This window comes from Nelumbo lutea, chromosome 1 (genome assembly GCF_056320005.1).
Source record: "Nelumbo lutea isolate HS-2025 chromosome 1, American lotus-T2T, whole genome shotgun sequence".
Classification (NCBI taxonomy): domain Eukaryota; kingdom Viridiplantae; phylum Streptophyta; class Magnoliopsida; order Proteales; family Nelumbonaceae; genus Nelumbo; species Nelumbo lutea.
In genome coordinates this window covers 31,356,706-31,500,884 of record NC_142684.1, presented here as the reverse complement: position 1 = coordinate 31,500,884, position 144,179 = coordinate 31,356,706, and the positions used below count along the sequence as shown (strand labels likewise).

Below are 144,179 nucleotides of genomic sequence, written 5' to 3'. Positions count from 1 at the left end.
AATAGGGTTCTTTTTAGTCTCATCATTGATTATGATACTACACAAGGTGTCAGATTGGGCTATCTTCGATATGCCAATCCGTGAGATCCTAAGAGGGGGTCAAAACCTGGGTATGTAGGGACAGTCCGACAATTCATCTGATAGGGTGATCATAGTGACAGGATCAGCCCCTTTTTCAGACAAAGTGAATGATCGGGGATGCACTCTCTCTTATGGAAACCAAAACTGCTGGCAATCGATTTCAACAGTTGAAATTTGTTTTTGCAAAATATATTTATATATATATATATATATATATATATATATATATATATATATATATATATATATTATATTTTCAAAATGTTTGCAAAAGGTTTTAATTCCCGGGATCCATGTGAGTAGAGAGTGCAGCACTGTACCTTGCAGCCGAGGGAGAGATCCTCTCTTGTCGAGCAATGTTTGATAATTACGAGCTGAGAGGTTAAGTGTAAGACCATTAAAGATAATGCCTGATGGGTTAATCTTGTATCTGCCCACAGTCCTTGGGTTTTCATAAGGTGGCTGGACCCAATGACCATTTAGTGTAAATGTTGGGCCTGTTAAGAGCCCATGGTGATGGACTCAGGGGTTCACTATCTCCTACAGTGAATTTGGCCAGGCCTTGTAACAAATGCTAGGCTGAAGCCATGTGGCTGTTATGTAGATCAATGTTTGGGTCCCACGCCAGACAAGGATAGCCAACTGGGCAGCAGGTTAAGAGTTTAAGTGGTGGTTCTGGGATTTGAATCAGCTGATAGGATAAGGGATTATCGTTGTCCACTCAAAGAGTCCATATCATAATAAAGATTTGGATCAGGAAACTCCTAATTTGATTAGGAAGGCTGATCTTTATCTACAGATAAGGTAAGGGATTATCCTTATCTCTTAAAGAGAGTCCAAATCCAAATATAAGATTTGGATTAGGAAACTCCTAATGGGATTAGTAGAACCTCTCTTTAAGGCTATAAATATGAGAGCAGGGCGAACGGTTCTTGATATTGCTTTTTAGAATCTCTAAGGGTAATGGGTAATGAGAGGATCGAATTAGAATCCTTGCGCATGAAGAGCAAAATAGGGATTTCAAGATCTGGAATTTGGGTAGTGGATATCTTGGGATGTTTGGGATCTAATGGGAGTGTCTAGTGGTTTTAAAGGTGATGGAATTAAGTGAATCTAGATAGTGGGCATCTCAGCTAATAAGGAAGCTCAAAATGGAATATTGGCTTGATAGGTAGGTAAATGAGGGGATTTAAGGTTGGACTTTGGTGGAACAACATGGATTTGAAATACAAGGCTGTGGAGAGGGTTTGGTCATGTCAAGGATGTGTAGATCGTACATTTTTTTTTATTGAGAAGCGTCATAGTCTTAAATGCGTTGAAATGAAATCTTTGATTGATGAATGGTAAAATCAATGAACTTATGGCAGAAATTTAGTGTGGTTGGTTGTTTAAAGAAAGAGAGGGAATCGAGCAATAAATTGCATGTTGACACTTGAAGTGGTTTGCTTAGGCTAAAGATGACACAACGATTGTGGAGCAGAACCAACAGTATACGTCTCACGTGTTAGATAGTTTTTGTATGCCCTTAGCTTCAATCAAAATGATGTACTTTATGAGTTTATTGTAAATGAATAAAAGTATATATTTGATTCATGTTCCCTTGGTATGTTTCTGTGTAATACCCTTAAACTAGACACTTAATGAGACTCGTGTTAGTTTAGAATGTTCACAGCCAGTGGGTCGGTCTGGGGAGACCTATCCTGACAAGGCTGACATTGTGGTGCCACCAAGTCGGTTGGGGTTGCTTGTCTCAGCTACCGGGGTGAGACCCTAGGCACATACAGTGTGGGATTAATTGAATCTTTGAACTGGACCAGATTTTCAATATTGCCCTGGACCTTGGAGATTGATGGGCAAAACTGGAAAGTTACACCTGACCCCAAGACTCGATTATGATACTGCACTAGGTGTCGAATTGGGCTGTCTTTGATGTACCAGTCAGTGAGATCCTTAGCGGGGGTCAAAACCTGGGTATGTTGGGACAGTTTGAGAATTCATCTCAGTGGGTGATCATAGTGACAAGATCAGCCCCTTTGTTGGACAAAGTTAATGATTGGGGATGCACTCTCACTGATGGAAACCAAGACTACCGGCAGCCGATTTCAATCGTTGAAATTTGTTTTTCAAAATATATTTTATATGAGATATAAAAGTATATATATTATGATTTCGAAATGTTTGCAAAAGGTTTTAATTCCCGGTATCCATATATGAGAGAGTGCAACATTGTTCATTGCAGCCGAGGGAGAGGTCCTCTCTTGTCGGGCAGTGTATGATCATTATGGGCTGAGAGGTTAAGTGTAAGGCCATTGAAGATAATACCTGATGGGCTAATCTTGCATCTGCCCACAGTCCTTGGGTGTTACAAGGTGGCTTGGCCTAAGGACCACTTAGGGTAAGTGTTGGGCCCATAGAGCCCATGTGATGGGTTTCAGGGGGTGCACTGTCCATAACAGTGTATTCGGCCAGACCTTGTAACAAAGGCTGGGTTGAACCCATGTGGCTGATGTGTACATCAATGTTTGGGTCCCACGCCATACAAGGAAGCCCTACTGGGCAGCAGTTTGGAAGGCTTAATGAATACATAACCCTAAATGGGCCTTAAGCCCATTTCAAACTGGGCTAATTTGATTAGTCTTTAAGGGGCGAATTCTGAGATAAGATCAGCTGATAGGATTGGGCCCACACCCTATCCACTAAGAGAGTCCAAGATCTAAATAAGATTTAGATTTGGAAACTTCCTAATTAGAATATAAACTGGCTGATCTAATCTGCAAATAAGATAAGGATTATCCCTTATCTTAAAGGGACTTCTAATCCAGATATGATTTGGGTTAGCAACTCCTAATGGGATTAGGAGCTGATCCCTTTAAATCTATAAAAGGAAGAGGGGGTGGCAACCTTTAAACAACAACCTCCAACAGACACAAGTCTATTCTTCAGAGCTGAGATCACAGAGGAGAGAATTCTGCACCCTGCAAATTCTCTCTAGCCGCCTCCTTCCTGTAGCCGCCGCCTATAGCAATTCGATCTCCATTGTTTGGGAGAAATCAAGATTGGATCTTGATTCCAATCCTAGGAAGGATATTGCTGATTCTGCTCCACCTTGCACTGCGCCATCTTCAGTGGGAGGAGGTTTTGGTTTCTACCTTGGGCGTGAACACCTCCATTGAGAGATATTGTTTCTCTGTATCAGGTATTATCTCTCTCTCCTCCTTTTGGTTCAGATCTGATTCAGTTTGTGGTTCAAGAATGATCCTTGAAAATATGATTTTCTAAATAGGGAATTCGATTCCCAATTGAAGGGAAAGAAAAATTTTTGAAATTCTTCCCCTTTATTCCGCAATCTTGGGCGTCTATATGATGGATTTCCTATCCCTTCAGTGGTATCAGATCCATGGTTCAAATCTTGAACCATTCTGTTTCAGATCTGAACCTGCGCAAATAGGGAGAAGGCGTTCTACCCAATTTGCGCAGATATGGGTTTTGGGAAATTTGTACCCAAAACAGATGGGCAAATAATCTGAAATTAATTTTAAATAAATCTGATTAATATTTAGAATAGTTCCTTATAATTTTCTTGATTTATCGGTTGTTCGTACAAGAGGAGATCGAAATCTTGGTTTGTGTAGGGAGAACTGCAAGTTTTGCAGTTTATTGAATTTATTTATTACATTTGGTCTGTAAATAATTTTTTTTTTTTTTTAGACTCAATGTATAGGCATTTGATATGATGTAATAATTAATAGAAATAGGATTTCTATTTATTTTAATTTTGGATCAAAGATGGCAGCGCAGAGAAGGAGATTTCGTAGATGGGAGATTCGCTATGTGCGATTTGCAGTTTGAGAAACTGCAATATGTGATCTAACCTCTATTTTGCAGGATGGAGTGTGCGAACAGCCCTGATTAACTGATTATTGTTTTTCTTTTATCAGTTATTTAATTTCAGATTATTTTCTTGAATTAAGGATTTAATTAAAAATAAAACCCTAGACCCATTCGAACCAAGATTGGTTCAAACTGTTTGGACCAAATCTAAGGTTTAATCAAGGCTGAAAGTCAGCCCTAATTTTTCCACCAATGGGCCTGAGGATTGATATTTAATTAAATGGTTAATTCGGCCCAACCTGTAAAGGCCCAGTTTTAAATAGTTAAAACTGCAAAAGGCCTACTTTAAAAGATAAAGCTATATGGACCGAACTGGGTAACCCTAATTCAGCCCATATTCCTAGATAATATTAATGGTTAATATTATGAAATTTTAATGGGCTTCCAATGGGCCTTATAGATAATTAATTGATTGGATCAATCTATTCCTGCATGAGATGTATGAATGTGTGATGTGCTGCGTACATGGGCCATAAGTACTTGGCCCATGCTCATTCGACAGTGGCTCTTGCGCACACCATGGCTGAATGCACATCATTGTCATTGTGTCCCTTTTGGTCATTGGATGACCTCCCTCAGTGGTGGGCCCCACACCTCATCGAGAGGTTTCGTGCGGAACCCTAGCCGATTTAAGGCCCACCGAAATTTGGCTTTATGAAAGTCAGTGTGAGCCACTTTGGTTTGACCTAAATCAAACTAGGGCGTAATTATTTGTTCCCTCCAGCTAATATGAGTGCAAGTGATAGGGAGATTCATATGATGAACTCTCTAAAGGCCTTCCATCATTAGCATGAGGATAGGTCCTTCTGTAATGAGGAAACGCACCAGAAAATGGGCTATCCATTTGCTGTTGGGCTTGTCTGAGTGTTTCATAAGATGATAGGGGCGTCATAGACCGATGTGGGAGGGGCTTCACCAGAAAATGAGAACTCTCTCACGGTACCTTGGCATTCACGAATATGATGGGTAAGCACTCAATGGACAGAAAGGTTTACCTGAAAGCGGCTCTGAACCTTGTCTGACAGCGGCCAAAGGGAAAACTCATATGATGAGTGGATATGATCCTTCACAGAAAGGTGGTGGGGTTATGCAGCTAAAACAGTTGGCTCCATGCACCCTATGTGATTTCCCACATTTCCAGAGACAAATCGTAGTCTCCATCACTGAGAAAGGAGGGAAATCTCAGAGATGAATAAATGGAAATGGATCATAGATTAAAAGCCATATCTATGAAATGAACATGAATCAAATTAGGTTGTGGACTGATGTTTGCTCTTTTATCAGAAAATGGAAACGGATCTTTTGCAAAGCTTCTTGATGACAACAAGCTTAAGAGCCCAAACTACGCCGACTAGTACAAGAACCTTATACTGGTCCTAGCTTCAGAAAAGCTGGACAAAGTGGCAAAGAATCCTGCCCCAGAGCGTCCAGGGGACAGGGCTTCTGAGGCCCGAAGCCCATGTTGAATGATCCGTCAACATGGAGTGTCCAAGCGGGGGGGCTTTGGTTAGGTCCTAGACTGTGAAAGTGCATTTGGCTAAGACATTGGATAGGGTTGGGCTTTGATGGCAGGCCAAGCAGCATAATTGATATCGAACTCACTTAACTCCAAGCTGCACTTGATCAGCCAACTAGGTGTCTTCGACCTTTATAGTATTTGCTTTAGTGGTTGGTCAGTCAAAACTCAGACGCTATGTGCTTAAAAGTAGGGCATGAGATTCCTTGTCGTGGTGACAAGGGCCAGGGTGACCTTACTAGTGTAGTAAATCAGCTTCTAGTTCTAGCCTTCTTGCACTAGGACCGAGCTAAGAACCTCTTCCCTGATAGATAGGTAGAGTAGGAGTTGATTGTTAGTGTTTGGCTTCGTTAGTAAGGGTGGTGAGCTTAGGTACCGCTTTAACTTTTGGAAGAACCATTTTTACTCCACGGTCCAATAGAAATCCTATACTTTTTTAGTGCTTTAAAGAAGGGCAGACATCAGTTTACAAACTTTGACATGAATTTGCTCAATGCAGCTATCCAATCTATGAGACACTACACCTCTTCATGTATCTATGGTGACTACAAGTCCATTTTGGCCTGGATTTTCTTTGGGTTCGCTTCAATCCCTTTTTATGTAACCATGAAACTTAAAAAGTTGACGGAGCCAACCCTGAAAGCGCACTTTGTTGGGTTCAGTCACATGTGGTACTATTTGAGGAGACTGAAGACTTCTTCTAGGTCGTCCAAGTGTTGCTCTGCCTTCTTAGTCCTTAAAAGCATGTCATCCACCTACGCCTCCATGTTTTGGTCGAGTTGTTCTCTGAATATAAGGTTCACCAAAATTTGATAAGTGGCACCGGCATTCTTGAGCTCAAAGGACATCACCTTGTATCAATAGAGACCTCAGTCCATAATGAAGGCGGTCTTCTTATAGTCATCTGAGTGCATTTGGATCTAATTATTGTTATACAGAGTATGCCCTTAGCTCCAATCAGATTGATGTACTTATTGTCATTTATTGTAAATGAATAAAGTGCATAATTGATTCATGTTATTTTGGTGTGTTTCTGTGTAATACCCTTAAACTGGACACTTATGAGACTTGTGTTAGTTTAGAATCTTCATAGCCATTGGATAAATCGAGGGAAATTTATCCTACCAAGGTTGACACTGATGTGCTGCCAATTATAATCAGAGAAGGCATCCATGAAACTCAAGAGTTCATGCCCTACCGTTGCATCGATAAGTTGGTCTATCCTCGGTAGGGGGAAGCAGTCCTTTGGGCAGGCTCGATTGAGATTGGTGAAGTCAATGTAGATTCTAACTTCTCATTGGGATTTTTTACCATCATCACATTCGCCAGCCCACCTGGGTAGGTCACTTCTCAGATGAAGCCAGCATCTAATAACTTCTACAGTTCTTCTTTGATCGCCTACCACCATTTAAAGAAGAAGCTCCTCTTCTTCTACCTTACAGGCCAGTAGCGCAGGTCGGTGTTGAGCCAATAGGTTATGACCATGGGGTCAATCCCCGGCATACCAGTTGGATGAGGTCTTCCACGGGTTGGCCGTGCTATGTACGTAGCTCGTCTCAGAGGTCCATGTTCCCTATGGCAACCGCTTTATTGGTGCAAGGTCTTCCTCTACAAGTTGTCATGTAACACTGCCTTGTAGTATGCTAGTTACCCAGGTGAAAACTACCCTGTGTTCAATTGGGAACTTATGGTTAAGTGGTTTGTTGAGACTGGATTTCTTAGTATGTTCTGAAGGGTTGAGAGATCCATCACATGGACGCCCAAAGATTGTTGAATAAAGGGCGAATTTCAAAAAATTTTCTCTCCCTTCAACTGGGAATCACATTCCCTATTTAGAAAATCATATTTTCAAGGATAAATCTTGAACCTTTAAACTGAACTAGATCTGAACCAAAAGGAATGGGAGAGAAAGATACCTGATACGGAGAATAATATCTCCCAACGAAGGTGTTCACGCCCAAGGAAGGATCCAAAGACTGCTCCCACTGAAGATGGCGTAGTGCAGGATGGAGCAGAATCAGCAGTGTTCTTCCCCAAGAACTCTGTCCTTCACAAGAAACAACAGGATCGAACGTGAGCACAGCTTCCCTTTTCAATCCTTTCTCAAAGAACTGATGTCAAGATCCAACCATGACTTCTCCCACAGCTGGAGATCGAACTAGCAAACAGGGCGGCAAGAGCAGGGAGGCGGCAAGAGAGTATTCGCAGGGTGCAGAATTCTCTCTTCTTGATTTCAGCACTAAAGAGGATCTGATGTGTTTCTTGGTCTCTCTCAAGGCTGTCGCCCCCTCCTTCCTTTTGTTAACTTGAAAAGATCAGCTCCTAATCCCATTACGAGGTGCTTATCCAAATCATATTTGGATCAGCATTCTCTTCTAATGATAATGATAAACCCTTATATTATCTGCTGATTAGATTAGCTTTATCCTAATCTTATTAGGAGGTTTCTAGAACTGAATCACATTCAGATCTGGACTCTCTGAGTGGATAGGATTAAGACCCTATCCTAACTGCTAATCCATCTCAGAATTCGCCCCTTTAATTAACTAAATTAATAGCCTAGTTCGAAATGGGCTTTAGGCCCATTAAGCTTATGTGCTCACTTAACCTTCCAAATTGCTGCCTAGTTGGGCATCCTTGTATGGCATGGGACCCAAGCATTGATCTACACATCAGCCACATGGGTTCGGCCCAGCCTTTGTTACAAGGCCTGGTCAAATACACTATTAAAGACAGTGCACCCCCTGAAACCCATCAAATGGGCTCTATGGGCCCAACACTTACCCTAAGTGGTCCCTGGGCCAAACCACCTTGTAACACCCAGGGACTATGGGCAGATGCAAGATTATCCCATCAGGTATTATCCTCAATGGTCTTACACTTTACCTCTCAGCCCATAATGATCATACATTGCCCGACAAGAGAGGACCTCTCCCTCGGCTACAAGTAACAATGTTGCACTCTCCACTTATATGGATCCCGGGAATTAAAACCCTTTTGCAAACATTTTAGAAACCATAATATATATACTTTTATATCTCATATAAAATATATTTTGCAAAACAAATTTCAACGGTTGAAATCGGTTGCCGACAGTCTTGGTTTTCAACAGTGAGAGTGCATCCCCGATCATTACCTTTGTCCGACAAAGGGGATGATCCTGTCACTATGATCACCCACTCAGATGAATTCTTGGATTGTCCCAACATATCTAGGTTTTGACCCCCGCTAAGGATCTCACTGATTGGTACATCAAAGACAGCCTGATCCGACACCTAGTGCAGTATCATAATCGAGTCTAGGGGTCGGGTGTAACTTTCCAGTTTTGCCCATCAATCTCCAAGGTCCAGGGCAATATTGAAAATCTGGTCCAATTCAAAGATTCAATTAATCCCACACTGTATGTGCCTAAGGTCTCACCCCGGTAGCTGAGACAAGCCACCCCAACCGACTTGGTGGCACCACAGTGTCAGCCTTGTCAGGATAGGTCTCCCAAGACCAACCCACTGGCTGTGAACATTCAAAACTAACACGAGTCTCAATAAGTGTCCAGTTTAAGGGTAATACACAGAAACATACCAAGGGAACATGAATCAAATATGTACTTTTATTCATTTACAATAAACTCATAAAGTACAACAATTTTAATTGAAGCTAAGGGCATACAAAACTATCTAACAGCTCCCACTTGCACTTAGGTCCAATCAGGTACTACCCGGAGTCCCATGCTTTCCACGTGTTTCTCAAACACTTTCTGTGATAGTGGCTTTGTCAATGGGTCTGCTACATTATCCGCTGACGCTATCTTCTGAATCAGGACGTCCCCTCTACCAACAATCTCTTACAGTATGTGGTACTTCCTCTCGATGTGCTTCGACTTCGAGTGGGCTCGTGGCTCTTTAGCCTGAGCAATGGCTCCATTGTTGTCACACAACAATGGGATGGGTGATGTGTCAGACGAAACTACTCCCAACTCATGAATGAACTTCTTCATCCATACGGCTTCTTTCGCGGCTTCACTTGCGGCAATGTACTCGGCCTCAGTCGTGGAGTCTGCAGTGGACCCCTGTTTGCTGCTTTTCCAGCAAACAACACACGATCCTATCGTGAAAACATATCCAGATGTAGACTTTCTATCATCTGGGTCTGACTGGAAATCGGCATTTGTATACCCTTGGATCTGTAGTGATCTACCGTCGAATACTAGACAAAACTCTTTTGTCCTTCGAAAGTACTTAAATATGTTTTTCACAGCAGTCCAATGCTCCTGCCCTGGGTTGGCCTGAAATCTGCTTACTACACTCACTGCCTGAGCTATGTCAGGACGAGTGCACAGCATGGCATACATGATGCTCCCTATGGCAGAGGCATAGGGAACGTCTTTCATGCCATCAATCTCCTCAGATGTCCTGGGAGACATCTTCTTGGAGAGAGTGACTCCGTGCCTGAAAGGAACATTTCCTTTCTTGGAGTTTTCCAAACTGTATCTTTTGACTATTTTGTCAATGTAGGCAGTTTGGGATAATCCTATTATCCGCTTCGATCTATCTCTATAGAGTCAAAGACCCAGTATATAGGAGGCTTCTCGAAGATCTTTCATGGAGAATTGCTGTGATAACCATACTTTCACCGTAGTTAACATACCTACATCTTTCCCAATGAGTAGAATGTCATCTACATACAGAACCAATAAGGTAACCTTATCTCCACTGTACTTCCCATAGACACAGGGTTCATCCGGATTCTGCTCGAAGTCAAACGATTTGACGGTAGAGTCAGAACGGATGTTCCAACTTCTAGAAGCTTGCTTAAGTCCATAAATGGATCTATTAAGTTTACATACCATGTTTTCCCGACCTGCAGCAATGAAGCCTTGCGGCTGCTGCATATAGATATCTTCAGTAAGATCTCAATTCAGGAATGCAGTTTTGACATCCATTTGCCAAATCCCATAATCATGGTATGCTGCTACAGCTTGCAGGATCCTAATGGATTTAAGCATGGCCACAGGCGAAAAGGTTTCCTCATAATCAATGCCCTCTTTCTGAGTGTACCCTTTCGCCACCAGACGAGCCTTAAAGGTCTCAACCTTACCATCTGGGCCCTTCTTCCTCTTGTAAATCCATTTGCAACCGATTGCTTTTACCCCGGAGGGCAGATCTACTAGAGTCCAGACTCCATTGGTCTCCATTGAATCCATCTCTGCTCTCATGGCCTCCACCCACTTCTGGGAATCTATGTCCAACATAGCTTTCGTGTAAGTCACGGGATCCTCCTCACTAGTCAAGGTTTCCACCAGGTAACTATCCTGGTCATAACCATAACGGACTAGTGGCCTGGATACCCGAGTGGATCTTCTAGGTTGGTCACTACCTGGAACTTGTGGGATATCTCCCACTGCTCCTGAGCTCTCCTCATCAAGAACAACTTCCTGACGATGGGTGTCCAGGATATAGTCGGTTTCCAAGAATTGCGCATTACGACTGCAGAACACTTTCTGCTCACTTGGGTCATAGAATGGGTAACCTACAGAGCCTTTTGGGTAGCCTACAAATAGGCAATGGCTGGTCTTGGATTCCAACTTGTCTGCACTCGTTCTCTTAACGTGTGCTGGACAACCCCAAATCTTCAAGTGTCTGACACTTGGTTTCTTTCCGGTCCAAAGTTCATATGGAGTATTCGGAACCGATTTGGTTGCAACCCGATTCAGCACATAAATCGCAGTCTTTAATGCGTAACCCCAAAAGGATGTGGGTAACTCTGAGTGTATGAGAAACGACCGGACCATATCCAATAAGGTCCTATTCCTCCTCTCTGAAACACCGTTAAGTTGTGGTGTAGCAGGAGGAGCTAATTGTGATACTATCCCATTGTCCTTTAAGTAGTCCCTGGAAATGTGGGAAATCACATAAGGTGCATGGAGCCAACTGTTTCAGCTGCATAACCCCACCACCTTTCTGTGAAGGATCGCATCCACTCATCATATGAGTTTTCCCTTTGACCTCTGTCAGACAAGGTTCAGAGCCGTTTTCAGGTAAACCTTTCTGTCCAGTGAGTACTTACCCATCATATTCGTGAACGCCAAGGTACCGTGAGAGGGTTCCCATTTTCTGGTGAAGCCCCTCCCACATCGGTCTATGACGCCCCTATCATCTTATGAAACACTCAAACAAGTCCAACAGCAAATGGATAGCCCATTTTCTGGTGCGTTTCCTCATTACTGAAGGACCCATCCTCATGCTAATGATGAAAGGCCTTTAGATAGTTCATCATATGAATCTCCCTATCACATGCACTCATATTAGCTGGAGGGAACAAAATTACGGCCTAGTTTGATTTAGGTCAAACCGAAGTGGCTCCCATTGACTTTCATAAAGCCAGATTTCGGTGGGCCTTAAATCGGCTAGGGTTCCGCACGCAACCTCTTGATGAGGTGTGGGGCCCACCATTGAGGGAAGTCATCCAATGACCAAAAGGGACACCATGGCAATGATGTGCATTCAGCCATGGTGTGCGCAAGAGCCACTGTCGAATGAGCATGGGCCAAGTACTTATGGCCCATGTACGTAGCACATCACATGTAGGGATAAATTGATCCAATCAATTAATTATCTGTAAGGCCCGTTGGAAGCCCGTTAAAATTCCATAATATTAACCATTAATATTATCTAGGTATATGGGCTGAATTAGGGTTACCCAGTTCGGCCCATATAGCTTTATCCTTTGAAATGGGCTTTTGCAGTTTTAACTATTTAAAACTGGGCCTTTACAGGCTGGGCCGAATTAACCATTTAATTAAATATCAATCCTTAGGCCCATTAATGGGAAATTAGGGCTGACATTCAGCCTTGATTAAACCCTAGAATTGGTCCAAGCAGTTTTGAACCAATCTTGGTTCGAATGGGTCTAGTGTTTGATTTTTAATTAAATCCTTAATTCAAGAAAATAATCTGAAATTAAATACTGATAAAAGGAAAAACAAGAATCAGTCAAACAGGGCTGTTCGCACAATCCTTCCTGCAAAACAGAGGTTAGATCACAGAATGCAGTTTCACAAACTGCAAATCGCAGATAGAATTTCTCTTATCTGCGAAATCTCCTTCTCTACGCCGCCATCTTCGATCCAAAATAAATTAAATAGAAACCTATTTCTATTAATAATTACATTAGATTGAATACCGATACATTGAGTCTAGAAAATAAATAAAAAAATTATTTACAGACCCAAAATAAGTCAAGAACTGCAAAATCGCAGATTCCCTATGCAAACCAAGAATTCGATCTCCTCTTGTACGAACAGCCCATAAATCAAGAAAATTATAAAGAATAATTCTAAATAATAATCAGATTTATTTAAAATTAATTTCAGATTATTTCCCCAACTATTTTGGGAACAAATTTCCCAAAACCAAATCTGCGCAAATTGGGTAGAACGCCTTCTCCCTAATTGCGCAAGTTCAGATATGAAATAGAATGGTTCAAGATTTGAACCTGTGGCTCTGATACCACTGAAGGGTTGAGAGATCCATCACATGGACGCCCAAAGATTGCGGAATAAGGGGCGAATTTCAAAAATTTTTCTCTCCCTTCAACTGGGAATCACATTCCCTATTTAGAAAATCATATTTTCAAGGATAAATCTTGAACATTTAAACTGAACCAGATCTGAACCAAAAGGAATGGGAGAGAAAGATACCTGATACGGAGAATAATATCTCCCAACGAAGGTGTTCACGCCCAAGGAAGGATCCAAAGACTACTCCCACTGAAGATGGCACAGTGCAGGATGGAGCAGAATTAGCAGTGTTCTTCCCCAAGAACTCTATCATTCACAAGAAACAACAGGATCGAACGTGAGCACAGCTTCCCTTTTCAATCCTTTCTCAAAGAACTGATGTCAAGATCCAACCTTGACTTCTCCCACAGCTGGAGATCGAACTGGCAAACAGGGTGGCAAGAGCAGGGAGGCGGCAAGAGAGTATTCGCAGGGTGCAGAATTCTCTCTTCTTGATTTCAGCACTAAAGAGGATCTGATGTGTTTCTTGGTCTCTCTCAAGGCTGCCACCCACTCCTTCCTTTTGTTAACTTGAAAAGATCAGCTCCTAATCCCATTAGGAGGTGCTTATCCAAATCATATTTGGATCAGCCTTCTCTTCTAATGATAAGGATAAACCCTTATCTTATCTGCAGATTAGATTAGCTTTATCCTAATCTTATTAGAAGGTTTCTAGATCTGAATCACATTCAGATCTGGACTCTCTGAGTGGATAGGATTAAGGCCCTATCCTAACTGCTAATCCATCTCAGAATTCGCCCCTTTAATTAACTAAATTAATAGCCTAGTTCGAAATGGGCTTTAGGCCCATTAAGCTTATGTGCTCACTTAACCTTCCTAACTGCTGCCCAGTTGGGCTTCCTTGTATGGCGTGGGACCCAAGCATTGATCTACACATCAGCCACATGGGTTCGGCCCAGCCTTTGTTATAACTCCTGGTCGAATACACTGTTAAAGACAGTGCACCCCCTGAAACCCATCAAATGGGCTCTATGGGCCCAACACTTACCCTAAGTGGTCCCTGGGCCAAACCACCTTGTAACACCCAGGGACTGTGGGCAGATGCAAGATTATCCCATCAGGTATTATCCTCAATGGTCTTACACTTAACCTCTCAGCCCATAATGATCATACACTACCCGACAAGAGAGGACCTCTCCCTCGGCTGCAAGGAACAGTGCTGCACTCTCCACTTATATGGATCCCGGGAATTAAAACCCTTTTGCAAACATTTTAGAAACCATAATATATATACTTTTATATCTCATATAAAATATATTTTGCAAAACAAATTTCAACGGTTGAAATCGGCTGCCGGTTGTCTTGGTTTCCAACAGTGAGAGTGCATCCCCGATCATTACCTTTGTCCGACAAAGGGGCTGATCCTGTCACTATAATCACCCACTCAGATGAATTCTCAGATTGTCCCAACATACCTAGGTTTTGACCCCCGCCAAGGATCTCACTGATTGGTGCATCAAAGACAGCCCGATCTGACACCTAGTGCAGTATCATAATCGAGTCTAGGGGTCGGGTGTAACTTTCCAATTTTGCCCATCAATCTCCAAGGTCCAGGGCAATACTGGAAATCTGGTCCAGTTCAAAGATTCAATTAATCCCACACTGTATGTGCCTAAGGTCTCACCCCGGTAGCTGAGACAAGCCACCCCAACCGACTTGGTGGCACCACAGTGTCAGCCTTGTCAGGATAGGTCTCCCCAGACTAACCCACTGGCTGTGAACATTCAAAACTAACACGAGTCTCAATAAGTGTCCAGTTTAAGGGTAATACACAGAAACATACCAAGGGAACATGAATCAAATATGTACTTTTATTCATTTACAATAAACTCATAAAGTACATCAATTTTGATTGAAGCTAAGGGCATACAAAACTGTCTAACAATGTCAACCAACCGAGGATGGCATTATATAGAGATAGGACATAGATGACGTTGAGGTCCACCATTGTCGTGCTTGTGTTGAGGTCATTGCCTATCTGTAGTGGTAGAGTGAACTTTCTCTTTGGTATTAGCAAGTCTCCTAAGAAGCATACCAAAGTGACGTTAACCAGATATAAATGCTCTTTGCCTATGCCAAGTTGCTCGAATGCCTCTTTTAAAATGATGTTAGTCGACCTCCCTGCGTCTACGAGGATCTAGTGTACTTCAAAGTTGGCGATCTCTGTGGATATCACCAAGGCACCATTGTGTGGTACTTGCACCCCTCTGAGGTCGTCATCAATGAAAGTGATAGGGGTGTCTTGCTTCGGCTTCTTTGACTCCCTATCATCAATCTGGTGTAGTTGGGCATAGGCCTTTTGGATTGAGCTACTCTTTCCTCCTGAGGCCATCCCACCTGAGATGACGATGATGACTCCGTCTAGAGGGGCTTGGGATATGAGTAGACCTATAAGCGGATCAAATTCGAAGTGAATCAAGCTAGATTTGAATTTGAAACCAATTATAAAGAACAATATTCGAATTCGATTCAATATCTGTTGAATATCGAATGTTTCAATTTGAATGTGAATTCGATTATTAAATCAAATATTCGATTCGATTCGAATTCGACCGGCATGAGGCCTAGAATCCTAAATGACTGAGTTTGCAAAGAAAAGCAAGTGATTAGCTTGAGAAAAGAGGCATGTCGCCTTAAGTCCCTACAGCTCGACCAACTCATAGGATAGCTCGTTGTAATCCTACGAGGTCAACTAGTTCGGTCTCACTAAGGTAGAGGTCGGCCTGGGTGAGATGCTCTGAACTAATTTTACTGAGCTAGCTTGCTGACTTGGCACCGAGATGTCATCCGGAAGCCATGTGTTGCTATACGATTGGGAGGTCCAAATTACCCCTCATCAATTGCCCCCCACTCTCATGCCAGCGTTGGCTCGACGAAGAGAGTAACTCTCAGTAAGGGTAATTGGTTCAACCGGTTCATAGGTCACTTGCTTTATTAGCTTAGTCTGAGGCTAGGTGGTTCACATTTTCTTCTTCAAACATCAAATCTAGGGAAAAACAGGATCACACGCTGGTTGGTGTAGGATGTTGGCTTGTCGTTGACAATCATCACATCTCAGGACCAGCTCGACTGCATCTACTTTCATGGTGGGCTAGTAATACCTTTGTCGTAAGGCTTTTTGAGCTACAGCTCGGCCCCCCAAGTGTCCTCCGCAGAGCCCTTCGTGGATTTTGTGCAACACTTGGTCTACTTAAGTTCATCGTAGGCATCGTAAGTAGGGTAGTGTGAAGGACCTTCTGTAGAGCAGTTCGCCCACTATCACGTAGCGAGCTGACTGTCGTTCTATTCACCAAGTTGTGTTCTTTTTTATCAGTAATGTGCCATGTTTTAGGTATTTGTAGATTGGGTCGATCCAGCTCAGCTATGTATCAGTTATATCGGGGCGAGGTAGCTCTTCCATGTAAACCGTTCATTTTGTCAAGTCAATCAAGCTCACAAGTCTAGAAAGGGCATCAGCCTCTGTATTTTCCGATCTCAGAAATTGTTGGAGGTACCAGGAGTCAAAATTGGGGAGGAGTTCTCTTACCTTGGCCAAATAGGCTTCCATGGAGGGTTCCCATGCTTCGTATTCCCCATTTAGCTGATTTACGACAAGTTGTGAGTCACTACAATCCACTAGATGCTTAACTCCCACTTCCTTTGCTAGTGCCAAGTCAGCCAACAATGCTTCATACTCGGCCTCATTATTTGAAGCCCGGAATTGAAACCGAAGTGCATACTCCAGCTTTACGTCACTAGGTTCATAGAGTATTAACCCAACTCTGCTCCCGCTCTAGTTAGTCGAGCTATCCACATTAAGCGTCCAGGGCTCCTCGTCCCAGCCTGCTTTCTCGCAAGCTGGAGGTGGTGTCGCACTTGATGAGGCTTCCACTTTTAGTTCTGTCATCATAGGGGGTGGCGAGTTGAAGGTGCACTCGGCAATGAAGTCTGCCAGGACTTGTGCTTTTATCGTTGGCCACGGTTCGTACCGAATATCATACTCGCTGAGCTCTATTGACAATTTTGTCAGTTAGGACAATAATGGTGTAGGCCTAAAAATATGGTCTTAACTTTTGGGTGGCTTGCACTAGTGTAAAGGCGAGCTTCTCTATGTTAGGGTATATTGTTTCTGCTGTATGCAAGACTTTGCTTACGTAATACACTGGTTGTTGTACCTTGTTGACTTCTCCTACTAGGATCGAGCTAACCACCTCGTCACTTGTGGAGAGGTAAAGTTTGAGCTCGACCTCGGTCTCGGGTTTGGTCAAGGGGGGCAAACTAAGGTATCTTTTCAGCTCGTCAAAGGTGAGCTGCTGTATAGAGGTGAAGTGGCTTATCGTTCAGTTGAGCTCCAAGGTGGCGGCCTACTTTTTCTTCATGGTGAGTTGTTGTGCCTGCTCCGAGGCAACCTACTTCTTCTAAGAGATTTACTTCTCTTCTTTATCTTGTTGTTGCTTGTCTCTTCCTCGTTGTTCACTTTGCTTCCCGATGCCTCCTTGGTTGGAGTGATCTGGCTTTTCTTCCTAGCGTGGTGAGCGTGCCTTTCATGCTTTTTCTTGGTCTCTTCGGATGAGATTGCGGCCTTGGTCCCAACTAGAGCTGCAACTCGGCTCTCCATCGGTAGCTGGTTGTTATTGAGGGCCACGTTGTCAATGGGAGGCTTGTTGTCGGTGTTCCCTAGTACATCGTTAGATCCTTGAATCTGGCTACGGACTAGGGCAAGGTTGATGTGGCCAACCTGATTTAGGTCAGTATTCTGTTGGAGAAGTACCTGTTGATTGTTTCGAGGCACCTGCCCAAGAGGTACCTACTGGTTGTGTTGAGGTACCTACTCGAGAGGCACCTGCTGGTGTTGGTGTTGTTGTTGTTGTTTTCGCTATGGTTGTTGTTGTCCAGATACAAAGATGAATTTGTTTTCCTTGGATTTGAGTTGCTTTCTCATTACCTGCACGCAACGTACCAGATCATAGAACTAGTGCGTGTCTACTACTCTAGTTGCCACTGCGGGCTCAACTGCCGGAGGAGGCACGTTCATATTCTCTGGTGCAGTAACAGGGTGTAGAGGAATGTCGATTTGTCCAATTGTAACAGTGCGGATCACTGTTATTGTTGTTGCTATTTTTGGCAAGATGGTTGCTTAAGGAGGCCATTTCTTAACTTCCAAAACAGTAATAGAGAACTTAGCTTTTTGTAACGTGTTCCCACAGATGGCAATAATTGATGATGCGCAATCTGGTCGCTCCCTCGTATCCTATGACTGGGCTCGAACAAGGTTCTGATCTGGTAGTGTCGAACTGCACGACCGAGCTAGTATCTGTGTGTCCTAGCTAAAAAGTGTTGTAAAGAGAGAAGGATGAGAGTGCCCAGGTAGGTTTTACCCAGGGAGAACACTCCGATGCTTAAGTTAGTATGAGAATCTCATGTGAATGTGTGAGAGAGCTTGAGTATATCAGTGTGCATACCTTTCTGGGTGGATCTGGACATCTTATATAGGCCCCTGAACTTTGGAGACTCAGGGCAATAGTCTTGAGCTCTTTGTGGAGTTGTTTCCTTATTTTCAAGTGCATTAAGGTGTCAGTAGATCTTCACAGGAGTTACGTTTAACGTCGATAGTGTGACATGGTGAGCCATTCTAACAGTCACACTATCGGCGCCTTTGGTATCGAGCTACTGGGGATGGTTAGCGAGCTCTTCCTCGCAGGTCGCCTTAGGTCCTCTCAGTTCGATTGGCTCCTAGAACAAGTCACTGCCAACTCGGCCTTGCGGAGTTGGAACTATAGGGAGTGGTTAGCGATCTCTCCTTAGTAGGTTGCCTTAAGCCCCTACAGCTTGATCGGCTCCTCGGATAGCTTACCGTAATCCTATGGGGTCAACTAGTTCAGTCTCGCTGAGGTAGAGGTTGGCCTGGGTTAGATGCTCCAAGCTAATTTTACTAAGCTAGCTCGCTGACTTGGTGTCGAGATATAATCCGGAAGCCACGTGTCGATATTCGATTGGGAGGACCAAATTAACCCTCATCAAGCTCGGCCAAAAGGTTTTCTACTAGAAACTTCTTGTGAACAAAACGCTGAACCATAAGTTGCAGCTCACCCTCGAACTCTACATTGAAACTTCAGCAATCCCTCTGCCATATAGTATCCATACTCTAGCCATTACTGCGAGAAAGGAAGAAGCACCTATTCTTCCAATCTTTAACTTTGGAGGGAAAGTCGACTAACATCTTATAGCCACCATAGGTGGGAAGGTAAAAATAGTAGGGAACATTGGGGACCTTCTTCATAGAACATAGCTTGGAGAAAATAACTAAATCTAAAGGGAAGTTGCAGTGATAACACAAGGAAATCAGCCCTACCAGAGCTCGGACCGCATTGGGGTGTAGCTGACCTAAGGAGACACCATAATGAGAGAGCACCGTAGGAGTAAATGGGTGCAAGGGAAAATGGAGACCGGCAACCAACGCCTCCTCAAAGACATAGACCACATCTCAGCCATAACTCTAGGGATACTCAACAAGAGAGCTCGGTAGGACCAAAAGGAGATTATATTGCTTGAGCCTCTACTCCTGCCCCTAACTGAGAACCAGAAGACTCTCCCTGAGAATCCTCTCTTGAAGAGCCCTCCTCTCCTACCCACCTATAGTCTGGCAACCTACCCTCTGAAGGATCAAAAGACATATCGATAAAGGAAGCTACTCATTGAGTAAAGAGACAAGGATAACCAGCACCAGTGACGAACAATGTTTCGACAAGTGAGCAGATAGTAGCACCACAACTAAGACTTCCTCAGATCGGTCACCCACCTCCTTAGAGAAAAATCCAAAAGCAGTGTGAATGGGGCCTCAGTAGGGACCCCTTATTTATAGTCTACTAGGAAGAATGGCGAACGATTGAGATGCATTGATAGTAGATCAACGGTTGAGATGCCGCTACCACATGCGGGCTATTTCGAATTCAAATGTTGTGCGCTCACTATGCATGCTCTCCTTTCGAATTTGAATTTTGAAATTTGAAATCTATTGCGGTCCCGTCTAGTCTCAGACCGGATCAGGTGAGTGGGTCAAGCAACCTATGAAGCAGTTGGACCAATTACCTTATTGAGAACTACTCCCTTCGTCGAGCTGACAAAAGCTTGGGAGTGGGGGCAATTGATGAGGGGTAATTTGGTCCTCCGTATTACATCACGAAATGCGGCCTTCAAGCGACACCTCGGCGCTAAGTAAGCGAACCAGCTCGGCATGTCAGCCTAAAACACCTCACTTGGGCTAACAGGTCTCCCAGCATATGGCGACCTACCTCGGAGACTAGCCGAGTTGTAAGAACCTGTGGTGACCGGTAAGGCGAGCCCGTTGGCTTGTCTCATAGATACGTTACCAGCCTGAGATCTCCGGAGTGATAATGCATCGACCGTTAGGCCGGCCTACCGCATTGCACACATCAGAGTTAATTGGAAGGACTGTAACCCCGCGCAAATTATGTAACCGACGTAATTACTCTCCCGAATGCACGAAAACAGGTCTGAAACATGAGACCCGTTGTGAGGAGACCTAGGTCACTCACCTCTATATAAAACCCTCATTCTTACTAGTGGAGGTACACGCGATTAAGCTCTTAAACTCTCTTATCCCTTAAAGAACTCTCAAACAACTCTCTGACTTAAGCATTGGAGTGCCCACACCGAATAAAGACAACACGGGCACTCTAATTCTACCTCTCTTAAAAAACATAACAAGTCGGTCATCTACAGCTCGACCCCTAAAATGGCAAATATCTCAATCAGCACGCTAGAGCATCTAAATCACACTACATTACTTTTAAAAACAACTCTTACAAAAAATTTTACACACACTTTGTGGCTCATTTTTGTTTGTCCTGGTACAAATGTCAAAAAGCAAAAGTTTGTCAATACGGAGCTTTAAGTAATCAATGAGGTGAAGGCCTCATCTGTTTGATAATTTAATAAATGCAGTGCAGCTGTCAAATTCAGCCACCCCTCTCTCTCTATGCCTTTAGACGATTCTAATTTTTTAAAGTGACATCAAATCAGCCCCCACGCGGGGATGTGATGTGGGACGATATGGGGGCTGATTTGAACTCTAACAAAAAACATGAACAATTCAATTGTCGTTAAGTGCAATTAATAAGAGACTCAAGGAATTCAGCTGCAATCCTATTAATTGTCTAGTCATCTAATTTAGTATCAATCGAATGCTCTATTTATTATATTAGACATCATTAATCGTTCTCACCAATCTATATCTATATATTAAAATGCAATGCTATATGGTTTATTATTAAAGTAATGATCTTTTCCTTAGTTTCTTCTAAAAGGTTTTTTTTTTTTGTTTGAATGTTTTAATTTTAAAATTGAATAAAATAAATCAGGGTATCAATCATCTTTAAGACTTTAATACTCATCATTGAAACACCGTTAACCCTCTCTATATATTGTAATTATTATTAAAGATTAATTATATTGAAATTGAGATATTCAAGGATATATTATTGCATTAAATAATCTATTTCCATTTAAAATTATAATCCATTTGTATTCCATTTGAAAATAATAAAAGTTAATTAGCCATAATAAAATTAATTTAGTAAGTTACTTAGATAAAATAAAAATAGTTATTAATTATTGTTATTGATCAAAATATTTTTATTAATATAATAAAAAGAATTCAATTGATAAAAGGAATAAGATAAATTAAAAATTAATATCATTTTAAAATTAATATAAAACTAATACAAAATTATCTAACAATTATTAGTTTTATAATTAAATTTTATTAATTTAAAACCAACTTAAGTTCTACTAAAAATACGAATTTATATAATTAATTGAATTTCATATGGAGTTTAAATTTAATAAAAACTTAATATACCTAAATAAATTCCTTTTTTTACTAATTTCAAACATTAATGAGAAAATATAAGTTTTAAACGTAGTTTAATTATTTTAATATCAATTTAAATTTCATTAAAAATAAGGAAAATTATAAAAACCGCCTTTAGTTTTCTAACAATTCTATGAAACTCCCTAGTGTTTTGACCTTAACAAAAACATCCTCTACTGTTTTGAAAAAAGGTGCCAATACCTTTCTTTAGTTAGCATTCCAAGTAAAAATTGTTGATGTAATGCATTAATTTTACTTTAGTTCAACCTTTTTACATTTGTCTAAGAAGAGTAAGGAGAAGTGTTCTTTAAAAGTTGTCTAGTAAAATGGACTAGTGGAGTGTAAACTTGAAATTTTAAATTATGTGTGATAATGCATTAACAATAATAAATGTATTTTCGTAACTTCAATGTCTTTGTTTCCAAAGAGCGAAGGGAAATGATGTATTTGCACTTATTTTCTCAAAACTATAGGGGAGGCCTTTGTTAGGGTCAAAACACAAAGGTGCTTTATAGAATTGTTATAAGAGGATTTTTTATAATTTTACCTAAAAATTATACAAAATAATAATAAACCAATAAAAATTAATAATAATTAGCATTGAGATACAAAAAAATACAAGTTTATCTAGAGAAATGGAAATTGACCACTCTCACTGAAGCACAACTTAGATTGTGATCAAATAAACTAGACATAACCCCAAAATAATATTTGAATTGAACTTAGATGAACACTATTTAATTGGAAATATCATAAAACTCCATCTTCAATTTTGCAGATAAATAAAGCCCATACATTGCACGGGTCCTTACTAGTTTGCATTGTTCAACCCAAAATGCTATAGGTAGCTATGCTACTAAACACAATCATACACTAAACAATTAATTGAAAATAAATAATTAGCATAGTATTAATTTACATGTAAAAAAAAGGATTGGAGCCACACTAGAAATTCAAATTGTCTTCGCCTGTGGTGGGTCAATGGTTTAACTATCTAATCCCATGGTGTCATAATTTAAATCATATAATAAAAGTATAAAAATAGATAGATATGCAAAATTACAAAAAACAAATGCCTATGTCTTTAGTGTAATAATCGGGTTGGAGTTAGATTGTATCCAACCACATCCAAATCCCGATCCTATTACTGAAATTTGAAATCCAAATTTGATAAGAAATCCAATATATTACGCTTTGATCATTCAATTGAACCTGTTTGAATGTATTTTCTTTGATATAAAACTTAATATAAATATTAACATAAGGTTGGATGTCTAACAATATTAGAAATAAATAAATCAATTAATATGTCTAGCTCATTCCCAACCAAAACATTCTATATTGTTATTATCTCCAATTGTAATTTTATGTTAACCTAATAACCTATGAATGATTGGTGAATATGTCTATGAAAAAATATGACCCATTGAAGTAGTCCATATTTTTTGAACTCTGATGTTACTTTTTCTAACCCAAAAATTTACTTCAAGTGGAGGGCAGTAACCTTGGAATTTTATTAATTAATTCAATAACAAAAACTTATAAAAAGATACAAGGGAGGAAACTATTTATACATATCCTATAATTTAAAATCTACTTATATATGCCCTAAATGTTGAGCTCTCTCTCTTCTTCTTCTTCTTTTTCTTCTTCTTCTTCTTCTTCACCATCTAAACTCCACTGAATGAAAGCACCTCTGTTCCTCCCACATTCTCTTTCTCTCCCTTCCTCCTCAACTCTTTCTTCTTTTCTTTCTGTTAGAGGGTGTAGTAACTAAGCCAAACCCGGGACAATTCGGTCCATTTTACTAAATACTGAATATTCTAGCACAATAACAAACATTAACTGAAGGATGAATATTCTAGAAAATATTCTTGAATAAGAATAAGCATGTGTATAGTAAATGAACATTTTAGAAATAAATCCAGCTAAGCACATTCAAGGATGAAAATAGACATGTGATTTAAATGACAAAAGCGTAAACATGAAAATTAACAAGATGATTCTAGAAAGATATTTAATCATATGTTTTAAATGTGTAAAGTGATCATTCTGGAATGAGAGGGGAAAATTGAAAAGCGTAATTTAAGAAAATTCTAGAATATGCACCCAAAAAGCTATAAATATTTAGGTGCTTCCCATCCATTTCAAAGGGCTTTGGAACCATTCCTGCCCCATCACCTTAATGTCAACCCATTCTCTCTCTGCCCTTCATCCATATCAATCCTTTCCCCACCTTCCTATGCAGCCATCCTTCATTTTCTCCCTCTTAACGCTGGAATTCCAGCTTTAGTGAGCTACATTGGCTTGATTCCTTGCCGAAGGGTATGTAGGCAGACCGTTCGGGGGGCTTGTCACTTCCTTCCCTTCCTTCCTTCTCTCCTTCTCGGTTCAGCCAACCTAAACAACTCCTTGGATTTCAGCTGGGTATAGACCATCTCAAGTCCACTGGCCTTACACCTTCTTCCGATCTTCTTCTTTCTCCCTTCCTCCTCGTTTCCTCCTTTTTCTTCACGTAGATCCCTTCCTCCCTCTTTTGCTTCGTTTTCTGCACGTAGGTTTCTTCTTTGTTCCATTTCTTGCCCCATAGTATCTATTCAACACAAATATTCTAGTATTATAAAAGGCACGAAAGATGAAAAGAAACCTACCATTGTGATCACATAGGATACCTCCACTACTATTAAGACTTGGATAATCCTTAGAGGCTCCATTCACATTCATCTTAACAAAATCTTCAAGCATAGGAAGCCATTTGACTGCTCTAATCAAAGGGTGTTTTGTTTACAAAATATTTAAATTACGAGCATGTAGTTGGATTTCATCTACAAAGCTTGTTGCTGATTTCAGAGGACTCCAATATAGCTCCATTAGCCATCTGCTATTAGCTTTTGAAATTATTGGTTGAGATGTTTATGTTTTATTTTCTATTCTTCTTCTACACCAATACTGTACTCCACAACTCCTAGAAACTTGTGTGATTTTATTTGGAGTATTATTTTAACATAATCTAGCAGCGTCAAACTTTAGAAGTCAGCAGATGCTTGCGTTGATTCTAGTGCAGGTTATAAAGGTTAAATTTGATTTTTATATCTTTACCCTTTAGGCTATGTTTGGTTGCAATGCAAATAAATTTTCACTGATGCAAAACTATGGTAGTACAAATGGTTTGAGTGTAAATTTTGACCTCTTTTGTTTCAAAATTTAGCCTATCTTGTTTGATTGTAGTACAAATGAAGTAAATTAAGACATGAAGCAGAATAAAGTAAAAACCAGAACAAAATTAAATGAGAATTTGCATTTTTTTCATTTATACTCCTATATATTTTTACTAGTGCAAATAAAATTGCACTACAACCAAACACAGCCTTAGGGTCTGTTCATTTTTTGGATTTTGAGAGGGAGAAGTTGGTCAATAGGATTTTGGTTCCCACTGGTTCCAGGTGTCATTGGAAGAGAGGATGTCTTTAACTTTGATTTCCAAACTAGTATTGTGTAAAATCAGATACTTTCTTTGGTTTCTATGACAGACTATTATAAAAATTTGATAAAAGAATTGAAATAGATATAAGGTTGTTTGAACATGTCTACGGCTATATTATGCATTCATTTTTTTTTTTTTTTGAACATGAAAAACCTGAAGGCATTTCATTAAATTAGCTCGATGAAATATCAGATACAAGAGTATTTTTCAAGAAAGTAGGTACTGACGACCAAGTAAAATATCTTTGCAACAATAATCCATTTTTTGGCAAGAATATGGTCTGCATTATTTACTGATGGTTCACAAGTGTCCACCAACAGGAGGTTAGTAATCAACTGAGCATCACCTTCAATAATAACGTTAAAGCAAGATAATAATTTGGCCAGATTGATACTCTCATAGAAAGCTTTAGCCTTAATTTACCATATCAGAACATTCACACCTAAAAGGAATTGCCTGTGCTAATAAAATCTGACCTTGATAGTCTCTAATCACAACACCAGACACTGATTGACCATTTTTAAAGGAAGCATCCACTTTAACTTTAATCCAGTCCAATGGTGGTTTACACCAATGAGGCAGTGGTTCTGGAATATCATTCAAGCCCTGGGATATGTTGTTAGCATTGGCTGCTAAAAGGAAGTCCATATAACTGTGAGCTTTTAAAATGACTGCCCAAGGATCAAATAACATATCCTCAAAGACATTAGCATTGCAGGCATTCCAAATTTCATGCAAGACAATAGCACCTTTCACCAATGTTTAAAATATCGATACGCCCAATATGCCGGTAGAGGTATATCGGGTGATATCGATAGTTTTTTTTGCTTTTTTTATTTTTTTTTTCAAAATCGGTTCAGGGGGGCTGGTTTAAGCCTCCTCTACCCCTTGAACTAGTCAGAACCCCGATACACCTCCTGTAGGGGCGTATCAAGAATCCACCGGCACGATACATATTGACCGATCTGTATCGATACTTTGAACCTTGGTTCCACCATCCATTTCATGTAGGTGTTTATCACGCCACCACCAGAACAGAATAATTCCACGGATATCCTAAGGTTGTGTTTGGTTGCAATGCAAATAAATTTTCACTGATGCAATACCATAGCAGGGCAAATGATTTGAGTATAAATTCTGACCTATTTTTGTATCAAATTTTAGCTTATTTTGTTTAATTGCAATATAAATGAAGTAAATTAAGACATAAAGCAGAATAAAGTAAAATCCAAAACAAATTAAACAAGAATTTGCATTTTTTTTTTACATTTGCACTCTCATGCATTTGTACTAGTGCAAATAAATTTGCATTGCAACCAAACACAGCCTAAAGATCATTCATATCTAATTGGAAATTCATGCAAGAACCTAACAAAATGGCTTTCGTGGCTTGACAAGATAGCATTAAATGGGCCAACGTCTCATCATCACCTTTGCAAGTTCAAATCAGCCCCCCACAATGTCTCACAGCACATCCCCGCTGTGTATTGAGAACATCTCCCGATGATGACATCATCATTTCTGGTATATCATAGAGAGATGTTCCCAATACACGGAGGGGAGGATGTGCTGACGTTGTGGGGGGGCTGATTTGATCTCCACCTTTGCATAAATGGAAGCTAGAATCAATATCAGTGTTCCTTTTCCTTACAATATCAATAGTTGGAACAATGTTTTGTAAACAACTCCAAGAGAAAAGTTAACTCCCCATATATCTTTCCATAGTAAATCCTCCATGATGATAGATGAGGAAGAGGTACTTGGGCTATCTGCCATGAGTACTTTCAAGGATGATGGAGAAGTGAATTTTCCATGCGGTATTTTACTCCAAATAAAGGTATCTTCCAACTCAATTTCTTAATTGGGCTGGTAATTCGATCTGCAACACCCTTTGAGCATTTTCAAAAACAAATTCAGGTTCGAATATTTGATATCAGGATCTATAATTTGTGCCACTTTCATATGATATGGATCCAATGCATCATGAGAGTCAATAAAAATATTTGCACCACACCAGGAGTCTTAGGCTCAGTTTGGAAAGAGTACAAATATAAATATGTACAGTATAAATATATACAAAATAATGTAAAATACATGGTTTTGCACTCTACATATTTGTATTTGTATCCTTCCAAACTGAGCCATAGGCTGTGTTTGGAAACGATGCAAATATGCAAAGTGTAAAACGGTTCATATAAATTGCAAAATTGGGTTAGTTTTACACTTACAAATTTACCTTCTTACCAAACAAACATTTAGTTGTAATGGATCCAAACATGAATTTCAATAAAGCATATCTTTTTTTTTTTATCGAAAGTCCACTTGAATACAAATTTACTTCTTTTTTATTGATGTACTTTTACTTCTTATTTTTAATGTGAATATGCATTGATATGTCATTTGTCAATATATAAATGTAATATTATCAAACACAGGCAAAAGTAAACCAGAGTGCAAATTTACCTTGAATCCAGATTTACACTCCATACACCACATCTAAACACATCCTTTACCTTCACCATTCCATTCCAAGTACGTAGTAGAAGCCGCTGAAGAGGCACTAGCTTTTCAAAAAATTTTACCCTATAGATATTTAGCCTCTAAAACAGTGCCTGTAGCGAAATTTCCAACACAATTTAGATAATAATGCTTTATTTTCGAGTTCTGTGGCCCAAAGCCCAAACCTCCTTCACATTTAGGTTTTACCATCAATGATCATTGTGCTACGTACATACATGAGTTGTTTTGTTGGAATCTGTGTTACCCCAGCATAAATTATCAACTAAGGACTGCCATTCAAAGCATTTTGTTCTACGTTGCAAAAGGAATGAAAGATTTCTCGTAGTTGATGTCTTGACCTAACCATTCATAGAAGATTCACAAAATCTCCCATAAACAATTAATTTCATTCATCGAATAGTGACTAAAGAGAAGCATATTGTCTGCCAAGAATAAGCGGTTAAGTTTAATTCTCGATCGTCCAAACCTATTGCCACCTAGACAACCTTCCTCTAATTTTCGTAGCAATAACTGTGAAACCACCTCAATACGAATAATGTAAGTATAAGGGATAAAGGGCATTAAGCCCTCTAAAAGGTCGAAAAAAGCTACAAGAGATTCCATTTAATAAAACAATCAATTGTGGAGTTGAGATACATTAATATATCAAATCACAAAACTACTCACTGAAGTTCACAGAACAAAGTACTGAAATGAGAAACTGCCATTCTGCACGGTCATATGCTTTGGAAAAATCTAACTTCCACCGAAAGTGGGATTGCTTACCTATTTGCCTCTTCATAGTGTTAATTACTACCTCTTGAGCAATGACAGTATTATCAAAGATCTGTCTATTTGGTGTGAAGGAATTCTGAAATGGTCCAATTACCTTTTGCAATAGAGGTTTTATACTGCAGTTGCGACGACATTGCTGATAGCCTATTCATAGTTGTTGAACCTATTCCCAAATCAGAACTTGTTCTTTATATTCTTGCCGAACTAGGTAGTGAGTACGAATTTATAGTTACTACGCTCATCAACTGACCTGACATAGCTGATTTCGGTATTGCAGATATTATAGAAACTTTCCTCAATCATGAGAGCTAGTTTGAAGAACAGTTATACGTCTCTGATCCTCGAAATGCCAACCTTGCTGGTGTTACTCCCAAGAAAGGTAACTCTCAAAAACATCCACAACAATTTTCTCTAGCATTCAATAATAATAGAGGCAGAGTACCCCTCAATATCTGAATCGGGTGTTACTTTCATGGGGGCGTAAGTACCCCTCAATATCAGAATCCGTACAATGAAAATAGCTTTGAACCCAATTGGTAACCAGATTCATGAGCTACACATCATATGACTCCGGATTTGGATAATCTACAAAATCGAACTAAGTATACTGGGTCAAATCAAGTCAAGGTCGGAAACGGTCAAGGTTTGCACATTCGACATACTGGATCATCTTCTATGTTGTTTGATCAACATGCTTTTTCTTTGAAAGATATCTGCCATAGAGTGCCTTACGTAGTTTGTAGACATGAGTGGGATGTGCTGGATCAACAAACCCTTTGGGTTAATGAACATAAAAATCCTCATCAAGTAAACCATGTAGAAAGGCATTATTAATGTCCAATTGGTGCACTAGCCAATTGTGAGAGATTGAAAGAGAGAGAATCGTATGAATGATAACTGATTTGACAACCGGATTGAAAGTGTCAAAGTAATCAAGTCTCGGAACTTGATGAAAACTCTAGGCAACGAGCCAAGCTTTGTAACGATCAATAGTACCATCAGCTTTTTTTTTATCTTGTAGATCCATTTAGTTCCTATGATGTTCATGGATGGATCGTACGGAAGTAACTGCCATGTATCATTAATTATTAATGCCTGATATTCTTTTTGCATTGCCATATGCCACTGTTCCGATTTATCCACTTGGGAAAATGTTTTGGGTTCTCGTTCTTCATTAGAGAGAAGAGTAAGGAGAGCAGAGGGCATGGGGTACCTTGTGGCAAAGTGAGAGTGCATAAGAGTACTGTCCATAGATCGGATATGCATAGAATGAGAGTGTATAGGTGGTGGCACAGGTTCTGGGTGATCCAACAGTTCTTGAATACTTCTATACCGTTCGCCCATGGCTGCCTCTAGCCGTCTTTCTAAGGATTCTAGGACACCATTGCCTAATCCAACCGAGTGTCGCAGCACATTCGGATCTCTCGAGTATGTGACAATCACTCAGCCTGACATTTCCTTTGTTGTTAACAAAGTGTACCAATTCCTTCACTCTCCAATTGATGAACATTGGACCGTAGTAAAGATGATACTCAGATATCTCAAAGCTACTCTCTCTCTCACGGGTTCTTCTTTCATCCTTCATCTCGCCAACAAATCACTTACACTGATGCTGATTGGGTTAGTTGTCTGGATGATCGGCGATCGACTGGAGACTAGGCTATATACCTTGGCTCCAATCTCATTGCTTGGAGTTCCAAGAAACAACAAATGATAGCTTGTTCTAGCACCAAATCTATGTTACGAGACCTTGCGAATGCCGTCATAGAACTGTTATGGATTCAGTCACTACTCAAGGATGTTGGTTGTTCAACTCCCCCACTAGTCATCTGGTATGACAGTATGGGAGCCACACACCTGGCTTCCAACCCTATTTTTCATGCCTACACCAAACATGTCAATGTAGACTTCCATTTCCTTTGAGATCTCACCACTCAGAAGAAGCTCCACATTCGGTACATACCTATTGTAGATCAATAGTTGATGTCTTCACCAAGCCACTCTCATCCTCAAGATTTACTCATCTCAGGTTCAAGCTTCACATCACCCCGTTTAGCTTGTGGGGGGATGATAACGTACACGCTCATGGGCCCATGCATGGCCCATGCACAAACTCTAAACAAATGGACTCTAGGCCCAATCCTCTCAAGAGACCAAATCTTGTGGACTCTTCTAGATAACTTTCTTATCTAGGATAACTCTAATTCTCATCTAGGATAAACCCTCTCCTAGATAACTCTCATCTAACCTGGATAATGTAAAACTCCTCTATTCTTATCTCTTGTAAATTCTATTGTAATTTGAACTCTTTCACTATAAATATAGTGGCAATCAGCCATAACCACACATGTTAGCCGATTTATTTTTTTTATTGTTAGTCTCTGTTATTCTTGCTTTTACTGTTATTGTTTTTGTTTCTCTGTTGTTCTAACTATAGGTGACATTACTAAGCTTAATAGAATGAAAGTCCTTTGCCTCCTCTACTGCATCTGATCATTTTGGTATTAAGCAAATTAATGTATCAACTGCACTAATTCCATGCCAACTGTATCTCAACATTTTTGGTAGATTGCTGCATGAACACCATAAGGGCCAAGTGATTTCAAAGGGCCAATACTATATACCCCATTTTTAATCTCTTTAGGGGAAAGAATTTGGCAAAACATTTGTTTTTCATCTTCAAACACCATGCAAGATAGACCTAGGAAATCATCAAGTGAGGGATTAGTTGATGTAAATAAACTCTTAAAATACTCAGAGAGGATAGCTGCAATTTCAATTTGTGATGAAGTCTAATTGTCATCTCCACATTTAATCCAAGGAATGGAATTACGTCCAATTCACCCTTGCATGCTGCATCCAATTTTGTTCTTCTTGAGCAAGCCAGTCTTTCAATTCCACTTATAATTTTGTCTCCAAAAAAATATTTTCAGCAGATGGGGGTTCATCTTGCACCACCAACAATTGCTTCTCTAGTTCATTAATTTTGTTTCTTATGGACCCCATGGCCCCATGGCCCCTTGTTCGGTGATGAATAAAAAATCAGAGTATAAGAGGTGAATGATCATTAGCAATAGCTCCAAGAAGCAGAGGCCAACATTCTACCCAAATGGCCTATAGAAGGAACAATAAAGGTCTGAAGGTTGGAAGCAAATCTTATCAACTTTGCAGATTTAGCTTCAGAACATTTTGTCTCAGATAAAAATAAAAACTTTGGCCTATGAACACTCAAAAGTTTCTTTAAAGATGGAATTGTTAGTGAACTCCCAAACCTTGACAATTCGAAGATATATATAGCACTCATGTTTGCTTCAAGGGCGATTCAGGGCTCGCCTCGCTTGGCTCAAACTGAGAAGTGATTGAAATGTGTGTAGTATGATTAATTGGAGCAGTAGTATTAATAGTTGCATTGTTCCGCTGAATTGTTGTCGCCATAACCTTCATGGAGGACAAACATAGTAAATGAGAAATTTATTATAAATGAGGAAAATGGTTAAAGAGATTGATCAAGTAAACATGAATTTATAATGTATAACCTATGATTGGGTAAAATGGTTCACTACTTCAACCAAATACATGATTAAAGGGGTGAAGTGGTGAACACTCTTATCTTTATCAACAATTGACAATGAAAATACATGGTTAATTATTTCTTAAACTACCCTTAAGAAATGTTTGTCCAAACTTAATTAGTTTTAAATTTTGAAAAAAAAAAAAAGGCATAAATTAACAATTAAGGGATAAGTTTGGTAATATAATGTTTTTCATAACACAAAAAGCTTTTTAAACTATTTTTACTGTTTAGCTAATTGACTAAGTCTACCCTTATTGTTTATATATTGTCTTAGAGTACCCCTAAGTTTTCTGACAACTGACTAGCTCTGCCCCTATTGTTAGTGTCCATTAATGTTCCATGATAATTCATACACATGTGACACCATGTGACATATAAATTTTTTTGGGTAAATTTCTTAAACTACCCTTATGGTTTAGCTAATTGACTAAGTGCACCCTTACTATTTGAAAATTGACTAATGTTACCCCTATTGACAATTGGCTAATCCTTCTTAGTCATTAATGTGCATCAACGGAGATAAAAAAAATATATATATATTTTACCCACCTACTCGGATCTCTCCCTCTCCCTTTCATTCTCTTCGTTGGAACTGCTGGAACCACCGGTGATCCCAAAAATTAACCTCAAGCAAAATGTTGACGGTTCCTCAGAGTACAAGTATTCCCTTATGGAGATTGGAAAAATCTTGGTGAATGATGAGGGTCTATCCTACGCCATGTATGTTTTGCAGCACCGCCAGGACGTGTTGATGAAGGTGTGGCCAATCCTGCACGAGGTAGTGGTGGATCCGAAAGAGGAATCGTTCGTAAAGGCGAATGGTGAACCGGTGTCCTCATACTACGGAGACAAGCCCGAGATGAACGAGCTAATGTAGAAAGCCATGTCAGAGGTATTTGTGCCATTCATGAAAGCGATATTGGAGGGCTATGATGGGTTCAAAGGGGTGTCCTCCCCTCTCTCTCTCTCTCTCACTTACTTTGTTCTGCCACTGCCACTGCAACTTGTAGCAATGGATTTGGTACTTCTCTCTCCACTACCTCTCTTTCCCTCTCATCTCCCTATCTCTCATTCTCTCTTTTCATTACTTCTCTCTCCTCTCTCTCTCCTTTCTCCCTCTCTCCCCTCTCTCTCCTCCTCTTTCACTTCCTTTATTTCACCACCACCATTGCAAGTTGAAGTGATGGATTTGGTACTTCTCTCTCCCACCACCTCTCTTTCCCTCTCTTCTCCCTATCTCTCATTCTCTCTTCCCGCTATTTCTCCCTTCTTCTTTCTCTCTCCCCTCTCTCTCCTCCTCTTTCACTTCCTTTGTTTCACCATTGCCGCTGCAAGTTGCAACAACAGATTTGGTACTTCTCTCTCCCACCACCTCTCTTTCCCTCTCATCTCCGTATCTCTCATTCTCTCTCTTCTCACTATTTCTCTCTCTTTCTCTCTCCCCTCATCTTTCACTACCTCTGTTCCACCACCCCACTACAAGTTATAGCGGTGGATTTGGTACTTCTCCTTCCGCTGCAAGTTGTTGCCTTTACCGTTGGTTGAGCACTTTCAAATTCTAGGATACCCACAAGGGCCCCCAACACATGCAATCCTTCATCTTCTCCATCGCTCCAAACAATGACCAACTCTTTGGCCACAATATCGTCTTCATCTTCGCACCCACCGGCGGAATCAATGGCACTACCTCTTCTCAACATCTTGGCTTTGTAAACCATACCAATAGCGGCAACCGCAATAATCACTTGTTCGACATAGAATTTGATGTGTTCAAAAATCAAGAGTTCAACGATATCAGTGATAACCACATCGACATTGACGAGAACTCACTTACATCGAAGATTAACGAGCTGGCCTATTATTGGGGTGAACCGGTGAAGATAGATGTCGAAGGGTGTTCTAGGAATGGAGGTGGGAAGGGTACTTTTGGAAATTTTCATAAATATATTAGTCACATGATATCATATGTAACGGAAAGTTAACAGATGCTAATGGAAAGGGTAGACTTAGTCAATTCTCAGAAACAATATGGTAAGTCAATTTTCAAACAGTAAGGATACACTTAGTCAATTAGCTAAACCATAAGTGTAGTTTAAGAAATTTACACAGTTTTTAAAACCCAATATTACCTTCCATCCCTCTTCTATCAGTTAGGTAAGAATCATTGCCTGTGAGTAAGAATTTTATGACCACTGTTATGGTCTTCCCTGATTCTTTGATTGCTCAAATAGATATCAGCGGAATCTACATCTATTTGATTGCTCAAATAGAAGGCTATTTTTCCACCGCCACTATGGTGGATTTGGTAACAACCTCTCTCATGGAGGATTTGGGTGATGATGTTTCCTAGCTAAGAAATCCAGGGATCAAGGTACAAGACTCTTTTCGAAGTTTGTTTATAGTAGCAAAGAGACCAATGGACTGACTCTTCTAGAAGTTCGTCTCTCCCATAGTTTTTTCTCTTATCTTAAGGGCAAAAGGGACACTTTTTTTTTATTATGATTTAATGACAATGGCAATCATCAAAAGAGCAATTTCCTTAAACTATCTGTACTATTTAGTTAATTAACTAACTCCATCCTTATTGTTTAGTTATTGCCTTAAAGTACCCTTAAGTTTTTTGACAATTGTCTAAAACCTCCCTTGTTGTTAATTTGTGTCACATTTCATTCACATGTGACATCACAAGAGTGATAATTATTTTAAAATTCCTAAGATACCATTATTGTTCACTGCTACTGTTGGAAGTTGTAGCAGTGGCAGTGATTTTGGTAGATCCAAAACAGAGCTGAAGGGAGCAAAGGAAACCATTCTCCAAAAATTTCTAAATTACCCTTCACAATATTTTGTGGGGATTTTTGGGAGGAAATCTTCCTCCCAAAAGAAAAGACAAAAAAGTTTCAGATTCTATTTTTGTTTCTTCATGCTCTCTCTCTCTCTCTCCCTCTCTCTCTCTCTCTCTCCTAGTTTCATGAATTTATAGTTTTCTTTTTATCTATCATCGCTTTCCTTCCTTCTTCCATTTGAGCTTTTGCTAGGAGAATTTGAAAGTCAAAATTTCTGGGTTTCTATTTCTGTTCATGATCATTGTAGTGTTTCTTTGAGAATTGTTAGCTGCGAAAGAGGATTTTTCTCTTGTTGCATCTATCCTTGTAGTATTTCTGAATTTTACATTCATATCCCATGGTAATGTGAATGTTTTCCTCTTATCTTGTTTCACCCAAATCATGCCATTTCATATTGATTGCCACTCCGATATGAAGTTTTTCCAAAAAAGAATTTGAATGTTGGCTCTTCTGTAGCTTCTTTTTTCTGGTAGAGAGATAACGACAGATATGATTCTTAATGCTTCACTTGTGTTGGCTTTAGAAATAATTGCTAAGATGGTAGATGCCATAGTCGAGACTACTGAGGCTCCGAAGTATATGCTTGTTGAGAAGGAGAGTTTTGCTGAATTCTCATCTTATTAAAGTCTGTGTTAGAATTGAAGGAGAGTTCTGCTAGAATCACCATTGTTAAAGTCGTCTGACCACCGGGGGAGGAGAGGAGAAGTCATTTGACCCAAGGGTTTGGGTGTGTGAGGGCATCCTTTGATCCCTCTCTTCAACCATTGCTACATCCCTTGCAATTCTTGTCAACGAAGAAAATAGGTTACAGATCTGGGAAGAGGATAGAGGAAGAAGAAAATAGGGAGAACGAAGAAAGGAAGGGGATGTAGGTGCCCCCTTTGAACGCGAATCAGGAAGCAACGGTTCTAGGGAGTTCTAGGAGTTGCAGACCTGGAAAGGGGGCAGAGGAAGAAGAAGATCTGGAAGTTCTTTAGGAGCAATAATTCGCCAAGACATCCGATTCTAGGACCAACGTTCTTGTACCATTTTGTTTGCTTCAGATGAGTTAAAAGGTGCTTTGATACCTTGAAAATAAGTTAAAATCGATATTCAAAGGGAAAACGGAGAGAAAGAAATGGTAGCAAAAATCAGTAATAAGAACAATGGAGAAGAGAGAGAGAGAGAGAGAGTAGGAGATCAGTTTTCTTCTTCCTTTCCCTTGATCCAGTATATGGTTGACAAACTCTAATGTGAAACACACTTTGAGAAGTTCCGACGGCATTCTTGTAGTACTCCACGTTTGGGGGTAGGGGAACACCACCGTCTTCACCATCTTCCGGCGGTGAAACACATAGTTCGCCGGAAAAAGGGATCACACATCATCATCGGAAATGCTCGTCAATTGGGTTTTATTTTGAAATTTGAGGAATAGTGAAGAGAAATTTTGACATTTCTTTTCTTCTCATTAGCACTTAACGATGATGTCAATTTTTAAAAAATAGTTAGCCAATTTTGCAAACAGTACCCATACTATTTAAACTACCCCTACTGTTCACAAAATTGACAAACTGTACCCATACTATTTACAGATTGTCTAACACTACCCCTTTTGTTTCTGACAATTGACTACCTCTATCCCTACTGTTAGCATCTATTAATGCTCTATCACGATCTGTGCACATGTGACCCCACGAGACCTATAAAATTTTTTCAAAACCCAATATTACCCTCGTCCCCTGAGCCCCCCACTCTCACTCTCTCTCTCTCTCTCCATTCTCAAACCTCCCCCCCGCCTCTATCTCTCACCAGTCTCTCTCTCTCTCCATTCTCAGACCTCCAATCAGCATGATGTACATTATGACATTTATTGTAAATGAATAAAGTACATATTTGATTCATGTTATTGTGTTGTGTTTCTGTGTAATACCCTTAAACTAGACACATATGAGACTCGTGTTAGTTTAGAATCTTCATAGCCATTTGATAGATTTGGGGAGATTTATCCTACCAAGGCTGACACTGATGTACTACCAAGTTAGTTGGGGTGGCTTGTCTCAGCTGCTAGGGTGAGACCTGTGGATTTTCTTGAAACAAATGGGCAAAACTGAAATATTACACCTGACCCCTAGACTTGATTATGATACTGCACTAGGTGTCGGATTATGCTATCTTTGATGTGTCAATCAGTGAGATCCTCAAAGGGGGTTGAAACCTGGGTATGTTGGGACAGTCCGTGAATTCATCTGAGTGGGTGATCATAGTGATAGGATCAGCCCCTTTGTCGGACAAAGTGAATGATCAGGAAAATGCACTCTCTCTAATGGAAACCAAAACTACTCGCAGTGGATTTCAAATATGTTTGAAATTTGGTTTTGCAAAATATATTTATATAGAGACATACTTATATATTATGGTTTCACAAATTATTTGCAAAAGGTTTTAATTCCGGGGATCCATGTGAATAGAGAGTGTAGCACTGTACATTGCAGCCGAGGGAGAGGTCCTCTCTTGTTGGGCAATGTTTGATCATTAAGGGCCAAGAGGTTAAGTGTAAGACCATTGATGGTTATACTTGATGGGCTAATCTTGCATCTGCCCACAATCCTTGGGCCCTCATAAGATGGCTGGACCCAAGGACCATTTAGTGTAAATATTGGGCCCATTAAGAGCCCATAATGATGGACTCAGGGGTTCACTATATTTAGTAGTGAATTCGACCAGGCCTTATAACAGATGCTAGGCTGAAACCATGTAGCTGATGTGTAGATCAATGTTAGGGTCCCATGCCATACAAAGAGAGCCAAGCTAGCCAGCATTAAAAGGAAATGAGCCTGAAAGCTTAATAGGCCTAAAGCCTGTTTCGAACTGGTTTAATTGGGTTAATTAAATAGGGGCGGATCTGGGTTTGGATCAACAGATAAGGATAAGAGGATAACTCTTATCCACATAAAGAATCCAGATCCAAATAAAGATTTGGATCAGGGAACTCCTAATTTGATTAGGAATAAGATGTTCTTCAACTGTAGATAAGTTAAGGGATTATCCTTATCACTTAAAGAGTCCAGATCCAAATAAAGATTTGGATCAAGAGACTCCTAATCAGATTAAGAGGTTCTCTCTTTAAAGCTATAAATAGAGAGCAGGGCGGATCTGAAAAAGACACATAAATGTTACAAAAGACAACTCAATTTGACTGATCCTGCCTTCAGTTCTTTTTTTCCCTGCTCTTGCCGCCCCTACCCTGTTTGATCTCCAATTCTTGGGACTGATCAAGATTTGATCTTGATATTGTTTCTTGTTAGAAGAAACAATTCTAAACCTGTGCTCACTACCTCATTCGATTCTTGTCGAAGAACCAAATGGTTCTTGGTGAAGAACTACTTGTTGATTGTGCCTCATCCTAAGTTGTGTTACCTTTAGTGGAGGGAGGATTTGGTACACTCTTTGAGCGTGAGCACCTGCGTTGGGAGGAGTTTTTTTGCATGGATTCTGTATCAGGTATATTCCTCCCTAATCTAGGTTTCAAATTTGGTTCGATTTGGCTACAAGAATGAACCTTGAAAATATAGTTTTCTAAATTGGGAATAGGATTCCCGGATGGAGGTAAAAAACAATTTTGAAATTTCGCCCAACCTTCCTGTAGGGTTTGGCCATCAATATGGTGGATTTCCCATCCCTTCAGTGGTATCAGAGCCAGGATCAAGTCTTGAACCAAATTAGATCAGATCTGAATCTGCATTTTTCTGGGAATTGGTTTCCAGATTTGGGGTGGATGATCTGGAAAATAAATCTTTATTATTTTGTTAATTATAGAATTGTTCTGTGAATGTTTCTTGAATATTTGGGTTGCACATATGATGAAGATTGGATCTTTTTGGTGCCAAGATTGGCACACCCTGTTGTTTCTTTTCTATTCGATTTGGTCTGTAAATAATTTATTTTAGACAAATTGTATAGGAATTCAATGTGATGTAATAATAGAAAAAATTAGGTTTTTCTATTTTAATTCCATCTGGAGATTGCTGGAGTGTGCAACAGAGGAGAAGAAAATTTCATAGAAAGAAGTTTTGTGATATGCGATTTTACAGATATCGGTTCTACAATCTGTGATTAATTGTTCTTTGCAGGTTTGCAGGATGTCCAAGAAAATCACAATGCAGCACTCTGATTTTGTTTTTTGATAATTTTATTATCTAGGTTTAATTTATTTTTTAGATCATTATTCTTGAATTAAATCTTGAATTGGATACCAAAACTTGGGCCGGTTTACATCAGATTTGGTCCAAACTGGTTGGACCCAATTGTTGGTTTGATGGGGTTGCTTTTTCTAACCCAAACTAGCAAGTGCACTAGTTATCAAGTAGTATAAAAATTTCGTTCCCACGGGGGTTAAACAAAATAAGTATTAGAACCATCGTCATCCCTAATTATCTGGACAATCGAATCTTAGATTTGAGCAAGATCTACTGAAAATAAAAATTAGAGAAAGATAATAGAAACAAAGGTGATCACTAACCGAATAGGCAATGGATGAAATCGTTAGGGCTTTTGGTCCACCTAAAAAATGTAATGAATATTAATGGACTCAATTAACCAAGATTATTTGTCATTCCCATAAGCTGAGGTATTTCCAATGTTATTTAATATTCTCTCTCGAGATATGCTAAACCTACGCCCATCAGGTAGCCCTTCGATCTCTCGAGTAGAGCTTTCAAGATGGGAGTGCATTAAGTCCAAGAAAACCATTAAATTCAGATAAATCATGTATATATATCTCTATATACCATTCAATTCACACTATGAATTATTCAGTTGATTATGTGAATTCCTCTCTTGATTCATTCACATAATTCAAATCAATTAAGAGGTGGCCAAGCTCTTAATTGCATTAAGCACAATAATTCATAGACTATATGGAAATCACAATCTTGGATAAATCAAAAAGATAAAAATATATTCATTAACATGGTTAAGCTTTCCATAGCCCTAGCAAGAAACAAATCAGTTCATAATAGAAGAATTAAAACAAACAAAGGGAAAGAAAGAACTCTTGAATTCGCACATGGTGCTGAAATCCCCTCCTCTTGCCGCCACTTTCTTCTTGAGATTTCTTGAATTCTTGAACCTTTCTTGAACCCTTCTTGACTGGTTGCTCCTTGCTTCTTGATTCAAATCCAAAGTTGAGTGATTCAGTGATGCCTAAAGCTGGTCCTTCCCCTCCTTTATATAGCTTAAGGGGAGGGGGTGGTCTTCTACTTCCTCTTGAAGTTTATCTTACAAGAATAGAAAGTCCAATTCTAATCCTACTCTTATCTCTTTATCTAATGAACTCAATCTTTTTATCTTTCTAAGATTACATCAAGAATTTATATCTAGAAGGACTCTTCTCAGTTTCTTGTTCTTGGGTTCGTATTAGACCTCCTCTGCGAATTGGGCTGCTGCTAGGCATTTTTACAAGTTGGGTTTCAGTTGCGGATTGGACCTTCCTACGAATTTTTCATGATTTCGGGCCCTGATTTGACTTCGATGCATGCTGCATCTGTGAAATCCCAAAACATAAAATTTGTGGCTTTTTCTCTTATCTTTCCAGTGAGTCTTGAATTGACCCAGTTGGAGTTCGGATACGCGAGTTAGGCCCAGATTATTAAACAGTGCCGAAACTGTGAAAAATCATCCGATTTGTCTTTCTTTGCTCTTGATGCTTTCTTTCATGCCTTGAACAGAAATATGAGTCCAATTAGGTGCTAATTCAATATAAAAGACAGAATAATTGGGGATAAAAATATGATAAATTCTACTCTCATCAGAACTGTAGAATTGTATTTCAAAGAATGAATAATTACATTAAAAGATTGTCTTTATGTACCCAAGTTAAGAAGAAATTTGATTTCTGTTTCAAAACTATTGCAAATGGTTATTCTGTTCTTTTTAATAATGTGATTATTATCAAAAGGAATAACAAATTCCTTGAATATGGAAAACTTGAGAATGGTCTCTATGTTCTCCATCATTCTCTAGAAACAAATATAACCGAAACTACATTGGATAATAACCCTAAGAAAAGAACCCATGATACAGTTAATCCCACATACCAGTGGCATTACCGACTTGGCTATATTAAAATAAATCGTATCACAAGGTTGGTAAAGGATGGTCCTTTGGATTTTTTAACTATAGAAGATCTTCCAACCTTTGAACCTTGCCTTCAGGGTAAGATGACGAGACGACCTTTTAACGGTAAGCCTGAAAGATTAACAATACATACTGATGTATGTGGTCCCGCGAATGTTAGGACACGTAACTAACACATTTATTTCATAACATTTACCGATGATCATTTTCGGTATGGTTACGTGTACCTAATGAGACACAAGTCAGAATCCTTTGAAAAGTTCAAAGAGTTCAGGCAAGAGGTCGAGAAACAGTTGGGGTGACACATTAAGGCCCTTCGATCAGATTGAGGAGGCGAATATCTCTCTAATGAATTCATGGACTACTTAAAAGAAAATGGGATAGTATCACAACTAGGTCCTCCTACTACATCACAATTAAACAGTGTGTCAGAGAGAAGAAACTGGACTTTATTGGATATGGACCGATCACTTCTCGTACACTCGGAATAACTTACATCCTTTTGGGGATACACATTAGAGACTGCGATATACGTGCTGAACCAAGTTCCAACCAAATCCGTTCTGAAGACTCCCTATGAGCTTTGGACTAGCAGAAAACCAAGTGTGAGACACTTGAAGATTTGGGGTTATCCTGCACATGTTAAAAGAACAAATGCTGACAAATTGGAATCTAAGACCAATCGTTGCCCTTTTGTAGGTTACCCCAAAGGCTCTGTACAATATTTATTCTATGATCCAGGAGAGCAGAAAGTGTTCTGTAGTCGAAATGCCCACTTCTTAGAGGAAGATTACATCCTGAACAATCATCATCAAGAAGTTGTTATTGATGAGGAAAACTCAGGGGTGGTGAGAGATGTCCCACAAGCTCCAGATAATAACCAACCTAGGAGATCTGCCCGGGTATCCAAGCCTCCAATTCATTACGGCTATGACCAATAAAGTTACTTGGTAGAAGCCAAAACAAGTGAGGAGGATCCCGTGACTTATACGGAAGCTATGTTGGACATAGATTCATTAAAGTGGGTAGATGCCATGAGAGCTGAGATAGACTCAATGGAGGCCAATGGAGTCTGGACTCTAGTAGATCTGCCCCCCTAGGGTAAAAGCAATTGGTTGCAAATAGATCTGTAAGAGGAAAAAGGGCTCTGATGGTAAGGTTGTGACCTACAAGTCTCGTCTTGTGGCAAAAGGGTATACTCAGAAAGAGGGAATCGATTATGAGGAAACCTTTTCGCTTAAATCCATTAGGATCCTACTAACTGTAGCAGCATACCATGACAACGAGATTTGGCAAATGGATATCAAAACCGTGTTCCTGAATGGAGATCTTACTAAAGAGTAGTTAGTTTAGGTTGTCGGAAGAGTGGTTAGTTTAGGTTGGTATAATTACCAACAAACACACTCCATACTCTCTCTCTCTTGCATAGTTTTATTCTTTAGCCTCCTTATGGATTCAACTCGGTTCTAAGCTCCTAATCTCAACTCAATACGGACACTTCTAAGATTCTAGTTCTATTTCTACAGCGTATTTTTCAGCTCTAGTAAGTTTAGGTTCTCTTGGAACTCACTGAACAATATTAGGGTTCTGTGTGCTCAAATTTGAGGGAATTTCTTAATGCTTTAGTTATACCTTTGGAGGTTTGACTGTGTAACGGTGGGGCTTGGTTCTATGGTTGGAAATGCGGAATTTGTAGAGATTTCTGGTTTTATTTCAACTATTTTACTGATTGATGCGTATAGATTACACTAGCAAGTGCACTGGCCAATCAAGTAATACAGTGATGAATAGAGTATCGCTCCCACGAGGATTGATCCAACAACTACTAGTACTGAATTAAACTTTTGTTATCTGATAACCAAAATATTAAACAAATAAAAACCCTAATTCCTAATTAGCAAGCTACCCTAAACAGTTTCGGATCAAACCACCTTCATGCAATGAGAAGAAAAGTTGTATGTAAACACTAGCAGAATCGGTTCAGCAATTAAACCATTAAGCTATTCAACTGATGTGGAATTCAGTCATGGGTTGGCGAAACTCTAATGGTATGAGCAGCCTCTCTCAAGCATAGCCTACTCTATCTATGGGTGACAATTCCTATATCTCTATCAAGAATTTTATCCCCATAGATGCATTAAGAACACAAAATTCGAAGGGCATCAATTGGTGTATGAATGAACACCAAAAGAACCATGCAAATTATTTATAAGATGCATTCAGTTCTTTTTCTTGATTAGATAATCTGATTACCTAAACTCTTTCTCAAGCAATCCAATAAATAAGAACAAGTCGGCTAAGATTATTCTATCAATTGAAAACCCTAATCATTAAATCCCAAGAATGAATCCATTTAATCGAATAACATAAAAGATTTAATTACAGGTCTGAATTAACATCCAACCTAATTCAAATCATAGAAAGAAAAAAGATTCAATAAATAAAAGTCAATAAACCCTAATCAAACCTAGGTTATTGAAATCGCAGAACCAAAGAAGAAGGCAACCTATGATTGTTGCGTCAACCTTCGATATTCTTCTCTCCAATTCGCATTCAACAGCCTTCTCTTCCTTCTTCAGCACTTCTCTTCTTCAATTTGCTTTCAGGGGTTCAAACCCTAATTTTTTCTTTTTCTTTTCTTTTATACTCTCCCCTTCAGCCCTCTTTTTCCTCTCTAAAGGTAGCCACCTTTTTGGGGTCTCCCTAGGGTTGCAAATTGGGTTGCAGTTGGGCCTCTCTCTTTGGTGGGCCGAAATGCTTCCCTCATTGAGTTTCGGCTGGGCTCTCTCCTTGGTGTCTCCCATAGAGTTTCGAATTGGGCTTTGCTTCTTTATGGGCCAAAGTGCTCTCCTTTTGATTCTCGCTAGGTCTTTCTTCTAGATGGGCCAAAATGCTTCCCTATTCACCCTATCAACATGTCTTTATGCTATCTTCACCCTAAGCTATCCCAAACTCTTGATTTCCTAAAAGCATTCTCAATTAGGGTAAAAATCATGAAAATCATCATTAAAACCATATATAAAACAATAAAAATGATGTGTAGCATGCGCATACATCGAGCTCCCCCACACTTAAGCTTTTGCTCAAGCAAAGATATTACCCATAAACTGATCATCCCCCAGATTATTTCCATCTATCAAATGATTTTTAGGATGAGAATGCGTTAAGTGATCGGAAATACTGCATAAGCACTCCGATGCATCCCCATGATTAACCACTCTTACCACATACATAAGAACAAAAGAAGGGATAACATGAGCTTCTTCATGCTCCAGCACTTAAGTCCGTTCAATATGTATAGCAGCTCCTTGACCGCCATAACTAACCATCATCTCGAGCTTGGTCTCAAATCTTTCAATGCACTTAATTGAATTTTCAACTATATTTTTGTCTCTTTGAACTTCAGTCGTCATCGAATTCTTTTTGTTGTTCTTTTTTTCTTCTTTTTTGTTTTTTCGTGTGAGTGCATTTTATGCTCCATCTCACACAGGTCACAGGCTAGAGGTAGATAATAGTACTCATATTCCAAGTTGCTAGTTTTACTATTCAGCTTGGAATAACGGAGTTGGGACTGAACTCATATCATAAACCGCTAGTTTTACTATTTAGTTCATGACAACGGAGTCATTTGGACTTTGTCTCTTCTTCTTCTTCTCTTTTTTTTTTCGTTTTGCAATTTTTGGAATTCATGCATTAACAGTTCATGAAGTGCACTAATGGCTCGAATGTTCATCAAGAATTCGATCAAGTGCTCTATACACATGAGTAGAATTAGTGCTGGTCATGATGAAAGCCTTATTCGGCTTCCTTAACCTCATGTATTGTGATACAATTGGATAATTCACAGGAATGAATTCTAGCACTTACAGTGATTTCCTTTAACTCGTCGTATTCCCTCTTGGAGTTAACCTTATAAACAACAATAAATTTGAGGGAAATTCCAGTTTATTCGGCCTATCAATGCATTTATGTATTGGGGTGATTGAGGTGCATAGCTACTCCCTCCCCCACACTTAATATGAACATTGCCTTCAATGTTTATATAATTTGAAGATGAATTTAGCAATGAGGGTAGTGGGACTTCAAGCAATTAAAGGGGTTTAGAGAACTTCCCTAAAGAGCGTGTTGAATTCTGAATTGGCTCTTCTGTTTGGCCCTTCTAACTGTTGAGATCCAAAAGAAACTAGGAGGAGGAGAGAATGATAAACACTAGGTGTAATAAGCAATCTGCGAAATTCAAATCCTAAAAAAAAAACTCAAATGATACGAAAAAAGAAAAATAGAAAAACAAATAAAAATAAGAACTACTTATCAGCATTGGGTTGCCTCCCAATAAGCGCTTGTTTTCCGTCTGAAGCTCGATGTCACAATGGCATCAATGAACATCTAGGTACACAGTTGATGGGGTAGGCAATGCTCCATCCGCTACATATGGTTTGAGGTGCTGACCGTTGACCTGAAAACATCCATCAACCGCATAATCAATGACATCTATCATACAACATGAGTCATCACTAGAAGATGCATGTTTCCTAGCATCAGACATTTTAAAAGTTACTTCCTCTTCTTGAGTCCTAAGGCTGAGTTGTCCTTTTTGGACATCAACCGTTGTCTTTCCTGTAGCTAGGAAGGGTTAACCTAGGATAAGCGGGACATCAACGTCTTCTTCCATGTCTAACACTATGAAATCTACTGGAAAAATGAATTTGTCAACCTTAACAAGCACATCTTCTATGATTCCCCTAGGATGCTTGATGGACCTATCGGCTAACTACAATGCAACTTTGGTGGATTGGGGTTCACCCAACCCCAATTTCTTGAAAACTGAATATGGCATCAGATTTATACTAGCTCCTAAATCACACAATGCCTTATTAATTTTCAAACTGCCTATAGTGCAAGGAATAGTGAAACTCCTTGGATCTTTCAGTTTCTGAGGTAGCTTATTGAGGAGGATTGCTAAGCATTCTTCATTCAGTGCAACTGTAGCCACGTCTCCCAGTTTCCTTTTGTTTGCCAATATCTCATTCAGGAACTTTGCATAGTGTGGCATCTGGGCTAAAGCATCAGCAAAAGGAATGTTAATATGTAAACTCTTAAAATTTTCAAGAAACTTACCGATTTCCTTTCCCAATTTGTGTTGCTTTAGCCTATTCGAAAATGGTACTTGCGGCTGTTGACTTTTCTCTTTCTTTGAATCAGATTGCTCTTCCTCTTTCTTTTCGGTTTCTAGGGTTGCGCTCACCTTGCCTTCTTCCTTTGCCTTCTTCTCCACCTATTGCAGCTCCTTACCACTCCTCAAGGTAATGGCTTGCACACCTGTTCTCTTGGATTTGCTTCGGTATTGCTGGGTAAAGTGCCTTGGACTCTAGAATATATCATCTATGCCAACTGTCCCACTTGAGTCTCCAAGTTCTTGATCGATGCTTCTTGGTTTTGAAATCTCGTTTCAGCACTTGATATGAACTTGGTCATCAGCTCCTCTAGATTAGATTTATTCTCCAGCTGATTGAAATTTTAGGGAAAGGGTTTCACTGCATTTTGATTTTGCCAAGACAGATTGGGGTGATTCCTCCATCGGGGGTTTAGTGCACAGGGGCACTGATTGCCTTGCTACCTTTGCGAATTACCAACATAATCTACCTGCTCGGGGGACTGCATGAACTGATTTCCGACTTGACATTCAGTGCTGATATGACCTCCCCCACACCATTCATAGGCTACGGTCTAAACATGCATGGCTGCCAACTGCATTTCATCTATCTTCTTGCTGAGGGCACCGATTTGTGTAGACAATGCTGTATAGGTGTTTACATTATGAAGTCCGGGCTATCTCATAACTTGTGTTCTCTTGGAATGCCATTGATAATTGTTTGCAGCCATCTCCTCAATGAGTGCATGGACAACTTCCGGGGGTCTTGTTATTAATGGATCCCCCAACTGCAGCATCCATAATAATCTTATTGGCTTTGGTCAACCCATTATACAATGTTTGAACTTGCAACCATACGGGAAGTCCATGATGAGGGACTTTCCTCAATATTTCCTTGTAACGCTCCCATGACTCATACAATGACTCTCCGTCCTGCTAAAAGAAGGTGGTGATATCATTCATCATTTTTGCAGTCTTGGACGGAGGGAAATACTTGGATAGGAAGCAACTGGCCATTTCATCCCAAGTAGAGATCGATCCAGTTGGGAGAGAGTTCAGCCACGTCTTAGCCTTGTCCTTCAATGAGAACGGAAACAATTTGAGCCTCACCACATTACCACTAACTCCATTGTGCTTGAATGTGTCACATATTTCCAAGAAGTTGGCGATGTGAGTGTTCGGGTCTTCATGAGCCAAGTCGTAGAGCTGAACTGTATTCTGAATCATCTGAATGATTATTGGTTTGACCTCGAAGTTGTTGGCAGCTATTGCTGATCTCACAATGCTCGAGGCTGCCCCGGTGAGGGTTGGTTTGGCATAATCCATCATGGTCCTTTGTTCAGCCATCTCTGCACTTTCAGCTCTCCCTTGCTTAGAAGCTCTAAGGCGGTGACGGGGAGTTCTTTCAATCTCGGGATCGTAGGTGATGCTCTCCTTTTCACTTCTGCGTGTCATAAACTGTACAAGTCAAAGTCATAAAGATACTAATACACAAATATAATAAACATAATGTACAAAATTAAAATCAGATTAACAATGATAGACATATGGTTCCTAATATTATTGTAATAAATCCCCAGCAATGGCGACAAAAACTTGATGCATATAGATTACACTAGCAAGTGCACTAGCCGATCAAGTAATACAATGATGAGCAGAGCATCGTTCCCATGAGGATTGATCCAACAACTACTAGTACTGAATCAACCTTTTGTTATCTGATAACCGAAATATTAAACAAATAAAAACCCTAATTCCTAATTAGCAAGCTACCCTAAACAATTTTGGGTCAAACCACTTTCATGCAATGAGAAGAAAAGCTGTATGTAAACACTAGTAGAATCGGTTCAGCAATTAAACCATTAAGTTATTCAACTGATGTGGAATTCAGTCATGGGTTGGCAAAACCCTAATGGTATGAGTAACCTCTCTCGAGCACAGCCCACTCTATCTATGGGTGACAATTCCTATATCTCTATCAAGAATTTTATCCCCATATATGCATTAAGAACATAGAATTCGAAGGGCACCAATTCAGGTATAAATGAACACCAAATGAACCATGCAAATTATCTCTAAGATGCATTCAGTCTATTTTCTTGATTAGATGATCTGATCACCTAAACTCTTTCTCAAGCAATTCAAGCAATCCAAGAAATAAGAATAATTTGGCCAAGATTATTCTATCAATTGAAAACCCTAATCAAGAAATCCCAATAATGAATCCAATCAATCGAATAACAGATTTAATTACATGTTTGAATTAACATCCAACATGATTCGAATCATATAAAGAAAGAAAGATTCAATAAAAAAAAGCCATTAAACCCTAATCAAACCTAAGTTACTGAAATCACAGAACCAAAGAAGAAGACAACCTATGATTGTTGCATCAACCTTCGATCTTCTCCTCTCCAATTTGCATTCAGTAGCCTTCTCTTCCTTCTTCAGCACTTCTCTTCTTCAATTTGCTTTCAGGGGTTCGAACCCTAATTTTTTCTTCTTCTTTTCTTTTATACTCTCCCCTTCAGCCCTCTTTTTCCTCTCTAAAGGCAGCTGCCTTTTTGGGATCTCCCTAGGGCTATGAATTGGGCTGCAGTTGGGCCTCTCTCTTTGGTGGGCCGAAATGCTTCCCTCATTGAGTTTTGGCTAGGCTCTCTCCTTGGTGCTTCCCATAGAGTTTCGAATTGGGCTTTGCTTCTTTATGGGCCAAAGTGCTCTCCTTTTGATTCTCAGTTGGGTCTTTCTTCTAGATGGGCCGAAATGCTTCCCTATTCGCCCTATCAGCATGCCTTTATGCTATCTTCACCCTAACCTGTCCCAAACTCTTGATTTCCTGAAATCATTCTCAATTAGGGAAAATCATGAAAATCATCATCAAAACCATGTATAAAACTATAAAAATGATGTGTAGCATGTGCACACATCACTGATTTTGGACTTGTTGAAAGTTGTGGTGATGTAAGAGCTTGGGATCTTTAGAGTTTGGTGTCTCTTAAGAAATTTCCATTTTTGAAGCTTGTGATTACAAGGATTGAGTGGAAGAAGGTGGGGTGGAATGTGGGGTTTCTGGGAAATTGAAGCTTTGTATGGGCTTTTAGGTTTTCTCTGCAAGCTGCAAAGATGTTTCGCAATTTATCACATGGCTAAGCATTACTTTGTTGTTGGTGTTAGAGAGATCGTCATCTTGTGGTAACTGAGTTGGGTTAGTATCTGACATGGGACACCAGAGTGGTATAATGTAGAACAAAGTCTGTTGTTAGTGGCCAAATCAATGAAATTAATTACCACATTTGATGTGTTCACAACAGGATGGTTAAGGATCTTTCATCTTGTCCGAGATGAAAATAGAAAACAAACACGCTCCATACTCTCTCTCTCTCTCTTTTGTAGAGTTTTATTCTTTAGCCTCCTTGTGGCTTCAACTCGGTTCTAAGCTCCTAATCTCGACTTGGTACGGACACTTCGAAGATTCTGGTTCTATTTTTATAGTGTTTTCTTTAGCTCTGGTTAGTTTAGGTTCTCTGGAGATGGAACTCGTTGAACAATATTAGGGTTTTGTGTGCTCAAATTTGAAGGAATTTGTTAACGCTTTCGTTGCACCTTTGGAGGTTCCACTATGTAACGGTGGGCTTGGTTATATGGTTGGAAATGTTGATAATTTGCAGAGATAGAGGTGGAGGGGGAGGGGGCTATTCGCTGATTGGGTTTTATTTTGAGGAATAGTGAAAGGCAAATTCGGAATTTCATTTCTTTTCGTTAACAATTAACCACGAAGTCAATTTTTAGAAACAGTAAACGTACTTTAAGACAACATATAACCGATAAGGGTACAATTTGTTGATTTCGTAAACAGTAAGGATAGTTTAAAAGATTTACCCTAAAAAATTAATTAAATAGTCAAATAATAGTTAAAAAAATTTGCCACATCAAAACTCCTTTTTCATTAACTTCTTGTTTAATAAAAAAAGTGTGGGATTATTAAACACATCTATGACCGGTTCAATTTCTGTATAAAGAAATGTGGTTGTCTTTTGAAATTGGCTTGGTAGATTGCTATGTTCTAAAATATTTTATTATTTTTCTTAACAAAAAAGAAAATTTAATTATTTAAATCGTTAAATTCAGTCCCCTCCATTTCCTAACAAAAATTCATCCTCCATAGCCGTCAAGTTATACTCAGTCTACGTGACCATAATTTCGCAGTACCGTTTCCGTGGGACTACCAAATCACCACACATAATACATTGTTCGTCTTGGACGGTGACGATTCCGCCGTTATGATCGTGGAATCATGTGGGCCCCGCATATTTCTACTTCTATCGTTTACGAAATTAACGAAGCCGCATTAGAGTTCCACGTGGCACCACTTCTTCTATCTTTCTTGCGACCAAACGGGATTTCCGGGTACGGCGTGGGTAGGAAAAGTGAGTAGGAAGTGTGGGCTTTATTGGCTTTTACTAGTCCAAGTTCAAAGTGAGAGTCATCCTTTTTATAATAATCGAAGCTTACTCACATACATCCACATTCTAAACCGTCCGATCCGGATCCACTCCCAGCCATTTAACCTGACGTGCCAAATCAGACGGGCTCAAAATCTAAACCTCAGATACGGTTGCCCGTACCGCGGATTAAACCAGAAACTGTAATCTTGTAAAGAGTTGAAGACAAGAATCCAATATTTCAGAAACAAGATAGGAGAGAGAGAGAGGAGGGAGAGGAAAGAGAGAGAGAGAGACGTTAAGTTGTCCGAGAGTTGTTGTTGTTCGGGTGATGGGCCTGATGGCGCGAGTTCTTCGGCGCGAGCTTGGACTGAGAGAAGTAGCAGTCTTCGATGCATCACTTACCGCGGTTTTTAAGTCATAAAAAGGACGAAACGATGGACGGTGGCTCCAGCCGACGGAGGCCGAAGTTGGAACGTCGGAACGCCGTGAAGAACATCGACTACGATGCCTTCTCCCCTTCGTCTTCGTCACCACCTGGTGATCTCTCCCCTTCTCTCCGCGCTACTCGCTCCCTTGAAATCTTTTCTATCACCAACAAGACTAGCTTCCGAATCGAAGGCGCCGATGAGGTCAACGAAATTTGCCGGAGTTTGGGGCTTTCCGGTCCGGAGGACTTCGCGATTCCGACCGCCGCATGGGAGGCCAGGAAGGCCCGGTCTTCGTCCGATATCTTCCCGAGGCCGCGATTGACTCATCTAGTCGAGGACAGAGATGATATACAGGAGGAACCGGCTGAAGCGGAGGAAGAGGGGGAAGATGGCTCATGGATTGGGTTGTCATATAGGGAGAGAGTTGCAGGTGAAGCTGCGAAGCAGTCGGCAGAAGATCAACGGTTGCCTTCGGTTTCTCCTCGTGGAGTAGGGGAAGAAGAGTGTGAAGGTGGTTTGTCGACTAGGTCTTCGGATAAGTTTAGAGTTAGTGATGGAGCTGCGGAGCGACCGTCAGGGGATCGTTCTTCTCCTCCTCCTCTGTTCAGTGACGGGAATTCACTTGCTCCGGGATCTTCTGGTGCTGGCGTCGGTGGAGGAATTAAGGGGGTTCGGCCGCCGGTGCTCGCTCCACCGCCGGCAATGTTGCTGAAGGTTGAGGATCGTATGGGGTCAGCTTCGACCTGGGAGCTTTTGAAGTCTTTTGCACCTGAAGATGATATAGCTCCTTCGTCGTCAATTCGTCGTGTAGAGACGGGCTACTCCTCCTCCTCTAATGTTGATGATGATGAGGATAGAATACGTGAGGATGGCCATGAAGTGATTGAAGCGAGAGAAGAAGAACGGGTGACAGGGGAACAGGCGAAGAGATTGAGTGATACCAGCGGTTTATTTGAATCTAGTTGGTTTTCGACCTCAAACGATGACGATTCTTCCAGTACGACCACGGAACCTACTAATATTTCGCCTACTTTTAGAGTCAGACGTACCATCACGTCTTGGCAACGGGGAGGGCTTCTGGGCAGTGGGTCTTTTGGAACAGTGTATGAAGGGATCGCTGAGTAAGTAGAGTGCTCTCTCTCTCTCTCTCTCTCAGACACACATTCGCGAGCAAAGTAGCCACTATTAGCATATATTTGTGATGCTGAACTGTCCTTAAAGCTAAATTAGTCTCAATCAACCGATTTAAATGTCTTACACAATCTGTTTTCAACTATGCTATGGGGAGGTCAAAATTCTCTAGGGTTTTAATGTAGGCTGGTAGATAGTAGGTAGCTCAGTGTATTCTGAATCTAGGAGAAAATGCATGGAATAGTTGCTAATTTGCTTCTAGTAGTAGAAAACCACTAGAAAATAACAAGGAGAAGAAAAAAGCATGTGTTTCTCTAACACTGATTTCAAGGACAACTATATAGAAAAACAAAAACTAATTCATTCAATTTTCATTCAATTCTACTGTTGTAGATAGATTTACATGTATATATAGACTCCTTAAAGCTTAGAGTTTTGGCAATTACTAAAATTGTAGTTGATTCCTGATGCAACTCAAATATGAAGAAAGAAAAAGAAGAAATTTGCTCAAAGAGGCAACAAAGGTTGGGACGGACTTACCCAAGAGAGGACTCTCTCAATTCTGATAAGAAAGCTCTAAGCTTCACAAAACAATGGAAAGAACTTAATGTCTCTAACTTGAGATTATGAGGCTTTATACAAAGAACAAAAAACTAGCTGTTAGAGCATTTAATACAAAACTAGCTGTTGGAGCATTTTAAAACTAACCATTGGAAACTGTTAAGATGTGCCAAATAGGGGTAGTTTAGTCTTCTTCTGTTTATTAAGTAACTTGCTTATGTGGCAGTGTTATTAGAGTTACTCTGCCCCACACTTAAGTAAGGTCATTTCTGTCTTTGTAACCATGATTAGAATCTAATATAGATTAAAGGGGTCGACTGAATGGGTGAACCATCAGATTTTCGACAGACCTTTCTTCTTCTTCTCTTCTTCTTCTTCTTCTTCTTCTTCTTCTTCTCCTCTTACTGTTCAGACTACTGTAGCAACAATCGAAACATGGTATCAGAGCCATGCTCCTGACCTAAGTCAGTTTGTAAAGCACCTTAGCATTGTTCGTGACTCTTCACCTTCGTTTCTGATCAGTTGATGGAGAGAACTGGTTCGCCCTAGGTCAGAAACATTACAACTTGTCTCTCTGCTGCGCATAACCTTCTTAAACAAGGAAAGTGACTTCAGCAGTGAATGGTTGATTGATATTCTCAAAGGAAGGTTGGTTCTCTCTTCTTCTAGTGTTACTTATATTTCTGGGTAGAAACCCTACAAGAAGCTGTTGTACTGAGTAGAACCTAGAGAACTAGGTTCATTGTTGCCCTAGGAAGGGCTATGTGTGCAGTAGCCGAATGGTGTAAGGTTGCTGTAAGTTGTTGAATGGTGTTAGGGCTGCTGTAAGTGGCCGAGTGGTGTAAGGTAGAATGCAGTGACCTTGCCGAACTCCTTGTGGTTGTGTAATGCCCTCTTAAGTGTGTTAAACAAGTCTGAACTGGGTGCAACAGATTTGGCTGTGTTGTGGTGCTTGAGTGGTTGTAAGAGGGCCTCTACTTGTGATTAGTGAATGGTAAACTGATGCTTATGTGGGACGTAAGTGTGTGAAGTCAGCAGTAGTGTGAATAAGAACAAGTGTGTGAAGTCAGCAGTGGTGTTTAGAGGCTGCAATAGGTGCTGAAATATCAAATTGTGAACAACATCAATCAGCTTGTAGCTGAGAAGTAAAGTTAGAGACAACTGTGAAAGAGTAATGGCAGCAATAGGAGATGGCTACAATGATCAGAAACCTAGTGTAGTAATTTCCTCCGACTACCTAGGAGTACAAATGACCTCAATTAAGCTAAATGGGGAGAACTATGTTCAATGGGCTAAATCAGTGGAAGCTTTTCTGAAGGCAAAGAAGAAAGCAAAGCATGTTAGAGATGAGAAGCCACCGGTTGACTCTCCAAGGTTTGATGATTGGGAACAAGAAGATGCTCAAATCATGACTTGGTTGCGGAATAGTATGGAACCCAAAATCAGTGCCAAATTCATGTTCCTTGATACGGTTAAGGATATATGGGAGCATGCTAAGAAGCTATATTCTGGACAAGATAACACAACAAGAGTATATCAGTTGTATCAGGAGTACTTTGATTTACAACAAGGAACCAAAACACTAGAAGAGTACTATGCCTGCATGAAAATATAAGGAATGAACTCAATGTCTATCATCCCCTTACTCCAGATATTCAAATTCAACAACAGCAAAGGGAGCAGCTAGATGTTATAAGATTTTTAGTGGGGTTGAAGTCGGAATATGAACCAGTTAGAGCTCAAATATTGGGGGGCTCTACTCTTCCTACACTTGAGAAAGTAGTCTCAAGACTTCGTAGAATCTCTTTGGGCCAGACAGAGAACCCCACACAGTATGATAGATCAGCACTTGTGACAGATAGAGGTGGTGGACATAGTACAAGAGGGGGAGGCCATTCCAGAGGGGGCCGTGGCAATTCCATGATTGGTAGGGGTGGCCGTGGCAGAGGAAAAAATAACTCTATAAGGAAGTGTACTCATTGTGGTAGGGATGGACACACAGTGAATTTCTATTATGATCTACATGGCCCTCCCTCTAAATGGGCTAATCATGCTGTAGCAGGCGAGGTTGCTATTAGTGATAGTAAACTGGCAGACCTAACACCTCCCACATCTACATCTACTTCTGGGAGGGAGATGGTGAGTGTTCCGCGTGATGAGTATGAACGGTTCCTTCAAACTACTTCACAACATACCACTGCCACATATGCCCAATCAGGTATTGCATGCATGTCATCTAAAACTCCTTCCTGAATTATTGACTCTGGAGCCTCAGATCATATGACCGGGACTCTAGGTGTGTTCTCTTCTCTTTCTGAAACCTCCACATCACAAACTGTTACACTTGCCAATGGGTCCTCATCTCCCATCTGTGGTGTTGGTAATGTTGACTTGGCTTTTGTCCCTTTATCATCTGTTTTATACGTACCTAAGTTTCCATTCAATCTTATGTCTGTTAGTAAAATAACCAAAGCTCTTAACTGTTCTGTTACCTTCTTTCCTTTCACTTGTGTTTTTCAGGATCTCAAGACGGGAAAGAAGATTGGTGGGGGGCATGAAGCTGGTGGATTGTATTATCTTGACGGCGGTGGATCTTCAATTGCACTTTAGAATTCCCTTACTTCTCTACAATGGCATTGCCGACTGGGACATCCATCTCTCAAGGTTCTCAAGATGTTGGTTCCATCATTGAGTCAGTTGTCAGTTTTACAATGTGAGTCATGTCAGTTTGGTAAACACCGTCGTGTGTCCTTCAGTCCAAGAGTTGAGAGTTGTATGTTGAGTCATTTTTCTTTGGTTCATTCAGATGTTTGGGGTCCAATCAAAATAGAGTCTTATAATGGGTTCAAGTATTTTGTCTCATTTATTGATGATTGTTCAAGAATGACATGGATTTACTTAATGAAAGAAAGAAGTGAATTATTTTCCATTTTTCAAAAATTCCATGCTGAAATACGCACACAATTTGGTGTTCTAATCAAAGTTCTCCGTTCAGATAATGGTCGTGAATACTTTCTTACTGCATTTCAACAGTACTTAGAACAACATGGCATTATTCATCAGACCTCGTGTGCTTTCACCCCTCAACAAAATGGGGTGGTTGAACGGAAGAATCGTCATCTTCTTGAAATTGCTCGGTCTATGCTTCACTACATGCATGTTCCTAAACGGTTTTGGAGTGATGCTGTACTCACTGCATGTTTTATCATTAATCGGATGCCCTCTTTTATTCTTCATGGTCGGTCCCCCTTCTCCATCTTGTTTCCCACTTTATCTCCGTTTCCAACTCCTCGTGTCTTTGGTTGTGTGTGCTTTGTTCATAATTTGAGTCTTGGAATAGACAAGCTAGATGCACACTCAATTAAATGTGTCTTCCTTGGCTACTCTCGGACTCAAAAAGGGTACAAGTGTTATAATTCCATTGCCCGAAAGTGCTATGTCTGCCCTGATGTCACATTTTGAGTTTGTCCCCTTCTTCTCCAGTCATGAAGCACCCTTGTCCTCACCCTTACCTCCTCTTCCTCTTCCTGTCAGTGATTCAGTTCCAGAGGCTGTTGTTGGAGTAGACTCATCTCCTCATCCAGTGCAGGTCACCACTGAACGACCACTGATCCGACAAGTGTATACACGTCGAACGACACTGGCCCCTCCTCTTGCTTCTACCTCATCTTCGGATCCTCTCATGGCTCCTATTGCTGAACCTTCAGATCTTGACCTACCCATTGTCTTACGGAAAGGTAAACGTAGTTCCACACTCCATCCCATTTCCAATTTTGTTTCATTATCTAGTCTTTCTGCCTCACATTGCCAGTTTGTTTCACTTTTGTCTTCTATTTCCCTACCTAACAATGTTTAAGAAGCTCTTAGTTCACCTGGATGGCGGCGGGCAATGGAGGAGGAACTTTCTGCTCTTCAACATACTCAAACGTGGGAACTTACTACTCTTCCACCTGGGAAACATGCTGTGGGCTGTAAATGGGTGTATACTGTGAAATACTTGCCAGATGGTAGTGTGGAGCGTCTGAAGGCCAGACTTGTTGCTAAAGGTTACTCACAGGTGTATGGTGTGGACTACATGGAGACATTCTCTCCGGTGGCTAAAATTGGTTCCGTTCGTGTCCTAATTTCCTTGGCAGTTATGTATGATTGACCTCTCCTTCAACTTGATATAAAGAATGCCTTCCTCCATGGTGATCTATTGGAGGAGGTATATATGGAGCAACCACCTGGGTTTGTTGCTCAGGGGGAGGGTGGTAAGGTGTGCAGGCTGAAGAAAGCAATTTATGGGTTGAAGCAATCTCCACATGCTTGGTTTGGGAAGCTCAGTGAAGTGGTGAAGAATTTTGGAATGAAGCAATGCCAGGTTGATCACTCCGTGTTCAGCTATGACTCAGAAGCTGGGAAGATTTTATTAGTGGTCTATGTGGATGATATTGTCATCACTGGTAGTGATAAATTGGGGATTGGCAAACTAAAGGCATTTCTGCAAAATCATTTTCAAACAAAGGACCTTGGAACATTAAAGTATTTCTTGGGAATAGAGGTTGCCAGGTCAAAACAAGGTGTGAATCTGTGCCAAAGGAAATATGTCTTTGATCTATTGGAAGAAACAGGACTGTTAGGTGCAAAATCGGCTGAGACCCCTATGGGACTAAATGTTAAGTTGAGTAGTGATACAGTAGAAGTATTTGAAGATCCTGGAAGGTATAGACGACTAGTGGGAAAGCTGAACTATCTGACTATCACGAGACCCGACATCTCCTTTGCAGTCAGTGTGGTGAGCCAATTCATGCAGAACCCTCGTATACCTCACTGGGATGCAGTCCTTAGAATTGTGAGGTATCTGAAAGGAGCTCTAGGACGTGGGCTATTGTATAAACCAGGAGGAAAACTTGAAGTAGTTGGGTATACAGATGCAGACTGGGCAAGCTCAGTGAGTGACAGAAGATCTACTACAGGCTATTGCACATTTCTGGGATGAAATCTTGTGACATGGAAGAGTAAAAAGCAGACGGTTGTAGCCAGAAGCAGTGCTGAAGCCGAATATAGGGCCATGGCTCACACTACTTATGAATTAGTGTGGCTGAGGAATCTCCTACAAGAAATTGGGTTTCACATGGATAAACCTATGAAATTGTACTGTGACAACCAAGCTGCACTACATATCTCATCCAATCCTATCTTTCATGAGAGAACAAAACACATAGAGGTTGATTGCCACTTTGTGAGAGAGAAGGTTCTTGCCAAAGAGATAAATATAGAACATGTGGGCTCGAATGACCAGTGGGCAGATTTGTTTACAAAAGCTCTAAGCTCAGGGAAAGTGAACTATCTATGTAACAAGCTGGGATTATATGACATATATTCTCCAGCTTGAGGGGGAGTGTTAAGATGTGCCGAATAGGGGTAGTTTAGTCTTCTTCTGTTTATTAAGTAACTTGCTTATGTGGCAGTGTTATTAGAGTTACTCTACCTCACACTTAAGGTCATTTCTGTCTTTGTAACCATGATTAGAATCTAATATAGATTAAGGGGGTCGACTGAATGGGTGAACCATCAGATTTTCGACAGACCCTTCTTCTTCTTCTCTTCTTCATCTTCTTCTTCTTCTCCTCTTCCTGTTCGGACTACTGTAGCAACAGTCGAAACAGAAACCAACTAACAAACTAGCTGTTAGAAGTCCACAGACAAACTAACTGTTAGAAGTCCATTAACAAACTAGCTGATAGAAACCCACTAACTGAAATGGCTGTTGGAAGCCCATTAGTGAATTTAAATGCAAGGCCCACTTGTCTTATTCTTTGAAAATGATATGGTGCTTCTTGGGGCATGCTTTAGACGTTTTTTCTTTTTTTTTGATAAGTAAAATAAATTTTCATTAAAAGGAAAAAAGGATACAATCTAGGAGGGTGATAAGAAATCACCAAAACAACAACAACAATAATATAAACTACCTATCTTCAACATATCCAAAATACAGAATTGAAATTCACCCGTCCATTAAACATTCACCTGAGACAGCACACATAACTTGAGAAAACTCAGAAAAAAGCAAGATCAAATTGAGACATAAAACCAGCAGACGCCACCAGCTTGACCCACATCCAATCCTCGACTTCAAGAAGGTTCCTATCCTCTCCATCTAGATCAAAACAAAATTTGAACAAATCCTTGGATGCAAAATAGGTGAACCAGATACCCATATCCTGAAACTTCTATTAATCTTCTCCCCCTCAACTCTAGACACTACAACAACTTCTCATCACTCTTCATCTACAAGCTCTTCTTCTCTCTCTTCACCTTCCTCTCAAACCTCACCCCCATCCCCAATTGCTTTTGATTTGTTAAATGCTTTAGATTGCATCAACTCCTAATTAGAGAGTCTGGATCTGGTCCAAACATAAGGTCCCAACACACGATCCCAACAGCCATTGCAGCCATACATCGGGAACATCTCCCTTGTCCTTTCATGGCCAAATGTTCTTGATGTATGGTTGCAATGGCTGTTGGGGTCCAGATCTGAACTACTAATTAGAATCCTAGAATTCAGAAAATGGAAACTCAAAAAATAGAAACATAAAAAATAGTAGTTGAGTAAACTAATAATTTCCTAAATAGAAACAAAAAGAAACTACTGATTGCAGATCTTTTAAAGCAGCAATTGGATTATAAAAGAAAATAGAAGCCATAAATTTAGAAACTTCCGTCAGCTTCTAAACCTGGGTGCAGCCATTAGTTCTTCTTTCTCTCATATGTTTTGGTAACTTTGCGGTGTTCAAATCTCTCAAGAAATCAATTTGCTGTATCTTCTATTGCTGTAGAGGGCAGTACTGCAGTAGGTTTCAACTAGCTAATGTTTTTTTTTTTTTGATAAATTTTCAACTAGCTAATGTCAAGAGAGAGAAGAGAATAAAAGGTGTGTTTCAAATCTCTAAGAGCTCCATCCCCATAGGATCTAAAATGTAATTAGAAAAGTTAATATGTGCAATTAATATTTGCCCCTTTGGGCCAAATGTAAGAAAAAACATATAACACAATACCTAGCAAGAAGGTTGAAGACTTTTCCACTGATGGTAATCTTTCAATTTCAAGGAGCCATTGTTGATGGGAGGCAAATAGTGGACCAAATTCTAGTGGAAAATGAATGTGTGGTAGAAAAGAGAAAGAAGGGAGGAAAATGTTTAATTTGTAAATTATACCTAGAAAAGGCTTACGACATGGTGGACAGGCATTTTGTTGGGAAGTGTTCCTTGGAAAGATCAACACCTGTGACATGCTACAGAAAATGAGGCCTAATTCTTGCCTTTCTCGTCATGTGTGTATTCTTTGTAAGGCTAGTGGTGAGACTATTCCCCACTTATTAATCTCCTGTCCTTTTGTGTTTTGTATTTGGGAATATTTTTGTTCTCTTTTTCATTGCAGATGGGTACTCCCATAGGAAGTGGTAAGTTTCTTCAACCCCAACTTCTTGAGGCTTAAAGAAAAGAGAGGGAGGATCATGTGGAAAATAGTAAGGGCAGCAATGGTGGGGATGATTTGGGAAGAAAGAAACAATAGATTATTCAATGAGAATAATAGGTCTTAGGAGGAACTAACTAAAGCCATTTAGTGAGAGCTGCACATTGGGTAAAAACATTGGAGCTATTCAGAGACTTTTCAATCAATGGCATTGTTAGATCATGGACTGAAGTGCCACAAACAAATAGACACATTGAACAAGTGAGAATGGATTGTATTGGAAACCTCCTGTTGTGAATAAAGCTGGACTTCGATGGCAGCTCTATGGGCAATTCAGGAAGAGCAGGCATTAGGGAAGTGATTAGGAACCACCAAGGAGTAAGGTAGTGATGTAGTTAGGTCCAAGTGGCTTGGGAGACGTGGTCAAGGCTAAAATCATGGCACTCTTACAAGAATGAGATTAGCAGTACAGCTTGGTATTAGAGACTTGGAAGTTGCAGGAGATTCACAATTAGTCATTCATTGGACCAAGCAAGTCAAATCAGCACCTTGGAAATATAGACATGCTTTTAGGGAAATTGATGTCATAGAAAAGCAAATAAATTCTAGTTTCAACTGGGTGAGAAGATATGCAAATGGGTGGCAGATGTTCTAGCTAAATAGGGAGTTGACTCACAGACCTAATTTATTTTGGGCAAAAAAAAAAGTAGTATTGGACTCCACTCTATGTACAGTTCCTCTGTTCACAGCAACAAATTCACTTTAGGATTTATTTATGAAGGGTTCAACTACGATGCCAGAAAGACATGATATGGGAAGAATTTACAAGCAACTAACCAGAATCATAAAAGTAGAAACCAATCAGGTGGGTTTTCACCAAAATTCACGGGGGGTTGTGATTGGTCAAAGCCATTCCGGTATGATATCTTTCTGGCATCATAGATTTTCCCATTTATGAAATTCTTATTGATAAAATAAGTCTTTGAAATCTGAAGTCCAAAGTAGACACCCCTTTGTATAATGCTCAGACGGCTTGTATCAATCAGGGACAAGCCCTTTATAGGATGGCATACAATCTGATGTTTACTGGGGAAGTAAAAACTTGTCTGATCAAGATGGTATGATCATTATTGGGGCATCATTGTAACCTCACTTCTGTTGATTTTCTGCAGTGATGGGTTCTTTTTTGCTGTTAAAGAAGTTTCATTGCTCGATCAAGGAAGCCAGGGCCAGCAAAGCGTTTTTCAACTTGAGCAGGTTAGAGTATAACATATCAATCAATTTTTATAGAGGAAAAATATTTCACCAAGTTCTATGGTACACAAACCATACTATCATTAAATTTGTTGGACTTCCTCATATACTGGAGACTAGATACTAGAATCATAGTGGTTAACACTTATGTTAATTTATAACATGCATTTTTCCCTTTCTCTAATTCCCGAATTATTGCTTCAGGAGATTGCGCTTTTAAGTCATTTTGAACATGAAAATATAGTTCAATATTATGGCACAAAAAAGGTACAACTCCTAAACAACTTGTTATATTCTATTCTCCACTCCCCCACCCAAAGTTTATGGTAGAATGAGAAAATAGTTGTCATTGGTCACCATCTTCATTTTTTATGAATCCATGCTTGTAAAAATCATATATCCCCCATTTTTTTTGATAGATAACAGGAAACATTTCATTAATATAAACAAGAATAATAGAATATACAGTGGGTTACAATTTACAAATGGGGTATGAGTACCCCTAAGAATAAGTTGAAACAACTGAGCCCAAAGCAATCACTCCCTAATGACCCCTTGCCCACAGGAGCAGGTGAAACAATTGCTCCTTAAAACAATTGCTCCCTTACAATCCCTTGCCTTGCTAGAGAATCTGCCATCCCATTAGCAGCCCTTGGAGCCCACTGAACAGTTACTGTCATTCCCCTTGGAAACCACTTGATATTCTTTACCAAATATCGATAAATCCAGGCTGCTTTCTTTTCATTTTTTAACCAGCTTACTACTACTTGAGAGTCTTCTTAAGTTCATCTTTTCTGCTAATTGAACCCCACACAGCACAGCTGACAATTCAGCTTTAGTTGAATCTCTTGAGCAATAGAATGCAATCTAAGATTGCTTCCACATTTCTCTCCTCTTCCTTGAAAATTCTTGCTTTTCTTTCTTCTCAAACTGCCCATACAACAGCAGCCCTAGTACATCTCCATAAAATTCTTCCTCTTTTCCTTGGCCACCTGAAGGATTCACCTGCAAACAGACTATCTAAGCTTGTGGGAGGATTTTCTTTTAATGTTCATTCAAAATAGCCAATGTTTCACTTGTATTCATGCTGATCAAAAAAAAAAAATGTTGTATTCATGCTGATAAAAAAAAAAAAAGAAATGTTTCACTTGTATTCTGTTTTATATGCTATTAGGTGAAAACTGCATATTATGTGCCCGTTTGGGAGGGCTTTCACACAGTGACTTCTAGCTTTGCATGGTGGGCCCCACGTGGAAAGCCTAGAAGCTATGTTTGATAATATGCTTTCATTCATCCAGGAAATCAACTTTCTGGTGAACTCAATGTGGTTCAGTGAAAGCAGCCCAATCAAAGCTGAACCCCCCCCCCCCCCAGCCCGACTCTATATACAAATTATTTTATATACTATTAGCTGAAACCTGTCTTTGTATTCTGCATCTTCTCTGCCATTGGACAGTGGCTTCTGAATTTTTCTTGAATGGAATACATTATTATTGACCATGAAAAATAGACTAATGCACCGGAGATTGTTGGTTAAAGGTGTTGTAACATGTACTTAATGTCTGTAAGGGCATTTGTGTCCTTGCACTTTATTTTATGTAAACACCTTGTCACCCTAATATAAATATCCAACCAGCCCATTGATACTATCCAAAATATCCAAAGAATATCTGTTAAATGAGAATGCAACAGTGAGTGACATCATCACAAATCAGCCCGGAAACTGCGATCAAGCCAAAATGAGACAGATATTCCCAGAGGATTTAATCAATAAAATTCAATCTAAAACTCTTCCCTCTGAAGATAGAGAGGATGAAATAGTGTGGGACCAAGCCCTAGTGGGGAGCTCACAGTGAAATCAGCATATGCCATACTAAATGAAGAATCAAATGAGTTACAAAAAAAAAAAAAATATCATATGCCCTCCAAAGATGAAGTTCTTCTTATGGATAACCATGAGGGACAAATTACCTACAAAGGAAAAACCATGTAGCAAAGGTTTTAATATTGATCTTGACTGCTAGGTCTGTGGTGAAACTGAGAATTCATTACACATCGTTTTCAATTGTGAGGTAGCTCGACAAGTCTGGGGAACAATTGCTAACAACCATGTGTGTCTGGATCAGGACAGACCGAAATATCCTGTAATGGTGGGATGAAATCAGTAAATCTAACTACCATAAAGGATTGGATATGATATAACCGGCTATATTGTGTGGTACCTACGGAAAAACAGAAATGAACAAATCTTCAAAAAGAAGAATTACAACCCTCCCAAGATCATAGATCAAGCTCTACTAAGTTGTAGAGAATATGTGGAGGCCCAGAAAAAGTTGGTCTTATATAAAGAAAGGAATGCGAGATCAACCTTATGGGTAAAATGGACCCCTCTCCAAGTCAAGATGAAATAAAAGTAAATTTTCATGCCTCTAAGTTAACAAACAATCTATGCGCTTTCAGTTATGTTGTTAGAAACCACAAAGGAAAAGTGATCAAACTAGGAGCAGGCCCTATTGGTTCTACTACCACTGCACTGCACAGATGAGAGCAGCCCTCAAAGCACGTAAACAGTTAATGGAATCAGGAGCAAACAAAATTGTTATTGAAGGCAACTCCAAAACAACCCTGACTTAAAGGTCTGGGGAGGACGACGTGGATGTGCAATGTAATGCTGGAGGAGTGCAGGGAACCAGCTGAAGAGGCGAGATCATGTGTAATGTACAATCACATACACAGAAGGAAACCAGGTGGTGGATTGGATGGAAAATGAAGGACATGGAGGAGAATTTCAAGAAGTCACAACCACTCAGCAGGAGCTCAAGTTTCTACTTCTACCAGATAGTCTAGGTGTTCAGGTCTTGGGTCGGGTGTAATCTTCCTATATATCAAGAAAAATAAGAAAAAAAGATAGAGGTTACCACAACCCACAAACCCACCTTTTTTGCCTCTCAAAGTCTTTTCTCTTTATTCTCTCTTCTCCTATTCTCTTCGACTCTTTCAGGTTCTTGATGGTATTAGAGAAAGGATACTGATCATATCAAGTCTACTGCGGTGGCTTCTCTATCATGGGCTTCCAGCTCTGGGATGGGAAAGGAATCTGGAACAAGAGACGTAGATCAGTCATTAGTAGCAAAAACTGAAATAACAGGATTACCTGGGTTTAGACAAGGGATGGGAGAGAGAGGTGAACTGGTGCGTTCAGATGTCCTTCCCTGTTTCAAATATTGGATGTTATCTATCTCCGTGGATTGGTGAGAAAACAGTCCTGTCGGTTGGGCAACACAGTGATCCCTTAAGTTCAACCTTCAGTTTGCCTCACTTTGGTGTATTCCTGATCTGCCTTAGGTTATCCTGATTTACTCCCCTATTAGCATCCTGCGCAGATTGAAAACTTGGTAAAGAATCGTCTATTCTTGGGCATAGATTTTCCTCCCCAGCTTCCTGGCAGTGCTCTACTTCGGTTACTTCCTGTCCTGTCATTCAGAGCCAACGAGTCCACTTGCTGTGCTCCTTCCATTTTGCCTTGAAACAATATTTCAAGATTTAGAGTCCCCCTATTTTCCTAGTCAAAGAATCCTTCATCTCCCACACTTCCTAGGCTGGTGGTGTCGTTTGAGCTTTCCTCAACATCATCTTCCTCCACACTACAGTCAACCCACCCTTCGTTTTCTTTCTCCCTCTCCAACCTATTCCTCATGTACCCCAGGTTTGGATGATCTATAGAAGGATGTAGAACACTATTCTCATCTGAGTTCTGACGAGATACCCACTGTAGAGAGCTTAATTGAGCTTTTGGGTCTGGTTTCTGCTGCTGCAATTCCTTCTCCTTGATGCTTCTGTTTTTTTTTGATAGGAAACGGTAACTTTCATTAGATAAAACCAGAGGAACAACTATCACCTTCTAAAGTAAAAGGTGACCCCTGAATAACAAATAACTAAAAATACTGCACAAAACAAAACCTCCCGATTCACCCCTTGTTTTGCTAGGTTGTCAGCTAAAGCATTTTCTGACCTGCTAGACCAATACACTTGTGCAACCTGCTCCCTTGTGAGGCTCAATAATCCCCTTACATGTTGTCTAAGGGACCACGTTCCCAAACTATTTGATTGAAGCCAACCTATTACTAATTTGGAATCCCCCTCCACTTCTAACTGTTGAAAACCCAATTGCTTGGCCCATCTGAGCCCTTGGAGGAGAGCCAATACTTCAGTTCTAAGCGGGTCCCCCAAACCTATTGGACCAGAATACAAAGCTAGGATTTTTCCTTCCGCATCTCTAAACACGCCCCCTATTCCAGAAGGTCCGGGATTCCCAATAGAGCTGCCATCAAAGTTCAGTTTGACATTACACTGCATAGGAGGGGACCAAACTGCTTGTATGGTAGCGGATGAAGTAGAAGACCTTGCTAAAATACTCCAGTCTCTAAACAAATCATCCATAGAGACATCCTTGAACAGTTCAAGAGTTTTCAGCCAATGTACTGCCTTGATGGTGATCCCTTCAATAACTTAAAGGAGCTGATTTTTTTTTTTTCCCTTGGAAAATCCTATTATTTCTCTCTTCCCACACTGCCCACAAGATAGCTGCCCTCGTTGTTCTCGACATCACCCTTCCTTTCTTCTTTGGTTGTTGGAAAAAGCTAGGGTCAAATAAATCCGCTACGCTTGTGGGAGGAGTCCACCTACAATCAAAGAGAGTGGAGAACCAATCCCAAATTAGAGTACTAAAAGGACAAGAAATTAATAGGTGATTCACCGTCTCACCATTCCTCAAGCAAAGGCTACAGACATGAGGTGACAAGCACCAATTTGGTCTCTTTCTTTGAAGCACTTCCAAGGTATTGATTTTTTGGAGAACCACTTCCCAACAAAAAGCCCTTACTTTTGGGGGGGGGGGGCGGAGTGCTCCATACTTCTTTAACAGGAAAGGAAGATACTGGGTTAGAAGGAAGGACCAAAGCATTGAAAAACGAAGAACAAGAAAAACTACCTGTAGAAGTTTCAGCCCAAATTCTACCGTCAGGAGAAGAGTGGTCTAGAAAAACTGAACTTAGTAGAGAAAAAAATATCATTTGCCGAATCCACTTTTGAGTCCCTCAAAACTCTCCTTAGTCCTAGATCCCAAGAATCCCCAAAAACATGAAAAGAAGAGATAAATTGAGATTTTTTCAAAGAAAGGGAATATAGGTTCAGGAATTTATCCTTAAGGGGAGATTCCCTAATCCACAAGTCCTCCCAAAAAAGAATCTTATTACCCACACAAGCATCATACTTGATGAAAGGAAAGAAGATAGGCAAGATACCAACAATATCTTTCCATGGGGAAAAGCACGAAGCCCTTGGGTCGAGTCCAGCGTCCCAACCATTTGTTGCCATTCCATGAATACTTTTTATCACCTTATGCCATAGACTCTCTTGCTCCTTAGGAAACCTCCATAGCCATTTGCCTAACAAAGCTGCATTTCTTATTCTAATATTTCTAATCCCTAAGCCCCCTTTGTCTTTCTTTCTAGACACCACTTCCCATTTTACCCTATGATCTTTTTTAGTATCTCCAGGTTCCCACAAAAAATCTCTCATTATTTTTTCAACTTGGTTTGCAATCTTAACAGGCAATTTGAAGGTAGATAAAAAATGCACTGGAAAATTTGCTAGTGTTGACTTAATTAGAGTGATTCTACCCCCTAAAGAGATGTAGTTCCTTTTCCAACCCGCTAGTCTTTTTGAGAATCTTTCCAAAACTAGGTACCAAAAGCGGTGGATTTGGTATTTCTCCTTCCACTGTCTTTTTGAGAATCTTTCCAAAACTAGCAAAATGCACTGGCAAATTTGCTAGTATTGACGTAATTAGAGTGATTCTACCCCCTAAAGAGATGTAGTTCCTTTTCCAACCCGCTAGTCTTTTTGAGAATCTTTCCAAAACTATGTACTTCTCCTTCTGCTGCAAGTTGCTGCCTTTACCGTTGGTCGAGCACTTTCAAATTCTAGGATACCCACAAGGGTCCCAACACATGCGATCCTTCATCTTCTCCATCGCTCCAAACAATGACCAACTCTTTGGCCACAACATCGTCTTCATCTTCGCACCCACCGGCGGAATCAATGGCACTACCTCTTCTCAACATCTTGGCTTTGTTAACCATACCAACAGCGGCAACCGCAATAATCACTTGTTCGGCATAGAATTTGATGTGTTCAAAAATCAAGAGTTCAATGATATCAGTGATAACCACATCGACATTGACGAGAACTCACTCACATCGAAGACTGATGAGCTGACCTATTATTGGGGTGAACCGGTGAAGATAGATGACGAAGGGTGTTCTAGGAATGGAGGTGGGAAGGGTATTTTTGGAAATTTTCATAAATATATTAGTCACATGATATCATATGTAACGAAAAGTTAACAGATGCTAATGGTAAGGGTAGACTTAGTTAATTCGCAGAAACAGTATGGGTAGCGTAAGTCAATTTTCAAACAGTAAGGATACACTTAGTCAATTAGCTAAACCATAAGGGTAGTTTAAGAAATTTACCCAGTTTTTAAAACCCAATATTACCTTCCATCCCTCTTTTGTAAGTTAGGTAAGAATCATTGCCTGTGAGTAAGAATTTTATGACCACTGTTATGGTCTTCCTTGATTCTTTGATTGCTCAAATAGAAATCAACGGCATCTACATCGAATCCAACTTCTCTCTCAACTCTTCTTTTCTTCTTTATTTTTCACAGTTGCCATCGAACATTGAACTACCACAACCACTCTTCCCTTTTAGCTCTCTCTCTCTCTCTCTCTCTCTCTGTCTCTTTCTTCTTCTTCTTCTTCTTCTTCTACTACTACTTCCTCCTATGCCCATCCTTGCAATTCTGTCACTGTGAACAATGGTCTCCATCCCACCATCGTTGTTGCGCCACCACCACTGAATCCAACCATTAGTTTCATTCTTACAGCCATTGCCTAGTCCATTCCCTGTAAGGCTGATTCATGGACCAGCTACAACCTAATCCTCCTTGCTTGTTTTCTCGTCGGTGTTTTACCAGTACATGGAATATTGATGACTCAGATTTAATCTCCTGGTGAACAGGAAGCCCTTGTCACCATCGATCAAAATCCCTTTGCTCAACCCCAGATTGCTCAATAGTTGGTGGAGGAACCAGACCACAGCCTCCCGTCTTTTTGACATGGAATTCCTCGCTTGTCTTCTGTAAAAAAAAAATCTTAAAGATTACCACTTTGGCACTCAAGAGAAAGGTATTACTGTATTAGAAACACTATCGATCTCTCTGTCTAGATTTTGATCTCAGTAGGTATTGACTATTGATCCAAACACCTGTTCATGTTTCCATATTTTCATCGCATGTGAATAGATACGATGCGAACTGACCAAAACAATGGAACAGGGCTGATCCTAATACCAGGGCGATGGGGAGATTTCAGTAGTAAAGAGATCCTTAAGGTTTTGAAGTAGAACGTATCATGGGGGATTGGAGCTCCCTCTGACAGTGGTAGTTCTCTCTCTCTCTCCCCTCCTCTTTCACTTCCCCTGTTTTGCCACCGCCACTATGGTGGATTTGGTAACAACCTCTCTCATGGAGGATTTGGGTGATGATGTTTCCTAGCTAAGAAATCCAGAGATCAAGGTACAAGACTCTTTCCAAAGTTTGTCTGTAGTAGCAAAGAGACCAATGGACTGGACTCTTCTAGAAGTTCGCCTCTCCCATAGTTTTTTCTCTTATCTTATGGGCAAAAGGGACACTTCATTTTTTATTATGATCTAATGACAATGGCAATTATCAAAAGGGCAATTTCCTTAAACTACCCCTACTATTTAGCTAATTAACTAACTCCACCCTTGTTGTTTAGCTATTGCCTTAAAGTACCCAGATTTTTGACAATTGTCTAAAACCTCCCTTGTTGTTAATTTGCGTCACATTTCATTCACATGTGACATTACATGAGTGATAATTATTTTAAAATTCCTAAGATACCATTATTGTTCACTGCTGCTGTTGGAAGTTGTAGCGGTGGCAGTGATTTTGGTAGATCCAAAAACAGAGCTGAAGGGCGCAGAGGAAACCATTCTCCGAAAATTTCTAAAATACCCTTCACCATCTTTTGCGGTGATTTTTGGGAAGAAATCTTCCTCCCTAAAGAAAAGACAAAAAAGTTTCAGATTCTATTTTTGTTTCTTCATGCTCTCTCTCTCTCTCTCTCTCTCTCTCCTAGTTTCATGAATTTATAGTTTTCTTTTTATCTATCCATCGCTTTCCTTCCTTGTTCCATTTGAGCTTTTGCTAGGAGAATTTGAATGTCAAAATTTCTGGGTTTCTATTTCTGTTCATGATCATTCTAGTTTTTCTCTGAGAATTGTTAGCTGTGAAAGAGGATTTTTCTCTTGTTGCATCTATCCTTGTAGTATTTCTGAATTTTACATTCATATCCCATGGTAACGTGAATGTTTTCCTCTTATCTTGTTTCACCCAAATCATGCCATTTCATATTGATTGCCACTCCGATATGAAGTTTCTCCAAAAATGAATTTGAATGTTGGCTCTTCTGTAGCTTCTTTTTTCTGGTAGAGAGATAACGACAGATATCATTCTTAATGCTTCACTTGTGCTGGCCTTAGAAATAATTGCTAAGATGGTAGATGCCATAGTCAAGACTGCTGAGGCTCTGAAGGATATGCTTGTTGAGAAGGAGAATTTTGCTGAATTCTCATCTTATTAAAGTCGGTGTTAGAATCGAAGGAGAGTTTTGCTAGAATCGCCATTGTTAAAGTCGTCTGACCACCGGGGGAGGAGAGGAGAAGTCATTTGACCCTAGGGTTTGGGTCTGTGAGGGCATCCTTTGATCCCTGTCTTCAACCATTGCTACATCCCTTGCGATTCTTGTCAACAAAGAAAATAGGGAGTTACAGATTTGGGAGGAGGACGAAGGAAGAAGAAAATAGGGAGAACGAAGAAAGGAAGGGGATGTAGGTGCCCTCTTCGAACGCAAATCAGGAAGCAACGGTTCTAGGGAGTTCTAGGAGTTGCAGATCTGGAAAGGGGGCAGAGGAAGAAGAAGATCTGGGAGTTGCAGATCTAGAAGTTCTTTAGGAGCCATAATCCGCCAAGACTCATCCAATTTAGCACCAACGTTCTTGTACCATTTTATTTGCTTCAGATGAGTTAAAAGGTGCTTTGATGCCATGAAAATAAGTTAAAATCGATATTCAAAGGGAAAATGAAGAGAAAGAAATGGTAGCAAAAATCAGTAATAAGAACAATGGAAAAGAGAGAGAGAGAGAGAGAGAGAGAGAGAGAGAGAGAGTAGGAGATCAGTTTAGTAGGAGATTAGTTTTCTTCTTCCTTTCCCTCGATCAAGTATATGGTTGACAAACTCTATTGTGAAACACACTTTGAGAAGTTCTGACGACGTTCTGGTAGTACTCCACGTCTGGGGGTTGGGGAACACCACTGTCTTTACCATCTTCCGGCGGTGAAATACACTGTTTGCCGGAAAAAGGGATCAAGCATCATCATCGGAAATGCTCGTCAATTGGGTTTTATTTTGAAATTTGAGGAATAGTGAAGGGAAAATTTGACATTTCGTTTCTTCTCATTAGCACTTAATGACGTTGTCAATTTTTAAAAAATAGTTAGTCAATTTTGCAAACAGTAGGGATAGTTTAAGGAAATTTCCCTTATGAAAAACAAAAACATCAAGGATGATTTAAAAAAAAAAAAGGTAACTCTTTTAAACTACCCCTACTGTTCACGAAATTGACAAACTATACCCTTACTGTTTACATATTGTCTAACACTACCCCTTCTGTTTCTGACAATTGACTAGCTCTACCCCTACTGTTAGCATCAATTAATGCTCTATCACGATTTGTGCACATGTGACCCCACGTGACCTATAAAATTTTTTCAAAACCCATTATTACCCTCGTCCCCTGAGCCCCCCCTCTCTCTCTCTCTCTTTTTTTTTTTCTCTCTCTCTCTCTCCATTCTCAAACCTCCCCCCACCTCTGTCTCTCACCAGTCTCTCTCTCTCCATTCTCAGACCTCCTCCTCCACCTCTGGTCTCTCTGTTAGACAGTGAATGCCCTTAGCTCCAATCAGCATGATGTACATTATGACATTTATTGTAAATGAATAAAGTACATATTTGATTCATGTTATTGTGGTGTGTTTCTTGTAATACCCTTAAAATGGACACATATGAGACTCGTGTTAGTTTAGAATGTTAATAGCCATTGGATAGATCTGGGGAGATTTGTCCTACCAAAGCTGACACTGATGTACCGCTAAGTTGGTTGGGGTGGCTTGTCTCAGCTGTCAGGGTGAGACCTGAGTTACATGCAGTGTGGGTTTTCTTGAAACCCTGAATCGAACCAAAATTCTAGTATTTTCTTGGACCTTGGAGACAAATGGGCAAAACTGGAATGTTACACCTGACCCCTAGGCTCGATTATGATACTGCACTAGGTGTTGGATTAGGCTGTCTTTGATGTACCAATCAGTGAGATTCTTAGAGGGGGTCGAAACCTGGGTATGTTGGGACAGTCCGAGAATTCATCTGAGTGAGTGATCATAGTGACAGGATCAGCCCCTTTGTCGGACAAAGTGAATGATTGGGAAAATCCACTCTCTAATGGAAACCAAAACTGCCCATAGTGGATTTCAAATATGTTTGAAATTTGGTTTTGCAAAATATATTTATATAGAGATATACTTATATATTATGGTTTTACAAATTGTTTGCAAAATTTTTTAATTCCTAGGATCCATGTGAGTAGAGAGTGTAGCACTGTACCTTGCAGCCGAGGGAGAGGTCATCTTTTGTCGGGCAGTGTTTGATCATTAAGGCTGAGAGGTTAAGTGTAAGACCATTGAGGGTTATACTTGATGGGCTAATCTTGCATCTGCCCACAGTCCTTGGGCTTTCATAAGATGGCTGGACCCAATGACCATTTAGTGTAAATGTTGGGCCCATTAAAATGATGGACTCAAGGGTTCACTATATTCAATAATGAATTCGGCCAGGCCTTGTAACAGATGCTAGGTTGAACCCATGTGGCTGATGTGTAGATCAATGTTTGGGTCCCACGCCATACAAAGAGAGCCAAGCTAGCCAGCATTAAAAGGAAGTGAGCTTGAAAGCTTAATAGGCCTAAAGCCCGTTTCGAACTGGGTTAATTGGGTTAATTAAATAGGGGCGGATCTGGGTTTGGATCAGTAGATAAGGATAAGAGAATAACTCTTATCCACTTAAAGAATCCAGATCCAAATAAAGATTTGGATCAGGGAACTCCTAATTTGATTAGGAATAAGATGTTCTTCAACTGTAGATAAGTTAAGGGATTATCCTTATCACTTAAAGAGTCCAGATCCAAATAAAGATTTGGATCAAGAGACTCCTAATCAGATTAAGAGGTTCTCTCTTTAAAGCTATAAATAGAGAGCAGGGCGGATCTGAAAAAGACACATAAATGTTACAAAAGACAACTCAATTTGACTGATCCTGCCTTCAGTTCTTTTTTTCCCTGCTCTTGCCGCCCCTACCCTGTTTGATCTCCAATTCTTGGGACTGATCAAGATTTGATCTTGATATTGTTTCTTGTTAGAAGAAACAATTTTGAATCTGTGCTCAATACCTCATTCGATTCTTGCTAAAGAATCAAATGGTTCTTGGTGAAGAACTACTTGCTGATTGTGCCTCATACTAAGCTGTGTTATTTTTAGTGGAGGAAGGATTTGGTACACTCTTTGGGCATTAACACCTGCGTTGGGAGGAGCTTTTGTGTGTGGATTTTGTATCAGGTATATCTCTCCCTAATCTTGGTTTTAGATTTGGTCCGGTTTGGCTACAAGAACAAAACTTGAAAATATAGTTTTCTAAATTGGGAATAGGATTCCCAGATGGGGGTAAACAAATTTTTGAAATTTCGCCCAACCTTCTTGTAGGGTTTGGCCATCAATATGATGGATTTCCCATCCCTTCAGTGGTATCAGAGCCAGGTTCAAGTCTTAAACCAAATTTGATTAGATTTGAATCTGCACAAATGGGCAGAAGGCGTTCTACCCGATTTGCGCAGTTAGCGTTTTTCTGGGAATTGGTTTCCAGATTTTGGGTGGATGATCTGGAAAATAAATCTTTATTATTCTGTTATTTATAGAATTGTTCTATGAATGTTTCTTGAATATTTGGGCTGCACATGTGATGGAGATCGAATCTTTCTAGTGCCAAGATTGGCGCACCCTACTATTTCTTTTCTATTCGATTTGGTCTGTAAATAATTTTTTTAGACAAATTGTATAGGAATTCAATGTGATGTAATAATAGAAAAAATTAGGTTTTTCTATTTTAATTTCATCTAGAGATTGTTGAAGTGCGCAACAGAGGAGAAGAAGATTTCGTAGAAAGAAGTTTTGCGATTTGCGATTTTGCAGATATCGATTCTGCAATTTGCGATTAATTGTTCTTTGCAGGTTTGCAGGATGTCCAAGAAAATCACAATGCATCACTTTGATTTTGTTTTCTTGATAATTTGATTATCTAGATTTAATTTATTATTCAGATCACTATTCTTGAATTAAATCTTGAGCTGGACCCCAAAACTTGGGCCAATTTACACTAGATTTGGTCCAAACTGGTTGGACCGAATTGTTGGTTCGATGGGGTTGGTTTTTTTAACCCAAATTCGATTTAGGCCCAAGGATTGATGGCCCACTTCAAGTTTTAATTCAGCCCACCTCTCTAAAAACCCAATTTTAATATGATAAAACTGAATCAGCCCTAATTTAGCTACATGGGCCAAACTGCTTTTTGCAGTACAGCCCATGTACCTAGATAATGTTATATGATAACATTATGGGCTCTGTTGGGCTGATTTTGATTTAATCTAATTAATTAAGGGTTTTACAGATATTTTAATTGATTGGATCAATTTGTTTTATGCATGTGATGTATGGATGTGTGATGTGCTACGTACATGGACCATAAGTACTTGGCCCCATGTTAATTCGATAGTGGCTCTTTCGCACACCATGGCTGAATGCATATCATTGCCATGGTGTCCATAAGATCATGGATTAGAATTTGGAGGAGGCTTCCTTACCTTTATCTCTGTCTTCATCATGTTCCTCGGGCTCAGCCCTTCATTGTTCAGAGGTGAAGAAGACTCTTTTGAAACTTGAGCTTGATCTGATATTGTTGCGTGTTGGTGCTAAGTAGTGGAGAGAAAGTCTGAATTAGGCTTCGGGTTATTATGGTTTGAGACTAGAAGCAGCCATGAGGCAGAGGAACAAGCGAAGAAAGATGTCATGGAAGGGTTGGTCTGGTTGGAGTGTAATTAAGAAGAATTCAGGGGCAGTGTGGAGCCATTAGAGCTTTTGCATGATCGAAAGAGAGGAAAACAAATATCAAGCGATGAGGTGAGGAGGCAGAGATGCGCTGGCTGGCTTTTTGATGTTCGTGGTGGTGGTTCAAGACTTCCATCAAATGTTATTCATTCTACGGAGGAAGTTCCCAAAGTTATTCAAGACTTCCATCGAATGTTCAGTCAATTTTATGTGGACAAAATTGCAACCCTAATCGTGTATATGGATGATAAAGTTATCACAGAAATTGGGATTTAGAGATCTAGAGACTTAAGCAATTCTTATCATCACATTTTTATGTAAAGATCTAGTCCTTTTTCATTATTTTTTTTTTGGGAATTGAAGTTGCTCGGTCAATTAAAGGTATCTGCATTTTCTCAAAGGAAATATATCCTAGATCTTCTTCAAGACATGGGAAAGCTAGGGGGTCAAACTAGCTCACACACCATGCATCAAACTGGCTCTCTCAGGCATTAAACAGCTTTAGAGGCTTGTTGGAAGACTCTTGTATCTCTCTATGACTCGTTTAGAAATGGCATGTGTTGTGGGTGTCTTTAGTCAGCAAATGCATGCTTCAAAGACCTCACATCTTATGACTACAAAATTTGATGATAAAAAGCCTACTGGTGGCTATTGTACCTTTGTGGGAGGTAATCTTGTTACTTGGAGGAGTACAATGCAAGGAGTTGTTGCTAGGTCCAATGACGAAGATGAATTTCAACCTTCTTACTGATAAAGTGTTTTTAAATTTCAATATGTTTAGTTCTATCATGAAGAATTGGAGACATCACCTGTGTGAGCTTGTCTTACTTGTCAAGTTGTCATTCCCAAGCTTGTATAAAGGAGGATTGCATCTAGTTGGTTGCTGGCATTTAATTGCCAAACTCTTTAAAAGAGAGCATTAAAGGACATCATTTTGGGTGTATTTGGGCGGGAGGGTAGTTTAGTAATTCTATCTGTAATTCTGTGTTTTTATTTAAAGCTAATATAAAGCTGGTCTGACTGCTTAGAGAGAATTAAGATGTTCTAATCTCTCTCTAATTAGTTTGGCAGTTTCTCTCCATTCTCCTCTCTCTTCTTTCTTTCTTCTCCCCTCCTCCCTTCTCTTCTTTTTTCTTTCTTTCTTCCTTTCTATTTCAGTCTAGATTGTTTTGTGCTTCTGTAATAGCATATTTTCACATGGTATCAGGGCAGGGAACAAGAGGAAGATCTGATTAGGGCTTTCTTTCACCATCAAACTGATTAGGGTTCCTTCTAGAAGGCTGTAACTGCTTGCCACAGGGGATTAGACTAGTTTCAGCAGGGTTTCTTGGTGATTAGTGATGGTTCTAACCATTATAGGTGCTGTGGTAGGTGATCAGTGATATTTGTGACCCTCTAGTAGATCAAAATCAAGAGGGAAAGTGATGGTTGGTTCTGATTAGTACCGTGAAGTGAAAAATATCTTCTGATTTTTTAATGGAACTAAGGCTATAAAGGGACTTCCAGTGATGTGGTAGGTGTGTTTGTGAGCTGTGAATATGATCAGGTTGATGAAATTTAGTTGTGAATTCATTTTTGTAAGAACAGTAAGATACTAGGAGGTAAAGTCAAATTTTATGGCCCTCACAACCTTTATGTTTGCCACCCTTAAGTTGAATGGCTGTGCAAACTATGCTGTTTGGGCAAAATTAGTAGAGGTTTCACTTACAGCTATTGGAATTTGGAAAATTAAAGTATTTCACTGATAAGAAGCCTGGAATTGATAATTCCATGTACTTGGAGTGGTTACAAGAAGATGCACAGAGTAAAACATGGCTGTGGAATTCTATACAATAGTCAGCAGTACTCTAATATTTCTTGATACTTCAAAGCAGATCTGGGAGCAGGTAAAGAGGATGTACTCAGGAGGGAGTAATAATATTACTAGGAAATATCAGTTATTTCAGTCCTTTTTTTAACTTACAGCAGGTTGATGTATCAGTTATTTCAATCCTTTCTTCTTCCTCTTGCTCTGATCTTTCTCTTGCTTCCTTCTATATTTTCTTGATTAAATACAAATTTTTATTGAAGTTTTTTTTCTCCGGTTGGAACAATGCTTAGATGATGATGCTGATCTTTTCTGTGTGCCTAATGGATTTTATGTAGATTCTGGTTCAAATTCATGTATTAATTTATTTTTACATAATGAGCTCTGCAGGATGAAACAAAACTCTATATCTTCCTTGAGCTTGTAACACAAGGTTCTCTTGCAAATCTCTATCGGAAGTATCGCTTGGGAGATTCCCAAGTCTCAGCATATACAAGGCAGATCTTGAATGGTTTGAAGTATCTTCATGATCAAAATGTTGTTCATAGGTGACACAACTAACTTGTTATTTTATTCCTATAGCTATTCCTTCATTTACTCTCTTGATACACATGTTTTTTTCTTGCTTCAGTCATATGATGCTTATTTGTTTAAAACTTGTACCTGGGGGAGCTGATATACAATTTGAAGTTTATGTAGTTCTGTCCTAGAATATCCATAGCTAGACGATAAAATTTTTTTATCAATAATATGGAAATGACTTATCTTTCCTTTTTGAGAAGTGGTAAAAGTATTGAGTTAATATATTGAAGAGTGGATATCCCAAAAGGCCTAACAGAAACTTTACATGGTTAATGAATTAAAATCATTTTCATACATCTTGATCTACATCAAAAGAATAATCAAACAGTATTTTGTCCCAGTAACTTGTGGATTAATCATAGTTCAACCTGAAGAAATCCTTCAAAATAGTTGACCAACTAATCAATGTTTTGGTGGTAGGGTGATGATCCAGCAGAATGGCCATCCTCAGTAATATGTTCGTTAGTGAAGATTTAAGAAAGTCAAAATTTATTTTGAGATGTCAGTTTCTGGGACAATTATTGACGAACATAATAATTAATAGGGGTGACACACTGTATGATCATTCTTTGGTCTATTTGTCCTTCAATTTGCCTGGTCAGGGCTCAGATGTAGTTCCATGATGCAGATGCAGAAAAATGGAAAGTAGAAGTGGTTTAATCTAATCTGATCTTGTGAGAAACTCAATTATGAAGGCCAGTCCAACAGGCATCCATATAGTAAGGTAGCCACTATGGGCCAAGTCCGACCAACTTTGTGACTGGAGTACCATTTGTCATATTTAACAAAAAGTGCCAAGAAAAATAAAACTGTTAAGAGAATAAAAACCTATTCAGGGCCCTCACTAACAGCTTAAGCTTTTAGGTTGAATGGTGCTTGAATAGGTTTTTATTCTCTAACGCACCCCTTCATGTGGAAGCCCATTGGGCTTGAAGTGTACAAGCACAGTCCCATCTTAACTTGTGCTGAACTTTAATTCATTATAATGGGGGTGAGGAGGGTCGCACACTAGACCATTTGGTCAAACCTTGGTCTGATACTATCTCAAGGCATTGTTCAACCTAAAAGCTTAATCTGTTAGGTGAGGTCCCTAATAGGTTTTTATTCTCTAACATTCACTCACACGTGAAAGCCCATTGGGCTTGAAGTGTGGACAAGCATAGGCCCATCCATACCTTGTGTTGAAATTTAATTAATTATAATGGGGATGATGGGGATTGAACACTAGATCACTTGGTCAAACAGGCTCTGATACCATCTCAAGGAACCGTTCAACCTAAAATCCTAAGCTGTTAGGTAAGGTTCCTAAATAGGTTTTTATCCTCTTACAAAAACCTTTCCTAGAAAGGTAATATCAAAGGAATATGCATTGTTTTTCAATAAAATTTTCTTGTTTCCTATCAATATATATATATCAAAGGAATATGCATGAGAAACAATATTATAATTATATTATTCTTGTATTGTGAGACCTACATATAGCTGCTCTGCCACTCCATCTCTATCAAAGCTATCTGCTGCAGAGCTTGTTGATCTCCACACGCATTGAATGAGGTCTTCACTCTGGTTGCTGAGGCTATAGCTTCTTTAACACGAAGTCTAAGGGCCTTCCTTCCTTGAACCACTCGATGGCTGTTTTTCTGTCTCCCTCAATTTTCATATGCTGATAAGTGAAAATCCCTAGATATCATGTCACAAGTGATATGGGAACAATGAAGTCATAATAGATTTTTTTTTTGTTATTTTTTAGTTAGATAGTATATGTATTTTTGGTATTTTACCTGTTGTCTGTGGGATCCAGCCTTGTATTTTAATTTTTCTATTTATAGTTTTGTTAAGTTCAAAATTTGAGTCATTGATTATTGTAGTCCAGCGAGAAAGAAGGAAAAATGAAGTAGGAAAAGAGAGAAGAAAAGAGAAGAGAAGAGAAGGAGAAAAGAAGAAGAAAAAGTGTTCTATTCAAAAGTTCATAGCTGGAGGCACATAAGTTAGTATTTATACTTAGGCAACAACTTACAATAAAAAGAATAGGGAAATACCAGAAATACCCCTGCGGCAATAACATAACATATTACAACAGTTATTTTGCTAATCAAAAAGAAAAAGGTTATTGATTAAGTGGTTAAGGAGTTTTGAGTTGAAGTATGATAGTGGAAATTCTATGATTTCTATTTTTCTTTGTTTTATAAGATAATCTAGCACCTTTAGTGTCTATTTAGATGTGTTAGTAAAGATTTATTGAATGATATTCTGGTTGAGAATTTGTTTACCTTAAACCATTGAGTGATTCTAGGTGCCATTACCAAAAAATGAACATCATTCTAGGTGTCCATTTAGTGTTTTTGGGTTTTCATTTCCATTTTCTTATTGCTTTTCATTCTGACATTATAGCCATCAACCCATAAATTCTTTATCAGAAAAGATTATTTAACATCTGTAAGGGACTAAATTTGATCCATGTACTTTTTTTCAACTAAAATTCAAAATTTTCTTGTTTGAACAGTTTTCATCTGTTTTATTGTAAACCTCCTTGCATTTGTAATGCCACCTATTGAGTTGCCTAAAGTTTTAATCACCCTTCATTCCAACAAATTTCATCCCAAAACTTCACTTAATACCCTTCTTGTAAGTTAAACTTATAGGAAAAAAGTATAAGAGTGAAATAGACAAGAGAAGAGAATGTTTTGGAGACCAAAAAGTGAGTGGGTGGCAGCCCCTCCCCTCTTATTATTTATGATAGGGCAACCTTAAAAGAGGGCAAAAAGACTAATCTGCCCTTGTCACTAAAAACATAACAGAAAACATAATAAACAACACTCCCCCTCAAGTTGGGTCATAAATGTCAATCGTTCCTAATTTGTTACAAAAAACTCACTATGGCATGGGGTAGACACTCCCTTAGTAAGAGACATCTAACCAATTCAAGGAAGTAACATAAGGAATACAAATATCACCCAATTCTAACTTTTCCCTTATGAAATGCTTGTCCACTTTTGTCCTATCATGTAGAACTGTGTTGTGTGCAATGTTGATAGGCACCTTATTATCATAGTAAAGGTCATAGGGCATGTTATTGGAAGTCCTAGTTGCAGGAGCAAGTTCTTTAGCCACAGTAACTTAGTAACTCCATGTGCTATAGATTACTACACAGGTTCAAGACTTGATTGGGCCACCACTCATTGCTTCTTACTCCTCCAAATCACAAGGTTACCTCCAACAGAAATACATGAACTAAAGGTTGATCTTCTATCACTTATGGAGCTGGCCCAATCTTTACTTTTATAGGTTTCAGTCTTCAAGTGCCTATGGTTAGCAAATATGATGCCTCTCCTTGGGTACTTCTTCAAAAACTTTAGTACCCTTTCTATGGCCCCAACGTGTGAGGTTTTTGGAGCATGCATATGCTGAAATACACCAATTGGATACGCAATGTTTGGCCGTGCCATAGATAGGTACAACAATCATCTGACAGGCTTTTGAAATTGTCTCACTTCAGTCTAGGACATCTTGCTTCAGATCTAGGACATACTTCCTTTGGGAAACGAAAATGCCTTTCTTTGATTGGGCAACTTCAATCCTTAGGAAGTGCTTAGAAGACCTAGACCTTTTACATTAAACTTAGAAGCAAAAATCTGCTTCAATCTCTGAATCTTTATCTTAAAGACAAGCTTATACTCAAACAAGTCTTAGGCTCACGAGGCCCAGACTCATATTCTAATGGATCTAGATTCTCACCCGAGCAGCATCTAGAGGAAATCTTGCATAACACCACTAGTCAAGTTTGTTTATACAAGGAAGCCACGTTAGCATAACTGAATGTAATTCTCCATGTGCATGAAGTTGGCATGAGGTGCCCATTGTAATGAGATACTAGCGAAGTAACCTGTGTTGAGCATGGGAGAGTGGCACTGGACAGGGCATTGAATCAACACAATAGTTAACACCAACTCTGGTGACATCTTTACCACATAATCTTGTTGATGAAGGGACAAAAGTCCGCATTGGATGGTTGTGATTGACAAATAGGTAGATTAACCTGAGTTGTGGGCCTCTTACTTTTTCTGGCATTTACTCATATGACACTACCACCTACTCTAGCGCCCGATACCGAAGATTAGGTTTTAGGTGCCTAAGCGAGCTAGGATTAGATCATCATCTGAGACAAAATTTGGCAACTTGTTAATGGAGTTCTTCTGAAAGACGTTGTTAGGTCTCTAATGGCTCATTCTATGGCCCTTGAAAGAAACCTCTGTTGAATGGGTTGGTCGCCGTCCCTGCCAGCACCATCGCCAGGTTAATAATCTTCACCTGCTCTCCTCTGTAAACCCCTCCAACACCACCTTGAGGATGTTGGCTCTTGTTCAACAGCATCTACTAGTTCTCAAGTATCACAATGGAATTATTCTGAAAGGCAACTTCACGGTTAACATTAGTTGGTACGGTAAGTTCTCCCCTGTCCAACACTCCATACTTGTCAACTTTTTTCAATCCCTAAACGCCCCTCAACTTTGTGTTGCTCCCTCTGTCTCGTCGTGGTGGCGATCTATTGACAAGTAGAAAGTGGGTTCTAGCAAACTCATCTTAGGGAGGCAAATCATAGATGAGGAATGCTCTCTCGGGAAGTCTCTCAAGACCTCTCACATCGTTGCTTTGGCTGCCAAAGAAGACCACAACAATGTGATCAACATGGTCTTCACGGCCAAAGATGTTGTTGTAGATGGGTTCTGTATGAGCCGTTGCGACACCCACAGTTTTGCTTGGGGAACTGTGGGAATAAAGAATAGTAAGTTCGCCTGTGTCTGTCGGTAACTCGGAGACTCAATGCCCCGACCAATGTGCCTGGCCCTTCCACTAGCTAATTTACGGTCCATAGACACTGCCGTTGGTGCCTTTGAATGGCGATGTCGGGGTCGACGACAAGATTATTAACCTGGCGACGGTGTTGGCAAGGACAGTGACCAATCCATTCAACAATGGTTTCTTTTAGAGGCCACCGAGTGCGCCATTAGAGGCCGTGCACCAATGCCCTGTTCGAGTCTGTCGCTGGACACCATTTCTTCGATAGTGACGGTGTGAACATGGTTCACGCTATTAGCATCCATGACGGCTTGGTTGCCTTGAATGCATTCGGGGAAGAGGACAAGTACCCTATCATAGAAGAGGAGTCGAGCAATTCCAAAGTGGCTGTGAAGCTCACTAATGGCCTTCGGAAAGACAGGGCGGCCAAGGCCTCGTTCTTGAACGAAACGCTACATCTCAGTGAAGCGACAAGCGTAGCTAGTCAAGCCGTTGTGGATGCTAACTGCATGAACCATGTCGTCACCATTGAAGAAATGGTGGCCGGCGACGAGCTCGAATAGGGGATCGGCGCAGTTACGAACGTAGACACCTTGAATGCAATCGAGGAAGAGGACAGGTGGGCCACGACTCCTTTAGAACAGAGGTTTCAGTTTCATTGGTTTTGTCATAGGGAACACTATTTTCGCACGGAAAAAATGATTTCACGTGCGGATACCTTTTCTTGTAGGAAGAGAAGGCCACGTCGCCCAAAACAAAGGTCCATCCTGCCTTAGTATATATAATAGATAATAAATACCCTACCCAAGATCTAAAGGAAAAACCGTACTTCTCTTTTATCTCTCTTCTACTTTTCTCTACTTCTATAATTCTCCATTTTTGGAGGATGTGCTCCCTCGAAGAAGTTCATTTTGCTCAGATTGTATTGGATTGTATCATTTGCTATCAGAGCATTGATTTGGGATGACAAACACTAGATTGAGTACTTTCTATTATTGATAAAAAAACCACTAGATTGAGTACTGCGGGAGATGGAGTGGATCTCTTGGACATTCAGCTGTGTAAAATGGATGGAGATTTGGAGGAGATCAAAAAGATTCTCTCCACCTTTGTCTCCTAGCACAAAAGGTTGTCATCGGTTGTTGGTAGAGAAGGCGACTTGGAGGGATCTAAAGGTAGCATCCAAAGACTAGTTTGCAATCACCATGGTCAAATAGTTAAGATTAACTTTCCAGTCTTCTTAGGTGATGACCCCTTACCTTGGCTTTATTGTTCTGAGCAATACTTCAAGTTCCATGAAGTATTGGTGTCCTAGTGGTTAATCCTTGATTCATTTGGATGGGGAAGCTGGCCTTTGATACTAATCGTATTGGAGTTCTCATGGTCGGATTTCATTAAGGCACTCAACATCTGATTCGGGCCATCTGGGTTTGAGGACTTTGGTGAATCCCTTGCCAAGTTGAAATAGACTAGCTTGGTAAGGGAATACCAAAACCAATTTTAAAGACCAACGTCGAGGGTTCACGAGTGGCCGGGATAGGCTCCCACTAGCTACTTCGTGGGGGGACTTAAGGATGATATCAAACTAGAAGTGAAGGTAATGCAACCCTCAACAGTAATGGCAATTATGGGGCTGACCCAATTGTATGAAGAGAAGATTGAGTAGGCTAGGAAATCCACTCAAGCCATGGCACCTATACTAACGATACCCATAGACCCTTTGTTTAAAACCCCTCAAGCTTGTGTTGAACCGAGACCCAATAAAGCCACTGGTCAGATTGCCTTGCTTCTCAAGAAGCTTGCTGACCCAATTGTATGAAGAAACGATTGAGTAGGATAGGAAATTTACTCGGGCCATGGCACCTATACTGACGACACCCGTAGACCCTTTATTTAAAACCCCTCAAGCTTGTGTTGAACCGAGACCCAATAAAGCCACTGGTCAGATTGCCTTGCTTCTTAAAAAGCTTGCTTGGGCCGAGGTGCATGCCTGTAGAGACAAGGGCCTATTTTATAACTACAATGAAAATTTTGGACCCGGACCTTGGTGCAAGGCAACAGTTGTTCCTCCTTTAGCTAAATGAGGAGGAATGAGGAGGAAGAATAACCCTAGGGTGAAGGGGAAGTAGATGGTGACCCTATATAGACCCCATTATCCCATGACTATTGTGAGAGATCCCTGCACACCCTTATTTGGCTGGGGTCCCCTCAAAACATGAAAGTCCTGGTCTGTCTTATGGGTTGAAGTGTAATGGTGTTGATTGATGGTGGCAACTCCTTAAACTTTATTACTACTCAGTTGGTCAAACAATTGGGCATGACAGTTTAGACCATAGCACCCTTTGCAGTTCATGTGGCTAATGGTAATTGTATCACTTGTATTGTGATGGCCTGTGAAAGAGGGTTGATCTCAAGCTACAGGGTTTATTCCACACAGACCTGCATCCACTAGGATTCTCAGAGGTTGAAATCATTCTTGGAATCCAATGGCCTCACCAATTGGGTCCAAATGGTCTGTGACTAGGCCAGACTGATTACGAGATTCACTATTATTGGGACCTCTCTTCAATTAATTGGGCTGGAACCTTGCACAGCCCTAAGAACCCCTAAGGCATTGCTGAAGTGTTGCCAGACTTCAGTTGTTCCCACATTCATGCATTTAGGGCCACATGGCCTGAAACCAGTCCTATCCTCACCCAAGGAAAAAAGTTAGAAGTCAACCAAGCCCAACTCCAACTGCTGCTGCATGAGTTCTTTGATATCTTTGAAGAGCCCAATGTCTTGCCTGTAGAGTGGGCCTATGACCACAGAATCCTTATTCAGTCCGGGGTCTCTCCCACTAATGTGGGACCCTACTGCTACTCACAGATTGACAAGATGGTGGACTTATTGGAGAAATAATTTATCAAACCCGGCAATATCCCATTCTCTTCACCAGGCTTCTTAGTAAAAGAAGGATGGTTCTTGGCAGTTCTGCATTGATTTTCATGCTTTGAATCATATTTCTGTTAATGATTGGTTCCCTATACCCCTTATTGGAGAATTATTTGATTAGTTGGGGAAGGCTATTTTCTTTTCCAAGTTGGATCTGAGGTCGGGGTACCATCAGATACTGTGTACACCCTGAAGGCACACACAAAACAGATTTTAGAATGTTGGATGAGCACTATGAATTGATGGCTATGCTGTTTGTCTTGGCCAATGCCCCATCAACATTTCATAGGCTTATGAATGACATCATTAGGCCCTTTTTGCACCGTTTTATGTTGGTTTTGATTGATTATATTTTGGTCTACAGTCACACTTTGCAATCTCACATGGAACTGAAGGAAGGTCAGATCCATCATATGGATGGCCGAACCATGCTGGATGGTTGGGTGAAATTTCAAAAATTTCTTTCAGCCTTTTGGGAATCACATTCCTTAGTTTCAGAAAAACTGCATTTTTCTAGGATTGTTCTTGCACCAAAACTGGATCAGATTTCAAACCAAAAGAAGGGAGATGTATACTTGATACGGATTCCACAGATGTAGCTCCCAAAGTAGTAGTTCACGCCCAAACTGAATCCCAAAACCAGCTTCCACTGAAGATGGTGCAGCTTGGAATGAAGCCGGTTCAACAATGCAGTTTTCAGCAAAACTGCAATCCAACTGTATGGATCAAACAAGGGAGTGGAGCACGAAAGTTCTCTGAATTTTTCTTGCAAAAATCAAAGGTAGAACTGATCAAAATCAGTCCAAGAAATTGGAAATCGAATCAAGGTTTCTAGGCGGCAAGAGTAGAGAGAGAGAGAACTGAAAGCAGAGAGTGTTTTGGAGCAGTTTGATCTCTATTTTCTTAAGCCTTAAAGAGCACCACTCCTAATCAAATTAGGAGGTTTGTAATCCAAATCTTTATTTGGATCTTGACTCTATCAGTGGATAAGTCTTATCTTCTTATGAGAATGGGTGCTCCAAACCCATATCCAAACCCATATTCGCCCATGTCACATGACTGCTTAAGCTGTCATGTAACATCTTGATTAATCTCATTAATCATGGGCCTTAGGTCAATTAAGTAAGTGGCTCATGTCTCAAGATAGTTGTTGGCCCATTTAGGTTCAATTTGTATGGCATGGGACCCCAACAATGACCTCACATAAGCCCACATGGGTTCGACCTAGCCTCTGTGAAAAGGCTTGACTGAATTCTCCGCCAAATGTAGTGAACCCCTGAGTCCATTAGTATGGGATCAAAATGGGCCCAACATTTATAGTTAAATGATTCTCGAGTCTAGCCATCCTATGAAGGCCCAAGGATAATGGACTTAAGTAAGATGTAGCCCATCAGGTAAACAACCTTTAATGGTCTCTTACACTCAACCTCTTAGCCCACAATAATCAAACATTGCCTGATACGGAAGGACCTCTCCCCTGACTGCAAGGTGTAGTGTTGCACTCTCTTCTCAGATGGGTCCTGGGAATTAAAACCTTTTGCAAACATTTTTCTTAAAACATATATATATATATATATATATATATATATATTATATAAATATATATATATATATATATATATATTATATAAATATATTTGCAAAACAAATCTCAAACATGGTTGAAATCGACTGCCGACAGTTTTGGTTTCCATTAGAGAGAGTGCAGTCCCGATCATTCACTTTGTCCGACAAAGGGGCTGATCCTTTCACTATGATCACCCACTTAAAGTGAATTCTCAGATTGCCCCAGCATACCCAAGTTTTGACCCACAAAGGATCTCATTGATTGGCATATCAAAGACAACCCGATCTGACACTTGGTGTAGTATCATAATTAAGTCTAGGGGTTATGTGTAATTTTTCAGTTTTGACCATTAGTCTCAAAGTTCCAGGGCATAACTGAAAATGGTCCGGGTTCAGTGCTTCAAACAAACACACACTACATGTGCTTCGGGTCTAATCCTAGCAGTCGAGACAGGCTGCCCCAACTTCTTTGGCAGCACATTAGTGTCAGCCTTGGTAGGATAAACTCCCCAAGTCTATCCAACGGCTGAGAACATTCTAAACTAACACAAGTCTCATAAGTGTCTAGTTTAAGGGGTAATTACATATAAATGCACCAATGATAACATAAAATAATTATGCACTTTTATTCATTTACAATAAATATAGCAATGCATCAATCTGATTGGAGCTAAGGGCATACACTGTCTAATAGGAACACTTGTGCAACACCATGACTCTACTTCAGCAAAATCACCTATTTTGTCAAACCGGTCAAGTGTTCATTTGGGCAGACATGTATTCAACAATTGGGGCACATCATATCTCAGTGTCGAGGCAGATGCTTTCGGTAAGGTGATTGGAGTCGTGTTAATTCAATAAGCCCAGCCAATAGCATTTTAAAGTAAGGACCTAACCAAACAAGCCTAGTCCAAGCTAACATATGAAAAGGATTTGATGGCCATAGTTTTAGCCATTTGAAATTGGCATTTCTATCTTTTGGGCTGCAGATTCACGATCTCTACTGACCATAAGAGCATCAAACATCTCTTAGAGCATAGAATCCACAGCCAGAACAATAGTGCTGGGCCTATAAACTGCTGGGTCATGGGTTCCGTGGCTGATGCTCTCTACAGGGTTGAGGAATTGCACCTGTTGGGGGTCTCACAATCCAGGTATTTGCTTCTGGATTAATTGACTCTATATTGTTTTGCAAGGGTAGGATGGTGGTTGCAAATTCAGCCTATTTTGATAAGCTTCTCTGAGTCTTTCACGATTCATCTGTTGGGGGCCACTTAGGTGTCCATACATATAAGGGTTTGGCTATGCATTACTACTGAAGGGGAATGAAAGCAATGGTTCATAGATGTGTTGTGAAATGCCCTGTACCAGAAATAAAAATATAGCACACAATCTTTTGCAGGTCTGCTACAACCAGTACGCATACCTGAGAAGGTTTGGGAAAACATAACAATGGATTTTGTCACATGTTTACCCAAGTCTTCCTGCAAATCCATCATTTTGGTGGTGGTTGATTGTTTAAGCAAGTTTGCTCATTTTGTAGCTCTTCCACATCGTTATACAGCTTCTACAGTTACTAAGGTCTATATCAATGAAGTGGTCAAGCTGCATGGAAATCCTAATTCTATCCTTACCGCCTGGAATTACCACCAAGTTCCACATTGCACCTGGTTTTCTATGTCAGTCTACTAAAATCAAGGATCAAAGTATCAGTATCGGGTATTGTATCGGATAGTTTGGATATGGATACAGATACGAATATGCTTTGAAAACGCATGGATACGGATGAAAGATATGAAAACACATGGATACGCTACGAAAATGATACAAATTTCATAAATACATCAATTCCACTAATTTTAAAAGTCAATGATCACAAATAAAGCATAAATACATAAAGAAATATACTACTAATATAACAAGATACATAAATATCTTACAATTCTATTGATAATCGAACAATCAAGAGTCCAAGACTCATATTATATAGTTTTTACAAAGTAAAACATGCACAAAACCATTATTATGTTAAATTCTATAAGTCCAAGACACAAAACATATGCAATTATTATATTTTAATTACTATAGCAATTGTTTTATATTTTTGCTTTTCAACATTAACAAAAAAGTCAATTAAATATTAAATTTTGAAATGCTTGATAATATCAAAATTACTATAATATGAAATTTATAATTTTTCTAAGATACATATATTATTATCATATTTTTACTTTTAATCTTAACTAAAATTATATCAAAATTATTAAAATTTCTAAAATACATATCATTTGAAATTCATGATTTTTAATTATTAAAGAAACGATTCCATTATTAACAATTTTATTTTCTATAGTTTTTTTCTGAAATAACAAATCATTTTTATATAAATATAAGTTAGTGGATTTGATAAATTCAATTTAATATTATATTCTTGAATATTTTGTAAACAATTTTTATTTTTGTAAATAATAAATATGTTTTTCTAGTCTAAATTAATGAATAATTTATAAACAAATATATAAAATTTGAAGATACATATAATGTACAAATTTATGAAATTTAAGTACTAAAATAATTATCTATTATTAATATTTTTATTTGTATAAATTTATTGAGAGTAAAAAACAATTTTTGATATAAATGTAAATTTGGTAGGTTGTTTACTTCATTAATGTTTATAAAGTAATAATTTTTAATATTATTTATTTTTTAAGTTAGAATTATTAAATATAAACATATAGTATTTGTATTTGTTTAGGTTCACATTAATGGTAAAGTTAATGAAATGTATTTTATTTCAATTAATATCATAAGTTGAATGCTGGCATAGTGGTTTAGAATCTTAGCGTTGTGCATGGGTGTGCTAAGACTTGAGTTCGAATCTTCGTAGCAGCTCTTTTTAGATAAGACATAGATGCGTGCCAGCATGCATATCAGCGTGTATCGGTCTGTATTGGCCGATACAGTGTGATACACACCGATACATACAGATACGGTGTCAATACGTACGACTAGACGTGTATCGTACCAGTCGTAGCATATCTCGTATCCTTTACTACTGATACCGATACGATACGCCCCGTATCAGGCGTATCATGTTGATATTTGAATCCTAAAACCATGTACTCTTTGGCCATGGTTAGTGCCACCCTATCAGATTTCTTGGAAGAAGGTGCAATCATCCTTGACCCTCCACATATAATGATGCAAGGTCTTTGTGATTCAGCACTATTGTTGCAACTAAACTGAGGTTTAGGTGTGTAGCACAAAAGCAAATAGCTAACAAAGAAAAAAGAGAAGACAAGAGATGGAAGTAAGATGAAAACCCTAGGCAATCACACCAGTTCCTATGATGAAACTTTCTTTGTTCATTAACCAAAACTGTTCTCCAATTGAGCCTTACAAGCATAATAAGAAAGAAACTTGCCTCCCTCCCCCCCCAAAAAAAGGTTAGCTTACCCAACAAGCCACTCACAAAAGGAAGCTAGATTAGACTAAACCTGCCCTCAAACAATTATAAACATAAGGCCAAACAGAGGGAAATTACTAGGCTAAGACCTATGCTCAAACGTAATCCCTAAACATGAAAAATTACAAAAATACCCTTGCTATCTAGAAATGTATGAAAACCAAATAAGTCCTGTTCAGCAGCAAATTCGACTGCACAAAGAGCATCTTAAGTTGGATTGAAGATTCTAGGATCTTCCCAAGTAGATCCATTACTAACCCATCTCCCATGTGAGCAATTACAAAAGTACCTTTGCTGTCCAGAAATGTAACTATGTAAGAATATCAAATAAGTCCTGTTCAACAGCAAACTCGACTGCACAAAGAGCATCTTAAGGTGAATTGAAGATTCTAGGGTCTTCCCAAGTTGATCCATTACTAATCCATCTCCCATGTGAGCCATGCATCATTTAATGATGCCAAATAGGCATAAGAGCAGCTTTAGTCGTCTTTTGATATGCCTAAAGTTGATTCTCATCATATAATGGAGTGGGTCAAGTTGGCCAAAAAGACCATTAAGCAAGCCTTAGTTGCTTGGAAGAACATACCAATGAAAGAAGCAACTTGGGAAGACTTCTCTAAAAGTGGCAGTACCCAGACCTTGACCTTGAGAACAAGGTCGTTCTTAAGCGGGATGGAATTGTTAGAGATCCAAGCTTATACTTATACAGGGCTCAGGCTCATGAAGCCTAGACCCATATTCTAGTGGATCTAGATCCCAGTCGAGCAACATCCAAAGGATATCTTGCATCACACCACTGGTCAAGTTTGTTTATGTGAGGAAACCACATCAACATAACTGAATGCCAGCCCTACATGTGCATGTAGATGGTGTGTGACGCTCATTGTAGTGAGATATAAATCCCCTATGCGAGATCTGAAAGAAAAACCTCAGCTCTATTCTCTATCTCTTCTGTTAGACAGTTTTGTATGCCCTTAGCTTCAATCAAAATTGATGTACTTTATGAGTTTATTGTAAATGAATAAAAGTGCATATTTGATTCATGTTCCCTTGGTATGTTTCTGTGTAATACCCTTAAACTGGACACTTATTGAGACTCGTGTTAGTTTAGAAAGTTCACAGCTAGTGGGTCGGTCTGGGAGACCTATCCTGACAAGGCTGACACTGTGGTGCCATCAAGTTGGTTGGGGTGGCTTGTCTCAGCTACCGGGGTGAGACCTAGGCACATACAGTGTGGGATTAATTGAATCTTTGAACTGGACCAGATTTCCAGTATTGCCCTGGACCTTGGAGATTGATGGGCAAAACTGGAAAGTTACACCTGAGCCCTAGACTCGATTATGATACTGCACTAGGTGTCGGATCGGTCTGTCTTTGATGTACCAATCAGTGAGATCCTTAGCGGGGGTCAAAACCTGGGTATGTTGGGACAATCCGAGAATTCATTTGAGTGGGTGATCATAGTGACAGGATCAGCCCCTTTGTCGGACAAAGGTAATGATCGGGGATGCACTCTCACTGTTGGAAACCAAGACTGCCGGCAGCCAATTTCAACCGTTGAAATTTGTTTTGCAAAGTATATTTTATATGAGATATAAAAGTATATACATTATGGTTTCTAAAATGTTTGCAAAAATGTTTTAATTCCCGGGATCCATATAAGTGGAGAGTGCAACACTGTTCCTTGCAACCGAGGGAGAGGTCCTCTCTTGTCGGGCAGTGTATGATCATTAAGGGCTGAGAGGTTAAGTGTAAGACCATTGAGGATAATACCTGATGGGCTAATCTTGCATCTGCCCATAGTCCCTGGGTGTTACAAGGTGGCTTGGCCCATGGACCACTTAGGGTAAGTGTTGGGCCCATAGAGCCCATTTGATGGGTTTCAGGGGGTGCATTGTCTTAACAGTGTATTCGACCAGGCCTTGTAACAAAGGTTGGGCCGAACCCATGTGGCTGATGTGTAGATCAATGCTTGGGTCCCACGCCATACAGGGAAGCCCAACTGGGCAGCAGTTAGGAAGGTTAAGTGAGCACATAAGCTTGATGGGCCTGAAGCCCATTTCGAACTGGGCTATTAATTTAGTTAATTAAAGGGGCGAATTCTGAGATGGATTAGCAGATAGGATAGGGTCTTAATTCTATCCACTCAGAGAGTCCAGATCTGAATGTGATTCAGATCTAGAAACCTCCTAATGGGATTAGGAGAAAGCTAATCTAATCTGCAGATAAGATAAGGGTTTAACCTTATCACTAGAAGAGAAGGCTGATTCAAATATGATTTGGATAAGCACCTCCTAATGGGATTAGGAGCTGATCTTTTCAAGTTAACAAAAGGAAGGAGGGGGCGGCAGCCTTGAGAGAGACCAAGAAACACATCAGATCCTCTTTAGTGCTGAAATCAAGAAGAGAGAATTCTGCACCCTGCGAATACTCTCTTGTCGCTTCCCTGTTCTTGCCGCCCTGTTTGCCAGTTCGATCTCCAGCTGTGGGAGAAGTCAAGATTGGATCTTGACATCAGTTCTTTGAGAAAGGATTGAAAAGGAAGCTGTGCTCACGTTCTAGCCTACTGTTTCTTGCGAAGGACAGAGTTCTTGGGGAAGAACACTGCTGATTCTTTTCCATCCTACACTGCGCCATCTTCAGTGGGAGCAGTCTTTGGATCCTTCCTTGGGCGTGAACACCTTCGTTGGGAGATGTTACTTCTCCGTATCAGGTATTATTCTCTCCCATTCCTTTTGGTTCAGATCTGGTTCAGTTTAAGGTTCAAGATTGATCATTGAAAATATGATTTTCTAAATAGGGAATGTGGTTCCCAGTTGAAGGGAGAGAAAAATTTTTGAAATTTGCCCCTTATTCCGCAATCTTTGGGCGTCCATGGGATGGATCTCTCATCCTTTCATCTTCTACATTTCTCTTCTTCTTCTATAATTCTCCATTTCAAGAGGAAGTAGGGCTGTTCATAAATATTGTAAACTGACCAAACCAAGCCGACCTGACCTGAGATAGTTGGTTCTATTGAAAGAATGGTAGGATCCATCTAATGGACGCCATAAAGGTTGCGGAATGGGTGGACGAATTTCAAAAGTTTCCTACCTTCTCTCAACTGGGAATCATATTCCCTAAATTTAGAATACAATATTCAAGGATCCTACTTGAACCATAATCAAACCAGATCTGTACCAAAATACAAATGGGAGGAATATACCTGATCCGAAGAAGCACTATCTCCCAAAGTTGGTGTTCACGCCCAAAGAATGCTCCAAGATCCGTTCCTGCTGAAGATGACACAGCTGTGGATGGAACAGAACTAGCAGAGTGCGTCCTACACACTGGATCCTTCACAAGAATCCTCTGGAAGTACTAAACATTGAATCTTTTTCAGTCTTTCTTGCAAGTCTGATGTCAAGAATAGATTTCTTGACTTTTTTTTTTTTCTGCAAAGATCTAATCTTGCAAAAACAGATGGCGGCGGCAGGAGGAGAACTCCAAAAGCGAAAAAGCTGAACTGCTTCTTCTTTCTTTTTCTGGAGTATGAGATCTGATCTCAATTCGCAGGAACCTTTCTTGCGATTTCTCTTGATTCGAAATCTGTTGTATTTCTCTCCTTTTTGGTTAGGGTTTCTCCTCCGTTCTTCTTGATTAAGAAACCTCCTAATTAGGAGTTATCCCAATCCAAATCAGTATTTGGATAGGGGATAATCTTAATCCTATCTGCAGATAAAGTTAGCTTACTCCTGATCTTATCAGGAGGTTACCAGATTCAAATCTAATTTGAATTTGGTCTCCAAGAGTGGATAAGGTTAAAGGCCCAATCCTTTTACTAACATTAATCTCAGATTCGCCCCAAGGATGGGTGATCATATCAGCCCACCTCGAAATGGGCTTCTGGCCCATTAAGTGTTCAGTGTCTAATTACTTTCCAATCTGCTGCCCAGTTGGGCTTCTTTGTATGGCGTGGGACCCAAGCATTGATCTACACACCAGCCACATGGGTTTGTTGCTTTTCCAACAAACAGCACACGATCCTATCGTGAAAACATACCCAGATGTAGACTTTCTATCATTTGGATCCGACTGAAAATCGGCATCGGTATACCCTAGAACTTGCAGTGAACTACCATCAAATACCAAACAACTCTTTTGTCCTTCGAAGGTATTTGAGTATGTTTTTCACAGCAGTCCAATGCTCCTGCCCTGGGTTTGTCTGGAATCTGCTTACCGCACTCACCGCCTGAGCAATGTCCGGGCGAGTGCACAGCATGGCATACATGATGCTCCCTACGGCTGAGGCATAGGGAACGTCTCTCATGCTCTCAATCTCCTCAGAAGTCTTGGGAGACATTTTCTTGGAGAGAGTGACTCCGTGCCTGAAAGGAACGTTTCCTTTCTTGGAGTTCTCCATGCTGTACCTCTTGACAATTTTGTCAATATAAGCAGCCTGGGATAATCCAATTATCCGCTTCGATCTATCTCTATAGAGTCGGAGACCCAGTATGTATGAAGCTTCTCCAAGATCTTTCATGGAGAACTGCTGTGATAGCCATACCTTGACCGAAGTCAACATTCCTACATCATTCCCAATGAGTAGGATATCGTCCACGTACAACACCAAAAAGGTGATCTTATCCCCATTGGACTTCCTGTAAACACAGGGCTCATCCGGATTCTGCTCAAAGTCAAACGTTTTGACTGCAGAATCAAAACGGATGTTCCAACTCCTAGAAGCCTGCTTAAGTCCATATATGGATCTATTAAGTTTACATACCATGTGTTCCTGACCAGCAGCAATGAAGCCTTGCAGCTGCTGCATGTAGATATCTTCACTAAGATCTCCATTCAGGAACGCGGTTTTGACATCCATTTGCCAAATCTCGTAGTCATGGTACGCTGCTATAGCTAGTAGGATCGTAATGAATTTAAGCATGGCCACGGGCGAAAAGGTTTCCTCATAGTCGATGCCTTCTTTCTGAGTATACCCTTTCGCCACCAAACGAGCTTTAAAGGTCTCAATCCTGCCATCGGGGCCCTTCTTCCTCTTGTAGATCCATTTGCAACCAATTGCTTTTACCCCGGAGGGCGGATCCACTAGAGTCCAGACTCCATTGGTCTCCATTGAGTCCATTTCAGCTCTCATGGCCTCCACCCACTTCTGGGAGTCTATGTCTAACATAGCTTCCGCATAAGTCACGGGATCCTCTTCAGTAGTCAAGGTTTCCACCAGGTAACTATCCTGGTCATAACCATATCGGACTGGTGGTCTGGATACCCGGGTGGTTCTTCTAGGTTGGTCATTACCTGGAATTTGTTGGACATCTCCCACTGCTCCTGAGCTCTCCTCATCAAGAACTATTTCCTGACGATGGGTGTCCAGGATGCAATCGGATTCTAAGAATTGGGCGTTTCGACTGCAGAACACTTTCTGCTCACTCGGGTCATAGAATAGATAACCCACCAAATCCTTTGGGTAGCCTATAAACAGGCAACGACTGGTTTTAGATTCCAACTTGTCTGCACTTGTTCTTTTAACGTGTGCACGACAACCCCAAATCTTCAAGTGTCTTACACTTGGCTTCCTTCCGGTCCAAAGTTCATATGGAGTTTTCGAAACTGATTTGGTTGGAACCCGATTCAGCACGTAGATAACAGTCTCTAATGCGTATCCCCAAAAGGATGTGGGTAATTGTGAGCGTACGAGAAGCGACCGGACCATGTCCAACAAGGTCCTGTTCCTCCTCTCTGAAACACCGTTGAGTTGAGGTGTAGCAGGAGGAGCTAGTTGTGACACTATCCCATTGTCCCTTAAGTAGTCCCTAAATTCGTTAGAGAGATACCCGCCACCTCGATCTGATCGAAGGGCCTTAGTTTCTCTCCCTAACTGTTTCTCGACTTCCTGTCTGAACTCTTTGAACTTTTCAAATGATTCAGACTTATGTCTCATTAGGTACACGTAACCATATCGTGAAAAATCATCTGTAAAGGTGATGAAGTACACGTGTTGATTCCGTGTCCTAACACTCAGGGGACCACATACATCAGTATGTATCAGGTCAAGTGTGCCTTCAGATCTTTCAGGCTTACCGTCAAATGGCCGCTTAGACATCTTACCTTGAAGGCAAGGTTCACAAGTGGGAAGATTTTCTACGGTTAGAAAATCCAAAGGACCATCCTTTACCAGCCTTGTGATTCGGTCAATACCGATATGGCCAAGTCGGTAATGCCAAAGGCACGTGGGACTTACTGTATCACGATTCCTTTTCTTGGGATTTTCGACCGACGTAGTTTCGGTTAAGTTAGTTTCCAGAGAAGGATGTAGAACATAGAGACCGTTCTCTAGTTCCCTGCATGCGATGAATTTATTATTCCGTTTAACAGTAATCATATTACTAAAATAAACAGTATATCCATCAGCACACAGTTTTGAAACAGAAATTAAATTTCTTCTCAAGTTCTGTACATAAAGACAATCTTTAAGTACAAGTATTCCTTTTTTAAAAACTAATTCTACGGTTCCTATTGCCGCTGCTGCAACACTTGCAGTTGTTCCCAAGAATAGTGTCACTTCACCTTCACTCAACCTTCTGCTAACTTTGAACCCCTGCAGTGAGTTACACGCATGAGTTGAAGCCCCAGAGTCAACACACCAGGACACAGAAGTAACTAACATGTTAGTTTCTATGACACAAGTTTCGATGTTACCTTTCTTAGATTCCAGGTAGGCAGGACAATTCCTCTTCTAGTGGCCGGTCTACTTGCAGAAGTGACAGACATCAGATGCCTTGTTCTTCTTCTGCTTCTTAGGTTTGGCAGCCTTCTTCTGAGGCTTCTTTGCCTTTCTCTTTTTCTTGCCCGATTTGTTAGTTTCAGCAAGCATAACCACAGGCTCATCCTTCATGAGTAGATCCTCGGCTCTTTGCAACATATTGCTGAGTTCCTGGACGCTGACATTCAGCTTATTCATATTGTAGTTCATTGTGAACGCATTGAAGGAAGAGGGCAAAGAATTGAGGATGGCATCCACTTGCGTGCCAAGATCTACCCCGAATCCAAGAGCTTCAAGTTCGTTAATGTATCCCATCATCCGAAGACAATGGTCATGAACTTTCTGCCCTTTGGTCATCTGCGCGGTCATGAACAATTTCAGGACCTTCTGTCGAGTAGAACGGTTCTGCTCTTCATACATTGTTCTTAGACTGTCCAATATGTCCTTGGCTAGTTCGATCTGATCGAACTGCCTCTGTATTGAGTTGTCTAATGAGGCAATGACAAAGCAGCGGGCTAGGGAGTTCTTATCCTCCCACTCTTGGTAGTCCCTCCTACGGGCCTCAGAAGCCCTATCACCCGGATGTTCCGGGGTGGGATTTTTCACCACCTTGTCTAACTTTCGGAAGTTAGGACCAACATAAGATTTCTGTACCAGTCGGCATATTTGGGCCCTTAAGCTTGTTATCGTCTAGAAGCTTTGCAAATTGACCGTTTGCCATTTTCTGATAAAATAGAAAAATCATTAGTCCACAACCTTAGTTTGATTCATGTTACCTACATAGATATGGCTTTTAATCTATGTTCCATTCCCATTTGTTCATCTCTGAGATTTCCCTCCTTTCTCAGTGACGGAGACAACGAAATGTCTCTGGAAATGTGGAAAATCACATGGGGTGCGTGAAGCCAACTGTTTCAGCTGCATAACCTCACCGCCTTTCTTGACGGATCATATCCACTCATCAAATGAGTTTCCCTTTGGCCTCTGTCAGACAAGGTTCAGAGCCGTTTTCAGGTAAACCTTTCTGTCCAGTGAGTGCTTACCCATCATATTCAGGTTACGCCAAGGTACCGTGAGAGAGTTCCCATTTTCTGGTGAAGCCCCTCCCACATCGGTCTATGACGCCCCTATCATCTTATGAAACACTCTAATAGATTCAACAACAAATGGATAGCCCAATTTTATGGTGCGTTTCCTCATTATTGAAGGACCCATCATTGTGCTAATGACGGAAGGCCTTTAGAGAGTCCATCATATGGGTCTCCCTATCACATGCATTCATATTTGCTGAAGGGAACAAAATTATGCCCTAGTTTTAATTTAGGTCAAACCAGAGTGGCTCCCACTGACTTTCATAAAGTCAGATTTCTGGTGGGCCTTAATCGGCTAGGGGTTCCGTACGCATCCCTTTTTAGGGTTGTGGGGCCCACCAAGCAAAGAGGGGTCATCCAATGACCTTGAAGGACACCATGGCAATGATGTGCATTCAGCCATGGTGTGCACAAGAGCCACTAACGAGTCTTCATGGGCCAAGTACTTATGGCCCATGGTCGCAGCACATCAAACATCCAAACATCACATGTAAAGGAGGAATTGATCCAATCAATTAACTGCTGTAAAGCCCATTGAATAGCCCATTGAAATCTAAGTCATTAACAATTAATGTCTACTAGGTGTATGGGCTGAATCGCAGATAGCAGTTCGACCCATACTCTCACAGTAATGGGCCTTTTGCAGTTTTAACCCTTTAAAACTAGGCTTTACAGGTGGGCCGAATTAATCCCTATAATTGAACATCTGATTTGGAACAGCAAGTGTGAGAAATACAGACTGAAAAACAGTCCCTATCGAACCCCAAATTCGGTCCAAACAGTTTTGGTCCAATCTAGTCCGAGAGGATCCAAAACTGATTTTCAATTCAAGAATTAATTTATGAAAGATCTGAAATTAATAATTTTGATTTCAAACAATCACAAATCAAACTATGGACTGTTCGCACCACCTGCAAAACAGAGGTTAATCACAAGGGTTGCAGTTTCACAAACTGCAAATCGCAGAAAGCGATTTCTCCAACTGCAAATCTCCAGCGCCGCCTTCTTCTTCCTTCTTCTTTAATCAAGAAAAATAACAGATTTGGAACCCTTTAAAATTGGGCTTTATAGGTGGGCCGAATTAATCCCTGTAATTGAACATCAGATTTGGAACAACAAGTGTGTGGAATATGGATTGAAAAACAGCCCCCTTCGAACCCCAGATTCGGTCCAAACAGTTTTGATCCAATCTAGTCCGAAATGGTCCAAAACTGATTTTCAATTCAAAAAAGATCTCAAATTAATAATCTTGATTTTAAACAAACACAAATCAACTATGGACTGTTCACACCACCTACAAAACAGAGGTTAATCACTAATGTTACAGTTTTATAAACTGCAAATTGCAAGAAGCGATTTCTCCAACTGCAAATCTCCAGCGCCGCCTTCTTCTTCCTTCTTCTTTAATCAAGAAAAATAACAGAAATCCTATTTCTATTAATTACATTCTTGATCAAATCTTATACATTCAGTCTAAAAATAAAAAAAAATTTACAAACCGAATTAAATAAATAGAAAGAAAAAGGGTGCGCAGACTATCTGCGCCAAATCTGCACAGCGATCTCCAGGTTCGAACAATCCATTAAATCAAAATAAATAAAGAACAATTCTAAATAAATTTTGGATTTAATAAAAATTAATTTCAGATCAATCGCCCTTAACAAGAAACAGTTTCTTGAAATAAAGAAAACAATCTGCGCAAATCTTGAAAGAACACCTTCTATCCATCTGCGCAGGGTCTGATCTGATTTTCTTTTGGTTCAAGATTCGAATTTGTGGCTCTGATACCACTGAAAGAATGGTAGGATCCATCTAATGGACGCCATAAAGGTTGCGGAATGGGTGGACGAATTTCAAAAGTTTCCTACCTTCTCTCAACTGGGAATCATATTCCCTAAATTTAGAATACAATATTCAAGGATCCTACTTGAACCATAATCAAACCAGATCTGTACCAAAAGACAAATGGGAGGAATATACCTGATCCGAAGAAGCACTATCTCCCAAAGTTGGTGTTAACGCCCAAAGAATGCTCCAAGATCCGTTCCTGCTGAAGATGACACAGCTGTGGATGGAACAGAACTAGCAGAGTGCGTCCTACACACTGGATCCTTCACAAGAATCCTCTGGAAGTACTAAACATTGAATCTTTTTCAGTCTTTCTTGCAAGTCTGATGTCAAGAATAGATTTCTTGACTTTTTTTTTTTTCTGCAAAGATCTAATCTTGCAAAAACAGATGGCGGCGGCAGGAGGAGAACTCCAAAAGCGAAAAAGCTGAACTGCTTCTTCTTTCTTTTTCTGGAGTATGAGATCTGATCTCAATTCGCAGGAACCTTTCTTGCGATTTCTCTTGATTCGAAATCTGTTGTATTTCTCTCCTTTTTGGTTAGGGTTTCTCCTCCGTTCTTCTTGATTAAGAAACCTCCTAATTAGGAGTTATCCCAATCCAAATCAGTATTTGGATAGGGGATAATCTTAATCCTATCTGCAGATAAAGTTAGCTTACTCCTGATCTTATCAGGAGGTTACCAGATTCAAATCTAATTTGAATTTGGTCTCCAAGAGTGGATAAGGTTAAAGGCCCAATCCTTTTACTAACATTAATCTCAGATTCGCCCCAAGGATGGGTGATCATATCAGCCCACCTCGAAATGGGCTTCTGGCCCATTAAGTGTTCAGTGTCTAATTACTTTCCAATCTGCTGCCCAGTTGGGCTTCTTTGTATAGCGTGGGACCCAAGCATTGATCTACACACCAGCCACATGGGTTCGGCCCAGCCTTTAATACAAGGCCCAACCGAATTCACTGAAAAACTCAATGAACCCCTTGAGTCCATCATATGGACCCTATGGGCCCAACACTTACATTAAGTGGTCCCTGGGCCAAGCCATCTTATAAAAACCCAGGGACTGTGGGCAGGTGCAAGATTAACCCATCAGGTATTATCCTCAATAGTCTTACACTTAACCTCTCAGCCCTTAATGAACAAGCACTTCCCGACAAGAGAGGACCTCTCCCTTGGCTGCAAGGAACAGTGCCGCACTCTCCTCTCACATGGATCCCGGGAATTAAAACCATTTGCAAACAATTTGAAACCGTACATTTATATATAAATATATTAATTTTGCAAAACATAATTCCAACGATTGAAATAAACTGCCGGCAGTTTGGTTTCCATCAGAGAGAGTGCATTCCCGATCATTACCCTTTGTCCGACAAAGTGGCTGATTCTATCACTATGATCACCCACTCAGATGAATTCTCAAACTGCCCCAACATACCCAGGTTTTGATCCCCGCTAAGGATCTCACTGATTGGCATATCAAAGGCAACCTGATCCAACACCTAGTGAAGTGTCATAATCGAGTCTAGGGGTCAGGTGTAACTTTCCAGTTTTGCCCATCTATCTCCAAGGTCCAGGGCAATACTGAAAATCTGGTCCGGTTCAAGGATTCAAGTAATCCTATACTGCATGTGCCTCGGGTCTTACCCTGGTGACTGAGACAGGCCATCCAAACACTTGGTGGCACACCAGTATCAGCCTTGGCAGGATAAATCTCCCCAGACTTATCCAACGGCTGTGAACATTTAAAACTAACACGAGTCTCTATAAATGTCCAGTTTTGGGGTTTTACACAGAATTAAACCAAACAACATGAATCAAACATGCACTTTATTTATTTCCATTAAATAACAAAAGCACATCAAATCAGATTGAAGCTAAGGGCATACAAAAACTGTCTAAGATATATAATAACATTGGTCGGTTTCAGTTTAAATAATGGGTAGAACTTAACAAGTCAGTTCAGTTGTGGGTTATGTTTTGGTAACCTGAACAAAAATTGACAGAAGCGAGATATATACTGCATAAGTACATTTCTCATAAAACCCTACACCCCTAGCCTCTGTTTTATGTTTTTTGTTCTTTTGTTATTTGACTTGTGTTAGCCGCTAGCTTGTGTTTCTCCTCAATTGTTTGACATCTCGTACAATCTTCCACAACCAGTTTATTACCTTCTCTCCTTGCAAACATGGTATGATTTGAGTAGCACCATTTGAACCCCATTTGCTGAATAGCTTTGTTGAAATGGCCAAACAAACAGTCATCTTTGCACCCAATGTGGTCCTCATTTGTTAAATTAAGGACATTATTCCCTAATCATCTTTCCCCCTTTTGTAGGGCAATTGTGGTTCTTGGTTAAAGGTAAAGGCTAGGGGTGCAGCTTGGGTGGGCTTGGGTTGGGTTTTTCTAAAAATTTGAATGGGATTGGCCTAAAACTTGAGCCCAAAACAATGTAAAATGTTGACAGGGGCCAACCCGATTTGCACCCCTAGGAAAGGCAGGAATAATCATTAAGTAATTAGCTGACCACCTTGATCATACTCAATTTAGTGGTTACATACTTTTGAATTGGATCTCTCCGGTTTCTCTCCTTCAAGCATCACTAGTGTACTATCATATTATTTGATTCTTGTGGTTTAAGGAATACGATTGTTAAGCTAAGTTATAAATTATGATTTACTACTAGACTTGTGTGATTTAATTTTGAATTTGTAGTGACTCTTGGGAGGACCAAGGTGTTGTAGTAGTAGTAATAATATTAATAATCATCATCCATACCTTATCCCAACTTATAGGGTTGGATACATTATCTTGTTTCGCCAATCTATTCTATTTAAAGCCATATCCATTGTTAAATTATTAGTTCTTAAACCATTTCTTACTATTTCTACCCATGTCCTTTTTGGTTTACCCTAAGCTCTTCTAGCCCCTTCAATGTGTAACAAATCACTTCTAACTTGTGTAGTTGGTGGTTTTCTATGCATATGCCCGAACCATCTTAGTCTACTCTATCTCATTTAATCACCTATTGGAGCTACCCCTAGGTTCCTACGGATAACTTCATTCCTAATCCTATCCTGTTTAGATTTCCACTCATCCATCTTAGCATTCACATTTTGCAACATTCATTTTCTGGACATGTTTATTGATTGCCCAACACTCCGCTTTGCACAACATAGCTGGCCTCAATATTTTAAAAACCGACTTGGAGGCCAAATGGTTTTTGCCTCTGGGTCATGGGTCACCGGTTCGACAGGCCGGGTCGAACGGTTCAGGTCATTCCACATCGTCATATATATGCATTAAGTATATATATACTTATATACATATGTATATATGTGTATAAATATGTATTTTATCAATTAATAATGTATAAATATGTATTCCATTATTATCTTTTAATTAAAGTCTGTGTTATCTATAAAAAAATAATGTATAAATATGTTTAGATATGCTATACGTAATTTTATATTTAATTTATATTTTTAACTCAGTTTTTAATTTTTTATTTGTAAAAAATATTAAAAATTGCAATTTCAGGCCTTTTTTTTTTGCAAAAATAGAGGGAGGGGTACCTTGGGACGCATAGATCTCAAAAAGTTATCCAAGATCAAAAAGAAATCACCCCAATTGGACATCGGAGTGCAAAGTTATGGCCTCCGAAAGTTTGCACACACTGAGTGTGCAACCTGTGACCCGATGACTAGGTCGAATGGGTCAACGGTTGAACCAGCCGGATCAAACGGTTCTTGACCAAGTCAATGGTTTTTGACCGTTTGACGGGTCTTGACTGAATTGGACCCGGAATCTTGGTTGGGTGACGGTTTGAATGGTTTGACCGGCTGGGTCAACGACAGGTTGAAAACACTGGCTGGCCTCAACTATTTTAGAATGTTATCCTTTTAATCCAAGTGTTATTTGCCTATCACATAAAAGTCCTGATGCATCCCTCCATTTTCCCATCTTTCTCTATTTCTTTGGGTGACATCCTCCTCAATCTCTCCCTTATTATGAAGTATTGAACCAAGATACCAGAAATGGTTACAATGAGTTATATCTGGGTCTCCAATCCTAAGCGTATCTTGATTTACACTTATTATATACTAAATTTACTTGTCATATACTTTGTTTTAGTCCTACTTATTTTAAAACCCCTTGTTTCTAAGGAATTTGTCCATAAGCTTAATTTTGCATTTAATCCTTCATTACTTTCATCAATTAAAACAATATCATCCGCAAACATGCACCATGGAACTTATCTTGAATGTGTTTAGTCAATTCATCTATGATTAGTGAAAATAGATATGGACTAAGTGCTGAACCTTGGTGAAGATCCATAGTAACTATAAAATCTGAAGTCTCTCTCGTTGGTGTTGTAACATTGGTTGTTGCCCCCTCATACATATCCTTAATTAGGTCTATATACCTATTTTGAATCGCTTTCTTTTCTAAGACCCACCATATTATCTCTAGGAATCATATGCCTTTTCTATGAACTTTTCTATCAATTGTCTCAAAGGAAATATAACTTCCATGGTTGATCTACCTGTCAACTGTCATAAAGCCAAGTTGGTTCTCTGATACACCCATTTCAAGTGTAATCTTTGTGCAATTATTCTCTCTGAAAGTTTCATAGTGTGGTTCATAAGTTTAACCCCCCGATAGTTATTACAACTTTGTATATCACCTTTGTTCCCAAATATAGGCATCATACTGTTGTTTCTCCAATCATTAGGCAATTTTCTTTCACTATCTTATTAAATAGTTTGGTTAGCCCTAACAAGCTTACCTTCCCATATATTTCCATACTACTATTGGAATCCCATCATGTCCTAATGCCTTTCCCTTAGTACCTCTTTTACTTTAGTAGGCCTAACACTATGAAGGTATATATTATTTTTAACATTACTAGTAGTGCTAGATTCTCCTCCATTAGCACCTTCTCCCTGTTGTTCATGTAATAATTTTTCAAAATAGGCTTTCCATCTTTGTTTGATTTCCTAATCTTTTACCACGACTCCTTGATCTTCATCTTTAATTTATCTAACTTGGTTTAAATCTCTACCTTTCCTTTCTCTCAGCTTTGCCAGTTTATACATTCCTTTTTCTTTGTCTTTAGTGCCTAATTTATGGTAAAGCTCATCACAACCCTTGCAATTAGCTTCATTCAATATATATATTTTTTAACTTACGGTTTTATATTTTTCCCACTTTTCTACATTTCTAGCCTTTTGCCATTTTTTGTTGCATGTGTTGGAAGGGATAGAAATCAAATTAAGCATGGCTGAACTAGGTTTAGTGGCTGGCCTAATTTTTAAAAATTTTCTAAGCCCACTCGAGAACCGATTTCCCATTGATTTTGAAATCTAAAATTTCGGAATCGATCTTGCACTGAACCGGACCAGATTTGAAACCAATTTAAAAACTGTTTATACCATATGCAGAGACCACAATATGTAGCTCCCAAATTGGTAATTCATGCCTAATATCAGTCCAAAAATTGGCCTCCAATTGATGATGGCACAATGAAGTCGATTCAACAACATTGCTTCAGCAAAACCGTGTTAAGTTGACTGATTTTATGTATTGTTGGTTCGGCTGATAAGTGTACATGTTAGTTAGTATTGGGTTTTAAGCTGTTAGGTACTGGGCCTTTGTTATTGGGCCTAAGTCTGTTTAGTGTTTTAAGCAGTCTGGGTGTCCCATCACTTATCAGGGGCATTCTAGACATTTCATGTAACACTGTATTGTAATCTACTATAAATAATAGTACTGTCGACTGGGTTACTCAATTTGACATTCTCAGCACTTGTTTGCCTTCACCTCTCTTCTACTACTTCAGCTACAACCTTTCAGCAAACATGGTATCAAAGCATTGAGCGATCTTCTGGTTACAGCCGACGCCAACTCTTCTCTGTTGCTTTCTTTCTCGTTTTTTTTATCCTGGTTGCTGCGGGGGAACCCTAGGGTTATCGTAGAACAGAACAAGGTTCGAACCTAGGGTTTCCCTTGGTTGTAGGGCACAAGGGAAGTAAGACCAAGAAGTTGATGTCCTACTAGACTACTTCTAGTAGTTAGTAGCCATTCGGCTGCTAAGAGAGGTCTGTATAGGACAGACCTAGGTTGAGGACTGATTTCAGCAGTCCTAGTATTGGTCGTAGGGGTGAGCACTCTCTACCATAGAAGAAGTCGAAGCCCAAGAGAAGTCTGCATAGTGCAGTGGTGGAGGCTCTCAGTTTCAGGTCGGTTACTAGCTCACAGAATACTTCTTGCTGCTGTAACTGGTCCACTTCAGAACTGTGACCACTTCGGCTAGTCTGAAACAGTGTTATCTACACAAAGTCTGCAACCAAGATGTCTTCAATATCCGGAGAGGTCTCTTCTAAGGATAACAGACCTGATGGGAGGTCTTCAAATCTGGAGAACCCGAATCTACACAACTTGCAGATTACAAGTGTGTTGTTGGATGAATACAACTTCAGGGAGTGGTCCGTTTCTGCAATGCTTTTTATTACTTCCTGTGAACTCACAGGTTATTTAGATGGGAAGAAGAAGGAACCCGAAGTTGGTAGTGTGGAGTATGCAGTGTGGCGCAAGATTTGGGAAAAAGTGTCAGAAACCTATGGATAGAAGAAAAACAATGTTAGAATTTACAGGTTGAACCAAGACATTGCTGCTTTAAGGCAAGGGGATATGACAGTTGCAACATATTTTGCAACTCTGGAAGGACTGTGGGAAGAACTTGATCATCACTTGATTCTGGATTGGGAGAATGCCAGGGACAAGGAGAGACATGATAAGCAGATTGAAGAGAGCAGAGCCTTTAAGTTCTTGGCTGACCTGGACCCAATGTATGAGGGCATAAGGTCACAAATTCTTGAAAGAGATGAAATGCTCGAGTTACATCATGTTTATTATCTGGTAAGAATGAAGAGGTCAGGAGAAAGGAGATGCAAGTTGACACTCAGATGCAGCCAGCTAAACAATCTGTAGAACATTCAGCCCTGATTTCTACAAATCAAAAGGGGAACAAATATCCAGGCAAAAGGCATCTTAAGTGTACTCATTGTGGAGGTGAAAGACATGTAAAAGAAAAGTGTTGGGTCCTGTTGTTGGACAATTTTTGTATGCCCTTAGCTTCAATCAATTCTGATGTACTTTTGATATTTAATGTAAATAAATGAAGTACATGTTTGATTCATGTTGTGTGGTATGCTTCTGTGTAAGACCCTAAAACTGAACACTTAATGAGACTTGTGTTGGTTTTAAATGTTCACAGCCGTTGGATAAGTCTAGGGAGATTTATCCTACCAAGGCTGACACTGGTGTGCTGCCAACTGTTGGGGTGGCTTGTCTCAGCTGCCAGGGTGAGACCCAAGGCACACACAGTGTAGGATTACTAGAACCCTTGAACCGGCCAGATTTCCAGTATTGCCCTGGACGTTGGTGATTGATGGGCAAAACTGGAAAGTTACACCTGACCCCTAGACCCGATTATGGTACTGCACTAGGTGTCGGATTGGGCTGTCTTTGATATGCCAATCAGTGATATCCTTAGTGGGGGTCAAAACCTGGGTATGTTGGGATAGTCTGAAAATTCATTTGAGTGGGTGATCATAGTGACGGGATCAGCCCCTTTGTTGGACAAAGGTAATGGTCGGGGATGCACTCTCTCTGATGGAAACCAAATTGCTGGCAGTTGATTTCAATCGTTGGAATTTTGTTTTGGAAAATTTATATATATGATATATACTTACATATGGTTTCGAAATGTTTGCAAATGGTTTTAATTCCCCGGATCCATGTGAGTAGAGAGTGCAACACTGTTCCTTGTAGCCGAGGGAGAGGTCCTCTCTTGTCGGGCAGTGCTTGATCATTATGGGCTGAGAGGTTAAGTGTAAGGCCATTTAGGATAATACCTGATGGGCTAATCTTGCATTTGCCCACAGTCCCTGGGTTTTATAAGATGGCTTGGCCCAGGGACCACTTAGTGTAAGTGTTGGGCTGAAGGGGTTCACTGGGCTTTCTAGTGAATTCGACTAGGCCTTGTAACAGAGGTTGGGCCGAACCCATGTGGCTGGTGTGTAGATCAACTGCTTGGGTCCCACGCCAAAGAAGCCCAACTGGGCAGTAGTTTGGAAGACTATTGAGCACTCATTACTAAATGGGCCTAAAGCCCATTTCGAACTGGGCTGATTTGATCAGCCACTTGAGGGGGCGGATCTGAGATTAGGTTAAGCCCAAAAAGTTGATCTAATGTGCAGATAAGATTAAGAAGAGTCCTAATCCAAATACAGATTTGGATAACGGCAACTCCTGATATGATTAAGAGGTTTTCCTAATCATTAAGAAAGTGGAGGAAACCCTAATTCGAATGACAAGAATTCGAACCTAGGGGATTTCGTAGATAACACACCTGCATTCTGAAGATTGGATCTCAAAAAACCATAGAGGAGAAAAGCAGTTCGCCACTTTCTTCTCTAGATCTCTTCTCCATCAACCGCCGCCAACCACCACCAGTTCGTCTTCTCTGAGAAGGAAAGATCAAGAAAGAGTTCTTGATATCAGTCTTTGCTGAAAGTCTGATTCAGTACGGTGCTCATTGTTTCCAGAGGATTCTTGTGAAGGATTCAGTGCATAGGACGCACTCTGCTGGTTCTATTTCACAGTTGCTGTGTCATCTTCAGCAGGAGCAGATCTTGGTGTCTTCTTTGGGCGTGAACACCAAGTTTGGGAGATATTATTTTTTTGGGTCAAGTATAATCACTCCCTTCTCCTTTGGTTCAGATCTGGTTCGGTTCTAGTTCAAGTAGGATCCTTGAATCTTGATTCTAAAATCAGGGAATGCGATTCCTAGTTGGAAGGAAGGTAGAAAATTTTTGAAATTCGCCCACCCGTTCCGCAACAGTTTTGGCGTCCATACGATCGATCCTACCATCCCCTTTCACTTGTATCCTCACCTGAAGCCAACTGCATTGAGAAAAGACAAGAAGCAACAGAAGGGTCAAGCGACAAGTGGGAACCTTGTCACTAGTAACAATGGTGATAGCTCACAGAGTATACCAACAGTGGCTTCTTCTTCCATGGGGCAGGTTGCTAATTCCTCCGGAGACGGTACCTTGGGCTTCACTGCTGGTGAGGTAGAGGTCCTTGAGTAACTCTTTTGCTTCCACCTCTCTTGCCAGATCAGGTATAGTCTCTGCCTTTAGTGCAACTAGTCCTATTGACTCTACTTCTTGGGTTATTGATTCCGGTCCAACTGACCACATGACACATATGTCCTCCTTATTCTCTTCATATCACTTATCTGGTCAGGATAAGATGAGAGTTGCTGAGGGGTCTTTCTCCACCATCTTTGGCAAAGGGGTGGTTGACCTAAGCAAGGACTTCTCTCTTAAATCAGTTCTGCATGTTCCTAGTCTTACCTCAAATCTTTTGTTTGTTTCAAAACTTAACAAAAATTTGAACTATAGCATAACCTTTTTTCCTACTCATTGTGTCTTTCAGGACAGATTGACGAGGAGAACGATTGGGAGCGGTCATGAGTATGGAGGCCTCTACTATTTTGATGCAGACATCGGTTCAGCCTTACAAGCATCTGCTGCTAGTGGTTCGGAGAATGTGGAGTCAATAGCTAGGTTGCATCTGTGGCATGCTAGGCTAGGGCATTTACCTTTTTCTTCATTGGAAGTGTTGTTTCCTGAATTGTTTAAGGGCATTTCAAGTCAGAGTTTAGTCTGTGAAGTATGTCAACTGTCAAAACAATGTAGAATTGTTTATCCAGTTTCCAGTAATGAAATTCAAGCTCCTTTTGATTTGGTTCATTTTGATGTTTGGGGCCCTTCACCTATTGTTTCTATTGATGGCATTTGTTACTTTATTAGTTTTATTGACCGCTACTCTCGATGCACATGGATCTACTTGTTAAAAGGACGAGATGAAGTGCCACGGATAACCATGGCATTTTGCAAAATGATTGAAACACAATTTGACAAGAAGATTAAGCAATTCCAATAAGATAATGCTGCTGAATATTTTGAAAAAACCCCTCAACAGAATAGGGTTGCTGAGCGCAAGAATAGACATCTATTGGAGACAACTCAAGCCTTACTATTCCAGCACAAGGTTCCCAAGCACTACTGGTCTCAAGCAGTACTTACTGCATCATATCTGATAAATCGGATGCCATCTAAGGTGTTGGGTATGAAAACCCCTTTCTCTGTTCAGTGTCCTACCCTTTCAGACTTTCCTCTTCCTCCTAGGGTCTTTGGTTGTGTATGTTTTATACATGTAAAGGATCCAAAGAAGACCAAGCTGGATCCTAGGGTTACGAAAGGAATTTTTTTGGGGTACTCTCCTACACAAAAGGGTTACAAGTGTTATGATCCTGTTACCAAGATAAAGTATGTCACTAGAGATGTGGTCTTTTTTGAGTCTCAACCCTACTTTCAGTCTTCCCAGAATCCTCTTCAGGGGGAGATTAGTGGGATGGAAGAGGATTCTTATTCTTCCTTCTTTTTTGTTCCTCTATCTGCCTCGGGCCTTCTATCCTCTCCTTTTACTCCTCCTAGTTGTGGCATCCCGGGTGAACCTAGTGAGGCTCTCACTGTGCCTGTTACCTCTCCTGATACTGAAGATGTTCCTGAGGGCTCTAGTAGGCAACAGAAAGATATAAGAATCACCTACAACAGAAGAAAAAAGGGGCCTCAAACTCATGACAGCAACCAATTTGACTCGGATCAATCTGTCTTCGCAATCCAAGGTAATCCCAATAGACATACTTCTGATTTGGATCTTCCTATTGCTCTCCGTAAGTCTATCCGTTCTTGTACTATTCGACACCTCATTGCTGATTTTGTTTCTTACTCACGTTTATCTCCATCCTATCACTCCTTTGTGTCTACTCTTTCCTCTGTATATGTTCCTTTTAGGTACTCTGAGGCTGTGTCTGACCCAAGGTGGAAAGAAGCTATGAATGAAGAGATGAAAGCTTTAATGAAAGCAAGGACTTGGGAATTAGTGGATCTGTAGAAGGGAAGAGCACTGTCGGGTGCAAGTGGGTGTTCACTGTAAAGCATAGGGAGGACGGGTCCATTGAAAGGTACAAGGCCCGGCTTGTGGCAAAGGGGTTTATTCAAAAAGAAGGGATTGACTACAAAGAAACCTTTGCTCCAATAGCGAAGCTCAACACAATTTTGGTTTTACTGTCATTAGCAGCAAATTTTTCATGGGAACTCCATCATCTGGATGTGAAGAATGCCTTCCTAAATGGTGATCTTCATGAAGAGGTATTTATGGATCCTCCACCAGGCTATGACTTTGATAGAAAGGTGTGTAAACTGAGGAAAGCATTATATGGCCTAAAGCAGTCTCCTCGTACATGGTTTGAGAGGCTTTGTGGGGCCATGAAGAAAGTGTGGTACACTCAGAGTGGTGCAGACCATACCTTGTTCATAAGGAGACAGGATAGCAAACTTACAACGCTCATTGTTTATGTGGATGATATGGTGATTACTAGGAATGACCTGGAAGAGATCAAAAGACTAAAGGAGTTTTTAGCTTCTGAATTTGAGATCAAAGACTTGGACCATTTGAGATACTTTCTTGGGATTGAAGTTGCTAGGTCAAGAGAGGGGATCTATATATGTCAGCGGAAGTATGTACTTGACCTCCTAGAAGAGACAGGCATGATAGGGTGTAGACCAGCAGATACTCCAATAGAATAGAACCATGGTCTATAGGAATCAGCAGATACTCCAATAGATACTCCAAAAATTGGTAGGGAAGCTGATGTATCTATCTCTCACCCGACCAGATATTGCTTATGCTGGGCATGTTGTCAGTCAGTTCATGCACTCTCCAAAGATCCCTCATATGAGAGCAGTTGAAAGGATTCTCAGGTACTTGAAGACTTGCCCAGGAAAGGGAATTCTATTCAGAAAACACAATAAAATTGAAATTGAAGCTTATACTGATGCAGACTGGGCCGGTTCTGCTGGGGACAGAAAATCAACTTCAGGATATTGTACATTTGTTGGAGGGAACCTGGTTACATGGCGGAGTAAGAAGCAGAATGTAGTTGCTAGATCAAGTGCGGAGGTTGAATATCGAGCTATGGCTCATGGTGTTGCTGAACTTCTGTGGCTTAGGACCTTTCTTGGTGAGCTTGGCATAAAAGCTGAGGGTCCTCTCAGGCTGTACTGTGACAACAAGGCTGCCATCAACATTGCAAATAACCCAGTGCAACATGACAGGACAAAACATATTGGGATTGATTGACATTTTGTTAGAGAGAGAATAGTCTCGGGAGAACTCTACATTCCTTATACTCCATCCGAGATGCAGATTGCAGATGTGCTGACTAAAGGGTTGGCTGCAACAAAATTTTTGGACCTTCTTGGCAAGCTAAACATGACTGACATCCATGCTTAGCTTGAGGGGGAGTGTTAGTTGACTAGTTTTATGTATTGTTGGTTTGGCTGATAAGTGTACATGTTAGTTAGTATTGGGTTTTAAGCTGTTAGGTACTGGGCCTTTGTTATTGGGCCTAAGTTTGTTTAGTGTTTTAAGCAGTCTGGGTGTCCCATCACTAATCAGGGGCATTCCAGACATTTCATGTAACACTGTATTGTAATCTACTATAAATAATAGTACTGTCGATTGGGTTACTCAATTCAACATTCTCAACACTTGTTTGCCTTCACCTCTCTTCTACTGCTTCAGCTACAACCTTTCAGCAAACAAACCGGTCTCCAACTTGCTTGGATCGAAGTGGGTATGTGAACTTGATATCCTCTTATGTTTTTCTTGCAAAAACACAGTAAAGGATTGATGGAAATCAGCCCCTATCATAGCTGGGTCGAATTAGGGTTTCTGGGAGGCAAGGGAGAAGAGAAGAGAGCAAGAGAGTAGAGAGAATTGGTTAATTTGCCCCCGCCCTCTTAATCCCTTATATAGAACACTCTCCTAATCTAATTAGGACCTGATACAAATCAAATTTGGATCAAGATTTTATCTTTAATTGATAAGTATTATCTCCTTAAGAGAATGGATGCTTCATACCCAGATCCATGCCCATTTTCAACCCAAATTACATGAGAACTTAAGTTGTCATGTGGTCTCTTAACTAATCATATTAGTAATGGGCCTTAGGCCTATTTTCTTTAAAGGTTCACATACCAAGGTGTTGCATGGCCACTTTGGGCCTAAATATTGTGTGGCATGGGGCCCACAAAGCTCTCACACAAGTACATAAGGGTTTGGTCGTACCTCTAAAAGAGGTTAGGCCAAATTCATTGCTCAGGGGCAATGAACCCCTGACACAATCAGCTTGGGCTCAGTTTGGGCCCCACATTTACACAAATGATCCTTGGATTCCACCACCCTATGAAGACCCAAGGATAATGGACAGTAAGATAAAGCCCATAAGGTAATTAGCCCTGTAATGGTCTCTTACACCTAACCTTTTAGCCCATAATCATCAAAGCACTACCCATAGGGAAGGACCTCTTCTCTGACTGCAAAATGCAGTGTCGCACTCTCTACTTGGATAGATCCCGGGATTAAAACCTTTTCCAAACCTTTTTCATAAAATAATAATATAACATATAAATACATTTTGCAAATCCGATTTCAAATACAATTGAAATCCACTATCGACAACTTAGGTTTCAAACACATTAATCGCCTGTTTGAAAAAGTGACCAACCTTAAAGTCAACCTTGATAAGAATTGTGTGATTGGCATTAATGAGTGTTGGAGAGGTGGAAGAAAGGGCCCAAGTATTGGGATGCGAGATTGCTTAGTGGCCAATGAAGTATTTGGGGCTTTTGTTAGGGGATAATCCTTGCAAAAGGGGCTTTTGGAATCCAGTGATTGAGAAGTTCACCGGTAGGCTTTCTTCTTGGAAGAAAAACTACCTATCTTTGGGTGGTTGGATAACCTTGATTAAAGCTACTTTGGCGAACCTCCCTATCTACTTTCTATCTGTGTTTAAAATTCTTGAGGGAGTGTGTAGGGTGTTGGAGAAACTTATGAGAGATTTCTTATGGGAACCTGGGGAGGAGAAAAGGGATCATAGAGTTAGGTGGGATCTTGTCACTAGAGCTAAAGAGGATGGTGGCCTTGGCATGGGTAACTTACAGAAGAAGAATGAAGCTCTATTGGGGAAATGGTTATGGAACTGACAAAGGAAAGGGATAACCTATGGGCTAAAATTATCTTAAGTATACATGGGCAAGAGGCAGATGGCTGGGAAACGGGTGTTTCATCTAGGGCCACAAGAGCTTCTCCCTAGAAGTCTATTCATGCTATTCTTCCTTCCTTCCTTTTATCAGGTATGACCTTTGCTCTGGTAACTCTGTAAGATTTTGGGAACATATTTGGGTGGGTGACACACCTTTGAAAGAGCAGTTTTCCTCTTTGTTCTCTCTTTCAAGGTTTAAAAATGAGCCAGTTGCTTCCTTGCTAACCTTTTCCAATTCTGCCCCTGATTGGAACCTGGGCTTTCGAAGGGCTCTTAGAGACTCTGAATTGGATTCCATTTCTAATTTGCTTAAGATTTTGGAGGAGGTGGTTATTGACCCATCTAGAATGGACTGTAGGATTTGGGCTCATACTCCTTTGGGTATTTTTTCTTGCTCTTCCTTTTTCAAGGAATTAACCCATTCCCAATCGGCCCTTGTTTTTTCTTTCCTGGTTCCGAAAGTTTAGGGTAAACCAATGCCCCCCAGAGTAGGTGATTTTTGCTGGAAAGCTATCCTAGGAAAGTGTAACACTTGTGATTTACTTCGAAAGAAAAGGCCAAATTGGTGTTTATCCCCGCACTGGTGCATCTTATGTAAGAAGAATGGTGAGAGCTGTTATCACTTATTAGTCTCCTGTCCTTTTGTTTCAGAAATCTGGTGTTGGCTTTTCTCTCTCTTTGGTTGCAGGTGGTCCACCCCTCCAAGTGTGTAAATGTTTATTTCTACTTCAGTGAAGGGTTTAAAAAAGAGAAGTAAAATCTTGTGGAGATGTGTAAGAGCAGCTGTATGCTGGAAAGTATGGGAGGAAAGGAACCAATGTACTTTCCATGAAAAAGAAAAGAACAAAGAAGCCATCATTGACTTTATTCTATGTTAGGGTGATTCACTGGATCAAGTCCATGAAGCTATTTGAAGGATTCTCAACAGGAGATATCATTAGAAATTGGAAAGAAGTTGCTTGGTCCACTTGGTTGATTAATTCCCCGGCTCCAACTTGGTCTCCTCCAATTTTGGGGTTCACTAAATTGAAATTTGATGGCAGTAGCGAAGGAAATCCAGGCCCTTCAAGTATAGGTGGAGTGTTCGGGGACGAAGATGGTCGAGTTTTGGCCATGTTTTCAGGACCTATAAGTTGGGGGGATTCTTTGAGAGCTGAAATTTCAGCAGTATTAGAAGGAATAAAAAGAGCCAAAAAGATGAATATTAGGAAGTTGCTGGTGGAGGGTGACTCTAAATTGACTATTCACTGGCTACAAAAGGAAAAGGTTAGTATGTGGAAATTCTCAAATGAAAAAAGGAAAATCTACCAGCTTACTCAAGACATGCAAATTCGGTTTCAATGGTCAAAGAGGAGTGCCGATTCTTTCGCAAACTGTTTAGCTAAACAAGGGGTGGGAAGAGCTAGTTTCTTTTGGGCTGTGTTGTAATATGATGTTTTTCTTTTAGGGTGGAGTAAGAGTTTTACCTCCCCTCCCGTGGTATCTTCTTCCTTCTCCTTTATTAATAAAAGTTTATGTTATTGATCAAAAAAAAAAAAAAGAGTGTAAATCCTGATATTCGCTTTATTTGACAAAGGGGTCGATCCTATCACTATGATCACCCATTCAGGTAATTTCCTAAACTGCCCCAATATATCCGGATATTTTACCCTTGATGGATCTCACTGGTTGGCATATCAAAGATAGTTTAATCCAAAACCTACTACAATATCATAATGAAGTTTGGGGTAAGTGCAACTTTCTAATTTTTTCCCATCCATCTCCAAGGTCCAGGGCATAATTAGAAATTGGTCAGAGTTCAATTTTTCTTCCAAACACCCACTGGTTGTGCTTGGGGTCCAACCCTTGCAGTTGTGACCTGTGACAAGTTGCTCCACTAATTCAGTAGCACACCATTTTCAACCTTGTCAGGATAAACTCCCCAAGTTGATCTAATGGCTGAGAATATTCTAACTAACACGAGTCTCATAAGTGTCCTGTTTAAGGAGTAATTCAATGAAACACACTAATAAGATCATAAAACAATAATGTACTTTATTCATTTATTGATAAATGTTTGTGTACATTAATCTGATTGGAGCTAAGGGCATACATTGTCTAACAACATGCTCATTTTAATTTAATTATATTTTGAACATCTTCATTCCACCACTTAGTTTCTTTACCTTGCTGCTTTCCTTTATATTCTCCTAAGACCTCCTTTGCTACTTTCTTTATATTTTTTCCATTTCAAGCCAAATGTCATTAATCTTACCATCTAAATTCCAATTCCCTTCTTTGATCAATCTGTTTTTAAATTGAGCTAGTTTTTCTCACTTAATTCTTGGACACCTATTTTCTTCCCTATTTCTCTTCCATTTCCTAATGTGCATATCTACCACCATTAGAAGTAATAATATTTGTTAGTGTCGAATATGTAGGGGTATTTCTGTCTTTATACTTATGTTTATGTGCTGGTGTGTAAGATTATGTTAAATTTAGTGTCCCTTACTTAAGTAGGGGCACATGTGTCTTTTTCACAATATAAGTAATATAAACCAATTCTGGCCAAATGCGAGAGTGATCTTTTTCTCTCATTCGAACCAGATCTTTCTCTCCCTTTCTTCTCTTCTTCTTTCTCTCTCTCTCTCTCTCTCTCTCTCTCTCTCTCTTTCTTTCTCTTCCTTCTTTTTGACTATTATCAGCTTAATAGGATTCAAGGCTAGGCCGAATCCTAATATGGTATTAGAGCCAAACTGAGCAAATCAGACCTGCCCAGAATTCTGTTCTCTGTGCACCCAATCTAGGGTTTTCTCTTGGTTTCTTTGCCATCTATTGGAGATAAGGGAAAGGGCTGAAAAGGAGTGGTCGCCCTCTTCCCTTGGAGGTTTCTATGCCTCCAGTTGTGCTGTTTGTGGTTGGTTGCTATGGTTTCTAAGAAGCCCTCCCCTAGTCGATGAAGAGAAGAGGACTGATTCGTGTGGTGCAGTGGATGTCTTGTGTGCTCTGATTTTCAGGTGATTAGGTAAGAGATTTCTATGCGATTTCGTGTTGTGAATCAAATCATAAGTATGTTTCAGATTGTATGGTGGGATTTCAGATTATAATGTGCTAGGGTTTGTGTTTTCTTTCAGTATGATTCGAAAGGGGAGTGGTCCTCAAACATTGTGGTGAGTGTTCAGGTAGTCGTGGGGTAGGGTTTGTAGTGTAAAGAGTGCAATTTTCAGCAGTACTAAGTGCTGAAACGAGTGTGTTCAATGTGTGGTGTGGTCTAGTGTGCAGTGTGCCGAATTCAGCAATATCAGGATTCAACTATGGGAGACAACAGTGATAGCAAGACTAATGTGATGGTCCATACTGACTACCTGAATGTTCAAATGACCTCTATTAAACTAAATGGAGAAAATTATGTACCCTTGGCTAAATCTGTAGAAGTTTTTCTTAATGAAAAATGAAGGTGAAACACATAAGGGAAGAAAACCCTCCACCGATTCTCATGAGTATGATGACTGGGAACAAGAAGATGCACAGATTATCACATGGTTATGGAACAGTATGGAACCCAAGATTAGTGTAAACTTCATGTTTCTTGACACTACCAAAGAAGTGTGGGATCATGCTAAGAAGTTGCATTCGGGTCAAGGCAATTCAACCAGAGTATATCAGCTGTATCAGGAATACTTTAATCTACAACAGGGTAATTAGAGTCTTGAGGAGTACTATGCTAGTATGGGAAACATCTGTAATGAGTTGAATGTTTATCACCCCCTCACTTCTGATGTCAAAATTCAGCAACAACAGAGAGAACGACTTGATGTAAGTCGATTTTTGGTGGGGCTGAAATCTGAGTATGAACCAGTGCGGGCTCAGATACTAGGCGAATCAGCTCTCCCTAACTTAGAAGAAGTCTTTGCTCGACTTAGGAGGATTTTCATTGGATTTATTGAGAACACTAGTGTTTCAGATAGATCAGCCTTTGTAGTATTGAGGGGCCGTGGTGTTAGAGGTGGAGCTCAGGGAGCTCAGTCTGATTGTAGTGGTAGTAGTGGATCGGTATATGGCCGGAGTGGTGGTGGTGGACCTACCTATAACCGTGGTGGTGGTCGTACTAGAGGTAGAGATTCAAAGGGAGCCTGTGGCCGATGACGTAGTTTGGGTCCGAGGAGGTGTACACATTGTGGTATGGATGGACATACCATTAATTATTGCTATGACTTGCATGGTCCACCTTCAACTTGGACCAATCATGCCATGACTAGTGACAGTAGCTTCAGACAGGAGAGTCGTTTAGCTGATCAAATGCTTCCTACATCCACAGATGTTCTCGGGAAGGAGATGATGAGTGTTCCCCGTGATGAGTATAAGAGGTTTGTTCAGGCCACATCTCAGTAGAACACGACCACTCTCGCACACTCAGGAATGGCTTGTCTGGCATCCACACCCAAGGATTATTGACTCTGGAGCCTCTGATCACATGACTGTAACTCCAGGTGTGTTTTCTTCCCTCTCTCATTGCTCAACATCATAATCCGTCAGCCTTGCTAATGGCTCCACATCCTCCATTTGTGGTGTTGGTAATGTTAACATGACCCCCTTACCTTTATCCTCAGTTTTGCATGTCCCTAATTTTCTGTTTAACCATATGTTAATTAGTAAGTTGACCAAGTCTCTTAATTGCTCTATTACTTTTTACCCTTCATGTGTTTTTCAGGATCTATGAAGATTGGTGGAGGGCATGAACCCAGTGGATTGCATTATCTTGACAGTGGTGGAAGAATGTCAACAACTCTCTAGTCATCTCTCTCTCATCTCCAGTGGCACTGTCGATTTGGTCATCCTTCACTGAAAGTTTTGAAGTCTTTGGTTCCTTCGTTGATTCATCATTCTGTTTTGGATTGTGAGTCGTGTCAGTTGGGGAAACATCATCGTGTTCCCTTTAGTCCTAGGGTTGATAACCGTATGTCGAGTCCTTTTTCTTTGGTTCATTCAGATGTTTGGGGTTCTTATAAAGTAATGTCATACAATGGATATATATTGTCATTTTTGTTGATGATTATTCAAGGATGACGTGGCTCTATTTAATGAAAGAAAGGAGTGAATTGTTTACCATTTTCCAAAAATTTTATGTTGAGATTCGCAACCAATTTGGTGTTCACATTAAAATTTTTCGTTCCGATAATGGCTGTGAATATTTCTCTTCATCATTTCAAGAATACTTGGACCAACATGGCATTATCCATCAGACTTCATGTACCTACCCCCCACAACAAAATGAAGTGGCTGAGAGAAAGAATCGTCATCTTTTGGAAACAGCTCGATCCCTCATGCATCACATGAATGTTCCCAAACCCTTTTGGAGTGATGTAGTGCTTACTTCTTGCTTCTTGATTAATCGGATGCCCACGTCTATCCTTGATGGTCATTCCCCATTCATTACCTTGTTTCCCACCTTGTCTCTATTTCCTCTTTCTCCTCGGGTTTTTGGGTGTGCCTGATTTGTCCATAATCTAGGCCCCGGGAAGGACAAGTTAGATGCACGATCCATTAAGCGCATCTTCCTTGGCTATTCCCAGAACCAAAAAGGGTATAAGTGTTATCATCCTAGTTCTCGACGTTCCTTTGTAAATTGAAATATTTCTTGGGGATAGAAGTAGCAAGGTCTAAGCATGGTATTAACTTGTGTAAGAGGAAATGTCCTTGATTTGCTGGAAGAAACAGGTTTGTTAGGTGCTAAACCAGCTGAAACACCTATGGAAACAAACACTAAGTTGAGCAGCAATATGGGTGAAGTGTTTGAAGACCCTGACAGATACCGGTGGCTTGTAGGTAAACTGAACTACCTAACCATTACTCGGCTAGATATTTCATTTTTAGTTAGTGTGGTAAGTCAGTTAATGCAGAATCCTCTAATTCCACATTGGGATGCGGTTCTAAGGATTGTGAGGTATTCAAAGGGGGTTCCTGGTCGTGGTTTGATATACAAGAGTGGTGGGAAACTTGAAATAGAAGGATATACTGATGCTGACTGGGCCGGTTCTATGTTTGATAGGAGATCTACTATAGGCTATTGCACTTTTCTTGGGGGTAATCTGGTGACATGGAAAAGTAAGAAGCAGTTGTGGCAAGAAGCAGTGCAGAGGTAGAATATAGAGCTAACACATACCACTTGTGAATTAGTGTGGCTGAAGAACCTTCTATAGGAGATGGGATACATTGTTAACACTCCAATGAAGCTCTACTGTGACAATCAAGTTGTAGTTCATATTTCTTCTAATCCGGTGTTTCATGAGAGAACCAAGCACATAGAGGTTGATTGTCACTTTGTGAGAGAGAAGGTGCTGAGTGGAGTGATAGATACTACATATGTTAACACTGGGAACCAGTTGGCAGACTTGTTTACTAAAGGGTTGAGTCGGGGAAGAGTCGACTACATATGTAACAAGCTGGGATTATATGATATATATTCTTTAGCTTGAAGGGGATTGTTAGTGTTGAATATGTAGGGGTATTTCTGTCTTTATACTTATGTTTATGTGCTGATGTGTAAGATTATGTTAGATTTAGTGTCCCTTACTTAAGTAGGGGCGCATGTGTCTTTTCCACAATATAAGTAATATAAATCAATTCTGGTCGAATGTGAGAGATCTTTTTCTCTCATTCGAACCAGATCTTTCTCTCCCTTTCTTCTCTTCTCTTCTTCTTTCTCTCTCTCTCTTTCTCTTCCTTCTTCTTGACTGTTATCAGCTTAATAGGATTCAAGGGCAGGCCGAATCCTAATAATATTAATACTAATATTAATGGCAATTAGAACAATAATAGGTGCAGTATTGATATAATGAATTATGATTAGAATAATTGCAGTTATTGTTGTTGGCTTTGCTCCATTTTTTTTCTTTATTTAATTTAGTGAAATATTAGTTTTTGATTTATTGATTCCTAAGCTTGGTTTGGACATAATTTGTTTTATCTAGATATGATTTGGTTAGGATTCTCATCTCTGGAAGTTGTGTATATTACTTATGAATGTCCATGCTTGGATAATCTTTAATATTGAGCATATACAAGTTTGAACATGGTGCAAACAGAAAATGTAATTTTTTTTTCCTTCTTGTCAATATTGTTGGTCCAGAAAAGTTTACAAGAAGTATGTATTTTGAAGGCCTGATAAAGTACAAATTTCAAGCCCTCACAAATGGTGATATGAAAAAAGTGGAATAATTTAATTATGTGCTCTTTGTACTTTTATCAGTTTGATTTTAGATCTAGATGAGTGTAACTTATTTAGAGTATGCTGTTAGATCAGAATTATATATTTGCTTCAACTTCCTTAATGTCTTTTTTCTTCTTTTCTTTGTCTTAAAGGGATATCAAGTGTACTAATATATTGGTGGATGTAAGTGGGTCCGTTAAGCTGGCAGACTTTGGATTGGCGAAGGTTTTTTTAAATCCTTTCTCATTGTGTTAGCTCTGTCATGTTTCTTACAGATTCTTGCATGGATAAACCCTTTTTCTGCTTTTATTTATTTTATTTGTTCTTTTATCTTACTTTGCCAATTGTGCACCTTCTCAGGCAACCAGAATGAATGATGTGAAATCATGCAAAGGGACTGCATTCTGGATGGCCCCTGAGGTTTGCTTATTCTCTATACAATATTTTCTTTTAACCAGTAGTTATTGGATCTGACATGTTGGAAAATGTCAATCCCAGATTAAGCTGACACATCAAAGCAATAATAATCCCAAGTTATTAAGCCTTTCCATCTTTTTGAATATCTAGTTTAGTAGTATAATAAGAAATTGATTAGGCTTGGCCTGATATGGCCTTGTATTTCTGTATATTACATATGTCCTATCATGTTCTTTTTCTCCATTGTTTTTGCTAGTAAGTAAATACAATGTTTTATTAAGAAAAAAAGGATATTAGAAGGAAATCTGATAAAACATCATCATCAATAAAGCCCAACCAACACAAAAAGTACTCTTTCAACTATACAATGGAACCACAACCTCTTATCAACAAGCAACAACAAACAATAACTGCCAACATAAAACATTTAACAATCATAATCTAAAGCCTCTTTAGCAAATATGATCAACCAAACTATGACCTTGGAGACTCTTTCGCAAACCTTAGATTACTGCTAAACCTCTTTCAACCATGGTTGCATATTGATGGAAATGTATTTGGAAAACGTAAAGAAATTGCATATTTAAGACTCAAAAAACAACTGTATATAGGGAAGATTAAGGGACTTAAATGCTAATAAAAAAAAAAAAGATTTAAGGGACTTAAATGGATATGCCTCTATGCTGAAGGTGTACACCTCAAGGGTCTGTACTCTTCTAGGTTCCGACTCCAGGCACTTTCATTGTGCCTAGCCTGGAAGCATGCCTCCAGGCGTATGCCTCCAGTGCTTTTTAAACCACTGGTTATATCTCTCTGATTCCCTCTTAGTCTTTTAACCATGTTCTTTTTCTGTATGTATAAGCTGACCAAAGAATTTCCATTTGTTCTTATTGAGAAATGATTTTTGAAAAATTTCAATAATTTTAACGAAATATCAAAAAGCTTTGATGATATTCTTAAATTTTAAATCTTACATGTATAATTATCAATGAAATTTAAAATTTGATATACCAGCAATTCATTAGAGACATGAAGTTAAAAAATATTCTTGGAATATTTCATCACTTATGGTGAAATGGAGAGATGTTGGGGTGATGTTAACAGGGTACCTATACAAGGGTTGTATCTTCTCTCCTGCATGTGAATTTTACTAGAAGCCTTTCTACGGAAGATTTCAAGTGAAAGGTTTTCAAAGTTTTATTGTACTTATATCAGTCAATGAAAGCATAATATAACTATCTCAAATGTCGTTTATTTTTTGTTCTATATAATCTGTAGGCTGAGATGCTGTCAAACATGTTATTAGTGATCAATATGGTCAAGTACCTTGTATTGTGGCCTGGACAGATTAGGGATTTAGAATTTGACACTTGTCAGGCAGTACACTTTAGAGGTCCATGGGATCCTATGATCCAACAATCTGCATTTTCTCTTAATTGACTCTGATTTATTAACTTCTGCAATTTTAGGTTGTTAAGAGTAGTGGCTATGGACTTCCAGCTGACATATGGAGCCTTGGTTGCACTGTCTTAGAGATGTTAACTGGTCAGCTTCCTTACTCCAGTTTAGAATGGGTAAGTAATGGACATTTTATATATGCATTCTCATGCATGTCTGCATGAATATGTTTTCATTTTTATTCTTTTCTTCTATTTTCTTCTTTGGCATGCCTGTCTGATATTTTAGTTTCCTTTGTTATTATTTTTTTCTGTTTTTCTCCTTGGGATTGCTTTTCTTCTAGCTAGTAGTTTATAGTTGATCTGTATTCTGTATTACTTATCCTAATATAAGAAGCTAGGATGTGTTAACTTCGTCGAACTTTCATCATTTTAAATCACTTATTAGTGGTGCAAATCATTCCCAGATTTTTGGAATGTGAAGTTATTGGTGCATGAGTGCATCAAGCCCATTCAAAATCTAAAAGTTTCTCAACCCAGTTTGCCCAAGTTACACTCCTAATGGGAGAAAAACAATTCAAGATCAACACCCAAAACCTGGAAACATTTAAAAGAGGTCTCTTCTATTACAGCCTGCAAATCCATTAAAGTTAATCCATATCCATTAAATGTGTTTTTGTGTCAACAAGAAACCTCTAGAAGGATTTTTTTTCTTTCTCCTTTTAAGATAAACACACCTAGAAGGATTCTCACCTTCAAAGATTTTTCTTGTCCTAGAAATCAAGTAATGTGGAACCACCTATTTGGTCTAACCTGAACCTAAAGTGGTCTCTTGGTAGGCAAGCCTAGCCCTCACTTATGGGTCTTATTCCTCTCTTTTAGGTTCAATGCCACCAGTGCCACTGGATTCCTTATCTAAGCCCATAAATAAGCTCACATTCACAGCCTGCACCAATGTTTTAAAAGGTGTGGTGCATTCTCAGGGTTGTACCTTTCCTGAACCCAGGTGCAGTGTGTGGCCATGCGCCTGGTTAGCCTTGCTCTTCAACCTGAGTATGTATGTTTTTAAAATATGCCTTCTTTTGTTATGCTTTTCTAGATTCTTGTGTGTTTTATACATTTGTACTGGTTTGTTAATTTCTATATTACCTTTTATTGCAGTTTCTATTCTAGTTATGCTCTATGAACTTTAAAATAAACAAAAGGAAAGACCTTTTAATTATCTGAAGACTTAATTCTTGCAAATAGGAACTCAAACAGAAAAAAAATCCACTAAAGAAACAATAACAATGCAAGTATTATTCGATCTCTAATCCTAGATAGAAAGAACTACAACTAAAATCACAAAACCAACCCCTTTATGTTGGTTAAAATCTGAGGTCTGGGGTGCTGCCATAAACCCCCATGTAGACATTTTGCGATTGCTTCAAGGGGCCTTTATGGAGCAGAGGAGAGATCTTCTATGATTAAAAAATGCAAAATGTTTAACATCACACTAGGTACTAGGAGGTAAATAAACACATTGAAAGTTCCACATACTTGAATTGTTGAGTGCTTGAATCTTTTTGGTATGATCTGGATCTCAAACAGAAAAATTCCACTAAAAAAACAATAAGAATGCAAGTATTATTTGATCTCTAATCCTAGATAGAAAGAACTACAACTAAAATCACAAAACCAACCCCTTTATGTTGGTTAAAATCTGAGGTCTGGGGTGCTGCTGTAAACTCCCGTGTGGACGTTTTTGGGATTGTTTCAAGGGGCCTTTATTGAGGCAGAGGAGAGATCTCCTAGGATTAAAGAATGCAAAATGTTTTAACATCACACTAGCTACTAGGAGGTAAATAAACACATTGAATGTTCCACATACTTGAATTGTTGAGTGCTTGAATCTTTTTCGTATGATCTGCATATGTTTGCTTTCATTTCCACATTTTCATTATGAATATTATTTTAACAAATGGTAATTATATTGATTTAGGGAAATAGAGAGACATATTCCTTATTGGTCCTTAGAAAAGGCTTAGTCCTAGGCTGGCACTCGGTATGTCTCAATGGATGTCACCTTTGATGAGCTTTCTTCCTTTTATGGTTTTTCTCTGTAGAGACATTGTCCAAAGAGGGAGGATTTGTCATAGGTGTTTGTTCTTCCTCTTCCTGTCCCAGTTGAGTCTTTTGCTAAATCTCTTCCTCCTTCAAATGAGTCAAGGGAGGATCAGTCACTTCACTCTCATTCCAATGTTCCTATTCCTCCTCCTTTACCTCCTCGCCCTCTTTTTAATCCCAGGTTGTATCAACGGCAGAGAACCAGAAATGAGCCTATTGTTTCCCCTACAACACATGAGGCTCATGCACTTCCAGTTACAGATGAGACAACAGGTACTGTTACAGCCTCTTTGGAGCCATCCTTCCTAGACCTTGATGTCCCCATTGCTATTAGGAAAGGAAAAAGGAAGTGTACTGCACATTGCATTTCCAAACACCTTTCTTATAGTTTGCTCTCTCCATATTTTTCCTACCTTTCTTCTATTACTTCTAACCCAATTCCCAGGTCTGTGTCAGAAGTTCTTAATATTCCAGAATGGAGGGATGCTATGAGAACATAAATTGATGCCCTGCATAAGAATGACGCTTGGGAAGTGGTTGATTTGCCTGAAGGGAAGGATCCAGTAGGCTGTAAGTGGGTTTTTACTATCAAATATCATGCTGATGGCACCATTGAAAGGTACAAGGCTAGGCTGGTTGCAAAAGGCTATACACAGACATATGGGATTGGTTATCTGGAGACCTTTGCCCCTGTTGCCAAGATGACTTCTGTGAGAGTTCTGCTATCTTTGGCTGCACACAGACTTGCCACTTTATCAACTGGATGTAAAGAATGCATTTCTGAATGGAGAGTTACATGAGGAGGTCTAGAGAAACAGATATGAAACAGATATGAAAGGAAAGGTCTGTAGGCTGAAGAAATCTTTTTATGGACTCAAACAGTCCCCTAGAGAAAGGTTTGAAAGGTTTAGGGCTTCCCTTGTTAGCTTTGGCTATGTACAGACATAGTCTGATCATACCCTCTTTGTGAAGAGGAGAGGATCCTTGGCCGTTTTCCTGATTGCGTATGTTGATGATATTGTTGTTACTAGTAATGATGTCTCAGGGATTAATGATCTCAAATCTTTCCTTCATATAGAGTTTGAGATCAAAGATCTGGGGGAATTGAGATACTTTCTTGGCATAGAAGTTGCTAGATCCAAGGATGGGATCCTTATCTCTTAGAGAAAGTATGTTCTTGATTTGTTCTCTGAAACAGGGAAGATGGGTGCTAGACCAGTTGCTACTCCTATCGATATGAGCCATAAACTCTTTGCTTTAGATGGAATATTGTTAGAAGATAAGGGAGTCTTCCAGAGACTACTTGGAAAACTTCTTTATGTATGCATGACTCGGCCAGACATTGCATATGCTGTCAGTTGCATCAGTTAGTTCATGCATGCTCCCAGGGATACTCACATGGCAGCAGCAGAGCGGATTCTGTGTTATTTGAAGGGCTCCCCTGGAAAGGGAATTCTATTTGCTAAGCATAGCCATATGAAACTAGAAGCCTACACAGATGCTGACTGGGCCGGAAACATTGATGACAGAAGATCTACCTCTGGGTATTGTAGATTGGTGGCAGGTAATATTGTCTCTTGGAGAAGCAAGAAACAATCAGTTATTGCTCGATCTTCAGCCGAAGCAGAATACAGAACCATGGCTCATGGAGTTTTTGAACTATTGTGGCTTAGATCTTTGATGGAGGAACTAGGTATTGAGCATGATAAGCCAATGATGTTCTACTGTGATAATCAGACTGCCATCAACATTGCTCACAACCCAGTACAACATGGCAGAACTAAGCATATTGAAATTGACAGACACTTCATTCGAGAAATAGTGGCTTTTGGAGAAGTGTATCTACCTTTCATCACCTCTGAAGGACAGTTAGTTGATTTCCTCACCAAGGGCATTCCCAAGGCTAAACTTCAGCATGATACTGGCAAGCTTGACATGATTGACATCTATGCTCAGCTTGAGGGAGAGTGTAGAGAATATGGGCCGAATGGCCATAGACTATTTATCCTTTTTATCTTTTATGTTCTTTGTTGTAATGGGCCTTAATCTGGGCTTTATTCTTTCTTATGTTATGTCTTTTTAATTTTCTACCCAATTAGGGGCTTCTCTGTAAATTACTAAAGTTTAACTTAATGAAATAGAATTAAGGGAGTAAGAGAAGATATTATGTTCGAAAATCTCTCTCTGAACCCAAGTTGCCGCCACCTTCTTCTTTCCTCTTGAACTCTGATTTCTGCTACTTTCTTTTGAATTTTTGCAACTTTCTAAACAGTCCTTTCTTCTCAAAAGGCTGTTTTTCTTCCCAGAGATTCACCGCCCATGATAAGGATATCATCCACTTGGAATGTAATGTCTTAAGTGCATTGAGAAATGAATGAGGAATTATAAGAACTTTGAATATACCAGGCCTGCATAAGCACCTAAGGAAAAGATCAAAATATGCAGAAGGGGTTTGCTTGGGTCCATAAAGAGACTTCTTGAGGTAACAAACTAATGTGTGTTCTATGTAGTAGATAGTTTCCTTTAGATATGGTCATCTTAACAGCGGGAACAAAAATCTCCTCATAATTGATACCATATTCTTGAGTGTATCCTTGAATAATTAGTCTAGTTGATTGGGATACTCGGTTCTACAGAAAAGTGGCTTTAAATAGAATGGATTGGCAAAACAAGATTCATGTAGCTGACCCCATATAGTTGGGATAAGGCATGGATGATGATAATAATGATCCTTGAGTAACTAGCTGAGATTTGTATCGATAAATGCACCCATCAGACTTATGTTTGATAGAATAAACCTGTCTACTTCCAATAAAGGAAGAAGCACTAGAAGGAAGAGGTGCCATGTTCCATGTGTCATTCTCAAGCAAGGCTTTCACCCTAGCATCCATGGCATCTTTCCAGCATGGATTTATGAGGGCTTTCCAGCATGGAATTGTGATAGGTATTTCTGTACTATTAGGAACGGAAAAAAGGGAGCTATGGGTCAAAGAAAACCCATAATGGTCAGGAGGATGGGAAATACGAGTGGAACAATGCAAAGGAATACTCTTAGAAGGTCAAAGGTGCTCACAAGAAAGGAAGAGGAAGGCTGTCCACTGGTGTGGCATTGAGGGAACCGATGGTTGGTGATAACGGTAGATCTGTAGAGGATGAGTTGGGACTTGATTTGGCAAAGAAGGCATGTGTGAGTTGGAAGCATCAAAGTCATGCAAAGTTGCAAACCAACGGAAGAATAACTAAATGGCTTGGATATTTGCCCAAAATAGGAAAAACTTTTCAAGAAAAGACAACATTTCCGAAGACTTGGATATGGCAGAGCAAAGGGTGATAACATGGGAAATTCTTATGGTTAGGACTGTAGCCAACAAGAACATAGAAGATAGATTGAGACAATTTTGTATTCTAATGAGGTGGAAAATGAACAAAGCAGACACAACCAAAGACATGTAACTGAGAGTAGTCAAGGGAATGATGATAATGACTTTGGAAAGGAGAAATATTAGAGAGTACTAGAGTAGGATGACAATTGATAAGATAAACTGAAGTGCTAACAGCTTCAATCTAAAATATAGGAGCATTAGAATCCTGAAGAGACATAGTCATCTTAAGAATATGTTGTTTTTTTCGTTTGACAATTCCATTCATACATACACATGTATGTCAAATTTCAATGTGGATTGATAAACCAACTCAAGCTTGGCCTGGGCCCAAGCCCAACACAATTTTGTCAAATCTCAGTATAGTCTGGTCCTGGGCTGGACAGATTGGGTGATAGGTTCCGCTTCTATTCTGCTTTCGGTGAGTTGGTTTGAGGGAGCTTGCCCTCCCGAAATGGGCATGAGGTTGAAGACGAGAGAAAAGAGAGAGAGAGAGAGACAGAGAGAGAGAGAGAAATATCAAGGGAATTATTCACTGTCTTTCATGCATTCGCTCATTGGCCTATATAGTGCATGGCCAACTAACAACTTGTAACCGACTCTGAGCGTCTTACAGACTATGATTGCTTCCCATTACATGGACGTCGGGTATACACGAATTTAACGGGTGGTGCCATATGTGATGCGTGTGGTGTTCTGGGCTGATACTTGGGCCTGCTGGGCCCGAGTTTCTCCATCTGGGTTGTCTCCTTCTCTAGGCTTAACATTCCCGCCTCCTTCGAGAATGACCTTGTCCTCAAGGTCAAGGGTGGGAAACTGCTTCCGAAGTTGGTCATAATCCTACCACGTGGCATCTTCTTGAGGCAAGCCATGCCAAACGACTAGAGCCTGCTTATGGAGCTTGCTGCCCTTGCGAACCCAATGTAAATCCTTAATCACCAGAGGTTCGAACATTACTTCTCCTGCCTCTGTGAATTGAGGGAGAGTGGAGCTGACATGGAAGATGGGGTGCAACTGGCATTCTGCAGGTAAGTGGTGGTAGGCGACAAGCCCAATTCACTCTGCCACCTGAAATGGGATGAAGTATCTTGGAGATAGTTTCTGGGATGCCCTCCGAACTAAAGATGCCTGTCTATACAGTTGGAGCCATAGATAGACCTAGTCCCCAACAGAGAACTCTAATTCCCGATGCTTCTTGTCATAGGCTAACTTCATTCGTTGCTGGGCCTGTTGTAAGTGGAATTTGAGGAGCTTAAGTGTACTGTCTCTGGTACCACCTCCATCTTCTCAACCCCCAGGTCACCGGTTTGGGTTTCAAAATCATCCTCTCCTACTTGTAGAGGATACACATGCTGGGTCTTGCATTTGTGGCTCGGGACGAATTTTTCGTCACAATTATAGCAGAGGCCTTTCTCCCTGTGGGCTTGCATTTCCGTCCAAGATAGTTTCCAGTAAGGGAGGGTCAGAGCTCCAATCCTCTTGTTAGGTGGAACTGGTTAGGGAACTGGTTTGAGGGTAGTCGTGGTTGGGGTTGGAAGAAGAGGCCCAGGTTTCGACATTGTCTTGGGATAGGGTCCCTTCTGGGTTATGCCCGCTTGAGGCCCAATAGGCCTCCCCAGCTTCTTAAGCTGGTCTAGTCTCTCATCTTGGAGCTTAGCCAATCCCACCGCTGCCATCAAGGTGGTCGGCTGCATGGTATTCACCTCTATTCGGATGTCTTCCCTTAAGCCCCCTATAAAGCATCCCAGCAGAGCGGCCTCCGGCCAGCCGTGAACTTGGGTGGCCAACCTTTCAAATTCATTCTAATACTCCCTCACTGTTACCGTCTGTCTCACCCGGGAGAGTGACTCATTGAAGTTTTCATAACCAGAAGGACCGAACCTCACGCCCAAGGCTTTGATTAGATCCAACCAGGTGACCTGGGGGTGTGTCTTACGGTACCATTGGTACCACATAATAGCCTCTCCATCCATGTGTATGGTGGCAATGGAGACCCCCCTGATATGCTGGGATCTCATGGAATTCAAAGTAGCGTTCAGCCCGATAGATCCAAGGAACGGGATCATCACCTGAGTAATGAGGAAAATCAATTTTGGCAGCCTTGACTGGAAACGCTCCTCCCCTCCTAACGCCGCTGCTGCTAGATCCTTCAATATCAGTGGGTCTCGAAGCTGATGACATCTGTTCGAACTGACCTACCAGAGCTGAGAGGGTCTCTTTGATTTCTCTCAGCTCGCTGGTGGTCTGCCGCACTTCTCCTTCGATGCGGTCGATCCTTTCTTCTGCAGACGAAGACCTGGTGGTTGGCATCGCAGCTGTGCTCTGATACCAGTTGATAGGTTCTGCTTCTGTTCTTCTTTCGGTGAGCTGGTTCGAGGGAGCTCACCCTCCTGAAATGGACGTGAGGTTGAAGACAAGAGAAGAGAGAGAGAGAGAGAGAGAGAGAGAGAGAGAGAGAGAGAGAGAGAGAAATATCAAGGGAATTATTCAGTCTTTCATGCATTCGCTGATTGGCCTATATAGTGCATGGCCAGCTAACAACTTGTAACCGACTCTGAGCGTCTTACACAGACTATGATTGCTTTCCATTACGTGGACGTCGGGGTATAAACGAATTTAATGGGTGGTGCCATACGCGTGATGTGTGTGGTGTTCTGAGCTGATACTTGGGCCTGCTGGGCCCGAGTTTCTCCATCTGGGTTGTCTCCTTCTCTGGGCTTAACATTGGGCTTTGAGCTTGGACTGAGTCTTCTCTTGGGCCTTAGGCCTAATTCTTAGGATTAGGGCTGGGCTGACATTAAACCCAGCCCAACCCAACCGACTTGCACTCCTAGTAAGCTATAGAACCTATCTGATGACATCTAAATCAAGTGAAATAAATGAGTTTTAATAAGCGTATCTTTCTCACATGATTTTGACTTCAGATTTTCTGAAAGCTACTTTTGCAAGGGTTTCTCTAGGATGATTTATTAAATCCTCTTCATTGGAAGCTACAAACTTGGACTGACCTAATGAAGGTAAAATATTCCAAAATAAAAATTGCTTTTGCTCAAATTGAAGCTGTGCATTTCATTTATCTTAATGTGTTGCATATAATCATTACATCTGGAATACTTAATTAGTTGAGTGAATTACTTGCTTTATTTTATCAGTCATATAAATGGAGTCGTACCCATTATGCTGCTTTGGAATTTTTATTGTTATTTCTTTGTCTTCGACAACAGATGCAAGCATTATTTAGGATTGGCAGAGGCATACTCCCACCTGTACCTGACACTTTATCTATGGATGCACGGAATTTCGTCTTTGAATGCTTAAAAGTTAACCCAAATGACCGCCCCACTGCTTCTCAGCTTTTAGAACATCCATTTGTGAAGAGGCCTCTTCTGGCATCATCGGTCCCTGCATCTCCTATGCATCCCAATGCCAGACGCTCTTGAAGTCAACAATGATGAGGTAAATATCATATTATTGTGGTAGTATTCTGAGAATAAATTATGGATCTTCACATCTGTAGCATTTCAACAATGCTGTCCAAACTGTTTCAGGTTTTCCTCTGGATTAATTAGGCTCAAGTAGATCACCCTGAACTATGATATTATGGTTTTCGAACCAACAAGACATCCATTTTATGCATTATACATGCCTAGGATGCTTTTTATTTCATTATTTGTTGATAAAGAAAACCGTGTAGACATTTAATTTGTCTAATTCTGTGATGCTATTTCACTCCTGAAAGCAGATCATCTTTCTGCACAGTAGATCCTTGAGCTAGTTGATTTGCTCTGAGGCTGATGTGCTGTTTTTGACATGGCTTGGATGGTACACCATAGGGAGGGTGTGCAGTTAAAACTCAAATTTTTGCATACAATGAAGATGGATTCTAGTTCTGAGTTTGGAACCTCAGATGGCTGTGCATCTTTCATTTGGTGTTTTTCCTTGGGAAATTCTTTGAATGGGAGAGGTACCTATACTTTTTTGGGTTTAATCTTTTCTTGTCAATGTGTGTAATTACATTTCCTTTCCAATTCATTAGGTAGATGGAAAAAAGAAAATCTGGGATCAAATTTGTAAGTGGTGGCTGTAAAAATTGACCAGGAATCAGATGCACATGTATATATCTCACCATTGTATCAAATATTGTTTATATTTTAACAAGTATCCAACCAAATTCTCCTCCTTGAGACAGTCTTATAATGTCCCTCACTTTTGTGATTCTTTGATTGGTTTTTTGTTTTTGACTCCATTAACTGTTTAAGATAGGCATATTTGTTGGTGTTTTATCTGTCTTTTACATTTCTTAGTAAAATTAATCGAATACATTCCAACTTATTTCTCATAGTTATGGAGAAGCATGATTTCTTATTTATAAGATTTGGTGGGTCCAACCGTCCAAGTATTCACTTCTTTTTCTTATTTATTTATTTGTGAAGAAAAGGGTTTATGGGATTACTTGGACGGTATAGTGATGAGACCAACTAAAGAATGTTTTCACTGTAGTTACTGTAGCTATAGTAGTCCGAACCAGTAAGGAGAAGAAGAAAGAGAAGAGAAGAAGAAGATGAACGAACTGTCGAACTTGATAGCTAAACCCTATCAGTCGACCTTTTAATAGTGATTAAGCTTCTAATTAAATGTACAAGGACTAAACTGCCCCTACTTAAGTATGGGACAGAGAACCTCTAATAAGACTGCCACATAAGCTCATAACTTAACTAAGGTGAGATAACTAATCTACCCTTATTCGGCTAACTCTAACACTCCCCCTTAAGCTGGAGAATATATATCATATAATCCCAGCTTGTTACATATATGGTTCACTCTCCCTGAGCTTAAGACTTTTGTAAACAAATCTGCCCACTGATCACCTGAGCTTACATGTTCTGTGCTTATCTCTCTATTAAGAACCTTCTCCCTCATAAAGTGGCAATCAATCTCTATGTGCTTTGTTCTCTCATGGAAAACAGGGTTGGATGAGATATGGAGCGCAGCTTGATTGTCACAGTACAACTTCAAAGGTTTATCCATGTGGAACCCGATTTCTTGTAGGAGATTCCTCAACCACACTAATTCACATGTGTGTGCCATGGCTCTGTACTCGGCTTCAGCACTGCTTCTAGCCACAACCGTCTGCTTTTTATTCTTTCACGTCACAAGATTTCCTCCAAGTAATGTGCAGTAACCTGTAGTAGATCTTCTATCAGACACAGAGCCCGCCTAATCTGCATCCGTGTATCCAATTACTTCAAGTTTTCCTCCTGGTTTATACAATAGCCCACAACCTGGAGCTGAGATCTCTTCCATAGCCCTAGCAAGAAACAAATCAGTTCATGATGGAAGAATTAAAACAAACAAAGGGGAAGAAAGAACTCTTGAATTCGCCCATGGTGCTGAGATCTCTTCTTCTTGAAGTTTCTTGAATTCTTGAACATTTTTTGAACCCTTCTTCACTGATTGCTCATTGCTTCTTGATTCAAATCAAAAGTTGAATGATTGAATGATTCAGTGATCAAGTCATACCTCTAGCTGGTCCACCCCCTCCTTATAGATTAAAGGGGAGAGGATGGTCTCCTCCTTTCTCTTGAAGTTGATCTTTACAAGAAATAGAAAGTCCTATCCTAATTCTAACCCTATCCCTTTATCTCTTGAACTCAATCCCTTTTTCACTCTAAGATTACATTAAGAATTTAGATCTAGAAGGATTCTTCTTAGTTTCTTGTTATTGGATTCGTAATAGGCTTCTTCTGCGAATTGGGCTTTAGCCAGGCTTTTCTGCGAGTTGGGTTTCAATTGCGGATTGGGCCTTCCTACGAAATTGCCCCAACTTCGAGCCCGGTTTAGACTTTGATGCATGCCGAATCTGCGAAAGCTCAAAACATGAAAGTTGTGGCTTTTTCTCTTATCTTTTTAGTGGATCTTGAATCAACCCATTCGGAGTTCAGAGACGCGAGTTAGGATCAGATCACTGAATGATGTTGAAACTATGAAAAATCACCCGATTTGTCTTTCTTTGCTCTTGATGCATTCTTTCATACCCTGGACCAAAATACAAGAGATATGAGTCCAATTAAATGCTAATTTAGTATAAAAGACAGAATATTTGGGGATAAAAATATGATAAATTATACTCTCATCAGGTAATTTCATATATTTTATCAGAGAGACCAATTTGTTGGTCACTTCTACTTCCTGGTGTATTGACTCCGGGGCTTCAACTCATGCGTGTAACTCACTACAGGGGTTCAAAATAAGCAGAAAATTGAGTGACGGAGAAGTGACGCTCTACTTGGGGACTTCTGCAATAGTTGCAGCTACAACCATAGGAACTATAGAACTAGTTTTCAAAGAATGAACAATTGTACTTAAAGATTGTCTTTTCGTACATAATTTAAGAAGAAATTTGATTTCTGTCTCAAAATTGTGCATGGATGGTTATTCTATTTTATTTAGTAATGTGATTACTATTAAATGGAATAAAAAATTCCTTGCATACGAAGAACTTGAGAATGGTCCATATGTTCTCCATCTTTCTCTGAAAACAAACATTACCAAAACTATGTCAGAAATAATCCCCGAGAAGAGAACTCATGATACAGTTAATCCCACGTGCCTGTGGCATTACCGACTTGGTCACATCAACATAGATCGTATCACAATGTTGGTAAAAGATGATCCTTTGGATTTTCTAATTGTAGAAGATCTTCCAACCTGTGAATCTTGCATTCAGGGTAAGATGATGAATGACCAGATCATTGTGGCATTAACAAGTGCATTATCCGTTCAAGTAGTAAAGTAGTGAATGAAGTATCATTCCCATGCGGATTTAGGAGACAATTACCAATACTAAATTGGTCACTTCTTATCTGATCAACAACAAATTAAAACTTTATTCAAAAACTAAAAGTCCTAAACTAAAATCTATCTAAAACATTGGCTCAATTGCCTTCAATTTAGGTTAGAAGAGTAAAGAATTAATATCAATCTCAAGATTCATAAATCAATCAAATTGAATCATTCGAATAGACCATGATTGAGCCTTGGTTTGGTGAAATCCCAAGATTATGAACAACCTCTTTCAAGTGCATGTTCATCCTTTGCATGATTGATGATCCCCATATCTCTATCAAGGATCTTATCATTCATGCATGCATTTCCTCAAACACTTCTAAGTTATCAAATCAAAGCTGAATTGATCACCAACTGAATTGTGCAAGTTATGTCTAACCTTGCATCCAATTCAGTTTTTGAATAGTAGATCTGAATTCCTAGAGTCTTTCTCAAGCACTCTAAGAATTCCAAGCTTTAGATCAAATCGGCCAATCTGAAAATTTGAGATTTGAATTCTCTTTCAAGCAATTCAGATCTTGCAAATCTCAGATCTGAGTTTCGAAAGATTAATTGGCTGATCTGATTTACAATTAACCTCTATTCAAGAAACTTCAAGAATCACATCCATTCGAATGAACAAAAAGAAATTGATTGTTTGATTTTACAAACTTAATTACATCAAGAAAGAATGGGAGAGGGAGAGAAAGAACTTTACATCAAAGGAAGCTAAATTCGAATCAAAGAAAAATTAAAACTAAAAAAGAATTAATTACATTAGATCTTTGAATCAAAATCCCCAATTTTGAACTCACATTCTCTTCTTACTAGTTTGAACTCCTTCAACCCTTCTCCTTCTCATTCTTGCGCCTAGCCCTTCTCTTTCTCCTCTTCTCTTCAAGATGTTTGAACCCCAAGGAGTGGGAGAGCCTTGATCTCAAGCAATTGAATACCTCTCCCCCTCTAGAGGCCTCCTTATATAGATTTTCATGGGGGCTCTTGCCCTTTCTTGAAGCCTCTAGACACCACATTCTTGAACTTTCTAGAGTGCTCTCTTAAGAGCCTTATAAGGGTTGCCACCCCTAGCTCTTTTGGGCTGCAATTAAGCTCCTTCTTAGCATATGTCAGCTACACTTTAGGCTGCTCTTTTAGGCTGAGAATGGGCCTCTTCTTACTAGACCAAAATTTACTCCTTACTAGGTTTCTTTTCTTGGGTTTTCCCAAGGAATTAACTTATACTTCTTGGGCTGAAGTGTGATCTCTTGCTTCCATAACTGGGCTGGGGTGAATTTGGTCATTTTTTGTCATTTTCTTACCTTTTTGCTTCTTTTTCTTGGATTGATTACCCCTGAAATTTTTCTTAGCATTAAGCTAAATTAGGGCAAAATTAAATAAAACTGGCATAAGAATCCATGCAAAAAGACCTCATAAACTATAGATAAATTGTATATTCATCAAATACCCCCACACATAAGCTTTTGCTTGTCCTCAAGCAAAGACATCAGCCATAAATTAAACATTCCCCCCCTTTTGTTCTCACAATTTACCGGGTGAATTTTTAAGATAGAAATGCATTGAATGGTCGGGGAACTTTTGTAAGTGTTCATCTCTTATTCTTATAAATTACCATTTAACACATGTATAAGATCCAAGGAAAGGAGAATATGAATTTCTTCAAAGTCCAACATTCACTCCCAATCAATATATAAATTATCTCCTTAATTGTCAAAGTTAATAATCAAATTGCACTATGTTTCACATCTACAGCTATATCTTAATGAGAGTTCAACTTTAGTATGGCCCTTTGAACCTTAGCTATCACCATAATTACTTATTTCTAGGGGTGAGTGCATTTTATGCTCTGTCTCACCCTTTTCTTCTTCTTTTAGTGTGAGTGCATTTTATACTCCATCTCACACTTTTTTTTTTTTTTGGTGTGAGTGCATTTTATGCTCCATCTCACACTGGTCACATGCTTGAGGTAGATAACAAGACTCATGTTCTGAGCTGCTAGTTTTACTATTCAGCTCAAAATAGCCGAGTCAATTTGGGTTTTGTCCTTATTGAATCTCATGTATCAGTAATTCAAATGTCCACTAGCTTTTTTGACCATTAACAATGAAATCAAGTGCTTTCATACACATGAAGATAGTTAAGGCTAGTTATGCTGAAAGACATATTCAGCTCCCCTTTTTTCTCATGCATATACTAAGTTGGGTCATTCACAAGAATAAAAACTTAACAAATACATTGGTCTCCCTCAACTCATTGTATTCCTTCTTAAAAATCACCCAATAAATAGCAATGAACTTGAGGGGTTCTAGTCTACTTGGATATGTCATTGCCTGCATATGTGTGTTGGGGTGAATGAGGTGCATGGTTTCAACCCCCACACTCTAGCCTCAGGCTTACTCCCTCACACTTAATATGAACATTGTCCCCAATGTTCCTAGTGTTAGAGAATCATAATAAAACCAACAAGAACAATATCAAGTAAAGAGAAGGGTGAATAGAGGACTCCCTGGATAATAAAATTGATACTTTGGTGGGAAGCCTCTTCTTGCTAGAAATGAATTCAAACTTGAGAGATCATGAGCTTTGTTCTAAATAATCTGAGCCAAACAATAAAAAGACTACTATACATAATCCAAAAGAATGTAAATAATTTAACCAATAAGTAATCATAATCTAGCATCAATTTACAAGTTAAAGAGAAATTTACAAAGCTAAGAAGTCTAAATTCTATCCACAAGAAAAATTTCAAGAATAAGTATCAAAAGCCAAGCAATAAAAAGATTGTTGATGTATAGAATAACACACAACCAAAGTTATTTGCTCTTTTTTTCATTATATATATATATATATATATGTATATATATATATATATTTTAAATTTGCAAACTAGAAAAACATAGCTTCATTACTGAAACTTAGACCAGCCTTCAAGTGTGAAGTAGATTACCAATGGAGTTTATTACAAACTGTTCTAAACTTAAATGAATAGAAGTAAACATATCTAAGATCTACTATAAACATATCTAAAATTATTGCTGAATTTAGGATCTTTAGGCTGCTCTTGAGGCTCTAACTTTATAGAATCAGACCTGAAATCTTAGCTTTTGAGAATAGTTACTTACAAAAAAAAACCCTAATATCAATAAGTGGGTCTGAAATCTGATGCAATTAGGTCTGAAATAAGTCTGAACTCAAGAGCTTAAGACTTCTCCTTCAAGTCTCAACTTATATGTCTTGTATGCCTCAATTGATTGCAGAGACCTAAAATCAGATATGCAAACTTACCTACTGAGAACAGCCACCTTTGGATCTGAGTTTAGATCTGAAATTATAGTAGCCACTGATACTGAAATCAGTGGTCTTTGTGAATTTTTATAGCAGTTGAAATCAAATACACAACTATTTATTCAATCATATACAACAACTACCAGATGCTAGGACAGTGGATCTAAAAAAAAAAAATGCTACACTCAAGGATACATCAATTAGGGCTGGGGTCAAATATGTTATATTGTAGGGCTGATATCAGATCTGAGCTAAAATCTTAAAATATATGAAGAGGACCTGAAATAAACTGTAATCAGACCTGAGTTAGGCTTGGTTTAAGGGTTTTAAGATATGCAATTGTATGGCTCATAATCTCAAAGAATTTCTAAGACTTGAAATCAGGTCTGCAATGCATTCAACCTATATATGCAGCTGCAATTCAAATTTAATGGCAGCAGTTCAGTCCATAGTTAATTCAGCCCCTGTTTTACATTAGATTTCTTACAAGTCCGTACAAGTGCATATCAGTTCATATCAACCATATCAACCCAAAGCTTTCTAGTTTATGTATATCAAGCTATTCAGTCCACACAACTTTTGTAGAAACCTAAAATCAGGTCTACATTATTGGCATTGCTACTGCTGCAATTTAGCAGGCTGCAGAGCAGATCTGAGTTCAAGTTCGGATCAGACCTCATATCCATTCTCAATAAACATCAGAGCTGGCCACCATAGAAAGAAAAAAAAAATTGAAATTAAGGAATATCCAAGAGTGTGTGCGGGTGGTTGAAAGCACAAACTTGACCTGAAATCAGGTTTGCTAACTGTTGTACTGTAGCAAACCTGCTACAGATCTGAATGCTAGTAGAATGCATTGTTGCTTTTTATTGAACATTTGAGGTATCACAATTATTCAATCCAAACACACATCCACAGCTAATTTAGATTGGGTACAAGTGGATAAAGCCAAGAATTCAGTCCACCCATAATTCATTGTATGCTCTGTATCAATTCAGTCCCCACATCATATCAACTGTATTTCATATCTGAAATTTTCTCATTCTTTACCATTCATTGACCCATGAGGTAGGTTGGATGTATCATAGGGTGAATTGGGGTAGTGATGGCACCCAATTCACCTCAATCTTGCATAGGTTCAGTTCTGAGTTCAGATGAACTCAGATCTGAACTGAGCAGTTCTGCAACAGCAGAATTCAGATCTGAACTCAAGTCTGAGTTCGGATCTGAATTCTCAATTTCCCTCCTTTCATTCATTCATTTCTTTTTCTAATTTTTTTTTGTAGAGTGTAAAAATAAAAGCTGGAACAAGCAAAGTAACGAATTCTTTTTGGTTGAGTGCTGCAGATCTGAGTGCTGAATGCAATTCAGAGCTGTAGTACTCATCATTTTTTTTCTTTCTCTTTTTTTTTTTTTTTGAAGATAACAGCACTAAAAAAATGAAAGGAATTAGATCTATTTCTATTAAAATAAAGCTGAAACAAAGGAAGGAACCAATCAAATAAGGAAATAAGAAATATGGTTCAATCAATACAACTATTGCATCCATGGCTGAAATGTAAAATGAAACACTGAAAATCATCTATTAATGCAATGCTGAATAAAACCAGATTAAGAATGCCCAATGTTTCCTAATATTGCTTCCATCAATCCCCGGAAATGGTGCCAAAAATTTGATGTGGCTCATTGTGACACTAGCAAATGCACTAGTTGTTCAAGTAGTAAAGTAGTGAATAGAGTATCATTCCCATGAGGATTTAGGAAACAACTACCAATACTAAATTGGTCACTTCTTATCTGATCAATAACAAATTAAAACTTTATTCAAAAACTAAAAATCCTAAACTAAAATCTATTTAAAACATTGGCTCAATTGCCTTCAATTCAGGTTAGAAGAATAAGCAATTAATATCAATTTCAAGATTCAAAAATCAATCAAATTGAATCATTCGAATAGACCATGATTGAGCCTTGGTTTGGTGAAGCCCCAAGGTCATGAACAACCTCTTTCAAGTGCATGTTCATCCTATGCATGATTGATGATCCCCATATTTCTATCAAGGATCAAATCATTCATGCATGCGTTTCCTCAAACACTTCTAAGGTATCATATCAAAGCTGAATTGATCACCAATTGAATTATGCAAGTTATCTCTAACCTGCATCCAATTCAGTTTTTGAATAGTAGATTTGAATTCCTAGAGTCTTTCTCAAGCACTCTAAGAATTTCAAGCTTTAGATCAAATCGGCCAATCTGAAAATTTGAAATTTGAATTCTCTTTCAAGCAATTCAGATATGAGAATTCAGATCTAAGTTTTAAAAGATTAATTGACTGATTTGATCTACAATTAACCTCTATTCAAGAAACTTCAAGAACAAATCACATCCATTCGAACGAACAAAAAGAAATTGATTGCTTGATCTGAAATTTTACAAATTTAATTACATCAAGAAAGAATGGAAGAGGGAGAGAAAGAAATTTCAATCAAAGGAAGCCGAATTCGAATCAAAGAAAAATTGAAACTAAAAAGGAATTAATTACATTAGATCTCTGAATCAAAATCCCCAATTTCGAACTCACCATCTCTTTTTGCTAGTTTGAACTCCTTCAGCCCTTCTCCTTCTCCTTCTTGCTTCTAACCCTTCTTCTTCTCCTCTTCTCTTCAAGATGTTCGAACCCCAAGGAGTGGGAGAACCTTGATCTCAAGCAATTGAACACCTCTCCCCTCTCTAGAGGCCTCCTTATATAGATTTTCAAGGGGGCTTTTGCCCCTTCTTGAAGCCTCTAGAATGGGGTGTATTACACCCCATTCTTGAACTTTCTAGAGTGCTCTCTTAAGAGCCTTCTAAGGGTTGCCACTGCTATTTGGGCTGCAATTAAGCTCATTCTTAGCACATGTTAGTTACACTCTAGGCTGCTCTTTTGGGCTGAGAATGGGCCTCCTCTTACTGGACCGAAACTTACTCCTTGCTAGGCTTCTTTTCTTCGGTTTTTCAAGGAATTAACTTGTACTTCTTGGGCCGAGGTGTGATCTCTTGCTTCCATGACTGGGCTGGGTTGAATTTGGTCCGTTTTGGTCATTCTTTTCTTACCTTTTTGCTTCTTTTTCTTGGATTGATTACCCCTGAAATCTTTTCTTAGCATTAAGCTAAAGTAGGAAAAATTAAATAAAACCGACATAAGAATCCATGCAAAAAGACCTCATAAATTATAGATAAATTGTATGTTCATCAATGAAGCAGCCATTTATGGGAAAGCCTGAAAGATCTAGAGGCACACTTGACCTGATACATATTGATGTATGTGGTCCCCTGAATGTTAGGACACGTAACCAGTATGTTTATTTCATAACCTTTACTAATGACTATTCTCGGTATGGTTATGTGTACCTAATGAGACATAAGTTTGAATCATTTGAAAAGTTCAAAGAGTTCAGACAAGAAGTCGAGAAACAGTTGGGGTGAGAAATTAAGACCCTTCGATCAGATCGATGCAGCGAGTATCTCTCTGACGAATTTAGGGACTACTTAAAGGAAAATGGGATTGTATCACAACTGGCTCCTCCTACTACACCACAACTAAATGGTGTGTCAGAGAGGAAAAATCGGAATCTATTAGATTTGGTCCGATCACTTCTCATCCACTCAGAATTACCTACATCCTTTTGGGGTTTCGCATTAGAAACTGCGATTTATGTGTTGAACTGGGTTCCAACCAAATCCGTTCCTAAGATTCCATATGAGCTATGAACTTGTATGAAACCAAGTGTAAGACACTTGAAGATTTGGAGTTATCCAGCACATGTTAAAAGAACTAGTGTTGACAAATTGGAATCCAAGACTACCCGTTGCCTATTTGTAGGTTACCCCAAAGGCTCTGTAGGTTACTTGTTCTATGATCCAAAAGAGCAAAAGGTGTTTTGCAATCAAAATGCCCACTTCCTAGAGGAAGATTACATCCTGGATAATCATCACCAGGAAGTTGCTCTTGATGAGGAGAGCCCAGGGGTAGTGGGAGATGTCCAACCAGCTCCAGAAAATAATCAACCTAGAAGATCTACTCGGGTTTCCAAGCTTTTAGTTCATTACGACTATGACCATGAAAGTTACTTAGTGAAAGCCACGACTAGTGAGGGGGATCCCGTGACTTATTCAGAAGCTATGTTGGACATAGATTCCTCGAAGTGGGTAGATGCCATGAGAGTTGAGATGGACTCAATAGAGACCAATGGAGTTTGGACTCTAGTAGATCCGTGATGAGAACAAAAAGCATCATATTTTTATCCCCAAATGTTCATTCTTTTACATTAATTTAGCACTCAATTGGACTCATTACTCTTGTATTTTGATTTAGGGCAAGCAAGAAGGCGATTGGAAGAAAACAAGGCTAATCGGATGATTTTGCACAGTTTCAGCACCATTCAGTAATTTGGGCTTAACTCTTGATCCCGGACTCCGATTAGGATGATTCAAGATGCACTGGAAAGATAAAAGAAAAACCCAAAACTCTCATGTTTTGGGTTTTGACAGATTTAGTCTGAATCAATATCAAAATCGGACCCAAATTCGGAACAATTTCGTAGTAAAGCCCAGCCCACAGCTGAAACCCAAATTCGCGAAAGAGTCCTGTAGTAACCCAAGTTATTAAAGAAGCCCAACTCGATTTCAAGAATGAAGAGTCCTATCAGATTTAAATTTCAATTGTTATCCTAAAAAGATAAGAGATTGAGATTACTAGATAGGATAGGATAGAAGTAGATCAGATTAGGACTTTCTAATTTTAAAAGTTAATCTCCTAAAGGGAGTTGGAGAGAGCCCCTCCTCCTAAAGCTGTATAAAGGGGGGGGGGGGCGGACTAGCTTTAGGCATCAATTCAACAATCCATCAATCAAGCATCAAGCAACTCAATCAAGAAAGATCAGTTTGGCCTTTTGAGAAGCAAAGCCTGGAGGGTTCGAATATCATGAGCAGCTAAGCTTTTCTTTTCTGGTTCAAGGGGGGAGGTTCGATTGTGTCATCGTGAGGTTCTGTATTTAATTCAAGTTCTTATTTTGTTTCAAGTATTCGTTGATTCTTGTGCTTATTCTCTATGGATGTTAATGTTAATTAGTCTGACAAATTAGTTAATATTGATTTTCCTACTGCTATCCATGGTTCGGTGATCCGTAATTGTCATGAATAGTGGTACAAGTAGCAATTAGGTTAATATCTTTCTGAGTCAATTGTTCATGACAGCCTTTGACCAATGTATTGACATGTTTTAACCTAAAGGGAATCAATGGAACAAGATTCGATAATTGCAGCTATCTCAATTATTGATATTTTGGTTTAACTGTTTTCACAAAGTTTAGTGCTATCACTAGTTAATATGGAGCGCTATCGTACCTAGTCGATTAGTGATAAGTGTTGATCGAATGCTGGGTTTGGTTAACTGATTT

At 39.7% G+C, this 144,179-nt stretch overlaps 1 protein-coding gene, 1 non-coding gene and 1 pseudogene across 3 annotated transcripts; all 3 read left to right on the top strand.

The window, feature by feature from the left end:
* Positions 1 to 47,262: 47,262 nt before the first annotated feature.
* On the top strand, positions 47,263 to 47,369 carry LOC148874164 (small nucleolar RNA R71). The gene has a single exon (XR_016106214.1). It is a non-coding gene; the product is annotated as a small nucleolar RNA R71 (small nucleolar RNA).
* A 3,694-nt stretch (positions 47,370 to 51,063) lies between these two features.
* On the top strand, positions 51,064 to 132,794 carry LOC148874162 (mitogen-activated protein kinase kinase kinase 1-like). Of its 2 annotated transcripts, XM_088965602.1 has the most exons (9): positions 51,064 to 52,394; positions 61,596 to 61,680; positions 61,882 to 61,944; positions 77,229 to 77,386; positions 121,468 to 121,540; positions 121,676 to 121,735; positions 123,202 to 123,306; positions 131,840 to 132,071; positions 132,358 to 132,794. In XM_088965602.1, the coding sequence occupies exons 1-8, from the start codon at positions 51,235 to 51,237 to the stop codon at positions 132,053 to 132,055; spliced, it is 1,920 nt and encodes a 639-aa protein (XP_088821728.1). In that variant the 5' UTR covers positions 51,064 to 51,234; the 3' UTR covers positions 132,056 to 132,071; positions 132,358 to 132,794. The 2 variants fall into 2 exon arrangements, with proteins under 2 accessions (XP_088821728.1, XP_088821729.1); XM_088965603.1 differs by lacking the exon at positions 61,882 to 61,944 and having other exon boundaries at positions 51,070 to 52,394.
* LOC148874163 (protein EXORDIUM-like 2 pseudogene) lies at positions 80,488 to 82,407 on the top strand (annotated as a pseudogene).
* Positions 132,795 to 144,179: the final 11,385 nt, after the last annotated feature.

What these genes read in the sequence shown, in the direction of transcription:
- LOC148874162 (XM_088965602.1), top strand. Translation starts at nt 51,235, where the DNA reads ATGCATCACTTACCGCGGTTTTTAAGTCATAAAAAGGACGAAACGATG. An exon ending in GTGTATGAAGGGATCGCTGA is followed by an intron (nt 52,395 to 61,595) that starts GTAAGTAGAGTG and finishes GATTTTCTGCAG; the next exon opens with TGATGGGTTCTTTTTTGCTG. An exon ending in CTTACTCCAGTTTAGAATGG is followed by an intron (nt 123,307 to 131,839) that starts GTAAGTAATGGA and finishes CTTCGACAACAG; the next exon opens with ATGCAAGCATTATTTAGGAT.